Raw genomic sequence first — 141687 nt, forward strand, 5'->3', positions numbered from 1 at the left:
AACACTTGCCTAGCACGTGCGAGGCACTGGGTTGGATCCTCAGCACCACATAAAAATAAATAAACAAAATAAAGATATTGTGTCCAACTACAACTAAAAAATTTTTTAAAATAATTTTACATAATTATATGTAAAACAAAATATTTAGAATATTTTGGTAAAATAAAATATGGATATTATTTAACAATATGTTTTGTACTTTCCTAATGTGGATACTAGATAATTAAGAATCACAAAAACATAAATTCTGTCATATTTCTATTGGGAATATGTGATTAGTTTTATCACAATACATATTCATGATTTTTGCAGAACAAATCCATCTTTCCATCCTTCATGGTGCCCAGTAGGATGGAATGCCCTTTCTTCCTTTGAAGTTAAGTGTGGCCAAAAGGCTTCTTTAAACCAAAGGGTTTTGAGGAGAAGTGTCACTTCTCAGAAGAGGCTTTAAGAGCCAGTGTGCAATTACCTCCCCCAGCTGCTGTTACTGCAGAAATACATTGCAAAGAGACCTCTGTCTTCCCAACTACCTCGTGACTAAGATTAGAGCACTCTACTGGCATTGAGGGCACAGAGATTGGAGGCAGATTGAAGCTTTCACTAAATATTCCAAAAATATACAATAGAAAATAACATGCTACAAAGAAGTAAAAAAAAACAATTACTTAAAAGTCAGTTGTGACCATAACTTGGCTTCTAATACTATTCTCCAATTCTTCCTTGAGGAAAGGACTGATTCTATGATTGAGGCAAGATGAGCCTGCAGCATTTTGTTGTACCAGAAAAGTAAGAAACTGTGCAAAAGAAAAAAAAAAAAACAGAAGCCAACTTGAAGTGCTCCAGATGGCCAAAATTGAAACAACTGAAATAATATCACATTTCACTGTATTTCAAAATATAAAACAAATAAGCCCTAATCCATGCTGATATAAATTAATGGTTGAATAAATTCATAAATGGGATAGATAGACATTTCAAGTTTTCCCTCCAGAAGAATTCTAAATAATTGACATTAGTGGAGGTGAAGCTCAACTCCTCACTTGGAAGTACGCGCCATTCTTAGTATTTGTGTCCAGGTAATACAGAATGGAGACACACATGTGGGAAACTTAGCTTCACTTAGAGAAGTTTGACAAACACTAGGATTTCCAGGTGGCCCATGTTCACACAAAGATCATAAGTTATATGGGTGGTATACACCATTGATAGATGTTTGGAATGGTACTTCATCTCTGTGTCTTCCTTGTCAATAATAATTATTAATTAATAATAATAACAACCCACCTAATCCGAGGGGGAAAATACATTAGAATAAAACAAATGAGGTTCATTCTGCAAGATGCCACACTAAGACCTCTCCAAACTGTCAAGGTCATGTAAAAGCAAGGAAAGGCTGAGAAACCATCACAGCTCAAAGCAAGCAAAGGAGACACAACCAAATGGCCACTGGCATCTTAAACAGGATCCAGGTACAAAAAGAGAACTTTATAGAAAAACTAATAAGGTCTAAATAAATTTTTGAGCTCAGTAAATAGTATTATGTCATATATCATGTATTCATGAGTTGTGCCCATGAAGTGTGTGCATAGTAAGACAAGATGCTAAGAAGGGAGAAAAATGAGTATGGTATATAAGGGAACTTATTACACTGTCTTTAAGAGATTTCAGTAAATCTAAAACTTCTAAGATAAAAATTTTATTTAAATATTAAAAAGTTGATAACCTCTTTGAAAACGTCCTGATTCCTTAATTGTAAGCCAGCTAAGCAAGATTCAGATCTTTCACCTCCTGCATAATCTCCTAGGAATTTTTCCTGACCTCAGAGACAAGCACATAGGTTAGAAGCTTCCTTCATGCAGACAGAACAGGGACTTTACTCTGAGAAAGATTTTTGGCATTAGTATTGGTGTTTGTTGTTTCAATTGGCCTTCTGAAATCCGGAGTTTTTAGAAATTAGGCCAAAATTAGTAAAGTATAAGCATATGAAACTATGTTTGTTACCCCCATTCCTTCAGTGAAGCTAACTCAGCTTTGCACAGTTCTGAATCTAATCAAATTTGGATAAAAAAAATTTGCTGATTTTTACCTATAAAAATGAATTTTAATCCAGGCCCCTGAAAATAAACTGGATGCTAGAAATGACCTCACTCAAAGTCATTGCTAACTCACTTGTATAAACGCATGTACAGACTGGAGGACATGAACAGGAATTATTTTATATTATGGAGGTTAGGATTTTATATATATATTTGCATCCCTAACCATTCTCATAAAACTAAATTCAAATTTCAATTGAATAATCTTAGGATGAGGACCCCACCATCATTTCTTTCTTTTCCCCTTTGCTTTCTTCCAATGTCCATCCCTCTTCTTTCTTAAATTTCATGGGTTTTTTTTCCCTATATTTCGCAATGCTCTGGAGAGAAGCCTGAATTGGAGGTTTCCAAGTACATCAGGCGCTGATTGCTGGGTGGGAAGAGCCAGAAGTGCAAGCACACCCCACCTCAGCCTGGTGTGAGTGGCGACTCAGCAGCAGCTGGAAGACCACTGTGCATCCACCAGAGTCACATGTGACCTGCAGCCATTGTAGCACGTATTCCACCAGAGTCCTTTATTAATGGGCCAAGAATGAAAGAGGAGATGGAAAAATTACTGTGAAAATTACTTTCATCAGTCTGACCTTCCTCCTCTTAGCCTTCAATAACTAGTCCCAAAATATTTTGCTTTTTTTACCTTTTCTCTTTCTGAAAAGCTGATACAACAACTTTGTGTTGAATTCTACATAAATACACATACACATACCAGAGTTGTGCCAATGTTTACTTTTCGATGAAGAGTTATTTTGTTATACTAAACTACTCATTTCTCCTGTGTGAAATACCTCTAAAACTGTTGTTTTCAAGCCTGGGGTGTTACTTAGTGTTAGAGCAATTATTCAGCATGCCTAAGGGCCTGGATTCAATCCCTGCACTGCAAAAAAATTAATGTTATTTATGCAGCATTCTAGACTTCATGCGATGAATAATTATACACTCTATTTAAAGGTGAGCATTCAGTGTCTGACTAAAATTTATAGTAACTATATAAGTATTACTTTCTTCTAGATAAAACCTATTGACTTAAAATAACAGTCAAATAGAACTCTCTACATGTTTGTCAACAGTGTCAATTTGAAAAATTATATGGGATTCAAATTATCATATCATCTTAAAGTTCAGACTGGAGAGTCAGAGAACTTTCTTAAAGCAAACAGCCATGAAAAAAAAAAAAAACTGCTGAGAATTGTCTAAAATTCACTTTCTCTAGTAAGGTTGAAGTGAATCATCTGTACAGAAGTCCAGATCCAAACTATTCTTTCTGGTTGTAAATAAACAAAATAAATCCTTGAAGATATTACTCAGATCTAAAGAATGTACTAAATATTGGTGCAATAGTTTCTGAACTTTAATTTATAAATGCCTGCCTCTTAACTCTGCATAATTTTTTTCAGTTATCAATGCTTTATTTTCTCAAATCTACCATATCCACATATCTAGGCTATTGGATTAGGAACAGGGGAAGATAAAAAGAATTTTTAAGATGCAATTTCTATCCTTTGGGAGATGACAAATTTTTATCATAATATTACAATATGAAAAGAAAAAAAAACCTACTGTCATAAATGTTAAGACATGCAGGTAGATCAACAGTAAATCCTATGATCTTCATTTTACACCCTTTTCCAGTTCCACCCACCCACCTCGACTTAGAAACATTACATTAAGCACAAGATAATGAAGAAATATTCAAATTTGTTTCCCCATTTCCAATCACCTCCTCTGGTCCTTGTTTCACTCCACATCTATCTTGGAGTGGTGACGAAGGTCGAGGCCCCTGGAGGGTGACTGACTTTGTCCCTTGGGAAGCTTTGTGACTTTAGATAAGCAATTTATTCATTCTGAGGTTCCAGTTTCCTCATCTAGTAAATTATGTTAATGTTAGATTTTACAGTATTATTATAACGTTTAAGTTAATTTAATAACAATTTAATAACTGTGTTTGGCATAAGTGTCTAATCAACATCTGCTGTTGTTTCTGATCCAGGGTTTAATGGCATCCTTGGACTGGGGCACCACAACTTAGATGAATGCCCTTTGCTTCTGCAGCCAGATTATGTTAGGGTAGCAGCACTATTGGCTTATCACTATGTTCTGGAACAGAGAGGTTCAACAGAAGGAGAATGTTTTCCCAGTCTAGGAGTCAGGGTAATGCAAAACTTGTTCCTTTCTCACAGAAACTCATAATTATATAACATTCTGCACACAATGTTTGCTTCCAAATTTTGAAGTAGACTTGCTTTGGATACAGATTGAAATGACCCTTGGAAGCGTTGGCCCATGACTCCTTTTATGAAAATAATTCTGAAATCTGACCAAGTTTCATGTCTTGAAATTTGACTGAAATGTGATTTTGTCTTGTTCTTTAGAATCACCTCGAATATTCCATTTGGTTAGTTTTTGCTATGAGAGTTTAAAATGGCATTTGGCTACAAGTAGCCTCAAGTTTTAACCCAAGGACAAGTGTCACAGAAGTTGGGAAATTGAATGATAAGAATCCTTATCTCCTTAAGCATAGCCAGCAGCAGCAAGCCATGCATAAAAATATGTTCTCTTTGTAAATACTTTCAATTCTTTCAACATCTGAGTACAGAAAATCTGCACTGAGGAGAATGCAGCCTTTTCGAGAAGGACAGGCGTGGTTTGGCTTTGAGTGATAATTCACATCGGTTTACAAATTAACAACCAGTATGAAAAACATGAAGCCAGTCAGTATGTGACACGGGCATTATTAAATAAGTGTCATCTTGTAGTATGTTTAAATTAGTTAATTTGTTTCAATTCATTAATTTTTAAATGAATCAGTTCTATATTCTTTTGCGAAAAAACTAAAGGGATTTTCCTACAGCTCAACATTGCCCTCCCATGGACTAAAAGCCAAAAGATGGTATTTCTAGTATTTAAAAAAGAAACAAAGAAATTATACTCCTGTGGCACAGGCTTTTAAAGATGCAAATAACTCCTAGAATTCTGAATAGCAGCACACGACTATCCCCCCCCCCCACTATCCCCGGCATTCTTAGCACGACTATCTCATGTCTGAACTTCCTCCATGGGTCAGTCTGCTCTGAACCTTCCTGACTCTAGCCCACCCTGTGTTCTTGTTCATGGGCAATTACCACATAAAAATGAGCAACATCATGATAAATCAGTAGTTACTTACTGAGTCTGACCAATTCCTGAATGGGCATTCCAAGGTAATTTCACTCACTGAGTATTGTATGTTATCTTAGTTAAAAATTTAAAAATACTTGGTAAGTATCTGGTAGGTGTGGTGAGCTAGGAAGCAAAGGAAATGTTCCATTAATTAAGAGAAGAATAAAAATCCTTGTCAGTTTTATAACCAAGGGTGTTAAATAGAAATGAGTCAAATTCTCCTAAGAATCCATCTGGACTTGTGGCAGACTTGTGTTAGTGGAAGTCAAACAGAGATGCAGATTAGAAATAACTCATGAGTCCTAGAATGGTGTTGATTGATCCAAATCAAGCAAAAAGAAAATGGGAGGGGGTTGAGAAATTGATTTTTTTTAAACGAAAGACCATTTATAAATTTCATTGTCCTTTTTTGAAATGACATTATGAAGAAAACGTTTGTAGATGATGTTGAAAATTAATAAGTGGCCCAATAGCACCTTCATACATTGGGCATGAAAAGAATATTCCTTGATCATCGGCAACTCAGGAGGCTGAGGCAGGAGGATCATGAGTTCAAAGCCAGCCTCAGCAAAAGCGAGGCACTAAGCAACTCAGTGAGACCCTGTCTCTAAATATGAAAACACACAATAGAGCTGGGGATGTAGCTTAGTGGTCGAGTGTCCAAGTTCAATCCCCAGTACCTAAAATAAATCAAAAATAAATAAAAATAAAATAATTACCAATCCATGTGAGGTAAACTGACTTAATCTCTTAGACTCAATTTCCTCACCTGTGAAATGGTATTTTTATTCCTATTTTACAAATTTTAGGGTGCCAATGAGAAAGAACATAGGCGTAGTTAATCCTTGAGCCCGAATCTGGGTGTGTTTCTTTGAGTTATGAAAATGTAACCCAATGCAACTGAGCTGTGGCAAGGGGGAGCCACCATCAGCACCTTCAGACATCAGCTCCTGCTCCAAGTGGAAGGATGGCTATATCCCAACACTGACTACGCTGGAGTCGAGGTGAAACCAGTGGGCAGGTCATTCTTAATGTCACTCTCACTTATGTTTGATATACCCAAATGGAACTCTTTTCCTAATGCATAGACCCTGGGCACAAGAAGAACAAGAAATGATCACTTATCTCAGAAGGGAAAAGCATTCAGAAACAAAGACCAGACAGCCAATTGGAGGGTGAGAGCCTATGACATAATCACAGAGTAAGAATTTCCTACAAGACTCGTAAACACAAATTCTGCCTCCAAAAACAAACTTTCTGTCAAATTGGTGCAGATTCTTTCCATAAGATGTGTTGTAAAATTGTTAATAGAAAAATTCTCACCTTTAGTAACAGTTTTCATAACTCCAATTTCAATCAGATCTATAATGCTACAGAATGCATTTTAAACATGCTTAGTGCTCTTGCGTCCCAGAGATTAATGGGAAACATGGAAAGCTATTTGGAAGTGGGTTTTTGTAACTTCCTCTTTTCCTCTTTGTTCTTCCTGTGACTCAGGGAGACAGAAGGTCCAACTGACCTGACTGAGGAAAGCTCACAGGAAGCAGAAACAGAGAAGGAAGGAGTCTGAATAGAGATCAGAGGAAGAAAAATTCATTAAATGAAAACCAGGAGAGGGGAAAATGAAAGAGTAGATGGGAAAAAGATGAAGTGACTAAAAAGCCTACCAGTTTCTGTTACCTACAATATCGCATATCATTTTAAGACTTATTAGAGCTGGAGTTGGTTAAATGTTCAAGTTTTGGCATCGTGAGTTTTACAGTTGTCATTTCAAAAGAAAATCTACAGCTGGGCGCTGATTACTGGCACATGCCTATAATCCCAGTGGCTCAGGAGGCTGAGACAGGAGGATTGAGAGTTCAAAGCCAACCTCAGCACTGGGCGAGACCCTGTCTCTATATAAAACACAAAATAGGGCTGGGGATAGGGCTCAGTGGTCAAGTGCTTCTGAGTTCAATCCCCAGTACCAAAAAAAGAAAAAAGAAAGAAAGAAAATCCAGTTCTAAGGGAGGGCAGGAGGCCAATATTTTTTTGTCAGTCATCTGATTTTAAGGATGTGATGGTTAAAGGGGAAAACCAGCACCTAAGATGTGGAAAGATACACAGAGTGGGAAGGCTGCCACCTACAAGGAAAATCTAGAGAAGCAAAAAGTTCTGGTTATGCTAATTAAGTCTGGTCTTGTACTAAGGTTTTCCAGCTTGTTTGCCAGGCTACTGAAATGGAAATAGAAATAAGATGTAATTACTAGTTTGCCCGTTGAGAATTACAGACTTATTGAGATGTAAGGAAAGTAACTGAGAGATCACAAGCCTAAATTCCCTTAGGTCACAAACCTGAGAGCTCAGTGAGGTCCGGGACATGGATGAAGAAGGGGACCCTGGCCACTGTGGATCTTGGATGCATCTGAATGCCAAGGAAAACTCAGCACCAGTGTCCTTTCACCTCCGCTCAACATGATCTGACTACAGGCACCAAGGAAGGGTAAAAAGGAGAAAGGAAGTGGGGGAGGGGCAACTGTTATGCAAATCAGGTAAATTGCATCTAGGGTACCAGAGCTCTGAGCCCATGCAATATAAGGCCTTTGGACCACGGAAGAGAAGAGGGTAGCCTGAGGACACAGTTACCTCACGGGAGAGCCAAGAGCACATCAGGAGGAAGGTTCTCTTCCTGCCAGCTCAGTGCCCCCTGGCTTTTAAAGATTCCAAAGTCCTCATAAATTCATACTGAAATTCATACATTTCTGTGAGTTTGGCAGTGGCCTTGATTGTGTGCTTCCACACCCTTGGCAGATAGTTTGAAAAGTCTCCAGATAAACTCCAGCTCCACAGCCCATATGCTCTGGTCCATCAAGTCAGTTTTCCCTCCATTTAGGCCTCAAGTTGGCAGAGAAGGTTAAACACTTAATGTTTTATAGAGGTCCAAAGCATTGAAGTCATTGTAACAGAAATCTTTACTCCATGCCAGGCTCAATGTCTTAGAATCTGTCTTTTCTTTCGATTGAACACTTCAAAGTGGTGGTGCCCAGCCGAATGTAAAAGCAGTTCCAGGAAGATAAAGATTTATCAAAGATCAGAGTTCCTAAAAAGTACTCTGACTTAAATTGTGGCAGGTGCAAATTACAGCCAAGGATTCCTTGAAAAAAAAAGTTCTTGAACCAAAGTTCTACTGGTCAAAAGCATAAAGATGCTGCATGAAACAAAGATCACAACTGGTCAAAGGGACAGTAAGTTGGTGAAAAATGAGAACAAAACATCAGATAACCAGAATAAACAAGAATTTCACACTATTAGGTAGTCATATTTATTTTATTGTACTATAAATATGATTTCCTTCTGTAGTAAGGAAATACCTCAAAACACCTTCAATCATACAAGAGAAAAGGAAGTTTTAAGACAGTATTTGAAAAGGAACAATGTATAAGTGGAAAAGCATTTATGGCTTTTAGCTCCTTCAGTGTCACATTTGTTCACAAATACCCAGCGCCACATGTACCTGTTTATATGCTAGAAATGACTCCTACACGGGACTTGGCTAAGTGAATATTTAGAGAATCTCACACAATCATGATTAAGATTCATGACTAATGTGAATTATAAATATTTATATTAGGTCTGCTTTTGTACCAAAAAAAAAAAAAATGACTAGTGTCTAAACACATGGGAGAGTTGGGGAGGAAGATATTAGGTTATGTGATAACTGCTGATCCTGGAAGTTCACAGTACAACTTTCCTCTTGGGGGTTGATATGGTGACTATCATCAGGGGTCTCCTCCAAAGCCTTGGAAATTTCAGTAAAACCTTAAGGAGTCATGCATAAAAAGGAATTTCTTTCATGTGCTTTCAACTAACAGAATTTAACTAAACCAAATCTTCAGACTTTTCTGCTAATATTGATTGTGTTAATCAACCAAACCCAAAAGTTTGGGGAAGGAGAGGTCACACGTAGTACTTACTATTAAAATCAAATGAGGGAAAGAAAAGTCCAAGTAACAAGGAAATGGAATTAAAAGGATTTTTTTTATACTAGTAAAAGCAAACATTCTGCATTTCTGTAACCAAATTCATTTCCAGAAATTTCATTACCACGGAATAGGTAAGACATGAAAGTGTTTCAAAATACAAAATACCTTTTTATCATACCTTTTCCTTCGTTTCTTTGTCTCCTGCTGGGCTGAGTGGTGCTGGAGTTCCCACCTTGGGTCTCTCAGGAGCTAGGCAAGCATTTTACCACTAAGCTACACCCTACCCTTCAGGGAGGGCCCTTCCTCTCACCTAGCTTACCTTTGAAGTGGCCTGCAGCTCACCTGTGTGAGAGGCACAGCCTCTCCCAGGATGACTGATGAATACAGGGCCCTCCCACAGCTGCTGCTCCTTTGAGACACTTGTTTCCCACTCCTGTCTTTCCTCTGCTTCTGTTTTAGCCCAGACCTTGGAGACAGCTTCATGCCCTTCCTGGAGGAAAGGTGCCATTTAACCAGCCATGGCTAATGACCACCTTAATTCTGGGTCCACACAGATCCATCCTTATGTAGGAAAAGCCCCTCTCCTGAACCAGAGGAGTCCCAGATTCACCAGAGTGATCTCATCATTTCCCTCTGAACAGAAGTATGTGAACAGAACTACCATCTGCTCAGTGGCCCAAAACAGAACCTGGCTTATAAGTGTTGTCTGCCCTTCCTCCCCTGTGCTATGATTTCCAATCAATTATTCATTCTGATTTCATCCAGCAATCTCGTTTGCCTGTAGTTGGCCAAATTTTCTCAGACTCATGTTGGAGTGCCAGGATGTTGTCTGAATTTTTGCTGTATCTTTTTAACTGGGTCTCCTTTTCATTTCTTTTTAAAGACCCTCTATAATTAGTTCATTTCTAAAGGCAGATTGACCTTGAAAAATTATAATGCTGGTGGTGTTCATTTGCTAAAAACCTTCAAATGTTTCCCATGTTCTTAAGATAAAATTTAAGTCCTGCATGACTTGCCCTGCTAACATGAGCATAGATTACATTTATTTTATATTACACAATATTGTGTGTGTGTGTGTGTGTATATATATATATAAAACTATGGCAACTTAATAATAAGAAATATTAATTGAATTTCAACTATGGGCAAAAGATTTAGACATTTCTCAAAGAAAAAATATAAATGGCCAATTAACACAGGTAAATGTGTTCCAGAACTTTATTTATCAGGGAAATGCAATTTATTATGAAATTGATCATTTAATTCCTCTATCACCCAGATATTCCAAGCCTAGGTAAATTTAACCAAGAGAAACACAAAATATATAAAACACAGTAGCAGACTAAAACTGAGTGAGATTTTGTACAAAACATGTGTCCACAAGAAAATGTATGTAAAAATCTTCATAGCAGTTTTTTTCATAGCAACCAAAACCTGTGAATGGATAAATGAGTTTTTTAAAAAATAATGGGTTAATATTCAGTAGGAAAAAAAACTAATAATTCCTTGTAACATTATGTAAGAATCTTATAAATATTTTGCTGTGTCAAATAAGTCAGGAACAAAGGAGTATATATTGAAAGATTTCCCTTACATGAAGTCTGGGCAAGAGAACTAACTAAGCAATGCTGAGTGTTTGGTGTGTGCAGAGGTAGTGACAGAAATCACCTAGGTATGTTTGAAATGTTTTACATATTGACCCAGTGTGAATGATATACATGTATCAAACTGCAAATCGCACATTTTAAAATCCACACATTTCACAACATATTAGTTATGCTTCAATTATTTTTCTTTTCTTTGTATTATCCAAAATATATTATTACAAAGTTCAATGTATTTATTTCTATCACTCACCAAATTAAATACAAATATCCATAAAAATTTTTTAAATAAAATAATTTATTGTCTTACTTTTTAAGCAAATTTCAGTTATCAGCTTATATTAATACACTTCAGTTAATTCTTATTAATTTGGGGGAGGTAGTGAGAATTTAACCCCAGGTCTTGTGCATGCTAGACAATCTCTCTACCTCTGAGTTACATTCCTAGGCCTATTATGTTATTTTAATAAGTTCATTACATCTTAACTGAGTAAAAACAAACCAACTCTGGTAAGCCCAGGGGTTATTACTTTCTACATGACTTTGAAGAGGCCTCCAAAGAGCAGGTAATATCACCTGCCTTGGCTCAACAACTAGTTCTGATCCTTTCCCTTTCCCTTCCTGATTGACAGAGCTGACAGAAAAGATTAGCCTCATGCTGCATAAAAGGACCCACACAGGAAACTTCTGCCAGTTAGAGATTTCTTCCAAATTTTTTTATTGTTTACTACAAAATGGGATTGGCTGCCCCAGCCTCAGCCCTCTGATTCCTTAGGAGGCTTCTAAAATAAACTCAACTTGAAGCCCAAAAGCACTTTTCATCTGCGGCCCTGAAGAGCAAATTTAACAACCTGCAGCTCTTAACAAATTGTTTTCTGATGCAGGCGCCTTCTGAAATAGCTGGTGTCTCTTATCACAGATGATTACCTTTGGAAGAACAGTAGCAAACTAAAACTGAGTGAGATTTAAAACAATATGAAGTGGTTTCACATAAAAAAATGTTATATTGATTATTCAAAGAAAATAAAGCTTTTCATGCTTGCCTGAATCCAGAGCCTCAAAAACACCATATCTTTTGTTCCATCTTACATACACCAGGATACAGACATCTTCACAACCTTTTAAAATTCCATTCTCCATAGGCTTTTCATCCAAGACTGACATGGAAATTCCAATAGAAGGTTGGAAATTGAATATTTCCACTTTTCAGTCTCAATAGGGGAAGAAGAGAAATGTGAGCCCACATCTGTTCATAAATTTTGATATTTGGATGATTTCATGATGAAACAAACATGGCATCAAAACTTACTATCTAGAAATGGAATTCTTCCTCACAAATGCAGAGCATATTAGCTTTTCATAAATGTAGGCTTTCACACACACACACACAAAAAAACAGGAAACAGATGAACTATGTAAATCATTTAAATAAAAATATACCATGGTGTATGCACAGTTCCTTATGATAGTGTCCATAAAACATTCTCCGGAAAGTGCAGTTGATCTCTCAATAACACAAGCCAGATGCTGGTCAGATGCTAGATATATCCGGACTTACCCCAAATGTGACAGTGCTGTTACTGTGGGCAAGCTCGAATTACTGCCCTCTACACTGTATTTAACCTAGGATTATACATTTACAAGTAATGGCACTCTGTGTTTTCAAAAATGCATGGATAGAAAACCTCAGCATACTCTGCGTGGCACAGCCCACTGGCACATGTGGGCTGATGAGTTTCTCCAGGGATAAGCAGTGGTGAACTGAGGCCACAATTAGAACGAGATTATAATGTGATAAAATGTGTAATGATTACCTTTTCAAAAGTGGATTCTGGGTCAAAGTTCAAGACTTGTGAATATAAACGTTCTCTTCTTGTTTACTACCTTTTACAAGATCAAGATCAAGACATCAAAAATCCTGTGACTCTTTCCTAGAATCATTACCCTATTTTAGTGAATCTGAGATTCTAAACTAATTTGGAAGCCAGGTTTATACTTTATGTTCAAGATCAAAGTCTTCATTGTCTGAAGTTAGATCGTTTTTATTTTTTAAGGAATACATATTTTGCCTTGCACTTTATGTTAATACAAACTTATTAACGAAAAGTCTAAAGGGAAAGAGATGAATTCTTTTTAATTATGTCAATTTTAACAATTAACACTGGGAAGTAATTAAGAGTCCAACCAGTAAAATGAGGTTACATACATGAGACATTGTTGTTTGCCCCCAAATTACAAAAAAAAAAAAAACTGTTTTCTTACTAAAAGAAAGAAGACGTGTAAATAAATGAGGATTCAGATAACACTTTTCTAAAGACAGAAGTTACATTTCTAGTTATAAGCAAAGCACAAGGACATAGCCAGGATTCTCACTGCAATTCCAGATTGTAAGAATCACAACGACTCCTCACTAATGGACCATACTTTGAAAAAATGAAGCCACAGAACATTTTTACTGGAGTGAAACTTCAAAAAAGATGTCTCATTGTGTAATGTTTTGTTTTTCATCTGTTTCTTTATAACCCCAGATTCTCCCAAAATGCCTCTTCTTTTCATAACCACATGTCTAAGAGCAAATCTTGAGGATTTGTCTCAAAGGAGGAGAAAAGGTTAGACCAACTTTACAATAATATGATTCATGTTGAAGATGCCACAGAAAAGAATCTTCTAAAATGCTTCTGGAATAATAATTCTACATTTATTTCTGTTTTAAAAACTAGCGTCAAGTAAAACAGCTGACAGATAAGTCCCTCAATCTGTTCAATCATCCCTTGGGAAATCCGAGTACATGAACCTATCAGAGGTTTTAGGAAGTCCTGCAGCACAAGAACATTTAGTATGCCAAGCATTTAGCACGGAGTCTCCCAACTCTCCAGACACCGGAGCACTTAGAGATGTGGCAGTGTACTTGAGGAATTGCTGAGAACGATAAAGTGGAAATGGGGGAAAAAAAAAAAAAAAACCTTTTCCGATGAAGTCTCTGTGTTAAAATGTCAGTGTGTCATGGCCACCACACAATCATGAACTCCACCAAAACCTTTCAAATTTACTGTTTCATAAACATCTGTGGACTACAAAGGGCACACAGTGAGCTCACCCATTTTCAAGAATAAGCAACTTACATCCTCTAAACTGAAGTGAGGGTTCCTGATCCGGGCAGAGTGATGTGAACAACTCCAGGGTCACTCAGACCCACCATGTGTGGACCAGCTGCACGAGGACTCTGAAAATAAATGGTGGCAGGTGGCTCAGGGAAGAATAGCGGAACCCAAAGCAGTCAGGGGGGAGCTTCTTTTTCTTCCCTTTTTCTTGCCTTTGAATCAGCCCATGTTTTAGGGCAGGGCACCCGGTATGCACAGGAAGAATTCCAAGAGAAATTCCTCCTTTTTGTCTCTGTACTGGGAAGTGAAGGCTCTACAAGGCAGAGAAGAAGGGGGAAAGGCATGGACCTTTTCTGGTTTCTCTCTCAGCTTTGACCCCAGCAAGCCCCACTCCCAAATCTGTAACCTGTGGTGGCTGGGACAGTGGCAGCCAGGCAAGGGCCTAAAGCTCTGAGAAAGAGCTTTGTGCATCTGAAGAGAACTGTGCATCCAAAATCCATGGAGGAAAATGCCCCTTTTCTTCTCTTATCCTCCTGCCACTTGCTTCTGGAGGCAGAAAGAGTCTCAGGACATACAGGGCACAGTGAGGACACCAACCAGAAAGCCAAGAAGGAGGGACCCTAGAAGTAAGACAGTCTGAAGGAGATTATGGGGAAGAGAGAACTCAAGAAAGGAGATCCCCCAAAGTTTTATATGAACCTCTAAGTTCATTTTTCTTAGGGAACACCTCTAAGAAAAATGGTAGTTTGGACCCTAAAGAGTGTTCCTGAATTGTTCTGAGCACTGACCCATTAGGGAGGCCACCACCCAAGTCTGAGACTGTTCACCAAGTGTCCAGCATTGCCAGGGTGAGCTGAACAACACAGCAGAGGATTGGAAAACCACACTGACCTTTGACCCACAGTCCACACAAGAAAAGTCAGAAACTGCACCCAGAACTAACTGGGTCAGTGGCCTACCAAAACAAATAGACCAGGAACAAAGCAATCTCCACAAGAATTACTCCAGACTCAGACTCATAACTCAATATTTAAAATGTCTAGCATTCAATCCAAAATTAGTCAACATATAAAAGACCCAGGGAATTCTGACCAAAAAAAAGGGGAGAAAATAAATACCAGTAATACCAGTAGACATCATGAACCCAATTTGAACCAGATGTTGAATTTCCAAGTCTTTAAAGAAGCTACTATATATATATATATATATATATATATATATATATATATATATATATAATGCTCAAAAAGATAACAATAAACAATCTTAAAGCAAATGGAACGATATAAAGCCTCATCAGAGACAGAGGTGTTATGAGGAGAACCAAATATAACTGAAAAACAAAACTGCTAATTCTGAAGTCTAATTTTAAAAAAAATGAATGGGCTTCACAGCAGAATGGAGACATGAAATGAAAGAGTGAACTTGGAGCTAACTCAATAGAATTATCAATTTGAACAAGAGAGAAAAAGTTTGAAAAAAATAAATAAATAGAGTCTCAGGAGCCTGTGGATACTACCAGAAGCACTATCATTTATATGCTTGGAGTTCTAGAAAGGTATGAGGAAGATTATGGGGCAATTGGCAATTTTTTTACACTGGTATGGAAGTCAGGCCCTGAACTCCTGGGCTCAGGGATCCTCCTGCCTCAACTTCCCTCTCTAATCACTATTTTTTTCATTTATTTATTTTTCTTAGGTGATGCCTCAAACATTCTAGGCAAGGGCTCTGCCTCTGAGCCACACCTTAGTCCTGATGTATTTTAAGCAACATTTTATACCTTTCAACAATATTCCTTGTTTCAATAATTTTCAGCCAAGTGAATGCACTTTCTCTTACTGAAGGTTCCAAGTTTATTTCTCCAACCCTTTACTTGCATTGGGCTGTATTACTTGCTTTGGCAAGTAATTGTTCCAAGCCGAGACCCAAAGAGGCCTTTTATGTTTCCACTTGTGCTCACTTTTCCTGTAGGAAAACATTGCCAGGGTTATTCAACCAGGCCTGAGATGGAGATGAGGGGCATACAGAAGAGAAAATCCCACAGAACTAAGCCCAGTGGACCACCGACCCATGAGGTTAAATTAATGGAACTTAAAGGCATTGTGATTTTTATGTCATCTTTTATATGGGAGTGTCTGGGGTTTTTTTTTTGGGTGGGGGAGGGTGTTGTTGTAAAGCACAAGTTGATTGACCTCTCAACCCTAATAGGACCTAGTCTTAGAGTAACAGTTAAGAGAATCAGGACACCTCATATGGTGATCCCACAAAAGGGATGAAAGAAATCAAGTTCCAGTAAGTAAAGCACAGAGAGACAAGATGATAGGTGACTGGGAGGGAGAGAGGAACGGCTTTGGGGCAGTGGAAAGGGGCCTCCAGAGAGATGACCCGCTGTTTCTCTTGAGTTGGCCATCTAGGAAGCTCAGTGATAAGTGTTATGGTAAAATTACAGTAAGGTTTTCATCATTTCCTCTAAGTGCTTTCTGACATTTCTTATCTTCATTTTCATACTATTAACATCATTCCTTTGGACTATCTAACTCATCTGAAGTGGATGTGACCTGCTATACACATACCAGTGTATACTTTTAGATCCTGAAATATTGCCTTTAGAATTGTACTTCATGATCATGATCAACATACTCACTTGGGTATTCCAATAACAGGGGTGCCATATGTGGGCTGCTCCTTGCCTTTTTTATAAATGGCTAATGGCATCAATTTTTATGAAATTTTATTCACTGTACTGCAGATTATCTTAACAACTCTGGGAAAAAAAAGTGATTCCCAAGTGATGCCCAATGACTAAGGGGTGAAAATTTGAACCTCTGTGGTTGTTCCTGTTAAGTCTTATGCAATACCATGATTGATTTTTAGATATGACACATGGAAAGTTTTCTGCCAAACTTCCTAAAACACTCCTTTAACAGCTGAAGGATATCAGAAGTTGAAGTAATAAAAAAAATGTTTATTTTTATTATGCTTTATAACTCTGGGTCTTAAGTAAAAAGTGAACCAAGTTTCATTGTTTTATTTGGAAAGATCTTGAATTTGTAAAAGTCACTTTTCTATCCAGTGTATACTAGGCTAAATCATCATTGCCAATCATTCCAGCTTGTTCTCAGTGTGATCTTAAAATACTATTATTTACAGTACATTGTATCCAGATTATATTATACATAGACTAAACAATATTTAAAAAATGTTAAGTTAATCCTCATACTCTTTCAAAATTCTTTTAAAACTTTTCAAAGTTACTATTAGAAAGCAACTTAAGTTTTAACTTTGTCAGAGTTTGACCTTAAAAAAGAAAATTGTATATGGATTGGGCCAAGGGTACATTCCTGTAATCCCAGTGGCTTGGGAAGCTGAGGCAGGAGGAATTGAAAATTCAAGGCCAGCCTCAACAACTAAGTGAAGCCGTAAGCAACTTAGCAAGACCCTGTCTCAAAACAATAAAAATAAAAAGTGTTGGGTATGTGGCTCAGTGGTTAAGCATCCCTGGGTTCAATCTGGAAATACTGGAAATACTTTCATCAGACATAATTATATTGGAAAAGAAAGTTTCATATTTATATTCAATTTAACCAAAAATTATATTTACATACACTTTGAGAGTAACCTTATTTAAGAGGAAGACTCATTTGGTTGCACATTAGAATCACTGAAGTAATAGTAGACTGAATTGGACATTACTTTCCTGTGTTCATATGCGGACACAATACCAGTGTAACTTCACACCATGTACATCCCCAAGAATGAGAAGTTATACTAAAAAAAAAAAAATACTGAAGCACTTTTAAAAATATATTTTCCTAGGCCCTACCCTGAGAGATTCTGGCTTAATTGGTCAAGACTAGAAAAGGTTGTCAATATAGATATTTTTAAAAACCTCTCCAGGAGATTTTAATGTGCAGTCTGATTTGAAAACCCTTGATCTTATAAATCAATGTGGTATGACACCTAGGTAAGATGATGAAGTTGTAACTTTATCTCTACAAATATAATGACCATATCAAAGGAGGCCACCAGGGCCACTGCAGTAGCCAGGTGCTTCTGTGTCCTACTCAGGTGGCACCTTATCAAGTATGATACTGACTGAGGAAAGAGAAGCAGGGAGACCTAAGGACATGGTGATGACATGGTTGCAAAAGCCAGAAATGTTTATCTTGAAGAGTAGATTTAGGAAAATTATAATCCATGGCTAACAGAAGAAAAGGAACTGAATTTGGTCTATGTTCCTTTATGAGGCAAAACTTGGGACCCAATGGAAGTTAGGAAGGCACCTGATACTGGCAAGAGCATTCTGAGAAGAAAAGCCTTCTAAGCTCAGATGAGAAATCGTCAAAATACTCACGCTGAGATCAAGTGTTCTGAGATGGACATGGAGAGGGAGGCTGGACTATATGATCTTTTTCTTTAACATTGCAAAAATAATCTGAAAGAACATTTTTAAGCTTTACAGAACTTGGTAAATCATCAACTTAGGGTTGGTCTTGCTGAACAGGTTTGTAAATTAAAGAAGTACCATTATGAAAAGCTTGCTCATCACATAGGGAACATGAGCCAGGAGGATACTGACAAAATTATGCTTAGTAAAAATTTAGAGTCAGCTTTTACAAAAATTGCAACAGCCTAAAACTATCATTTAAAGCCAATAAGGTAAAATTTAATTTAATAGCTTTTTATACTTGACTCAACAAAAACAAAAAAGTAAGTACTGTAAAGTCAAGTTCTGGCTACCCAGCTTCTAATATTAAGCATAACGAGATTTTCCCTGATAAACTGCAAATTGTGAGCAGTAAAATAAAGTTGCCCATCCTCCACCAAAAGTAATTGGATATGAGATTGTATTAAAAATATGAAACATGAGTAACCCTTCTCTTTGTTTCTGGACCACTTACATCTAGCTTTACATGCCATGTTGAATTCAGATCTGACCACACCCCCGTGGACCCATTGACAAAGCTATGTGTCTGATGTTAGCACTGTAAATTCAGCAAGCCATACCTAGGCACGAGGAGTGCCCAAGGTGTGCAGACAAAGACTAGCAAGGAGTATGAAGTTTCTAAGTGTGGAAAAGATGATGGGGTGAAGCATAGGAGGATAAAGGGAAGAAGGGAATGACTATGACTTGTGCTGTTAAGTACTTCTAATCCCATATTGAAAGGCTTTCATTTTTTATATGATTTCCCCAATGCACAATTATAAACTTTAAGTAGAAGTCACAAAAGACAGATTTCAACAGTTACCCCCAAACAAATAGAGTTTCCTATTGGACATAAGACTCATATGTTCATATATGGATACATTACCAGGGAAACTCTGTATCATGTACAACCACAAGAATGAGAACCTAATTAGAATAAGTTATACTACATGTATGTACACTATGTCAAAATACACTCTACTATCCTGTATATCTAAAAAGAACAAATTTTAAAAATAAATTTAAAAAAGAGTTTTCTGCTTGCCTGTCTCTCTCTCTGGATTGGAATATAAGATGGCGTCCAAGTCATGTTTAAAACTTCAGGTACAATGATGGGAACCTACCAAACACTCGATAAGCATTTGCTAAAGGAAGTTTTCAAGAGGAATCTGAACAGCCAATAACAAGGGATAGTGAAAGGGGATTTGTTTAAGGGCAGGGCAGGACAGAGCTTGGACTACCTAGCTTTTTTAATGTAATTTTTCATTTATATATGACAGCAGAATGCATTTCAATTTTTATTACATATATACAGCTCAATTTTTCATATATCTGGTTGTATACACAGTATATTCACACCAATTCATGTCTTCATACCTGTACCTTGAATAGTAATGATCATCACATTCCACCATCATTAATTACCCCATGCCCCCTCCCTTCCTCTCCAACCCCTCAGCCCTATCTAGAGTTCATCTATTCCTCCCATGCTCCAGCTCCCTACCTCACGATGAATCAGCCTCCTTATATCAAAGAAAACATTTGGCATTAGGTTTTTGGGGATTGGCTAACTTCACTTAGCATTATCTTCTCTAATTCCATCCATTTACCTGTAAATGCCATGATTTTATTCTCTTTTATTGCTGAGTAATATTCCATTGTGTATATATGCCACATGTTTTTTATCCATTCATTTATTGAAGGGCATCTAGGTTGGTTCCACAGTTTAGCTATTGTGAATTGTGCTTCTATAAACTTTGATGTGGCTGTATTCCTGTAGCATGCTGTTTTTAAGTCCTTTGGGTATAGATTGAGGAGAGGGACAGCTGGGAGGACCACTTCAATCCTCAGATTCTCTAGTTGATAATACAAATTAAATCATGAAATCCTAAGAACCCTAAGATTTTATTATTTGAATATGAATGTGTTTCTCAATCTATCGTCTATGAAAAGCTCAGATGTTCCTCAAATATTGACAGAGTTGCATCCCAATAAACCCATCACAAATTGAAATCCTAAGTTGAAAACACATTCAGTTCGGCTAACCTACTTAGGATCATAGTTTGCAAGCACAACCTCTGGAAAGGATTTGTTCTTTACCCTTGAGATGCTGGCTAGGAGTTGTGGCTTCCTGCTGCTGCTCAACAGAGCATATCGCACTGCTTGTCATTAGCCTGGCAAAAGAAAAAAATTCAAAGTTCAAAGTAGAGTTCAATGTATATTACTGAATGCATATTGCTTTTCTACATCAGAAAGTTAAAGAAATATCATTAAGTTGAATTATCTTCAGCTGTGGACTGTCCCTATGTGTCTTCTTATATCTGTAATTGTTATATTAGCTTAAAATAAGTTAAAATAACAAGCTTATGGCTTAACCTAAAACTTCATTTCTCACACAAATCTGTGTGGGCCTGGAAACTCTGAAGGGCAACATCTTCCAAATAGCGACTCAGAGATCCAGGCCTCTCAAGATACGGGCTTTAAGGGTCTGTGAAATGGGCTTTTAAGTGGTTGACTTCATGAATGATGAATATCACTTCTGTTCATTGGCCACTGGTCAAAGGAAGTCAGATGGCCCCCACCTTACTGAGCTGGTCAGGAAATGTGAAGCACATGTAAATCTCACCTAAGATTAAGATCCACGGTTATAAGCATCCAAGAGTGGATACCAAGTAATTATGTCACAGAGACAAGCACTGCTTTTGTAATTCTTGTTCTTTCCTAACCATAAAAAGAAAAAAGTGTAATCCTTGGTTAATATTTGCAAGAAAGTCTGTTGGAGGATGAAACTGTCTGAAATGTAGTGTACACACTCTGACGTCCAAAAATAATAACCTGACGTTGAAGCCAAAACAAATGCCACAAATTAGTAGATGAAACCCTTCTCACCTATGCCAACGTGGATGTAGGTGTACCACCATTCTTCATGTTTTTACTTGAAATTATAAAATTTAAACCCTGTCATTTATCCAATTTCTAAGATTCTACAGAACAGGTATTAAAAAGAGGTTTGGTGGAAATCCACAGGCCACACCCAGTGAGCAACGCAATCTGTAACCAGGGAGCTACCAAGCGCCAGTGTAAACACAAGACAGGGCCACACCTTCCCTGGCATTTGAAAACCCACACTCTTTCCATATTACTGTTTGAGAAATGTTTTCTAGTTTAAAGCTAAGATAAAATACAGAATGTTGTTTTTAACTCACTGTGTAGACATAACATAAACAATGTGGTGTGTTAAGCACTCAGAGAAAGAGGACCCATTAGAGATGCAGTGAAGACAAGGATTTCTGTTCAGTTACTGATTGCTGTGTAACAGCACATGGAAGCTTGCTCACTTCAAACTATGCTGTCCTTATTTCTCATAGCTCTATGGGCTCACTGGGCTCAGCTGGGTGGCTGGCGTTTGGGTCTCATGTTTGAGGGTGGGCAGACTATATTCACCAGAAGGTTAGATCAGGTCATTATCTACTTACTTCATCCAGATGGTGGGCCCGAGTGTGGGAGCTCCTCTTTAGTGGCTGGACCCTTGGGTGTGGCCCTCCCATGCTGCAGGGGCTCGTAGCAGCACAGCAGCTGGGTTCAGAGGGAGTGCCCAAGAGATGTTCCAAGAGCTCAGAGCCAGGAAGCCTCCGTTAGTGAAGGAGGAGGTTATACAGAGTCGTTTTGACTGCAGTATTTAATTCCAGAGGGCCCACAGGGAACTAGACACTGGAGGAAGCTTGGGAGGTGTGGTTCCTGGAAGACGGTGTTTGGACACTTGCTGTTCCTGACACCAAATCATTTCACTAAAACATAATTTCCATTTCCTCTCCTCTGGGCTTATAGAAGATCAATGGGGAATCTGACCTGGGACCACATGAAAAAGGAGGATTCAGTCAAGCAGCCAGAACACAAGATGCCCCATGGAAAGGGAAGAAGGAAAGGGTCAGGGAGAATGTGTGCTGAACGTCTGAATTTTTAAAAGCTGGCAAAAATTAGAACTACCTTAGTGAACTTCCTGTTCCTGTTTCCTGATGGTCAATAACATCAGGAGAAACACATTTCACTAATCCTGAAAAAGTCAATAACAGAAATTATAACATTCAGTATCCGAATCACCCCCCCTTTTTTTTTTTGGCCACAGGATTCTTGTCCTCAGTGAGCAATCACCAGTCCTGTGCTGATTCTGAAGTAAAAAATGATTGTGATTTTCCCCCCTGACTCATGGCAATTAAAAAGTAATTGTTTTTATGATAGAACCTGTGGAAGTGTTCTAGTACTTTGTAAGTTGTTTGGTCTACTGCAAACCAATTGCTTTTTGGGTTATAATTAGACCTACTTATATGTTTATTTCATTATTAGATATGTTTGCATCTTACATTTACATGAAACAAGCCATTTCATCAGAATTAACTGGAAATATGCTAGCTACTGCTTATTTCAGAACAAGGGGTTACGATTCCTCCTTCTAAAATGTATGATACTGCACGAATTTTAAAAAGAATTTCTAAAACTATCCAATCTTTATCCTTTTTACAGGTACTATTAAGAAAATTTTTAAAAGCATTATTTGAAAAAAATAAATATCCTGCATTTTGTTTAAAATTTAGACTCTATTAGTATCCATTTTGACCACAAGGTGGGGCTATGATGTCACAATTTGGCAATATTTATAAAATACATTAATTATGCAAAGAGATAAAAATAATTTAATTAAAAAAATAATTTAGTATAGAAAGACAATTTTTCAAATATGCATTATTGTGAATTATTTAATTGTCTAATCATTAATTATCAGCAGCAAAAAATGCTTTCAACGTGTCCATTTCTCATTAAGCTTTGTCATACACAAAACTGTAGTGAGCAAGTATGGAATTATGTATCACCCTGTGATGTCCTTAGGGATTACATTCCCAAAAGAAGCCACCAAATTTCAGACCAGTATTAATAATAATGTCTTTAGAAATCATTTTTCTAAAATTATTGGATGATTAAACACATAAGTTCATTATTCACCACAATACATAAATTTTTATCTTCCTAGTTGCCTTAATTCTGTTTTGTAATCTAATATTTACATTCATATACATTCACATCTTACATTTACATGAAACAAGCCATTTCATCAGAAATAACTGGAAATATGCCAGCTACTCCTTATTTGGAAGAGAATTTGAAACAAACTGTTTCTTTGTTTATGTCATGATCTTTCTCATTTCATTTGTTACAATCATTTTGAAGGTGAATACTTGTGTGTTTTATATTGTGAAGTATGCAGAAATCCATTTCTAAATTTGAAAAGAATCTAGCATTCAGATTTTTAGCCATACACTTTACAGTGAAGACAGATCAGCTTGCCAAACTAATCACTGTCAAATTATTTTCAAATAAATGCATATTATGGGCTGGGGATGTGGCTCAAATGGTAGCTCGCTCGCCTGGCATGCGTGCGGCCCGGGTTCGATCCTCAGCACCACATACAAACAAAGATGTTGTGTCCACTGAAAACTGAAAAATAAAAAAAAAATTAAAAAATGCATATTATCACCACCTTAGTCACACTTGTCATCAATGAAACCACTTTCAGAAATAACTGTTTTCTAATCTAGGTAACTCTATTAAGAAGGAAACAAATATATTAAAGCTAACTCTTAAATTTTTTTAAATAAAAAGTTGTCAGGGAAATTTAAGATTTTGAAGTCCACAAATCCTAAGTCTATATTTTCACCCTTACAATCATTCTATTCATTTTGTCAAAATAATTTACACAGTACTTTGCATTTTAAAAACGTATCCACATGTATAGTTTTCTATTCTCTTCATTACTTATTCTTCATCTTATTCTAAAATTCATTGCTTTTGTTAAAAACTTTCATACGTTTCTATTTTTCACCCCAATGGCCTTTTTTCTTAACAGTTATTGTAACAGAAGCCTGTAATTGCTATTTTCTAAGAGAACTGGAAAGCTGGTATTTGACAAAGCTAGTGTTCACAAAGTCTTGAAGACATTAATTTTCCGAACAGTCAACACCGGATCCAAGAGAGGGATTTACAGAATCTCAACTGCGAATAGAATTTTAAAATTCTATGTGACTTTTCTGCAACTTGAAAAGATCTGCTGTATAAATTATTCCATATTCCAGATGAATGGCAGTTCCCCCGAATATCATATAACATGGGAATTAGGACTAAGGTAGCAGGAAAACTGGTAAGTGCATAAGGAGGCAGGAAAACAGGAGGAGGGCATACAGAGTCATCACTAAGATGGATAGCTGGATTCACACATGTAGAGCTTCCCGTGTTTTTATTCCATAGGGGGCATTCACCTCCTAGGGAAATTACCAATAAATGACAATGTTTTTCAAAGATAAAGCAAAATGGAGAAGAGACTGGATTATTACTGGAGTATCCACGCTAGGAAAAAAATATTCATGTGGATTCCTTTTTATTAAGAATTAGAAAGATGGGGCTGGGATTATGGCTCAGTGGTAGAGCGCTCGCCTAGCATAGGCGGGACCCGGGTTCCATCCCCAGCACCACATAAAAATAAAGGCATTGTGTTGTGTCCATGGACACCTAAAAGATAAATATTAAAAAAAAAGAATTAGCAAGAAAATGGGGCTGGAGGTGTAGTTCAAGTTCAACGGCAGGCTCTGTGGAGGTCCTGGGTTCAATTCTAAGCACCAAGGATAAAAAAAGGTACGATTAGGAAAAATGCCAGAATGGTGAGTACATACAGCCCTCTCTGCTCATGTAGCCCCCCCAAAAATGAATGATTACTAATGACATTCATAAACTTCCACTTTTTCAAACCTAATTGTGCAACTTCCCCCCTTTTCTTTTTCCTGTTTTTCCTTCATGGAACAATTAATACCCAAACACATTTCCATAATAAAAAATTTCAATGATACAGAAATACAAAATGAAAAAAAAGCATAAATTCTACTTCCTCCTCTATGATCTCACACTACTATTCAGAATATGTCTGTTTCTAGAAAAGATTCTTTCCTAGAGATATCTGAGTGTGGGTTACATACATATAATTTTTTTGGAAGGTTTTTTTTAATACCCTGCAAAGTGAGTGAATCTTACCATAGAAATGGTTCCTGCTAGAGTCATCTACTGTTTCCAGAAGCTACAGTTTTCTCTTTCCAAACCTACTAGTTTCCCATTTTTCAAATTCTCTGATCTACTGATAGGAGTTTTCCTCATTGTCCTTCACTAACTATGAATCTTCCTTTTGTAAAAAGTACTTTTTAAAAATATTATTTCAGGGAATCTGTGATAAGAGCAAAGATAGAAAAATGTGCTCAGTCCACAGCCCTGATCCAATTTCTGGAAACAGGGCATGAGATGACAATAATTACAGTAGGTGGCCACCCACCACACCCCACCTGAAAAGCACCTGGTAGGCATCTCTCCTCGAAACGCACCCAAAGACATGAGGGCTTGTGCTGAAGGGACTCCACCCGCTTTGCCTCTAGGGTCACTAGTGACTGCTTGGGGTCCATGACACATCATTTGCTATCCTGGAAGTACAATTATGTAATTCACAAAGTATCATGCAAATCATTACCTAAATGTTTCCTCACCTTGTTGATGGGTGGGGATTTATTTTAGGTATTAAGGGACACCAAAGAAGAGAACAGAGATAGACCACAGCTTGCTGATTTCCCAAGTCCATCTCCCAGCAACAAAAGCATTCAGGTGATCCCTTTATGTGTGCTCAGTGCCTGGAACACAAATGAGCCCACAGGAGACACAAAAGCACCACCAAATAAATACTTAAATATGGAACAATCATGTGGCCTTTATTTCCTCACTTGTAAAATGAGTCGCATCCAATCCCTAGTTACTATGATACCAAGATTTTACAATTAATTTATAATCCAATTAATAGAATCTTGATGTTTATATTTTCAAAGCTACAAAACAAACTGAAAAAAAAAATGACAGTCTTTGTATCCAGATATTATTTCAGACTATTCCATCATTTATTCACTTCTAAAGATAAATCACCAATAATAAAGAAAACAACAAATTCTTATTTTAAATAATTTTATTTTTCAAAATTTTCTAACACATGGTGTTAGAAAAATGAATTTTGGCACCATGATTAAAAACTTCAAGTTTAACCTTTAAATTAAAAACAGTAGCTACAAGAAGGACATTTACACCTCACTCAGAGAAATGGTAATAAATGAAGTCAACAAATTTGGAAGGGGGTTAGAGTAAGGTAGAGAAGAACTCACAGATTAAAAAGGATAAAACAGAGATCATAGTTAGAAGGAGAAAAATGAATAACCCTCCCCAAAAAGATTAAGAAGAGAGACAAACGGAAAAAGGGAAGAAGCCAGGCTACTAACTTTATTTTCCTGATAAAAAATTCAAGTACTTAAAAAGTTTTATAAAAATCATAAAATGCGACTAGTCTCAAAAAAATTTTTTTTTCTTTTTCTTTACCATTTTCTACATTAAAAAAATGAAACTAACAAAAACTCTGTTTTGACATAAGGACACTTGCGGATTTTAGATCTGGTGTCTACTTAATATTGCCCACTTTAGATGGTCCATGGGAAGGAATATGGAGTTTAATTTCTAATACAAATGTAAAATCATCTAATGCTCTAGAAAAAAAAATGTTTCTAATGGATTTGCTCTTTGGTTGTATTTCCACTGTTTTTTGAGAAAAACATTGTTATTTTCTTTGTATCATCCCATAACTACTAGAGCAAGGACCTGAATAGGTGGTCAAGAAAGAACTTACATAATTGCACCCAAATTTAGTTAGAATCAGTTTCCCCAGGTTTCAAAACCCAGGTTTTCAAAACTTTCCATTCATATCCATTCGTTCTACATTTCCCTTACATGTTGATAAATAAAATTCTTCTCAGGCTCCTCTTAAATAAGAAAACATTATTAGGATTATTTGTTACTTGTACATTTGTACCTGAATATTTTATCAACTTGAAACACAAATCCAGAAAATTGTCATTATTCTCAGAGACAGTAAAGCATAGAAATAAATATTTTCTTTTACTTTTTTTCTTTTTTTCCTTCTTCAATCTGTGTTTTAAGGCTCAGAGCAGACATTAAGAAACATCAAACAACTTTTTACAAAAAGTGTTTTGAATGTTTGGCCCAAAGTGAAGTTGTTCTGTTGAAGTTATTTAAATATTCCTCTCATCTTCTCAAGCACAACTTCAAAGATGTGTTCGTGCCAGTCATCCATTCCAGAAGAAAATTCCATTCAATAAAAAGTAAATAACTTAGGGATCTATAAATGACACTGCAATGTATCTTGTTCCATTTTTAACAGGAAGTCCTTCATGCAAATGGGTAAGTCTCCCAGGGTGCATGAAGCTCCAACCCTTTCGAGGTGATTCAATAGAGCAGTTGTATCTTAGAAATTTGCATCCACCTCCCTGAAATGTAAAAAAAAAAAAAAAAAAAAAAAAAAAAAAAAAAAAAAAAAAGAAGTATCTGCTTATTATTTTCAATTTTTAACCAGCGTTAAAATTTCAAATTATGCCATCTTAGCAGAATCTTAAAAAGAAACAGGTAAATCCCTCTTGATAACACCATAATTAGTTAGAAAACTCTAAACAGATGAGTCATACTTGCCTGAAAATCTTCTCCCACATTATTGAGAGCAATATTGATAGTAAACGTTGAAGCGTCATGGTGGGGACGTAGAGACCGCTGTCTATCCGGGGAGTATTTTACTACGAAATTCAATAGTGCAAACCCCTAAAAAAGCAAAGTCAGTCAGGAGATATGTTTAACAATAAAAACATAAAAAAAGCTTATTCATGTAGAATGTGGCAGGGAGCATGCAGGAGGCGTGGGAGGATAACTACCTTTGTATAATAGCCTGCAAAGACCTTCAGTGTAACAGGTGCAATAAACTCCCGGATAAAATGAAGCCATACATTCTCCAGATCAATTTGCTTCATGTGGATATCATCAGTCGGGACATTTTCATAACCGCCAGATATACGGCTATCCTGGAAACAGCATTGACGCACACCATAAAGGGGAGCCCGTGTGTAATTCACATTACCATTATCTTGGTATTTTTTTATAAACACAGCTCATAATAGACAATAAAAATAACAGTTGCTCAGTTGTGGTGTACCATCTGCTTTAATTATAAAATGGTCAAAATTACTCAGATAATACAGCTTTGCAAATGTATTGGTGATGAAGCAAATTATTGCAGAGTCAGTAGACCCCTTTCCTACCATATTAAATGTATACGTGAGGTTTAATGATACAATTACTAAAACAGACTTTTTAAAGCCTCAAATTGGCTCTAAAAAATGACTTTGTATTATGACTCTCTGAGGTCCTGGCTGCCTGATGGGCACGCATTCTGCATATATGTGTCCCCTGGATTATAAACTACGGAAAAGGGGTTTTCCCCGCTGTGACCCTTGCTTTCGTTTTATGAAATCCCAAATCTTTCAGTGATTTTCTTCCATTATCCCTCAACACACTGACTTCAAGTTCCTCCTAATATTTCAGACTTTTCTCTCCCTCATCAAGTAAGTAGCTGGGGTGATGTTAACTGGGTGGAGGCAGTGATATTCCAGAGTAATTCATTACAATCCCTGGCCTCTGAGGGTTTTCAGGGGAAAAGAAACACATGGAACCCACACCTGTAAAATTCACTGCCAAGTCTTCACACATGAACATAAATGCAAAGCAGGATTACACTGAGGGCATTCAAAACAATCCTCCTTTCCATGTTTACCAACCAAAAAAAAAAAAAAAAAAAAAAAAAAGTTTGCATTAGCATTTTCACTGCAGGGAATAAAAGGTGATCTTAGAGAAGAAAGACACCAGTCATTACAGACATGTCTTACCTAATGCAACTCCAGCATAGGGACACTGGCCCTTACAGACCACACTCTGCAATTACATGCATAAATGAGAAACTGGGGCCCAGACAGATAACTGACTTCTTAGGTGTTAAAGGATCAGCTGTCCTCAAGACAGACTGAAAAGAGCATTCTCCTGATGGCCTGGCCCGCTCAGTTAGGCCAAGGACACAGTTAGAATATATCCCTTTTGAACTTGAATATCTACCCCGACCTTCCCCAAACAGACACACATTCTAGCTCTTTGTGTGAAACAGTAACTTACATGATGTTTCCCCCCAGACCACTGGCCATAGTGCTCCATTTCTTCCACCAATTCATCACAGGCTTTTTCAGAAAATATGGGGAACCAAAAGACATCTGGACAAGGCTATAAAACATGGCGCCACCATTAGAAGACATAATAATATCTGTGTCTTAAAACGTTTAAACAACTCTTTGATATGTATAAAATTTTAAGCATTTAAATGACAAGAAAATATCGTCATAGTTTAATTTTTCTTTCTCTAGATACATAAGATAATGGCATATCTCGGAAACGAGGATAGCTTATACTTGGAGAATAAGGTATGAGCAATAATTTTGAACACATCTAAAAGAGAGTTCATCTTTAAAAAGTTCTCTCAGAGAAAAATCTCTTAGAAAGAGAGCCCAATGTCTTTCAAAGTTAAACGTTTATTGAAAGAATTCCATACCAGAGATCTTTCAATGATTCCTTATTTTGAGAGGTATCATAAAGCCAGAAAATTTAGGACCATTTTTTTTTCCAAAAGTATTATCTTAAAATATATTGTTAAATCTCCATTTTCACATCTGTAGGATTCCGAGGCTGCAGAGCTGCCAATAAGCTATGTGAATTTTACCCAAAGGCCAGTTTCTCTAATTTCACATTTTCCACTAAAGTAATATTACACTAGAAATGCTTTCTTCTGGAAAATACAGCAAAATGCTCTATACATCATAGTAGCTATTAATACAAACCTGTTCAACTATGTTTTCTGTGAAAATTTTTGGATAATCACGGTTTATATACTTTTCCTTCCAGTCCTATCAAAAAAAGAATTGTACATATTAACACAAATATCTTTTTCACAAATACTTCACTGGCAAATAAAAATTATGTACTTTTTATAAATTAAACAACTTAGAAATGGCTGTGTATATTCAACAGAACAGGAATTTTCAGAAACTAAGTTTATATTTCAATTTTTGCCTAATTCTGTATGTGCTCACATCATTCCAGGAAACGTTTTTTTAAAAAACGTATTAGTTTCATGCTTCAGAATATTAAGACTTTAATAATTTTACAATGACTAGTTTTAGGAATGATTAAATGTGTGGCATTTAAAAATTAAAAATAGGGCTAGAGGTTCAGCTCTATGGTTGAGCACATGCTTAGCATGCTTAAGGCCTGGGGTTCAATCCTCAGGACCAAAAAAAAAAAAAAAAAAAAGGATAAAATAAGGAACAAAATTGTACCAATAAATAATAGCAAAAAACCATTAGTGAATTAATTAACTAGGGTCTTATTCAACTAACAAGGTTAAGAATTAGGTCCTTATATTGAAAATGGTTCCTCTTCATCTAATTCAGAAATTTTATTCTCTTTGACCAATCTCTGGCATAATTGAGAAAGTTTATGATGAAATATGGAGTGAATTAGGTAACTCCTCAATATCTTCTTAAATGCATTTAGACACTTGAAAAATTTTTAATTTTCTTTTTTATAAAGTACAAATATGGGAAGTCACAGCATAAGCACAGACTCTAAATAATTCTAATAAAAACATGTTTCCAAAAATATTTATATTAAATATATCTCTGAGGCTGGATTTTGGCAGAGCAGATGATTTATATCATGCTAATTTTATATGCCATTCTTCGTTTTGTATGTTTATATGGAGCCTGTTTTTGATGTGGAGAAGCCAAAGCTATCTTCAAATTCTTTAAGGAATGTCATTTATACATAGTGTAAAAATATGATGATCTATTTTCTGTATTATTTCATTATTTCTCTAATATTTATTCATTTTTTAATTCTAAAATTTGAGAAAAATTAAATATAAATAGTCAAACATGAAATTTAAATTTTGTTCCTATGCATCATTTTTTAAAAATTTCTTTAAAGTTTATGGAAAACAAAATCCCCAAGAATTTTACATTTGGGCATTAATAATAACGTTTCGTTTTAGGCAAACTTTCAAGTCATTGAACAAATTGTGATTGTACTAATTTCTTAGGAATTCTGATGATGGGTCAATCACTAAGTATTTTGTCATGAGACAGCACTCAGCATATCCACAATTAGACTAATGTTTCAAAAAAACAAAGAAAGCCATAGAAAGAAAAGTCATTGCTGTTCAGTTCTGACATTTTCATCCTATCCTCTCCAGAGACTGGAACTCTTATACAGAGGTGCAATTCAGGATATAATTTAGGGCATCTTACCAGGAAGCTAACCTGCTATCTGAGGAGCCAAATAATTCTACACTCAAAACATTAAGAGATTCAATAAAATATGAATTCTACCCTCACATAAAATAGACCTCTTTTCAATTCTATTCCCATGAATGATAAAGACATACAGCTAAAACGGGGCAAAAGTACTTTAAAAATACCAAAATGTCAAAAAACATTCTTTCTCTATTCAGGAGAGTATAAATTTACCATTTCTGGAACTCTCCCACAAAATAAAAGACAGTTTTCATCAGGTGAAGTGAGTCTTGGTAACTGAAAACTTTTACTATTGCCAGGAGGAAAATCTTAAAAACAGCAGAGTAAGAGAACATGTCCCTTGAATAAATGTGTGGAGCTTACGAAAAGAAAGAAATCATTATAAAGCAAAAACAGAAGCTTTTTACTATCTGATGAAATCTTTAAGAAAACAAGAACAGACTTTAGAAAGTAAATCCTTTCTTCAACTTAAGACTTTCTTTTACGTTGAAAGAGCTTACTCCTCAATTTCCTCTGGCTCTCTCAGGTGTACATTCACAAAACTGTCAAAACGGATTAACAAAATCATGAGATACTGTGTATTTTCCTTAGCTAATTCTTGAATTGTCTTCCTGAAAATCAGAATATTATACACAAACTATTTGTCAACTTTTCTCTGAAATGGTGATTAAAGATTGTATAGAACTTTTGAATATATAAAACAGAAAATATGAGAAACCAAAGAAACTGATAATTAAATTCTTCAAGCCTAAAATGATCTTTATGACACAAGTTCTTGGTAAAGTTTAGATCTACTCTATAGATCATTAAATAAAATTAACTATTTCATTTTTTAAACGCCTCTTATCACATTTTCGTATTATTAGCCAACTAGTTCATGTCCAGTTAGACTTACAGGAGAATAAGTAATAAAAGAAGTTGAATATGAAACACATACCACAGGATTTTCAAATATCTGCCAGAGGTCATTGTTATAATGGGAAGTGTTGTAATTAGCAGTGGATAGTAGTCGTCCAAATTCATGTCTATTAGAAATGTACATAAACACACCCTATATGCCAAAAAATAGAAGTGTTAATCGTAGAGGAAGGAACAAAATATAAGTTTAACCATAGAAAAATATATGGTATGGTATATTAATTTCAACTTTTATAATTTCATTCATAAACATGCATTTTATTTTTCAAGTAAAACGTGCATGATTTAAAATAAAAGAAAGAAAATTTGGATTATAATTCAGACACCACACAAAACTAACAGATAGCACTGACACTCAACTGAAAAAAAGAAGATGAATGGATTGTTTTTATGCCTTTCTCTTTGATCCTAGATGGAGACATCGGAAAAAAAAATTCCTGTTTGAAAGCAGAAATATTTTTGAGACAACAAAATGCAATGGGTTAGACCTTCTTTTGGCTTCTTTCCCTTTCAAAGAAGACAGTGTTACATTTTTAAACAAGAATTAAAAATGTCATTAGTGCATCAGTGTATTTCATTCTTTTTTTGTTCTAATGTTTAAAGACAGAACACAAAACTTAGTCATGCATTATAAAGGCAGCTAAAAAAAAAAAAAAAGGGTGTTTCATATCCTTGCCATAAACCAAATAAACATGGCAAACACAACTTATGCAAGGACATTGATTTTTATACCTGTTTTAGTGGTAAAAGGGTTAGTGATCAATAAAATAAATCAAGAAGAGCTCCCAAGTCTCATTTCTTTAATCAAGATGCACTGTATATCCACCTCTACCTCTTCTCCCTGTCACCCACCAAAATAAAACCCAAAAGAACGAGTGCAAAAAACTTGGGTTTAACTTTTTCAACTGTCAACTATAAAATATAAATCAGCTCAAAGATCCAAGTGTTAACTTCCAATATCCTGCTCAAAATCACACAGATCATACACACACACACACACACACACACACACACACACACACACACATTCAGATTAGTAACCCATGAACACCAACATTATATAAAGCTAAATGCAAAGAGGGTTCTTAAATAAACTTTACTTCTATGCAATTTACCATATTTAATATTAATTACATAAACAAAAAAATAAATAAAAAATAAATAAAAATAACACCTTTGGGGGGCTGAGCATTTGGAATGTTTCCGGAGTAGGGGAGTCTTTTTCCCTTTGTAAAGTCTAAAATGAAGAGAAGCATTGGGTAAGTTGACTGCACACCCACTTTCTTGGGTATTCTTTGGTAAATAAAAAAAAAAAGCGGCTCTTGATGAAAAGCTGACATTCTGACATGTCCTTCACAGACAACATGCAGAACAAGCAAAGCTTATAGCGCACACAAAGAAACATGTCCAGCCTTTTCTTTCCATTTTTTTGGGGGGTGGGGAGTCAAACACACATCCAAGCTCATTTCTAAGCAAAATTCATTAGAGACATATTTAAGACAAAGAAAAAAATAAATAAGATGCCATTCCGGGATGCGCTGTTGAGTGAAACCAGCCAAATGTGAGCACAAAATACAATCACAGGTACTGAGAATATTCAATAATAACAAGGCACATAGATTTTTAGGAAAAACAAACAAATTCAAACAAATCATGCTTTGTTAAAATAAGAAAAAAATACTTGCCAACTTTTCTGATTTTTCTTAAACCACAAATACTTATATAAATTAGGGACTAAGGTATACCTCAATCATTTCTAAAATAGGAAATTATATAAATTCATTTTTAAATGTCCTGAAAAGGCAAGCTATTACATATAATTATTTAATATTTATACTGACATTGTATTTGTAGAACAGCAATGTATCATTAATTTTTTACATCAGATTAAATATTCTACTTATTTCGACCTTTTTTCTAATTCTGTGATAAGGAACCTCTTTTGTTGATGTTGTTCTTTTTAATTATACATGACAATGGAGTCTATTTTGACATGTTTGTACAAATATGAAATACATCTTATTCTAATCAAGATCCAGTTTTGGTTTGTACATGGTGTGGAGTTTCACTGTGGTGTATTCATGTATGTACAAAGGACACTTATGTCAGATTCATTCCACTGTCTTTCCAAGAATGTGAGGTTGAGAACTACAGTATACACCCAGCTAGAAAAAAATGCAGGCACCACCTTCTAAATATCTTAAATATGTAATGATTATTTCATCTAATAAACCTTATTTAACTAATTTTAACTAGGATGAATGAAAGCTGTAAAACTTCAATTACAAGAGAAGATGTATTCTTAAGACCAAAGCTGATCCATAAAAATTCCATCTTCATTATTAAATCTTGCTGTGATGGGTATGACTTAGCCTCAATTAAAATTTTCAAACCACTTCTACAGGTTAATGTTTAAAAATAATACCTCCAAACTACTCTCAACTTTTTCAATGCAGTACCAAAAAAATTGGCTAGTACTTACAAATTAGAGAGGAAAAAAAGGTATGAAAACACAACTGGCCAAGCAAGTTGTCTCATGAAAACATTCAAGCAAGCAGCCACTTGTGCATCTTACCATTTCTCTAGCATTTCGGCAAAGAGCCATATCAGGATCTAGTTTATCACGAACAAAATAATTCCTTTCATTCATCTCTGAACGGAGCGTTTTTCCTTTAATTAAGTACACATTAGCCATGTATGGGACATTCCATATTCCTCTGAAAGTAAAAAAGACACTCCAAAATACCAGATACAAAAATATTTACATTTTTCTTATGTTTTTAAAACAAATGCTTTGTGTGCATTTAGATTTTGCATATATAAGTTATACAATCAACACACAAACACATTTATTGATACTTAACATACATAAAAGATTACTTGGTAGACATACGTTTTATGAGATTGAAGAGACAAATGACTCTCTAACTTCAATTTAAATAGGGTGATATCTGCTTGGCATTTTTGTCTGTTGGGTCACAGCTATGGCAGTAGGATCATAATATTTTGTTTTATAGAATGTTTCTATTTGTGATTGAAAAGTTTGATAGAGAAACAGACACAAAGAGCAGTGGTGTGCTAGAGCTTGCTCACACTGGCCCCTAGAGCTGACCGTTAGTTCCAAGTCAATGGTTTGTGATTTCACTTCGCAAACTTGACATCAGACTGGACAGTAGTATTTATACCATGGAAATGGAAAACACTAACATTGGGTAATTCCCCCATTCCCGAGAGCCAGCTGTTACTGGCACACCATGGAGTAGAGCCTAAAATTCCCCTAAATTATATTCTCTTGAAGAATAGTAAACTGTGTCAAATCTTTTGAGAAAAAGGAAGATGTGAAGAAATACAGCTGAAGTCTGTGAGTGTTGGGAGTCTCTCCCATGTCATTCTTTCCAACACCTACCTCCTCACCCTGGACATGACTCATTTCCTAGGAATGAAATAAGAATAGTTTTGCCTGAAGGACTCTGCCTGCTGCTTTTAGAAAAGAGAAAGGGAAGATCTTGACCCAGAAGATGGAATTGGACATTCAAGAAATAGAATTTGTCTTATTAGATCAGCCTGAAATAAAATGATCTCAAGAGGTATGCGATCTGTGAGCTGAATTCAGAAATTAACCATGGCTGGAGTGTGCAGTGTCTCTGTCCGAAGGGAAAATGCAAACACACATATGTACATCCTGAGTCATCATTCCTTCTCCCAGTTCCTAGACAGGAAGTACCCTGTAACATGAACTGGATCAAATGCCTCTGCCAGATTCTTACACTTGAGACCACAATGACAGGAAGATGACACAGAAAATCACCAGTGTCTGCAGCAAAAACAATGGCATACAACCAGAAACCACTGACATGAACTCTCTACTCTGTGTCTGTTTCCCTTCAGCTGTCCCCATGAGTCATATCAGACACATGCATATAGATCATCTCAGAGTCAGTATAAGTACTTTGAAGCAATAAACTATGATCCTAATACAGTTTTCTTAACATTTTCATGCTTTTTAATTACAGCAAGCCAAAGCCTTTATATCATCCAAAATTAAAGTTTTTATACCAATTAATATTTTCACAAGCAAAACATCTTTTCATACAAATCTTTCCAAACCAAAAGGTAGCCTTTTTAAAAATAGCTCTTCTTTTTAATTATGAAAATGTTTCTCCTTTTCATTTGGTCTGACATGTTTAAAAGTAAGGCAAAATGCAAAACATCTCAGTCCACCGTCTGTATGGAAAAAAAAAATATGGCATTCTTCTCTGTATTGGTTTAAACCCATTTCAATTGTGATAATTTTTAGTTAAAAAAAATATCAACCAGCGTCCCTGAAATAAATACCATTCATGGAAACATTCTGCAGCATGTATATTCTTGCCAGTACTTAGAAATGGAAATTAGATATTGGTGAAGAAGGCTGCCTTTAAAGTAGAAGATGAACTATTTCACATTAATCTGTGTGTGTGTGTGTGTGTGTGTGTGTGTGTGTGTGTGTGTGTAGGAGTATTAGAAAGTTTTGGTTTTCTGTGTTCTTGTTGTGTGCTTATATATAAAATTTAGAAGCTTATATATGAATTTTTAAAAGTTGTGTAGAAGTCAAAGAAACTCTTAATCACAATTATTAAATAAATTAACTAAACTAAATTCCCTTTCCAATACTAAAGAGTATTACTCTGATATCTATCATAAGATACACACATTAACCATACATTGTCTCTTAGTATATCTTTAATAATGACTCTGTTCCTTTAAAGATTCAGAAATTCTAAAACAACTTTTTAAGATATTAAGTTTTACATGAATATTTCAGAATCCCAAGTGGTCCTCAAATTTCCATTAAACAAACAGCAAAAAAAAAAAAATGATACGTAAAAAATCTGAAGTACGTTAACACGTCCATATTTCTAGACTATAGTATTATACGATAGAAGAGTAAATCAAGTAACATACACTCTGTTCCCTTGAACGATGTCCACGTAATCCTCAGATCGGGCGTAATAGCCATCAGGACTCAAAGCTCCCCAGAAGTTGGACCACAGCTTTCCATGACGTGTGACAAGGGGAGCGATGATCTTTCTAAAGGGAGATCAATCAATATCATTACCTATTGTTAAATTGCCACGGGTTACATGTTCTGAGCTTAACATGACATATAACACAATAAAGAGCATTTAACATACATGTGGCTCACCTGAAATAAAAAATAAAATAAAAAGAGAAATTTCTTCCCAATATCTTTTCTTACATGGGTACCTGCTAGTTTTCAAACACAGTTTATCAAAAAGTGCAGCAAAAAAGGAAAATGTCATTTAAAATGTTGATAAAAATAATAAAAATTACTTTTAAAGGACTTTACATCCTAGAAACTACCTGATTCATATGGCTATTATTATATTTTTATTCCAGCATTTCAGAAATCATACTAATTGAGGTCAAATATTTTCCTTCTTATTAGGCAGACAGAGAAGCCCCTGGGGCATTCAGGTATCCAATAAATATTTGTTGAATAAAAAAAAAAAGGAGGATGGGCTGAGACATTTGTACATAGTCCAGTTTTCCTAAAATTAAGTCCCAAATTACTTTTAGGTATGTTTCCATTTTTCGTGACTTTTAAAATGGGTTGTGGTTATTATAAGGCAACTCTGGCAACATGGAACATTTTTTCTGGTCCTTTATTTCAGAAAATAAAATAGAGGGTAACTGCCTGCAAAGGCCTGAGCATCCCCCTACAAAACTCATGCTGAAACTTAACCAGCACTGTGATGATGGTGCTCAGAGGAGGACTTTAAGAAGTAGTGAGGTCAAGGGTGCACCACTCCATGAATGAATGAAGGCCCTGGTCTTGGGAGTGCATTAGCTATAAATGGGGAGGGGGGGAAGTCTGTGCTCTGTGTCCTCCCTCTCTCTCTCTCCCTCTCAAGCTCCTTCACCATGGGATGTCTTCTATCATGTTACAAAGGAGCAAGAAGGTCCTCAACAGATATAGCCCCTATGTCTTGGACTTCACAGCTCCAAGGCTGTGAGCCAAATAAACATGCATTATTTATAATTCGCCTAGTCTCTGGTATTTTGTTACAGCAGCAGGAAATGAATTAAAACACTACCCTAGTGTTCCCTTTCTCTACATAACAGGAAAGTGGTCCCTTTGAGACAAGTACACTTTAGGAGTTTAAAACGTACAAGCTTTTCATCTAGGGAAACTTAATTACAATGTTAATGTTTCCCCAAAGAGAAAACAAAACCTGAGGTTCCTCTAGAATTACTATCTATTTATTTAGTTATTTACTTTGGTACTGGTGAATAAACCCAGGGGTGCTCTACTACTGAGCTTTATCTCCAGTCCTTTTTTAAAGTTTATTTGGAGACAGAGTGTAGCTAAATTGCCCAGGGTGGCCCCAGACTGGCAATCCTCCTTCCCCAGCCTCCTGAGCTGTTGAGATTACAGCTGAGGACCATCACATCCAGCTCCAATTACTTGTTAAATGCAGTGGTGCTTTATAAGAAAAGCTCACACAACTCCTCCAAGAAATTTTGGGGGCAACCATTCCCCACATAAAACCTCTTTCACAATACTCCAACCTTGTGATGATTAGTTGGGCTCTTTCTCTTACATGCACAAAAGTGAAATAAAATAAACATACACTGCTCAGTTTGGTGGCACAGGTCTTTCTGTAATTCCCATTACTCTGAAGGCTGAGGCAGGAGGGTTGCAAATTCAAGGCCAGTTGCAGCAACTTAGCAAAGTAAAATTTTTAAATTTTAAACAAGGATGGGAGATACAATTCAGTGATAGAGCACTTGCCTAGCATGTGAGAGGCCCTGGATTCAAATCCCATTATGACAAGCAATAATAATATTAAAATAATAAATTGTACATAATCACACAAAACAAAAATGTTGTTTTATTTTTCCCAGTTTTTTTTAATATTTAATTTTTAGTTGTAGTTATTTACATGTGGTGCTGAGGATCAAACCCAGGGCTCTACTGCTGAGCCACAAACCCAGCCCTGAATTTGTACAATTTTAATTTGTCAAATATGCATCAATAAAACTAGGAAAAAGAAAAAAAAGAAGTTTATGGTGTATAGAAAACAATGTGACTTTTCTCAGTCTACTAAACACAATCAGGCATGTCCACAGTGATGGGGAATATTATCATTTTAATAATATAGTGATATCAAATCTTAGTACCTGTTTTGTTCAATCAAAACTTTTAAAGTCTTTGGATTTGTCAAGACGACATCTGCATCCAAACTAAAATAATAATCACACTTTTCATCCTGACGGCAAAAATCCCTGAAGTTGAAAATGAAAAGAGAGTTAGATAAAATAAATGTCTCTTGGTTGAAATATGTTAACATTGCATTTACACACAACATAAGGTTTCTCCAACACATTTTCCAATCAGAATTTAATTTTAAAATGGCCAACTTATTAACACAGACATTCACAGGTGAGTAAAAACTAAAACTGTAGGTCTGGCAAAATACATTTTAAGCCACTGAATTTTTTAAGGCATAAAACATCCAGTCCCAATGGTAATGTGCAGTTTAGTATCTAATGCTTTCTAATATTAGAGAAAATAATTTACCCCAATGTGTTTATCCTTATAATATTCTTTTCTCACCAATCAAAATATGTTCAGCATGTTCATGCACACACACACACACATGCACGCATACACACATGCACATATGAAATTTTGCATCACCCAGTTTTAAGTGAATCTTATGATTTAAGTGTACGACACTTTAGTTATCAATACTTTTTAAACTTGATCTTCATGGAATTCTTTCTATGATGGTTACTCCCTATGTGCTTATCAGGAGGCCCTGAATGTGCTACCTGATTTTCTAGCTGGTCTCTAGTATTATCAGCAGGAATTCCAAAGAACAAACTGCTCATGATACTACCAACACATGTGAATTCCCCATGTGATGGCTTTGGCATTTGGGGTTATCTCCTTCTTAGTTCTCAGTTCTGCCCCCTTACTGCTGGTCCCTCTTATCTGCTCTTAATGCTGTGTATCTCCATACTACATTTTTTTTCTAAACAATTATCAGCCAGGACACCAGACAAGAAGATCTGTATTAATTATGAGAGAGAGAAAAAGAGAGAAAAAGAATAAGTTCCCAATGTGTATGCCAGACATTCTCCAATGGATGAACCATTAGTACTAGCATCTCTCTGTTTTTTTTTTTTTTTTTTTAGGGTTCTCTTTTCCTGCCTTTCCTGTCACCTCAAGCCTAAACAGAATCCATAACTCTGCCCCTGAGCTTCCACAGCATAAAGCCTAAGGGCCAGTATCAGACAGGAATATCTCCTGATGGGAAGGCGCCATGTCTTCATCTTATTATATTTGAGAATTCCTGATTCAGTAATTTTCACTGAATAAATGGTTGCTCTTACTCTGCCAGAGTAAGTATTAAAAGAAGTATTGAAAGAGCTAAAGAAAGGACCTATGATAGGTCTACTGAGGACTCTACTCCTGTCTAGATCATGAGCAATTGGAAAGTGGGACCCTCCTTTTCCCCCACAATTGAAAACATGGTTTTATCACATACAACCTTCATTGTCAAATGCAACAGGCATTGCCAAACAAGTCATACTCTTCATTTATCTGAGCTTTTTCCTTTTTAATCTTGATCTGAAGTTCAGTTCATAGCTTAATTAAATATGTCAGCTCCTGTCATTAGAAGAAAACTGCCAGTAGCTTTGGTGGCTTTTTACACATAAATACACTCAAACCCAGAAGTCTAATAGGAGACTCCTGCTACTGTGTCCGTAGCACATGCACAAATATCTGACACTCCCATGGTTAGAAGATTAATTTGGAGAAACAATTGATTTTTCTTAAAGTTTCTTTAGTAAAATAATTTTACTTTTTAACGTAAATGTAATAAGACATACATTCCCATGTTTCTGGCTTCAGCTTGACTCAGATTTTCTTCTGGTCCTACTATTTTTATAGTGCTGATTTCATGTTTTGCTTTATCAAAAAACACTTTGATATCCTTTTCATGGTAAACTTCCTGTAACATATTTTAAAAATGAAAAATTAGAAAATAAGACAAGAAGATGGCTGAACTATGCATATGTAGAGAATGCTTCCAGAGTCATATATTCTAATAACTCACAATTCAGTTGCACAAGTTGATAACCATATTAAATATGCTATACTTCCTTATCCCCTAAATATTATATGAAGAATCTAAAATATTTATATATCAATATCCTCAAAGAAGAAGATACTTAAAAGATTTTAAGTGTCTACTCCCAAACAAGTCCTTACATAAATATTTAAATTCCCACACTGCATAAATACCTTAATCTTGTGTAATAAAAAATGTTTTTAACTCAAGAAGGAAAAAATAGCTTGCAGCCAGAAAATCGTAGATGTGTGTTCTAAAATATTCAGAAATGTCATTTAAATCTAATGATATTAATCTATCATATAATTACATTTTATAAAATAAAATGTTATAATATTCTTTGAAGCAGAGATAATAATTGTCTCAGCAAAACCTTATTGAAAATATAAATAATGGGAAAACCACTAATTTAGAAGTTATTTATTTAGTGTGATGCAAACATGCTAAAATTTGGATAAGAATATCTATATCCCTACAAAATTTTATTTTGTGGAAAGCTGATACTTTTCACAGCTTGTTAAAATCACTTATCACATAAAATCTACAATGTTCATCTTAAATAAAAGATTAAAAACTCCTGCCATCAAGGACTTTAAAAGCCCTATGAAAGCAGAGAAAATATACCAATACCTAAAAATAAAAATAAAACATTTTCATGTAAGAACATACATTATAACACACGTCACAAGCAAATATTCAATCTTGCACACTTTTAAACTCATTGAAGCTGGCTTTCTGACAATTTAAAATTTTCTCTGGAAAAAATAAATGGATGGCTGACATGTAAATTGGGAAGAAAGACCAATGATAAACAAAAAGCATTATGATAGAGAGGGAAATGGATTACTTCACAGCTATTGAGTTTTTCTACATGATGTTCAATACTGACTTTTAATAGGAAGGAGATAAATACATGGGACAATAACTGACAAAAATGTCTTTAAGCTTAGATTATATGTGGGAGGTATTTGGGAGGCTCTGGATATTTTTGAAGGAAATGACAATATCAACATCCCTTGGGAAAGAGCAGGCCATTGTGAGATTAATCAAAACCATACGCTATCTAGAATCTGTTTTGAGTTCTGATGTTAGGTAGTATCCCATGTTAAAAGTTAATTCTATAAAAGCAAGCAACAGAATTAATCAAAATGCAAAGCAATGTAAGGCCTTCTGACATATTCTTCATTATATATTAAGCTCAGCCACACAAAAATGGAATAACAATCAGCCATTTTCTCAAACATTGGCAGTTTTCTGTAGCTCAGTACTTTAAAATCCTTAGGTCCTAAAGAGAGAGAGCAGTAACTACTGGGGGGGGGGGGAAGAATTCCAATTTATTTAGAGCAATAAATTTTGTTAGACACACATAACAAATACTTCCCAAATAATTTCAAAATAAAATATCTATTCATCAAATACTTACTTTGTTATGAATGAAGAGTTTAAGTGCCTCTTTTGGGTAATCTAGTGTCAACAGTGTGTCCAGAAATCGAGGTAGAAAAGGGGTTGGTTGCTCAATAAAGACACCTATTGTTACATTTGGATAGACCTTTGTTTTACAGCAAACAAAAACAAATAGTTATTAATGTGGTTTTATTTTAAACTTTATTAAAATCTTATTCAGTAACACAGAAAAAATACTAGAATCTCAGTTCAAGATAATGTGCTAACTTTGAACTGCCCCGGGTGCTGGGGTTGTGGCTCAGTGGTAGAGCACTTGCCTTACACATGTGAGGCACTGGGATGATCCTCAGCACCACACATAAATAAATAAAGGTATTATGTCCATCTACAACTAAAAGAACTATAAATAAAAATAATTGCCTTATGGTAGTTCTCTCTCACTGGGGAAAAGGTCTCTGTCAAAATGATTTATCTGAAGCACATGCTGTATTTAAAGAGGAGACTATCCTATCTGCTGCACACATACAATTATGGATACAGTCTACTCTTCTGGTCAGTAATGGCCCTTCAAGAAACTTCTTCATATCTGAAGCTATTTTGATTCTGCATCTAAGCAGCCAGAATGGGGATTGCATTTTCCGTTTTGTTCACATGGCTCAAAATCAGACACTTAATCTGTAGCTCAAATAAATCAATCATGGAGGGCTTTATTTCTAACCTCGAATGTTCCCTTTTGTTTCATTCCACTAACAGGTTTTTACATTCTTTCATTGTTATATTAAATATGAGGAAAGCTATTTTTCTTTCATTAGTATATTTTATCTTAATGCATTCTATTTTAAACATTTTCTTAGATCCTCTTTAGGTATGTTTTAGTATACTGTTTATCCTTCATTCATCATATGAAAATTTCTCAAGTACCTATTGTATATGTTAGTATTTGTGATGGGCAACATTTAGAAAAAGGAACAAAAGTTCCTGGTTTGAAAAACTTACATCTAGATGGGGAAAGAGGAACCCAGTCAATCACCATGTACCGGTGCTAATACCAGAATGGTACGAAGGCTTCTTTATAACATGTTTTAAAAACTGTGTCTTAAAGTTGGAAGTTAAGCATTACAGGATTTTTATTTCCATTTTTATTATTTTCTCCTGTCTTGGGGATTGAGCCCAGGGACTCAGGGACGCTAGGCAAGTGCTCTAGAACTGACTTACTTACCCAGCCTAAAGAATACAGATTTTCTTTTAATACCATATGTGTTGTGTCCTTATATGCATGTCTGTATTATAACAATATTTGCTGGCACAGAAGTACCTTGTACACTTTAGACTTCTTTTGTCTATTAACTTGTTAACTCATCAAACCTTTAATCCAGTGATTTATCAACACACCAAGATATTTATTATTAAATGAATAAATACAGAAAAACTAAAAACATCTACCCGCTAAGAGTTCTCTATATAATGAGGGGAATAAGTAAAATGTAGATCCCAACCCTCTCATCAAAAGTAGATCATACCTCTCTCATGCATTTTGTTCAATTTCATAACGGCCTTCGAGGTTATTTATTATCCCAAATTTACACGAGGAAAATGGGATTTGGAAAAGTTAAATATTCAGAACACATAAATTAGTAAAGAGCTGAGCTTCTACACATTACAGCTCAATTAATCTGTTTATTTTTATATAATAATGATGACAATAGTTCAGTTTATTAAAATTATATAAAATGTACACTTAAAATGTTATTTTATATATTTCTCATATAGATGCATCATAAATTTGTGTAAAATTTCATTTAACCTTCTTACCAACCCTCTGGGATGACCACAATTACTTTTACATACAAAGAAATTGCCTGTGGCTCGTACTTAAAATTATGCTACACTTGGGAACTTAGCTTCCCACACACAATTTTAATTTGTATACACTACTGCATAATACTACACATAAAATGCACAGATTTTTTTGTTTTGCATTTAGAAATAGTTTTTCTTTCTAGTATATTTAAACAGGCTGTCAGACACAACAGCATAAGAATCAAGTGACCTACTTCTACATGAAAAAAAATTAAAAATAAAAATATTAATATAAATATTTTCTGTCTTTGCACCAGAAACTGAACACAAAAGGAAACAAAACAGATAAAAAGCATTAATTCTTCCTCCAAAGAACATTACTTTCTGCAAAATAGATCAAGACAAATTTTTAAACATCTTCATGATGCAGCCTCATTCAGAAATATCCTGGCAGTCTTTCCAGATAGGAAATATTCAGTTTGTGATTTGAAAGACTGGCCAAAAAGTTTTATTTTCAAGTAAAACAGCGTTTTATTCAGAAGCTCCTAAATGTAGACAAGTTAGTCTTTATCCTCCCTTCAGACGGTGAATTAAATAGAAATTATTTAATTCAGAAGCCTGAGTACATTAAACTGAAAATATTCTGTGTTTGCACAGACCCATGAAGTATCAGAAGTATATTCCCGGGAGTTTTCTATTGGCTTATATTGCTTTTACTTAGTGGGCATGCTGGAGATGGTCAATAAACCTAGGTTGAATGAAGGGGAAAATCAGCCTTAATGGTAAAATCACTCTGTAGAATCCAATTGTTCATGCTCATAATATTCTTCCAAGTTACTAGAGCAATTTTGTGAAAGAATAATGTTAGTACAGGATGTTCTAAAATTGCTCTGTCAAATGATAGAACAAGGGATAAAAATGTGTTATGGTCAAATAATAAACTTTTTCCAATTGCTTGGATATAAGCAATAAATTATAGCTACAATTCACTGTGAAATATCCACAAGTAACACCAAGCTTGGTGTATAGTATGACGTCCAGGTAAAACTGTGCATGATATTCGGGGCATGGTGGCACACGCCTACAATCCCAGAGTTCAGAAGGCTGAGGTAGGAGGACAGCAAGTTCAAGGACAGCATCAGCAACTAAGCAAGGCCCTCAGAAACTTAGTGAGGGCCTGTCTTAAAATAAAAAAATAAAAAGGTCTGGGGTGTGGCTCACCGGTAAAATGCCTCTGTGTTCAATCCTCAGTACCAAACAACCAAAACAAAAAACAAACACAAAAACTATGAAGCATCAGTAGCACAGAGCCTAGAGCTCCATTCCTAAATTCACATCCATGCTTCATATTTGTCCCTATGCAAGTTACTTGTTACTTTTATGTACTTCCATTTTCTCATCTGTAAAAATGAATCACTAGTACTACTTTAGGCATTTACGGTGTTTAAATGAGTTAGTTTGTAAAATACCTAGAACAGTCCTTAGTTAGATAATCATGTTATTTTTGACATGATCAAATCTAAAACTCATGCACAGATAGAATTAATCAATAAAAATTCCAAAGCAGTGTAACTCAATGCTTTGACCATACCAACAAACTAAAATAACAAAAGAGCAACTAATCATTAGTTTAGGTATTAAAAATCAAGTCCCTTTTGCTGAGTTCAGCTATTACCTGACTTTGTCTTCAAAAACAGTTCAGGAACACTAATCAAGCAATTTTCTGAATCACTGTGGCTTAACATTATAAGCCCATTACCTACTATACAATCAAAACTACATAATAATTTGCCTTTTTTCCCCTACAAATCACTGCATTTTCGCACAATGCACTTTTTATTACTCCTTTTCACAGTCCATTCTACTTACGTCAACTGCAGATAAGTCAACTGTATCAAATTCACAATGAGTGCAGCCACTATCCTGTGTCCATGAATTAGGCACATAGTTTCCAAAATAATTCAGGAGAATCTAGTAAAGGATAGGAAATGAGATGAAAAAAGGTAAGTCTTACCCATCAAAGTGCTTTCATTCTATAGTCATCTAACTTCAAAGAGTGTTTTCTGCACTAGGTACATGTCTTTAGTTACTCTATCAATATTTATCACTTAGCGTACACAATAAACAGTAATTTTGTCAGACTGAACCATTAGGCAGGGCAGGCTATGTCTAGAAATGTCAAGACATGGTACAAATCATGAAGGTCATTTTAGTTCATATAAGGAACAATAATGGAAAAGATAAAATAAAAATATGTCAAACAATGAAATATGGCTTTAAATAACGAATTAAACTTATTAGCAAAAACACAATGAGTCATGTGAATGGTAAGTTAGTAAAAAGGTAAATATGTTTAAAGAGCTAGCACAGAAACCCATTCACAGGGGCAAAGGGACCTCTTACCAGACTTCTGGGCACTGTTTCAGAAAAAAATTAAAACAGATCATATCAACATGTACAATCAGAACAATGTGAAATTATACCCCATCTATGTATAATATATCAAAGTGCATAAATGCATTCTACTGTCATGTATAACTAATTAAAACAAATTTAAAAATTTTTAAAATAGATCCTATCAACAAATCCCATCAACAATAAAGTAAGGCACTGTGGATTAAAAGAGATCAGTCAACAAGTCCTATCAATAATAAATTAAATTATGGCTTCCTGTATTGACATAGTTTTACCTGTAAAATCTGTGATTTTGTATTTGTATGCGATTTTTTTTTTCTGGGGAGGTGGGACTGAGGGAAGTGAATGGGGTAGAGAAGGAAACAGACTAAAAGATGTTTTTAGGGCTCAGAGAAAATCTTTTAGGGGAAATTATGATAATACACAAATAATAAACAAAGTTACTTCTCCTTATATAATTTCATACCAGTAGTGGCAGAAGTATTTATAAATTTATAGATTTTTTTTTTTACCTCCAGCCAGTGAAGCTATGATAGAACTCTGGCTGTAATTTCATACTACTGTTAAAACATCTAAATCCTCATTATGTTTGTATGATAATTAATTTTTCATTTGAAAAGCAATATAAAATCAAATGAAAAATATCTATGTATTAAACACAAAGGCTAAAAAAAAATCAGAGCAATGCCAACTAGATTTTTCTAACTTCCTGAGATCCTAAAAGTGATCCTAGTTGAAGTAATGAGTCCAGAGCCAATTTCACAGATTCCTCCCAAATATTTGGGATTCTGTCCAAACACTTCTATTGAACTGAACCTTCGACATAAATGCTGCTAAAGTAAATACACTGTGAATAAAAAGGGGAAAATCTTTGTGCTATAGATTACTATAGATACAGCCTCAATTAATCTCTGCAGTAAAATCAGAAGACATGGACAAGTAACTCATTCACATTTCTTTGGGATTACATGATAATTTGGAAAACAAATTACCAAGCAGGAAATATGTAGTCATTCACTAATGACATTTCAAGAGTTAGTGTGGTCATTCTACTATGTTTCTCTAACAAAAACAGAAAGAAAAGTGTACTGTTGACTGTCAATGACAAATGAAAACATTAGTTTAACTACTCGTGTCCTATAAAATATGATGGTTTGGGAGAAAGACAACAGATTTATGTGAAGATAGGTCTATTATTGAGCATTATTTTCAAAAGAGATTTTAAAAAGCAAGCATGAAATATATAGTTTTATTAAAATATCCGGGGACAGAATTTTTTATGGGAAGGACCCCATATATACTTGGATATATTTAAAATCCCTGTCACATATAAAGAATGACACTTTCCCTATCTCAGACACTTCAGAAAAACTTTTATGCACACATTATTGATCAGCCTGCTGGAATCCCTATGTGAATATGAAATGATCAATAGTTTTTAAGAGATGAGAGCATAAAAAGGCACTGCCTTGAGTTTTCTGAATTAAAATTTGATTTTGTAACTTGTCTATTCTCTGCTGGGTACTTTAGCTTGTTTCACAGGTAATTAAGATTTCTAGAAGCAGTCTTTTTGAATGGAAACCTCCCTCTTTCGGGTCTCTCGCCACACAGGCTGAGGTTACCCACCATCAATTCAGCCACCCTAATTCACATCTGTTTTCTTCATAAAAACTGCAGACATTTCTGCTGGCAGCTCTGAAGGGGCAGAGAACTGTTTATGCACTTGGGCTGCTCTGGGCACTCCCGGCTACGAGGTGGTAGTATTTTACTGGCTCTTCTTTCACAATACCAAAATATTTCCAGGTGCATGATGTCATGGTCATTGGCAGAGAGACTTTTCCAGACAAGTTCTTTCCTTTTTTGCTTCTTTGCTTTCTTCTTCTTAAAAAGCCATGCATTATTCAAGGTCACAGTGGTCCAAGCACTGTGGTTTTTATTCATAAAATTAAGTTCACTATCTTTATTGCACATCAAATTAGTTGCAGAAATGACTTGCTGTCATGTGCAAAGCAGGTGATTTGATCTTGCCCTGTTTACCTAATCTGTATGTAAATGTACTACCCACTTCATGATGATTACCTTTAGATGTGTATTATCTGATTTTAGATGGCAAGTCTTAAACATCGTATGGCATCTTATTAACAATATATGAGCTTCAGGGGAAAAAAAATGTAAAGTTTCAAACTAAAGTCATCAATTTGAGAAACATCAATTTATATTTGATTGTACCTAGAAAGGCACAAACCTATTTAGAATAAATACAGAAATGTGTTTCAAATAAAATCTAAATTTAAAAAGCCACAAAATTGTTTAGACACTATTATAAAAAACGAATAAAAACATGAACACTCATGCATAGCCACCGAGAGGGCACAGAAAGCAACTACATCTGAAAATAGTTGGAGCGTAGTAGATTACAGGTGATTTTTAAAATTACTTATAATTTTTAAATTATTTTTAAAACATCAGATTTAGAGAAAGAAAGAAAAATTCATTTTCATATACATTGGTACTATCTCATTTATAGAATACATTTTTAAATTAAATATGGCTTAAATTATTATTTAGTTCTATATTATGGATCAAACTATTGACACCATAATCATACTTTACTAAAAAGTAAAGCCAACATAAAAATTCAATGAAAAATTCTTTCACCTTTTGTGACAGTGAAATAAAGTTTTCAGTAGCCTGTTTGTACCTGCATTTTATTTTTAACACACTTGTATGAAATAAAATATTGTTTGTCAAATGCTTATTTATGCAACTTTTTGTCAAGTTTCTATATTATACCAAACATAGTTTTTAAATGAAACCTACTTCATGTTTTGTTGTCAAGTAGAATTATTAGAAAATATACTGGACAGGCTGGGTGTGGGGTGCACCCCTTCAACCCCAGGTACTGGGCAGCTGGGGCAGGAGGACCACTAGTGCAGAGCCAGCCTGGAAACTCATCAAAACCCTGTCTCAAAGGAAACAATAGGGAAGGGCTGTGTGTATGACTCCAGGACAGGGCATTTGCCCAGTGTGCACGAGGCCCCAGGTTCTACACCCAGTACCCAAAACTAGATGAGTTGATAACAGAGAAAATACAATAGGATCCCCCACAGAGCTTGAAATGCTGGAAATACTAATCACCCAAACTGAAACTGTTTCCAGAATTCCTAAAAAATCTTGGTCATAGATCTTTCTAAACAATGGAGAAGCACTGTTCCTGTGCTTGTGACAAGCCACTTTTATATAGTGTTTGACTGGTAGCACCTTTCTGGAAATTTTGAAGGAATTGAGACACACCAAAATCATTGAGCATCAGGTCTTGAGCATAATCACTAAATTCTGAGGACTGAGTTTACTCTTTAAAGACACTTAAATCTGACTAAGATATCACATCCCCAAGAAGGAACATCATGGGAAAGGGTGGGTTGTAACAGCCCTTTCCTAACTGGCCCTGAAGTTACAATGAAGATTCCAACAGACATTACACAGACAGTAAAGGACTCCGTAAACAGAATTTATCCCATTTGTCAAATTTTCTCAAATTTTATGACATTTTTGCCTGGGTGGGGGGAACTTTCTTATCACCCCCAAGAATAATGCTAGGCCATTGAGATGGTTTATTGACTCCATCATTCAGTCAAAATCTGCAGAAAGGCTTAATATATGTTACTTGTGGCTGGACCTGGGAGAGACAAAAGTGAATGGCTAATATGATTTCTGTGATTGCTAGGCTAAAGGCCCCATAAGAACAAGAGACAGGAACACTGTTAAATCCCATGTCTGTCCAGTGTCTGGTGTACACTGTGATGAAAGAAGCAGTGTCGGGTGTTTCAGAAGCACACAGCAAGCATGGAGAGCTGAGACCAAGCTGACACCCAATGAATGAACAGGAGGATGTCACAAGTAGGGAGTCAGGAGCAGAGGATTCTGGAATAGGTGGGAGAATGGATTTGGTGGCCTCCTAAGCAGGAGAACAAGAAAGGGCCTACTATGACAAGATCAGATATGCTACTCAGACCTACATCCACAAAAGAGCCCTCTGCAGAGAGGGATGTGGTGGGGCTTCTGCTTCAGCAGAATGTTCTAGTTTCAGGTTGTTGGGGTCAGGAGGCATTGTACAACTAGCTGCTCCAGGTTGCCCATGGCCTGAACCAGGGAAGTTGCTATGGGCACTGAGAAAATAAGATAAAAACACTATGTGCAAGAATTCGACCAGGGAGCTCCAGGCGTGGGAATCAACACAAAAACCAGATTCTGATTCTGGTTGACCAGCCCAGATGAAAGGAGGCTTGAGCTCTGAGTATACATGGAATCTACCAATGAGCATTCAGACCAGAGCCCTGGAAGAACAGGAGGGGGAGTGAGGATTGAAAAACTGTCAGCATTAAGAGAGAATTTGCTGACGGGGAGGGAAGCAAAATACTCAGGAACATGTATAGAGCAGAAAAGGAAAATCTTGGACTGACACCTCTGGGCATCGACTAAAGGAGCACAGGGAAAGAATCCACACCCCCACACACATATGTGCACGCACACACTCACACACATGTGCTTGCACTCACACACACTCACACTCACCCATTCATGCACACGCACACACACACTCACACTCACACGATGTAAAACTGTCATAATGTACATTAGAAAAAGAAAGCGACTAAAGAGGAAAGAACAGGAAATTAGTAGACAGAGCAGAGCATCATGGGAAAGTGCTTCAGGTTGGACCCAAGAGGATCCACATTCTCAGAGGCTGACTTCCGGTGGAGAGAGCTCCAGGACTCAATGGCTTGCCACAGCCGACCAGGACAGGAGCATTTCCCCTTGTGGTGTGATGGGAACAGGGCAGAGGGGACAGTAGTCATGTGCTTCTAAGAAGTCTAGAGGAGAGGAGAGAAGAAGGAGAGGAAGAAGAGGAGGAGAGAAGACGCCAGGAGCAGGGTGGGAGGCGGTGTATGTTACGTGGGGTAGGGGGGTGGGGGGTTACTTCAACTTGGTTTTCTTTCCCCCATTTATTTGTTTTATTTATAGGAAGGAAAGATTTGAGGGTGATTAAAACTGAGGACTAGAGAACAGAGCTTCGAAAACTTATTATGAAACAGAAAAGAGAGTCCACAGGGAAGACTGCTCCATAGGACAGTGGAATGGACAAAGGGCAGAGGGGAATCGTCAGCTAGAGGAGCAGATCCACACCTTCCATTCTGAGGGAAGAGAAGCTTCCTTCAATTTCCCGCCACTTGTGTAGCTGCTGTGGGCATTGGGCTCCTCCCTCCTCTGAAAAGGCAGGCTACACCCCACCTGTCTTCCCACAAGGCAAATCGACCTGTGGATCTCTTTTCCAGGTATTGTGAGTAAGCCAGGACCTCAGCATGTCCAGCACTACATTTAGTACAGAATTTATATGTTTTTCTCAGAGCAATTGATGTTCCACTTTGGTTGGACACATGCAAACTTTTCACCCATATATTTTGTGGTCAATAACATTTTCAGCAAGCTCAATTATATGTATTTGAAAAAGAAAAACATGCTAAGTTTCATTAGCCAAATTATATCTGTCATTAACTTTGGTATAAAATGAGTGCAAGAGGAAACTTCCAAGTTACATCTCGATCTTAACAGTGTTGTTAACTTTAAAAATATTAAATCATGGGAAACAAATGATCCTCAATGGCCTGAGCAATTCCTGATCAGAGGATATGGAATGATGGAGAGATGGAACTCCTCTCGAGCTAGCTCTTCCAGCATTATTAAACAGAACACTTTCATTCAATGTGCTGTAGATAGAATAAAAGGTTGTCACCCTGTTGAGGAGAAACCTTCCATTTAGTTGATTAAATCAGATAATATACTGTATAAAAGACAAAGCCAATCAATTGTTCACATCAAAATACAGTTTTTGATTTTTTTTTTTTTAAAGATGATGACATACCACATACATCTCCATAGTCCACCTCCTAAAAACTACAGAGCAATCACCGCAACTCACCTTGGTGGGTCCATTTCCATTAATCACTGCTGGTAATGTTTCATAAAATGTATTCTTAACTCTGGTTTTTCTATCTTCAAATTTTAAAACAACTTCATCTGAGTTAAAAAGAGAACAGAGGTTTAGTGACATTCAATGTGTGCGCTTGTGTGTGTTACAAAACTTGCTGTAGATAAGACACACCATATGTTGTGACGCTTAGAAATGGTGCCCACCCCATGTCAGCAGATCCCCACAAAGAAGGAGGATGATGACAGAGATGCACACCCGTTCCAGGGCACCTCACTCCCTCTGACAAAATGAGCGTGGTGCTAAGCCTTGGGCTGTGCAGAGGAAACAAAGCATCTTCACAGTGCTCCCCCAAATGACCCTTTGATAAGAAAGGGAGCAGCCCATTCATCTGCAGAACGGGCCCCATGCCTACTTTGTAGGGTTACTGCAAAGATAAAGTGTGTGGAGACTAGAAAGCTTCCTGCCTTAAGTAAGGTTTTCACTGGCCAGCATTGGTAGTTTTTCCAGTTTTTGAAAAATCAGATTTCATACAATCATCCAGAGAGACACAAGAAACAGAGGAAGGGAAGCTAGGTTTTGGTTTCAGGTTCCTTTTGTGTTTCAGATTCCCATCTCCTGAGAATGCCAAACTCAGGCTTTCCATTCCCAGAATCGTTTTACAGTATGAACTGTACTGAATTACAATCTATTTTTAATTTTTTAAAGTATGAATGAATCAATGGATTGAGATACTTTGATTTTAAAAGGTATTCATTAATTATTTTAATGTGTTAATGTATTTTTATCAAGACATATCTCCAGGTAAACACACACAGGTAGATTTGCATGAGCAAGTGTGTACATGGGTACGAACACACACACATACACACACACACACACACACACACATGCACACACTCTTCCACAGCCTAGTTATATAGGTTTCACTGGTTACCCAGCAGCTCAGTCCAAAGGAGCTACTCTAATACTTCCAAGTAGTTCACAGTACAAAGAATTTAAACTGAAAAATGTGTGATAATGAGGTGTAATTAATTCATAAATATATTTGCAATTCCCAGAGGGTAAGAGATTAAATTTCAGTTACCTAGGACCAGAAGCTTATATTTTCACACTAGTTTTAGGAAATGATTTCAATGGAATGTTTCGTACTTTATCCAGCTAAGTTCAAATTAAATATTTTTTAAAGGTTGTAATATGTACACCACAGACCTTAGTCCCCACCCCAAAATGGATATCACAAAGGGAAGGCAGTGCAAAACACAGGTGTCTGTTTTCAGACGTAGGAATCCAGCATTTAGAAAGCATACCTACGGCTCCATTTAAGGTCTGGAAAATTCTGCACTTATGATCCAACGTGATGTTAATAGCTTCCTAAAAATTAAGAATAGAAATATTATTGAAAATCACAAGAAAAACAGCAAATACTCTCATGTTAGTATAGTTTGCTCTTTGGGGAATTTATGTCTTAAAATGCTCATGCTGACTGTTTAATGAAAATGTTGAAATGACTGAACCATTTAGCTGAGACAGAGAGCACTAAGTGCAAATCACTGGTATACAGTTTTAAATCAAATTCGTTTCCCAATGACAACACCACAAATACATAATTCCAGAAATGTTAAAAAATTATATTCATTATATATATATTATATATAAATTAAGAAACATTAGCTTGTGTTATGTACCTATGGGAAAGCATATTCTTGAATCAGTTTGCATCAAACTGTAATTTAAGTCGATTTCCAGAGTGGCAAAAGCCCACAGAAGATTAACTATTGTCCCAGTGATCTCCCCAACAGCAGACTCAGAACACAGTGCGGCATTTTGCTTGAAATAAAGAGCAAAATTCCCTTCCTGTGTCATGAGCAGCTACATAAATATGTTCTGATCATAGAAAAGTATGAGAAAGTATTTTGTGGGACTTCTAAAAGGCTACTAGGAGAGTTGATGAAACTGAAATGACCCGTATTTTACTCTTCTGCCTTTTCACTGCCCAGAATATGGATGCGATGGCTGGTGCTCCACTTGGCATTTTGGATAAGGAGGTTACATTGAAAAATCAGAGATAAAGGCTCCCAGTTGAGCAGCAAAGAGCTACCTTGACACCATAAAGGCACCCAGACAGTCTTGTGCTCCCTACCTTTTAATTTTTTTAATATGACAGAGGGAAAAATATCAACACATAGATTTAACATTTATCTTATTTAGGCCACTGCTAATTTAAATTGTTTTCTTTGTGACAGTTATTCTTTTTTTTTTTTTTAAGGTACTGAAGATTGAGCCCAAGGGCATTTAACCACTGAGCCACATCCCCAATGCTTTTTATGTTTTATTTAGAGACAGGGTGTCACTAAATTGCTTAGGGCCTCACTAAATTGATCAGGCTGGCCTTGAACTTGTGATCCTCCTGCCTCAGCTTCCTGAGCTGCTGGGATTATAGGCGTGCCCCACCATGCCCAGTGTGACAATTATTTTTACTAAAAAAGGGCATAAGACTCTGTCTACACCATAGCCTTGTGGATGCTCAGGCCCTAACCTTTCTGGGACTTCACTTTTATCTCTTTATTCAAGGTTCCATAGTCTCAAAAATTCTACAGACTGAAATTGGCTATAAAGCTCCCTGGGGTTGCAGCCAAAGGATCACACCAATCAACCATATCTGTGGGGACAACCCACTCTGGACCACCAACCGCTCAACATAGATTAGGGCTCTGTCTTCAGTGTTTCCCCTACACCCTCAATCTCCATGTTTCAAGTCTTGCAGGGAGGTCCCTGTCATTCCTAGTATCACAACTAACTATAAAATTAAAAACTGTCCTTTAAGTGGTTTTCTTCACATGCCATTTCAAAGCATTAAAAAAAAAGTGTTATTTTACAAATTTAGTAAACTGAGTACATTAAGTCAATATTGCTATTACATGAAATAGAGAACAAATCTTGATTTTGGTATTCAGGAAACCCAAGATCCACTTCCTACAGTTACTCTGTGGCCTGTTTCTCCCTGGGTGAAGTGTGGATACACAGTCTGGCTTCTCACTGACTGAGGAACAAAGAAGCTCATAGGAATACAAAGAGACCTTTGAAAGGCTAAAAGATTGACAAACAAGAATGTACTATATTTTTTTAACATTACAAAAGTACATTGGCATCCAATAGCTTCAAAGTATCTGTGGCAAAAAAAAAAAAAAAAATAGAGTACAGCTAAATATAAAAGAATAAAAGAATACACAGTCCTAATTCTTTGTGTAATAAATGACAGCTATCTGAAAATTTTACAAAAGCATTCTCCCAAGAGTCTCTGGAACTTTATTACTGCCTCTTTAAATCTCCAGCCTCAGAAGCTGTAATGACATAATTCACTCTGCTACTGAGAGGCAGCCAGGGACTTGGTAGGCCCCCAATGGAGGGGCAGCTGTAATGCTGAGAGAGGCCTCCCTTTTGTTTCTTTTATCAGGTTGTTTCAATGTGTGTTTCAATAAACTACGCAGAAAAGCAAAAGTTTGTATTTTTACTTTTCTTCTCGGTGACCCACCCACGTTGGACAAGGTTGCTGACTTGGCCTCAAAGGGGAGGCAAAAGGACAGCTTAGCTGGTACTTTTCCAGGTGGGAGGACCCAGGCTCAGGCACTAGTTGTTTGCTTCCTTGACTTTGTTTTTAAAATACGTAATTGGCAAGAATGTGTTGCAATTCAGTTTTCCAATTGCCATTCTGTCCATAAAAGTCCTTTGTTTCTGACCACTCCATATTAACAAGGCAACCAAAGCAACAGGATGTAACGAACAATAAAATGCAATAGACACAGCAACCAAAACAATAAAAAAGGAATCAGGAAGAAAGGAACGGGTGGACGATTAGTTACCCTGTTCAGTGGATCAATGTATATTTTTGTGTAAAAGAGCTGATCATCGTCATTATCCTGGAGATTCCACTGTTGAACTATACGGTTGACGGATGGAGCATAGCCAATAAATCCTGCAACAGAGCAGAAACGGCGAATGGAGAACTGCAAGCCCAAAACCTATGCTGTGTTAATCCCACTGAACAGCTGCAAAGAACTGAAGCCCTGAGGTTTAACCTTAGGATGGAGGTTCACAGATCATCACAAAACAAACAGGAGTTCCTGAGTGTCCTTTGCTTATACATCAGTGACAAAAGCCAAGTTCCTGACCAGTTAAAGAACAGAAAATCATCAGACGCTTTATAAATAATCACATTCCCCATATTCATTGACACAAAAGGGGAACTAACTTTTTCCAGTGCTACTAAGGGAAAATGACAAAACTAGGAATAGAACGAGATGGAAAAATTTTCTCTGTGACCTTCTAAAATGCTCTTCTTAGAGCCCCTGCAGAGGACCCACTGTTTCTGAAAGAAGAAAATCTCCAAGACAGTGGTTTTAATGTCCGTGCCAGGGATGCTAATGCAATCAAAGGAATGTAGGACTTGTCACTGATTGCAAAAATCCCAAAGAAATTTTATATCTAGGACTTTGGGGTAATTTTTCCATTACTTGACCGACTCATTACTGTGCCTGCTAAAACATTTTCTGGCTAGGTTTTTATGTCATAGTCTGGAAAAAAGGAAGTCTAAAATTGGATTGTTCCCCTTGGCCCTTGAGCATGAGCATTAACTACTCCAATAACATTTGTCTGAAAAAGCCATAGACAACAGGATCAGCTTTCCCATTTGATCCACCCCTGAATTTCAGAACTGCAGCCAAGTTGCTGTGTTTTATTGACACACAATACTTTTTAAAAGGGACCGGTGCTACTCCTCTGAATCGAAAGGAGATGTAATTTTTATTATTAAAATTAAAATTCTCTCACAGGAATAAAGGAATTCAAAGAAATAGGTTCAGGAATACTACAGTTACCTAGAGAAGAAAAGGCAAAATAAAAAAGTGGTAAAACCACCACTGGTTTCTCGTTTTTTGTTATTCCTGCCAAATGAAAAAATTCTAAAATTTTTAGAATACATAATGTGTGTTTTAATTTCTACAAGTTTGTGGAGAGAAGTATACCAAATAGGGGCACATAACATTTTCCAATGGTTTATATGGTTGATTTTGAAGCATCATGTTTCCTTATTATTTTTACAAAGTGGAATATCCTCAAATAAAAAGAAATAATATATATTTTCATAATATGTGCTATATACCTTATATGATTATATTTTATTATTAAAACTACTTTTATTAGAGGAGGAATTATTATTTACAAGAGGAGGAATTCCATCAAAATAGAAGATCAATGGAGTAGAGAAAGGGAATTGAGGAGAAGGAAGGGCAGGTGGGACAAGGAAAGACAAGGGCATGACCTAACTTTTTCATGTACATACATGAATATAGCAAAGAGAATCTCAACGATTATGTATACCCATAAGGCACAGGTTAAAAAAAACTATTAAAAATCTTATAAAAATAATTGACAAATCTACAAATATATCCCATATCCCTTAAATAACTCTCAATATATCACCCATGAAATGAGACAAACTTATTTAACATATTTATATTTTCTATCATCTAATAATTTTGACTACAAAAAGCTTAAGGCTGATTCTTTGGTATCCCTTAACAATCATTTTGTCACTTAAAAACTATGTCAGCAACACATATGCAAATCACCCAAAAAGTTCCCTTTTCTCAATATGGCTTGCAATTCACATCCAACTGAACTCTCCAAGAAGTCCTTGGTCCTATTTGGTATGTCTTCTGCCCATATATTTATATTAAACTCCATCTAAGAGAAACATATTTTAAAGTCAACATTATCTGAGGTCAATTTATTTTTATTTGTTAAGGGAGGGTGTGATAATGTGTGTTTTAATTCATGGTGGCATAGATAATACAACACTCTAAGTATACCCAGATGTTCAATGAAGAGTCACATGATTACTGATTATAGGACAAATCACTTATTTACTCTGATATATTTCAAAAATAATCAAATTAAACAACGCCCACTTTTAAAAGCTACATGATGATTATAGATTGAAAATGAACCTTTTCCCAAGAAATGAAACTTACTAAACCTATTATACTAGAGCCAAAAAATTCTCAGTAAAATTAGAATCAGATTTGGATCTCTGTTGTTTTTTTTTCCTGAACAACCAAATGTCTTTAGGGAAAGTTTCTCAACTCATTAAGTTCCAAGTTGTTAATTCTGCAAACAAAATAACCATTCAAAAAATATTTCAAAGTTCCCGTAGTGGTATATTTGTGGCTCAATTAAGTTTGTATAGGTGTTTCACATTTGCAATGATGGAAAAAAATGGATTAAATTTGGACATAAGTTTCCTCACTTATGCAGAAATTGTAACATCTACACTGCCTAATATTGTCAAGAGTATCAAATATCATAATCTATGGGAAAAGCCTTTGTCAAGTCTAAAATGTGCTGTGGATTTTACACTGATATTTTTATAACAGTCATAAGATGACAGTTATTTAAAACTTCATGTCTACATTTTTTTAAAATGATGATACATTAGTACCTAAAATTTATTCAGATTGGCATTAAACATTTTCCCCAGGTGTCACCCACCTCCAGCATTCAGGTAGCGCTTCCCAAAGTGCACCACAGGATACTTGTCTGCCAGTCTCTTATCTGGCCAGAGAATTCCATCTGCTGCAAAGACTACTTTGTGGTTTGTCTTTTGAAACTTTTTTAGAACTTCTTCTGGACCACCAGCAAATACAACATCGAAGCTATTCAATGAAAGAAAAAATGAGTTTTAAAATACATATGCTGGAATTTAGGTATATAAACACCAAGAAAAGGTCCTTAATAAAAATCAGGATTTAGAATCCAACACAAGATTAATTAACCAGCTATTTACAGAGCACATCAAAAATTTCCCCAGACTTAAACTACATGGATTGTATTGAATTTTAGTGTTTACTATATATTAGCCAAATAGAATTTCAAATAAAAGACAGTTTTTGCAGTGATAGTCTTGATATTATTTAATAATCACCACCAAAATAAAAAGCTCTAAAATGGTATTGAAATGTTAGAAATTATTACATGTTGTCTAAATTAATAATACAGACATAATCTTTTAACAACGTTGCTACTTTAACTACCTGATATTTCAATTCAATTTGTACTAATCCACTATCATTTATGAATAAATATCATGAATATACACTTAATATTTCAGTTATTATATATACTGCAATCTTAAAAAAATTGTTCTGACCAGCATATTTTTTACAGCTCAATAAACTTGAAAAAATGTGGTAATTGATAATATAATTTAACTTTTATTTATGAATGGATTTATTTCTCATCATTTATTCAAAGAATCACAATGATCAATGTAAAAGCCATTGTCTAAAATATTTCTGCTCTGTGGTATGTTCCCTATTCACTACAACCTCAAAACCTCTGCATTTTTTTTAATATCAGTGTATCACAAGGACACACATTTTCAAAGATTATAATTTAATGACTTATCCCAGGTGGCAAGAAATCCAAGGGAACAAATGCTCCCAAATCCAGCTCAAGGTCTTCCTCAGAGTCAATATTCCAGATGGATTCATTCTCAAGGAGCTAGCTAATATGCTTGGCTAATAGTTAGGAATGACATAATACTTAGTAAATTATAACATTACATATGAATAATTCTATCAAAATAAAACACACTATTGTTTATCTCTTGGATAAAAAAAAAAATTAAACACATTAGCGGGGAGTATTCCAAATGACCTCCATTATACATTCTCAGGCCCATGTTTTAATTGTGGAATCTACCAAATGTAAGACATATGGCCATCCTGCTTAGAAGCTATGGTGAAGCTCCATGTGGCCTCATGACCTGTTCAGTTCAAGGGAATACAGGTAGAACTTGGATAGACAGTCTCAGGTCCTATGTTTTAAAAAGGAAGTTGCTTGCTTCAACTTGCTGCCCTCCCCTCTTTGTGGAGAGCCAGAGTTCATAAGTGAAAAAAATACCTTGACCTATACACCCTCACTATATATTCAATTCTAACTCTAGGGGAAAAAAAAGAAAGAGAAAAAGCAAGAAAGGGAGTTAAAAATGTAGAGAATATACAACTAAATTTTGTTGTTTTGTTGCTTCATTTATGTAATATTTAAAATAATAACAGCATTGGGATCAGAGGTACAGATTATTTCTTTTTATTTCAAACTATTCTGGAGGAATAAAATTTATCATTTGTTTTTACTTTAGCTATGAAGATCATCATTTCAAAATTAAAATATCTACATATGAGTATGTAGAAACAGATAGATATATACACATACACATTGGTACATAGTTTTTTTTTTTCCTTCCAGGATCAAGAGGCAAGAAAGTACATATTAAACAGCCTTATCACAACATCACTCACAGCACACAGTTTGAAGTCTGCCAGTTGAGTTTCTAAAGCCAGTGTTACCACTTGCTCTAAGAGTAACAGTGAATAACTTATTGAACCTCCCTATGATTTAGTTCCTTTATTTATAAAATGGAGCAGAAGTAGTATCGATCTCATCAATCACTTGTAAAAAGAGATTAAAAACTAACAACAAACCCTGGATGTTGTAAGCATCAATGTTATCCAAAACTAAGACCATTATTAACTAAAAAAGAATGTTCCTATCACAGGAGAGACAGAGGATACCTAATTTTTAAGTTTATGCCAACCTGAAAGTTAAAATAATTTAATTTTTACCCAGAGGCAGGTGTTTTTTAAAATATAAAGTTGTTCTGATTAAAACCTCAAAATAAGTATTCCATTCCCGTTTATCAAAAACCAATAATAACAACTGAATTAATTTGATTTAAAAAAGAAAATAATAAATTTCTTCTCCTTTTCTTCTAAGCACAATGGATTTCTTCAGTTCTGTGTTTGTAAATACAGGTACTTTCCTCCAAACTACTAGCTGTTGATAATTCTTTTAAATATTGAATATTAAGACATAAGAGTAGTTTTTATTTTGGCTGTGAGTGCTGTCTCTCTGAGATAGACACTGCCATAGACCTCCAAAGAAAAGAGGAACCCAATCTATTTTTTGGAAATGGGGTGGAGCAGGTATGCTTAGAGAATCTTATGATCAAAGGCTTACACCAGATTAATTCAGAAAACTTTCAGGTAGCATCACTTATTTAAACACTATAAATGCAATTTTGGAAAGTGAATACTAAATCTTTGAAATCCCAGTAAACAGTACAGACCTATACACACTGTATGGCAACTATAAAGGTCAACATTCTGTCATGGAGGAGTTGTGGCAATTTTCACATGAATAATTAATTCATAAGTATGAATTAATTTAAAACATGCAATTATTTTAAAGAAAACAGTGAAGGGAAAATGATTTTCATATAATTCAAGTAAATTTTGATTGTATAAAAATATAAAGTTGTTGAAATTTTTCCCCTTTCAATCTAGTAGCACTGTTCCTTTGTGTTTGAGTACTTTAGAAACTTTTTTCTTTTTTTTTGAATCTATTTAAAACTTCTCAAAGGGCAAGAAAGTTTTTCTACTTAAAATCATTTTGGCCACAAAAACTCAAATTTTGTTTTCAACAAAGAATGCACAAAGGTCATAAAAATAATTCTCATACGAACTCAGTCCACTTAAATATGAAGAATAAAATAAAACTTTCCACAGTTAACTATGGTAAATATTCCTGAGTCCTGCAAAAGCCATAGATTCCACATTACGTGGTCATATTGAGTCCCGCACCAGACATGTCAGAGCCCCATCTCCAACAGGTCATTGAGACTGACACGTGTTTGCCCTTCTGTGTTCCCTGGTTCTATGGTGCCATCAGCCACTGGATCCCCAGATTGAAAACGTTCATGTAGCCCTGACTCCTCCCTCTCTCAGCCTGTCATTAAATCTTCTGCCAAACACTAGTGATTCCATCTCCTTAATCTGTTTAACATTCAGATCCTCTACAGCATCACTAGAAGGCACTGGCCTAGACTCATTAAGACATCCTATGGGTTACCACATCACCCATGTCCACATCACCCACTTCTAATTAGGACTGTCTGACATCCTCCCCACAGTGCCCGTCCCCAGACCCAATTAGTGGTTTTCAACTATGATCTAAGGCAGGAGTCAGCAAATATTCACTCCATCTCTCACCTTTTACAGAAAATAGTTTAGCTCTGAAGGCCACATGGTCTCCGTCAAACATGGTAACCCTGCCACTGTGGTGCAAGAGCAGCCACAGACTGTATGCAAATGAACAAGCAGGGCTGGGTTCCCAGAACACTGCTGTATAAAGCAGGCAATGAATTAATATTCAGAATATACCAAGAATCCAACAAACTTAACCACCCCCAATAACCCAATCAACAAATGCGCAAAAGAACTGAACATAGAACTTCTTAAAAGAATAAACACAAATGGCCAACAAATATATGAAAAAATGTTCAACATCTCTAGCAATCAGGGAAATGCAAAGCAAAATGACACTGAGATTTCATCTCACTCCCATCAGAATGGCAATGATCAAAAATACAAACAACAACAAATGCTGGCAAGGTTGTGGGGGAGAAAGGAACCCTTGTATGTTTTGGGGGGGCCTGCACACTAATACACCCACTCTGGAAAGCAGTATGGAGATTCCTCAAAACACCAGGAATGGAACCACCATATGACCCAGGTGTCCCACTCCTGGGTGTTTTCCCAAAAGATCTAAAATTGCCATTCTACAGCAATAGAGCCACATCAATATTTGTAGCAGCACAATTCACAATAGTTAGATTATGAAATGAACCCAGATGCCTGTCAATAGATGAATGGATTAAGAAATTATGGGGTGTGTGTGTGTGTATGTGTAAATATATATAAACATATGGCTGAGTTCTATTCAACCATAAAAAAGAATGAAATTGTGGCGTTTGCTGGTAAATGGATGAAAATGGAAAGTGAAATTAGCCAAACTCAGAAACTTAAAAGTCAGATGTTTCCTCTCATATGCAGAAGCTAGAATAAAATAAAAGGGAAGATAAGGATAATAAATATCAATTAAAAGACAAGCAAAAGGAAGTCTAGCAGAACAGAGAAAGGAGAATGGGAGAGGGCAAAGAAGCTGAGAAGGAAAGGGGAGGATTATGAACTGAAATCAATTTCCATGCACGTGTGAGTTTGTCAGGATGAAGCCAACTATACAGCTCTAATTAAAAAAAAAAAAAAAAAGGCAATAGGATGAACCACAGTTTATTGACCCGTAGAGTGAAATCTAAGTGAATCATATGAGTCATATGATGTGTCACCTGCACCTTTCCTCATGATGGCACCTCCTCTTAGTACCTATTTTCTCAACTGGGTCCAAAGCAACACATTTCAGGGTCCTTTCCCAGGACACCTCCTCTACAAAGCTCTCCTTGATGACCCTACTGGAAAACACCATTTCCCTCCTCTTAACACCCACAGCTCTTCTCCTCTCCGCCTTCACCACAGTTATTGTTTTCTGTTCTTCATGCTAAGAATGCTTACCTCAGATTAGACTACATGTTTCTCCTTCAAATGCTAGATCCATGTCTTTTTTATTCTATATATCTCCTTGGCCTTGGATTTTGAAGATAGTCAATAAATATTTGTTGTACAAATGAATGAATTAGTGAATGAATGAATCACTCCAAGTCTCAACAAGAAGCAAAACCTACCATGCAGCCGGAAAAACAAAGCAACAGAAGTCTCCCCTAATTGTGACTTATTCTTTCCCAATCCAATATTTTCATTATCATCACTAACATAAACTTAAATAAAAGTTATAATCATCCAAACTATTAGCAGTTAGTGTCTGAAAGCTTAAATAAAGTCTCATAAACTGAAGCTTTAGAAGGGGTAACAACAACAACAACAACAACAACAACAAAAAAAAAAACCGAAAAATTCTGTTGTCACATCTTCACTTCAAATATGTGTCTGTATTTCCAGAGACAAAATTAACACCACAAACCAACACCAAGGCGCCACACTTTAACAGCCCCTAGGCACACACACACAATCAACCCATTTAAAATATCCACCCACAGGTACTTGCAGAATAAATTATGATCAAATCACAGTAGAAAATTATCACATAAATTTTAGCCACTTTGGAGAGAGGAAAAGGGAGCTAGTTGGGGGAAAATTTTAAAAACCAAATATTGTTTGGTAAATTTTCCTCCTAATGACATATAATTCCATTTACATTTCACTTCATGAGGTCGGGCAGAGGCAGGGTCAGTGAAGACTGCCTAGTTGGAAGGTCGCTTCCCACAAACCGTGTTTTGGAAAGTTGCAGCCAAGTGCTGGACAAACCTCTGGCAGGGAGAGAAGTCAGGGAGAGAGGAGTGACAAAGACGTTAGTGGGCTCGCTCCAGCGGCAGCTCTCTGGGGGGGCCACAAGGCTTCACTTGCTTCTGCACCAGTCTCTTTATTTGGGAAATGATGAGATTAATTAAAAGAAAACTCCCCTCCAGTTCTAAAATAATAACAAAGCTTATCTCTGAAACATTAACACTTTGAATGCTGATATACATTTAGTGCATAAGTGTTCCATGAATCAATAAAGAAATAAATCTTTTTTTTTAATTCCTTACACTTAGTGTGACCCAGCTGGGATGTGCCAAATACAACACACACAAAACTGTTGAGCAAAGCATGTACCCAGAGGGTTGGATTCCATTTCAGTCGGTGCCCCCAGCCACAGCAGCTAGTACTATATTTTACACATATAGGTGCTTAATGAATACATGTTTACTAAGAAGAGCAAAAATTGAAGGGTAGACCCACTCACTATTAGATAGAGGGGAGTGAAGGCAGGGGAGAGGATATAGGTGTAGGAAAGATAGCAGAATGAATGACATTATTGCCTTATGTACATATATAACTATATAACCAGTGGAATTCTACATCATGTATAACCAGAAGAATGAGAAGTTATACTTCAAAATGCATGATGTATCAAAGTGCATTCTACTGTCTTGTATAACTAATAAAAACAAATTTTTAAAAATTTAAAAATATGAAGAGTAGACAGTCTGCTTTGGGAATACATACAGAGCAATCACACGTGAGACGAGCTAGGACAATCAACCAAGACTGATATGATCACCAAAACCCCTTTGTGTTTTTAAGTGCTTCTTCCTCATTCCTACCTATGTGGCACTAATGCGCCCACTCAAACCTCAGCAGATATCATCAATAAAAACCCAGAATCACTCCTTTCCCACTTCATTCCTAAGCACATTGTACTCTCTCCCCAATGACCAAGAAGACGGTGTAATATATTTGAGTGACAGCTGACGATTTAAATCTTTCTGTCAAAAAAGAAAGAATGAAACAGTATAGAAACAGGAACCTCGACGTGTTTTGGCTTTCTTTCATGCTAACATAATGAAATGTTGTCCCTCATTAATGACTGGTTTCTCAGTGCCTGCACACTCCACCTGCCTCACAGCCCAGGAGGAAGAGCCTGTTAAATAAATCTACCATTAAAATTATAGACATCATATTGGAAGGTTTTGCTTCTATATAAATTGTGTAACACAAAACAAAGGTGGAAATAGTAGGTACACATTAACTTGAATTATGAGAAGTATAAAATGTTACTAGAAAACAAATACAATAGATCTTGTTACTTTTAGAATAATATGCATAAATTACACTTCTATAACAATAACAACAGCTGGTTGCAGTGGCACACACCAGTAACCCCAGCAACTCTGGAGGCTGAGGCAGGAGGATCTCAAGGCCAGCCTCAGTAACTTAGTGAAGCTGTAAGCAACTTACTGAGTGTCTTCCTCAAAATAAAAATCAAAAGGGCTGGTAATGTAGTTCAGTGGTAAAGGACACCCCTAGGTTCATTTCCCAGTACCAAATAATAATAACAAGAAAATCAGAAAAATAATCTTCTAACAAACAATTCACCAACTGATCCGTTAAAACATGATCTTGGCATAATTTACTAAAGTAAATGATGCTAAAGTTAAGATGATGCCAACATTCAGGTTGTTTTAAAAACACACATCCTGAGGTTTGTTCGGTCTTGGTGGCTGAGGAGGTGTGACACAAGTGAGAACTCCCTGGGAATCTGCACATGGCTCTTTCTCTACAGTGCTATGGTCAATGCCCAGATCACATTTTGTGCTCAATACGTGCACACTGAGTGCCGAGAGAAAAAGTGGCTCCGTGAACTCACTTTTTCTATAAATAATGCTCAGTGAGAAGCCAAAAGAAACAAACACTAGTTGACATAAGAAGGACCAGAAGAGGAAACAGCATCCTTTTCACAGTTTCTGTTTAATAGTCAATTTTTAATCACTTTAATCCTTACAAAGATTCAAATGTCTTTCTGACTTTAGAATTCACTTTATTTTTCCAATAAATAAAAGAAAAAAAGGTTGAAAAAAAGTTTGGAAATACTCATCATATTTCTCCCCTTCAAAAGGTCTGTTTCTCCTTGTGAAGCAACTCACTGTTATCCCTTGCTATGGTGCCCAGAAAATACATAAATACATAAATAAACCAGCTTCACAGTGTGGAGCAAACAACTAAATTCAGCCTAGAGGATCAGTGATAGGGCACAAGGTAGCACAGCACAGACTGGTGTGATTAGATTGCTCCTCCATTTTTTAGACACAGTTTATTTATCTTGGACCAACCTCCCACACCACAGCCACCAAGGAAACTACTAAAATAATGACTTCACTTTAGATCATTTTAATCATATATATCAGCATTCATGGTGTAGCACTGACTACCATTCTACTTTTTTTTTTTTTTTTTGGTGGTGGTACCAGGGATTGACCCCAAAGGCCCTTAACTCCTGAGCCATGCCCTCAGGTAAGTTGCTTAGGGCATTGCTTAATTGTTGAGGCTGATTTTGAACTTTCCATCCTCCTGCCTCAGCCTCCAGAGCCAATGAGATTACAAGTGTGCGCCACTGTGCCCTACCCATTCAATTTTTCTTAAGTTTAGTTTTCCTTACATTCTCTTTAATTGGCAATAGCCAATCCCTTTATCTTATGTCAAAGGCTTAATCATGTTTAAACAAATACATGGATGAACTGGAAGGTTTCTACCTACCAAAATATTTTAAGCAAATGCTTTCACAAAAGAAAATACTCCTTTTTCATAAGGCCAATAACTACCACCAAATATATCTTGTGAATAATACATATACTGAGGGTCTTTAAAACCGAGCACATTCGAGTGCTGATTAATTGAGATATACACATTACTGGCCATGAAATTCTGCCCTGTCCCTAATTCAAACTCAAGTAACGGCACGGACGTTATTTCTAACTATTTTTCTTCAACATAATTTTCTTAGTTTAAAAGAAATTTTCTCAAGTCTATAAGAATAAAAGTGTCAACATTTTTACTAAATGACCTTATCTGACACTCAAAAATCTGGTAGAATGGTTCCACCATGTGCTTACATTAGGGCGTGGGATGCTGCTGGCTTCTAGTTCAGCACAGCAAGCATTATGTGAGGATATTCAGTGAGTATGAAAGTTACTCCCAAGAACACCACTTTTTGTTACAGTTTAGTTTATGCACTGTCTCTACAAAAGAAAGAAACAACATGTGGTCCCCATAGAAAAATTAAAGCTGCTCACCTGTCTTCATTGTGAACACAGTAAAAGAAATACATGCTTTATAAGGCAATTCTAAAAGTAACACAAAGTACCTTATCATAAATGCTCTTCCAGAGATATAAAGGTATTATAAAACCATCTAGGATAATTTCTCTTCCTAAGGGAATCTGCAGCTATCAAGTAACAATATTTATCCTCCAAATTTTCATTAGTTTGCTTCAAAAGAACAATTTTTGTCCTTTAAAAGCCACTAAATGCATTGCACATGTCCATAGTTGCTCTAACCAAGAGATCATCAAACCATACAAATTGCAAATAAACACATGTACTCACATACACACACACACACACACACACACACACACACACACAAGCTTTAAATAACTTTTTAAAAAATATTGGAGGCAATTTCATATGTAGAGATCTTCAAGTTTAGTTTTCTTTTGAAAAGAATCCAAAACCTTGACAAATATTAATTTTTATCTAAATTAAATATGATAAATCTTATTCTGTAGAGTGAGTTTTTTAAAAGATCCAGCCTCTTATTTTAGATGTTCCAAAATTTAATTCAGAATATACATTCTCATGACGCAACTTCATAAAACTGTTTCTAATTTAATGCATAAATGCTACCTAAATGAGGACAAGGGACCCTTATCACATATTAGAAATGTTCTAAAATTGAATAGTAATGATGATTATACAACTTTGTTAAGTATACCAAAATCACTAAATTTTACATTTAAAATACACAAGTCATGATATAAAGATTATTTTAAAGGCCTATGTAAACAAATAATTGCATCAATCTGTGCATTTTTATATAGTAGTGCCTTATGCTTTTACAAAACTAACTATTATAATTGAATCATCCTTTTAAAAAAATCACATGAAAAATAGGTGTTTGTTTGCTTAAGATGAATGTATCTTGAATTCTGACCCTTCATCAAAAAATGAGCAATTTTTAAAAAATAGAATAGGCAATGGATTTAAAATAATTTATAAAGAGCTGAATTCAATTCTCCTGGGCCCAGTACACAATACCGACATAATGTTCAATTATATTCAACACATTGTATACAATGCTTTTTTAAAAGAGGAAAAATATACCCTAAAATGTCAGCAGCTGTTCCGCCCCTCTGTGCCCTCTTGGCTACTTTCCCCTGTACCCTTGGCTGAGCCACAAGATGGGGACACTGGGTGATGGTGGAGAAAACCTTAATGACTCCTTTTGGACAAGGACTTAGCCGAGTTGGGCCTTGGTCTTTCCAGCTGGCTGGCTGTTCTCAGAGGTGTGAGACATGGCTTCCGTCTGGCTCACTGATCAATCTCAAACACTAAGAGTACCTTGAAGACACTGGCCTTCTATTAAAATACAACCATTCTTTCTGTCCAGCTGGGTTTAAATATCATCTAAATACACAAATCCAACATCCAGCTGGCTCTAGATCACAGGAGACCCAAGTCTCCTTAGAAACAAACTGGCCTCACTTCACCAGTTCCCCAAGGCAAAAGCTTGGATTGGCAGGAGAAGGAGGGGATGATAGGGGAGGGGAAGAGGATAGGATTCTTTCGAAAACCCATGAAGAGGTTGAGGATCTGAAATCATTATTGGCTCCTATGTGGAAGCTTTCACAAGGAGAATCTGCTTCACAGTCAAAACCCAAATGTACATTTGGAAACTTCAAGCTAACTGATCTAGTTATTGGAAATCTATGGTAATTTTAAACCAGAATATACCCAATATTTAATCTAAACAGTTTTTATGATGAATTACTTTATTTTATTTTTATTAGGGAAAAGTACATAACAACAGACAATGTAGAAAAATTCCCAGTACACAAGCTCAGCCCACAGGGTTTCCAAGGTATGCCATGCCAAAGCACATCTTGCCCAAAAAGGTAAACATGAGCAGAACGTAATTTCTTGCCTGGGAGACATCAGGAAAATTCCAAAGATACAAGTATTATGGATTCTTTCCAAGTTTTCAGGTGCTGATGGTATGGAAACTTCATTATTTCAACTTTCATGTTCACATTTGTGTCTCTTATTTACATCCTTATATTTTAAAAAGCTCTCTTATTTTCATTGGCAAATAAGAGTCCTTTTAACTTTTTTCAAAATAAAAGATATAAAAAGTCCTTTCTAAGTTAAAGAGGAAAATACAAAGGGATTTAAAAATGAGTGATCAGTAACCCAAAACATAAAAATAAAAATAAAAAAAACAAAGAATGTGAGAAAGAAAAGTGACAACTTGAAAGAGTCATGACAAGTTGATCTATTTTTTTTTTAATATAAGAAGAAGCTAAGAGAAGATTGCAGATACTCCAAATTATTCAGGACAGTGGAGTATACAAAAAGCAGTACTTATGGGCTAGGGGGATACAGTATTTATACTCTAGGGGGATAGCTTGGTGTTAAAGCATCCTTTGAATGCAAACCGAGGGCTGATTCCCAGCACCAAAACAAAAAGATATTTATACATTGAGAAGGTTCTTCTCTCACAACAACACCGGCATTCTTGCATTTCACTTATGTTTATAACTTCACATGATATTTTTTCCACCCCAGGGTAATCAGAATCGGTTGAGCCACCCTTCTTAACAGAAAAGTTCAACATGACCTTTACTTCTTCACTAAAACATGAATTTCACAAAAGCATTAGCCTATACCATGTTTTCTCATTAGTGTCCATAGCAACTCTTTTTTTTTTTTTTAATGCTAAGGATTAAACCCTGAGCCTGTGCATGCTAGGAAAGCATTCTATCATTGAGCTGCATCCCCAGTCCTCTGTATTTTTCATTTTGAGATAGGATTTCACTAAGTCTCCCAGGATGGCCAAATTTATGCTCCTCCTGCTTCAGCCTCCCACGGTGCTGGGATTATAGGCGTGCACCATTTCACCTAGTGTAAATCCTCACTTTAAACATATTACACGATTATGTCAGACCATGGTTTTATAACTATGAGAAAAATCTAGTTTTTAAAACAATGATTCCTCATCAATAAGATAATTTAATGCATAATAACACATAGATATAAATCTCAACCTTTTAAAAAAATAATTTAATATAGACTGAAAAATCCACAGGGTGTGTCTCTTACCATTCAGTGAACAGGATCACCAGATCATCTTGACTGGCATATTGTTCCATGACTTCTTTCATTAATCTCACTTTTTGGCCCCCTCCAATACTATTAATGCCATCTCCCCCTCTCCACTCTTCTCCTTGACCAAGGACCTATCAAAGAAATCAACATTTCAACCCTAAGCAAAACTCAGATTAAATTATGACAACACCATAAAAAACTTAAAATCATCGCCAACTTTACAGTCCTACACCATAACCCACTCTCCACGTGTCACATTAAATCATGATGCCAGAAAAAAAGAAATTAATGACTGGATCAGTCATACTTCTTTAATATTATCCACCCCAAAAATGCCATTCCCAATTTTATCATTTCAAAAGTTGAGTCTACTGCATGCAGCTGGACTGAGGAAATATTTCTTGTATCTTATTATTCTTTGTTCAGCATAAAACTAAAAAGAAAATGAAGAGACCTTCCATATCAGTTTTTTTTCAATCTGGTAGGAAATGTGTAAGATCAAGACTGAAATCCCCTGAAGCCCAGGGTTCTCCTTGACTGGCCCTGAAGCAATTTCCTACCAAACCAAAATGGATTGTTCAGGGAAATGCAGAGGCCATCAAATAACCGGGCACTTTCTTTACCTTTTAAATCTTCAAATGTCTTCGTTCTTGTTAAGAATTTATCAATGCAAGAAACTGCCTGCACACAATTAACTGGAGCTACACCTGTACCCTTGATCTTCACTATGCACCTGTACCTTTGATCTTCACTGTATACCTGCACCCTTAGTGCTACACCTGTACCTCTGACATTCACTATACTCTGTACCCTTGATCTTCACCGTGCACCTGTACCCTTAGAACTACACCTGTACCCTTGACCTTCACTGGCACATGAGTCTCCACAGGGCCTCCTGAGTTAGAAACACACTGTTGACACACCTGGCCCTGAGGCAACAGGAGCATAAGATGTGTCCCTCCTGTCATACACAGTTTTATCTTTTGTTTCCTCAAAACAGTGTCTGAAGGTGCTAAAATATTGATGTATTAGGAGACTAGGGGAACATAACTGAGGAGAACATAACTAAAAATAAAGACAAATGAAAAAGGAAAACTAAAAATAAATAAATACCATGAGTTGTCACTGTCCTTAACACAAAGCCAAATATAAATCTGTTGGCAAAGCAAGCCAGTGGACTCCCAGCCTCAAATCATTTCATCATTTCATTTCATCTCTACCTATAATCAGGAATGGGAGGAATATTCCACCCATGAAAACTCAAACTCGTGTGGATCTGGATTCAAATGATTTCTAATCTAGCAGAATTATTGTTTTTTACTTGATTGGTTTCATAACCCTTCTGGAGGCTCTGATGCTGCAATAGCAACTGCCCTGGCCACACCTGAGGGTCATACAGTGCAGTGTCAGGCCATGCAGCATGCGCTGGACCTCAGGGTGCTCCAGAATCGCACCAGAATCCGTAGACAACTGGAGAAAGCACAGAATTTGTTATTCAGCTGTTCTGAGGTGGCCTGAGTGTTTCCTTTCTAACTAGTTCCCAGGTGAGGAGGGTACTGTGGTTTGAAGTCCACACTTTGAAAATCACTGCATTACAAAATGGGAAGCCAGCAGAAAGGGCATGAACTCCAGAGCCAGTCAAATAGGGCTGTGGTCTAAGACCTCACAGGTTGTAGCTGTGGACCTTGGAGCAAGTTCTCTTTGCCCATAAATAAATATGTACCTTACATTGTTCATATAATGACTAAGAAGGTACCATATGGAAAGTTCCTGGCCAGGTGCCTTGCACATAACAGTCTATTTTGTCAGCCCAGTCTGAAGCCAAAAGATCCTCCTAAAAGACTTCAGAAATGTTTTATCCTAATTCTTCTTTGACTTCAGTGAATGTCACTATATTTCTCGTCTCTCTTAACATACTTTGAACATATTTTCATTGATCCTTTATTAAGCACGTGCACCTCTGACCTTCATTGTACTCTGTCCCCTTGTTACCACCCTGTCTCTTTCCCTGCAAATTCCACCTCTTGACTAGCTGCTGTGCATCACCATCAGTACCTTCTACTCCAGAGGCTGCCTAAGGAATAAGACCTTTTATTGAATTACATGTAAGTATAGCTCAGTTTCTCCCCAGGCCAAAGCAATCTTTCCCCTCCTTTTATTTTTTTTTTTAATTTCCTGCCTAGATACTTGCTCATTCTCCTTTTATTTGGAGAAAATATCTGGCTAGCAGATCCTTCTATCAAATGAATAAATCAGTAAAAATACTAAGACCCTCCCTCCTCGGTTTAATAGTTCTATCAACCTCCTCAAGTCTCCTCTGATCACATATGAGTAAAATGTCCCCTAGAGATGTCTTCTAAACGTGTTTAGTGTTCCCAAATTCCTCTAAAACAGATACAGAAACAAAACAAGAAAGGAAAAGTAACTCTTAGTGATGGACAAGACAGGTCTCCCCTCCCACAGCCATGCTTCCAATTCCCTGTAAAGAAACCACCTCTGTGGACAACCCATAAGAGAAAAAAATTATTCAGTCACCAAAGAACACTACTGTCTAATCTTTGTACAGCCCCGCAAAATAAATTATTTATATATGCATATATAGATACACATTTACATATTCTTTGTTTTTTAGAACATGCTTATATCAAATATTAGCAAATATTAACAAATTCATTGTCTGCATGGCAAATATTAGTAAGCCCAAAATATATCTTTCAATGTGCATAGAAATAGCAACGATGCAGACAAATTTCATCTTCCTTGAAGGGATTACAGATTTTGTTGTTGACATGAAAAATGTACTTTGGACACATATTCCACCACCTCTATAAAGTAAAAATATACTATACCTTCACCGTATAATTGAAATATTTGGCTGAGTGCATAAATCGGTGAAATCCATCACTTTCTTTTGTTGCTACAGTTATGACTAATAATTTATCTGCAAAGACAGAAGGAAATAATGTAAGTAGGTTTACAAGAGTTTAAATGCTAACACTTTACAACTCAATATAGTGATTAGAAACTTCATTAACCCATGGGAATATTCTGGTATGTTATTCTATGTAAGATGAAACACAGGGCTATTGAAAACCAGGCAATTCAAATTCAATTCAAATGACTAGCCCCTCAATGACAAATTATATTAATGGTAAAGAAAAATTTCATTAGTGTTGGAGGAAAAGCATGTCCTCAATGGATTATTTCAACATTAAGAAGAAAACAAAAAGTCCACTATATGCACATTTAAAGAATCTGTTAAGAGTAAGACCCTTAGATACTATCTAATTCCCCAGCTTCACTGTCACCTGTAAATCTTCCCAGATTTATGACACACATCACTGAGGTGCACCAGACAATTACAGTTTGCTATAGACATGTGGCAAACAAAGAAAAGATCTAATCATAAGACGGATCCAAGTCCACAACAAATCTGAAGTAAGTATTTAAAAACAAAGTCTTAATTTTTCCTTCTTAACCATGAATTCTTTACAAGTCTCAAAAGGCACAAAATTTGCATCTTTTATTTATTGTTTATTTTTTTCCTTTAAAGAATTAGTAGATATGCAGTTTTGAGTTACTACGTTATAAAAGATTATTACTTTCAACCTAATATCTCTCCTTAGCAGAAGCAGGTAGATTTAAGGAGCTAGTTCTTAATATCTACAGAAGCCACTAAAAATAAGACCTATCAGGAAAGGCATGCTGGGAATGCATAAAAGAAACAAAAACAATAGCAAATGCCAAATGGCCTGCGATGCCATTTTTTTTTCCCTCAGTCTAAAGATTTAGGAGGATCCCTGGACTAAGAAAGGCAAAGCTGCCGCATGCAATGGCATATGCCTGTAATTCCAGTTGCTCTGGAGGCTGAGGCAGGAGGAGCACAAGTTCAAGGTCAGCCTCAGCAACTTAGTGAGATCCTGTCTCAAAATTTCAAAAAGTAAAAAGGGCTTAGGATTGAAGATGTAGCTCAGTGGTAGAGCATCCCTGGGATCATGCCCAGCCCTACAAATATTTAAAAGAAAAACAAAACTAATCTCTTCAATATTCTAAGCAGTGAGTTATACCCTTTGATTTTCCCCGTCCATTACGGAATATTCAGAAACTCTTACATAACCCCTAAGCAATAGAAAGTCATTGGTCAATATTAATTGCATCATATAGTCAGTTAAAATAATTATATAGGAACCAAGGTAATTCCTCATCAAGTTTTGAAAATAACTAAAACAATACAACATAAATAACTACAATATACATAAAGAAATAATAAATTCAGCTGGGCACAGTGGCACACGCCTATAATCCCAGTGACTCTGGAGGCTGAAGCAGAAGGACCTCAAGTTCAAAGCCAGCCAAAACAATTTAATGAGGCCCTAAGCAACTCAGTGAGACCCTGTCTCTAAATAAAACACAAAAAGGGCTAGGGATGTGGCTCAGTGGTTAGGCACCCAGGGTTCAATCCCTGGTAGCCAAAAAAAAAGAAAAGAAAAGAAAAGGAATAGTAAATTCAAACATACACTTGTCAAACAAATAAGAAAAGCATTTCAATGAAAATAAATATCCACATTCTTAGGTTTCTTTCAAAAAAGAGGTGATCACTTAAATAATTTTCAACATAGGAAATAAATATTCCAAGAAAAATAAAGTCATTTTCATTGTCAAGTACATATTTTAAATACTTTTAAATAACCCATTGTTTTTACAAAAAAAAAAAATCAAATTATCCTTTATAGAGTTCCCAACAAGCCTTAACAGATTAAAAGAATTTGACATGGTACCAGTCATAATAATTTTAAATTAAGAAATACCATGTTTTATGAGAGGAAGGAGCGTATTTTAAAGGTCTCTTTTCTCTGTAATAAAAAGACTATTTAAAGATAACTATTTATTTTTTTCTACATAAATCATAAGAATTAACTACATGCTTAGATTTTTTTTTTTACTGGACAGAGTTTTACATTAATCATTTCCAGTATAAAATTAATGGCAAGAATTTCATCATCCTTAATAGGAAAGTAATGTTGGCCAGACTGTGATATGACAAAAATGTCACCAAATTCAATGACTCAGAAGGCAAAGCTTAAACTTAAAGAGTCTGACAGTGTCTAGCAATCCTATGCCAAATAAGGGCTCTGTTACTTGAGAACTGTTGCTAATTACACACGAAGAACAAAACAAAAAGACTATGCAATTGTGTCAAAGAAAGGAACATTTAATGACACCGTATATGAGCTGACCCCTCACCTGCATCTCTGCACATCATCTTTCTCATCTTCTCATGAGAAATAATCTTACTCAGCTGAAGAAGGTGCTGAGATGCTCCACTCTCAACTTCTTATCAGTCAATTCAGAGCCCACTTCTTTTAAAAACAAAATCAACCTAAACTTGAATCTTGCTTAGGTTCCAAAATAACTTACAATTCAAATTTACTAGAAATAAAGGGACAGACCATGATGAGTAACAGAAAAGAGATGCCACCAATAAAATCCAGAACATGAGAATTTCTACAGGATAAATGACATATAGAATCAATGGCCAAAGGGAAAAAGGGAAGGAAAACCTGTATTCACTTACAACTAAGAGACATTTCAGCTCTTTAAAAATCATGAACTGTAACTGAGCCCTGACTTGGGAAAACTTAAATATTTACTGATAACCTGAAATAATTTATTTTTAGTAGGCTGAAGGCATTTACATTTTTAAAAGTCATATTCAGACATGCATACTTAAGTATTTACCCAATGAAAAGGTATAGTAGCCGTGATCTGTTTTACAACTTCATGGCAAATAAGCAACAATGAAGGAAGAAAACAAAGATTAAACAAGATTGGCTGCACGGGATGACTGCTGGAACTGATTTAGTTTCGTTCATGTCTGCAAGTTCCTATAATTAAAAAGCAAAGAGTTCAACATCTATGTGAAATTTCTCATCTTCCAAACATAAAATTGGAAGAAAAATATGTACTACAATTTTGTTAATAGTCTGAATCACCTAAGTAAAAGGAAAGATGAAATGCACAAAGAAATTGTTAGAACCAAACAAGATTATAATTTAAACAAGTATAATTAATACCTTACTGGATCCATCCTCTACAAAAGAAGATAAAGCAATGTGACCAACGAAAGAAAGGGATTTCAGAGTAAGAACCTACCAACCTCTATTACCGTCATCTTAAGAACAATAGCTGTGGAGAATGGTGACTTGAGTCATGGTCTCTCTGCCTGCCTTGTGGCTGTGTTGTGCTGGGAACTTCCTGGGTGCAAAGGTGCAGGTAAAGCTGGCCCAGTTGCTAGAATGACACCCAGCCCAAGAAGGCTCCATGCAAAGGGCAGAGATGCATCAGTCTGGACCTTGAACTCAGGCACCAACTTGTGGAACGTAGAATTCTGAGCATAGCAAGAAAACCCCAATGTCTCACCAGTTCTGCATCCTTCAGATGGACTGCTTTGATGAAACCTTCCCCAAAATAACCTTTTGATGAAATCTATATACTAAATGTGCTGCACTAGTTCCTAGTCATCATCCTCCATCAGAGGTTAATGACCCACTTAACCCCAGCTTTTTCTATGTGTGTCTGTTTGTCTCTTCTCAAACCTGCTTCACCCCTTGTCTGGTGTTTTCCTTAATTAACAGCTGCAGCTGAGAGATGGGGCCATGGCAACCTGGCTCCTGGCCTCAAAGAACAGGCAAATGAAGCACAACTGTAATGGTTACCTCTGGCATTGCCTTTTGACTCTATGAGAAATGGATCAATATAGATTGCATGGGAAAGAAATACATGAAAACAGTGGAGTGGATTTGAAGAATTACTTACCAAATGCAAACCACTTCACAATGCACTATATCTTATTAACTCACTACAGGCTTCAGTGGAGATGGGCATGTGTTGTTAGAACCATTTCTTTTTCCTCCTCCAAACAGTTGCTGCTATTAGGGGAGAGTTTATCAATACCCAGTGGTGATCTAACTTCCCTTTTCATAAATGAACTATGAGTATAAAACACAAAGTCATTTTGCTGGCACATCCTGTCACCAGATGCTGAAATCCACTGTTTTAATGATGGCATCCCATTAAGTAGCTCAGCACTAGCCCACCTGCCTTTGATACCTATCTTTCTAAGTAGCTTTACACACAGACCTTGATTTTTAATTTGCAAAAATCAAGAATAATACTCCTATCACAGAGCTCCGAGAACACTGCTTTCACTTTACAACTAATTTATCTTGTATTAAGACACATCCTTCATCTGTAAAGGTTAATGGTTCTCAATTTTCTACTAAAGGAACATGCTTTCTGAGTAGTGATTACAAAGGGGTGGGGGGCAGCAAGATTTTGCTATAAAAGATCAAATAGTAACTATTTAGGCCTATGGGCAACATAGAGTTTCCATCACTTTTCTACTTACTTCTTTCTCTTTTTCATTCTTTACGTGAGATAGTGAATGACACACTCTCCAGAATCTCATTATCTTTCTCTACTCAAAAGATGCACAAGTAAGATACTTTGTAGCTGATCTGAAAACTCCAGTAAGTTATAATTCCATCTCTTTCTTTAACAGAGATCCAACTAAGGTTTATTTTGGTTTGGGGTTTTTAAGCAGACTTAAGAGCTGAGCGGTAGAGCACCCCTTGGTTCAATCCCCAGTACCACAAGAAGGAGGAGGAGGAGGAAGAGGAGGAGGAGGAGGAGGAGGAGGAGGAGGAGGACGACGACGATGACGACGACAAAAAGACCTCAAATTTTTGCATTTCTCAGCAAGCCATAATTCTAAACCCATGACAATTATCACTTGCCTAGGCATCTACCATAACCTCCCAAGCCCATTTTGCCCACTCTAATCATATCTCTACAAAATTATCACAGAGGTCTTTTCAGAACACCTAAATATCTGGTCAAGGCACCCTGCTACTAAACACCCTCAAATGGCTTTCCACTGATTGATCTTAGGATAGAAGCCAAAACTCCATTACCACAATGGGGTCCCTGATGACCTCTCTCCTCTCCAATCTCATCCACTTCCTCTTTTCCCTTTGCTCTCTCTGCTCCAACCACACTGAACTTTCTTTCTTTTTTTCTTTTCCCAACATTGTCTGCTTCTTTCCACCCAAGAGAAGAGTAAGCACAAGACCATCAACTAATGTCCCTCCCTCATCTCTGGATGGGAGCCACACATACTTGAAATTCTTAACCATAAACCAAATCTTAGACATCTGACCCTCCCCGACTTACAGGAACAGGTCATTACTCATTGCACAGTACTCTCTACCTCTCCTCCAGAGCATTTACCAGAAACTATAATTACAAAGTAATCTGTACAGTTAATATTTAAGGCTAAAATTTCTATTTCCAACTAGATTTCAGAACGGCAGGATGCCTTTTTTCTCACTATTAGTTTTCCGGAGTACTTAGCATAGTTCTCACAGTATTCAGCACACAGTAATGTCTTTGCATTTTTTTCTTTTTAATTTTTAAAGTGATACATAAAAGCATAAAACTTTACATCTGGATGGGGTGTCATGCAATGTTTGGATATGAGCATATATTGTGTATGTTCAGGTTTTTCAATGATGAATTCAGGAACAAGTGATAATAAAATCTCATGTGTACGTGTGTATAAAACAAGGGAGTTTAAAAATTCATATAATTAGTATTTTTATCTTAGACTCAGTGATGAGGAGGTAAAGATTTAAATTAGTCAATAATTTAGCCAAAGTTATCTAACAAGCTACTAGCAGAACCAGTTGTTATCCTTCAAAGTGCATTTTTTTTCCAATATATCAGGTGGACTTACTTCGTGGCAAAAGGTCAAGGGGCTAGAAGCAAACTTTGAGATTTATTCTGTGTGTGAAGTACAAAGACAGCAAACCTGAGACTTCTGTCTTCAGAAAGACCTGCTCACAGGGTTGGTCCTTGGCTGGCATCTGGACAGTCAGATCTGAGATTCTTACCAGATGGCTCTCCAATGGGAAGAGCTTCCCCTTTTCTAAGATAAGAATGGCTCTCTACGCCTTAACAGTACAAACAATGCAGTTCATGCTAAACAACTGCTTTTCTTCTGGGAGTTTGGCAATGGGGTACACAAGTTGCCTGTGTGGCCAATTCTCATTGAAAACTGTGGGCACCAATTCTCTACTGAGTTTCTCTGATAGACAGCATTTCACACATGTTGTCACAAGTAGTAACTGGGGAAATTAAGCACATGCTGTTCAACTCCACCAGGAAAGGACTATTGGCAGCTTATCTCTGGCTTTTCCAGACCTCTCTCATGTACCTTTTCCCTTGTCTGTTTTGCTTTGTATCCTTGTGCTGCAATATAGAGACAGGAGTACAATGAATGCTGAATTCTATCAGCCCCAGCACATCACTGAATCCAGGCATGTCTGGAGGATTCCTGATGTACTGTTAGCAACAGGCAGCAAGGTTCATCTCAAAGAGGCACTTCAGGGCTAACTGGATATGTACGTGATACAAGGTTGGGCACGAGTTCTGGACTCAGAAGCCATGCTAGAAAGATATAGAGAGGAATCAAACAGATTCAAGAAAAGGAATTTTTGACCCAGATGTAAATCACATTCTGCTCCTCCACTGAAGGCATCTCCTCCACTGAAAGCATCTCAACCCATTTTGTCCCTGTTGTCCTAGATGAGAAACACTTAGAAAGATTATATGATAAATTTTAAATAACATTTGAATATCTACATGTTTCCAGAGTTGAAATCTTGGTACCTAATGGGTTAAAGTGAATTATAACTCCTGGGAGAAAACAAGACTTGTCCAGGATCCTACAGCTAGATGGCAACCAATTTAGAATGAACTCGAGATTCACAACCACTAAAAAAATATGGTTTTCCTAGGGCTTTTTGTACAAATGTGTTGTTTTATTAAATGCTTTGAGTCACTCAAAGCATTCTGACAAATAAACTGAAACCATGCAGTCTAAGTGGCAAGGGAACAAATTTTATTTTGTGGAATTGTTGAAAGAAATTCAAGACAAAAATTCCTCAAGAGCAATTCATGTCATAATTTCACCAAGGAGAAACCCTATAAGGATGTGTCAGAGTGATTTCAGAGAAGTCCCTAGCATTTTTTAATGAAAGGGGGGAGAAAAGGGAAAGCTTAAAGAAACAAAAATAACAACTTCCTATGCACAGGGCACCTTTGCACTTGCTAATGTTCAACTGGATGCCTGGGCTTCCAGAGCTGGCTTTGGACAATGGACAGACAAACAGAACATGAAGAGAGATGATGGTGGGTCATCAGGGAGACCAGCCTTCCCAGTGTGCCAGGGCTGAGCAGGTTCTCAGAACACTCAGTTTCATGACTAGGGGAGTCCTGGGCAGACCAGGGGGAGGTTGTCACAAAACAACACAGCAGTGGGCCTAGGGGACAAGAATCTCCAGTGTTTCCAGAAACGCTGCAGGATGAGGGATCCTGGAGGAGGCAAAGTTGAGCAACCAGCTCAACACCAGCTAACAAGGGAAACAGGGCCCAATTAAGGCTACAGAAGTGACAGACATCTAGAAGACCATGGAGACCATCTCCAACCTCACAAAAACTTCAAACTGTAAAACACTCCTAAAAACCTTTAAATAAAAACTGAACATACGCTAATATTAAAGACTTTGTTTTAGATTTCCTGATTTGGGGGGAGATGGTACCATATTTTCTGGTGTTATATGCACATGTTTATTCTGTCTACGGGCAACCACACACTGAATGGAAGACAAATTTCATGTCAGAGGTAAAAGCAAGGTTAATATTATGATCAAGAATTCCTAGTAGCTAGCAACCCTCACAGTGCTATGAAAGGCATTTAGGAGAAACATAAAAGTAGATCCTCGTATTACAAAAAGTCAGAAGGTATTTGTAACCAATAAAATTTGAATAATTATAAGGCAAAAGTGAAACTTCAAAATAAGAGATTCAGTTTCTCATAGTATAAGATATAATTTTTAACATAAAATATCATGGGCTTTTTCACAACCATAGTAATCACAGCAAACATCTATAAAGGAAATTATAACATGAATACCCTGATAGAGTACAGTGACCAATTTAAATAAATTAAATAAATTTATTCTCTCCTCAATTCAAAAATTATCTACACACTTTAGAAAGTCATTAATATAGACATATAAACCATATAATTTAATCTTCAAAAAATATGCTTTATTCAGAAGCACCATGCAATAACTCTCTTCAGTAATGGCTCACTGTCCCTAGCCACCCCTCTTTGCTCTCAACAACTATGATACTTAACTATTAAGGACTCAATCCAAACATCATAAACAAGACAGATGAGTACGAAAGAGACCCGTTCCTCCACCTCCATATCATCCCCTCCCAGAAACATGGAGATAAAACACAAGGACTGCACTGCAGCCAAGAACTGTCCACAAAGTTCCAGCAAATTCCTCCCAGAGTTCCAAAGCGGGACATAAGATCCAAGCAAGCAAGAATGCTCATGCCAAAGAAGGTTTCAATGGGAGTCAGAAAAACCTGGGTTAAAATTTAACATATAATATGTATGGGCCTCACTTGAACACAAATTCAAAAACAAGCCAACACCTGAGACAGTTGTTGGTCTGCCAAACCAAAGGCAGAACCAAGCGATCCTAACAGGAGAGGTGGTTCCCACTGTCATCTCCATAGACTGTGAAAAGTATGGGAACCTGGCACACTATACTGAAGAGACATTTGACAATATGGAGTTTGGCCAGCACAGTAATAGATCTGGCAATCACATCATATACTGAATAGTTAAAGAAAATTTCTCTATGGGGTGTGTGGGCGGGGGGAGAGGGGAGCAGATATGCTACCTTCCAACCAACTCATCACATTTGAAGGAAAAAAAAATGAGCTTTCCCATATGATTTTAGAAAAGAGAGTTGGCTGGGGTGTTGGGAGGGGAAATAATTAAGGGAAGGCAAATTTTGTATCCATACCAAGTACAATAAAAAAACAGCCAAGATGAATGGGATGTCCTGGCAAAAGCAGTATGTTTCCTTTTTCATAAACATTAAAGCACAGAAGACCACTTTCCAGAACTTATGACTTGGAGCACACATTTGATCCCTCCATATATTTTGAAATTTCTATACTAGATATAATTTTAATGTCAAAGGGGAAAAAAAAAAAGGATCTACCACCTTCACAGACAGAACGGAATTCATTCTGCTAAATTCCAAAGGTTCAAAGATGTCAGCAAATAGAAAGATGTATCAGTAATGAGAACCTTATTCCACCGAGATGGGGTAACCCATCTGTTGGCCAAATGCTTTATCAGAAACTGTGAACTCCCTGCCAGAAATCTGGTAGCAAGGTTATGTAGCTTGTTGAAGCACACTTGATCTATTACTGATTATTCTACATTTTGCACAGGCACTAAAGTACTTCGTATGCTCATATGCAAAGAGCACCACCAGTCACATTAGGAACCAGGACACCTGCCCTTTCACACACAGATAAAAAAAGTTGCTTTCTGCCACCTGCAGTAGGACTTATGCTGAGCAAGCTGCTTTCTAAGGGAAAGTTCTAAGGGTGATGGGCTTCAACCAAGATAACCTTCACTTCTCCTTAATGGAAAGAGAAAAATCTTTCTGTACAAGTCTACCTAACCTAAAGGAATGGAAAACAATGAATCTGAGAAGAAAAATCAAAAGCAGATGTAAAAAAAGTATAGTGTGGCTGAAATGGAATAAAAGAAAAGTCGTAGCTTGCATTTATCATCTTCAGTTATAGGGAAACACACTTTCTTACACTCCACACTGCCCTGAACACATCAGAAAATTGTTTTGTAAAAGGTGACATTGTTCATTTTTTCTACCTTGCATAAAATTTAAATTGGGTGGTAGTCCTTCCTAAGCTCAACTTAAAGCTTTATGGTGTCTGCTTGGGCAGCTCTGAATTCTCCCTCAACAATTTGGTAATTCTCCACATTGTTGTAGGGGTTATAGGATTATAGTGGTCTGTGAAGACATTACTAAAAAAATGAATGGCCATATTAGATGATTTGGGGACTTAAAATTTAATGAAGATTGTATGAAGTCACTAATAGATATGGTCTTTTATGGAATTACTCTAAGACTGCACAAAATATCTCCTCATTCATTTTATGCTACAAACTGTCTTATACTCTCATCTTTATGTAAGAAGTTTTATCTTTTTTGGAGTGTATCCCAGAAAACATTAGAAATCTTCCAGCATCCATTGTGCCAAGCTAGAGATTAAAAATATATATTCATATACATGACTAATTTTTCCTTCTTTGTCATTTAAATTTTGAAGTAGATAATGAAGTAAAAAAAAAAAAAAGATACTATTTTCCAGACATCTGGCTGACTTCCCCTCAGGAGATAACAAAGGTATTGGTTCTGATTATGGTCAATGCATATACAAGCAAATATTTTATACTAGCATACAGTAGCATACTCTGTACACCAATCTATATCTTCCTTTTTAAATTTTATATATCTTTCAGCACAGGTGCACACTACTCTATTATACGTAGGAACCATAATCGAATGAATTAACCATTATGCTAGCAACCTATTTAAGCTGTTTCATATCCATTAAAAAACTATAACTGAGGGGATTCCAACATGGCGGCGGGCGCAGAGAGATCAAGTCCCTGACCTCTTCAGCTGTGCAGGCATAGGGAGTCGTAAACAACCTAAATCTGTTTACTCAGGATCACTAGGCAATGCTGAGCTGAGGTGGATCTGGGGCGAACAGTCTGGGCCTCTCAGAACACACACTGAGCCCGGATCGGCTGAATTCAAGCTCCCGTTCCCTGCTTCCCGCAGACAAACAGCTGTGACTCAGCACTAATCCATCCGGCTGAAACTGGTCAGCCCTTCTGATCCTACGGAGGTAAATGCCTACCGAGCCTTCATAGGTAGTGGCCACAGGTTTGAAACGGGGCTTGGGAGAGACAGTAAGGACCCACCCGTTGCATTGGTCGCTTGGCAAAGGGAAACGAACTGTCGCCATTTGCAAGAGATACCACCATGGCAGAGAACTGACATCATCAGACTGCGGAGGAGGAGATAACTTCATTGAAACCTGTGGCTAAAGGTGTGTAATCCCCTAGCCTTCCCTCTCCACACATCGGGGAAACCTTAAGAGCCCCTCCCAGCTCTCCCGTAAGGGCCCCTCCCAGCTCTCCCATGAGCGCGATAGCCAGACCGAGGGAATCAGAGGTGGTGCGGGACCCGCGGCCTGGAACTACCGCTCCCACCACTGCTGACAGCTGAGGTCTCTTGCTCCAGCTACTGGGGACGTGGCTACCGGAGGGCAAGTAAAATGCGCTGAGGATTCTCAGCCCCAAGCTCTACAAACTTAGGGTCTGAGGGAATGGCAAACTGGAAGAGTGTGCCCAGACGTTCATGAAAACAGGGCTCCCGGGAGCAGCAGACCTGGCGTGTAGCCAGTATTGTGGTGAGCAGCACCCGTGAGAGGGGCCTGGCTAGAGGAAAAGTGGGAAGTGACTAGACACAAGAGGAGGCCATAGGCACTCAGGATTGGAGACTCGCCCAGTCTGGGAGGAGCTGCTGCACACTGATTGGTTCCCATGTATTGACAGGAGAAACTTGGCCTGGTGGGCACAGCGCCACCTACTGGAAGAGAAGTTAATCAAACTCTAAGACTGCATTTATTAGTTTTTTTTTTTCTTTTTTTCTTTTCTCTCTATTTTTTTTTGATTTGGGTTTTTCTTTCATTTTCATTTTTCTTTCTTGTTGTTGTTTTTTTTAAATTTTTTTTACAATTTTTTAAAAATTTTTTTTCTTCTAATTTTAATTTTAATTTTTTTTATTTTTTTAAATTTTTTAAATTTTTTTATTTCCTATTTTTTTCTTCTTTTGTCTTTTCATTTCTTTTCAATTATCTTATGCCCCCTTCCTTGAATTCTACCTGCTTACTCTCATTCTCTTTAGTGACTTCTTCCCTTCCCTTCTAATACCTTTCCTCGCAAGCATCAAATAAATTTATAGGAGCATGAGCAGCTTCAAAAATCAAGGAAGAAAAGGAGTACAAACAATGTAGGACAGCCTAAATATTCAGAAGGACCTAGAGTCATCAGAAAAATGGTCATATAAAGAACTCAAGGAACACCTTAGACAGATGGAATGGAACCTTAAAGAGGATACAAGACAGCAAATTCAAGCAGCGAAAGAACACATTGTGAATGAATTTCATAAACAGATAAAAGAAGAAGTTAAGCATCTTTATCAGGAGATAGAGATTATAAAAAATAATCAAACAATAATTCTAGAAATGAAGGAAACGATAAACCAAATTAAAAACTCAATTGAGAGTATCACTAACAGAGTGGAGCAAGTAGAAGCCAGAACGTCAGATAATGAAGACAAAATATATCATCTTGAAAAGAGTCTAGCCAACTCCGAAAGGCTGGTAAAAAATCATGAGAAAAACATCCAAGAGTTATGGGATAACATAAAAAAAACAAACTTAGGAGTCATCGGGATAGAAGAAGGTACAGAGATTCAAACCAAGGGAATGAGTAACCTGCTGAATGACATAATGACAGAAAACTTTCCAGAAATAAAAAAGGAAACAGATATACAAATTGAAGATGCAAACAGGACACCGAGCACACAAAATCACAGTAGACCAACGCCAAGACACATTGTTATGAAGCTATCCAATATACAGAACAAAGAGAAAATATTAAAAGCTACAAGAGAAAGGAGACAGATTACATTCAGAGGTAAACCAATAAGGTTAACAACGGATTTTTTATCACAGAAACTGAAAGCAAGAAGGTCATGGAACAATGTATTTCAAACTCTGAAAGACAATGGATGCCAACCAAGAATTCTGTATCCAGCAAAATTAAGCTTCAGGTATGACAACGAAATAAAGATCTTTCATGATAAACAAAAGTTAAAAGAATTTGCAGCCAGAAAACCAGCATTGCAAAGCATTTTGAGCAAAACACTACACGAGGAAGAAATGAAAAACAATAACCAAAACCATCAGTGGGAAGTGCCTCAGTAAAGACAGAGGGCGAGGGGAAAGATAATCATGGAGAAACAAACTAAATTTTTTTTTAAAAAGGCTAAATAATCAAACATGGATGGAAGTACAAACCATATATCAATAGTAACTCTGAATGTTAATGGCTTAAACTCTCCTATAAAGCGACATAGGCTGGTATCATGAATTAAAAAAACAAATCCAACAATATGCTGCCTCCAGGAGACACATCTGATTGGAAAAGACATACACAGGCTGAAGGTGAAAGGATGGGAAAAAATGTACCACGCACACAGTACTCGTAAGCAAGCAGGGGTGGACATCCTCATATCGAATAAAATCGACTTCAAGACTAAGTTAATCAAAAGGGATAAAGAAGGACATTATATACTGTTAAAAGGAACCATTCACCAACAAGACATAACAATTATCAATATTTATGCACCAAATAATGGTGCTGCAACATTCATAAAACAAATTCTCCTCAAGTTCAAGAATCAAATAGACCACAACACAATAATCATGGGTGACTTCAACACACCTCTCTCACCATTGGACAGATCCTCCAAACAAAAGTTGAATAAAGAAACTATAGAACTCAATATCACAATCAATAACCTAGACTTAACTGACATATATAGAATATATCAACCATCATCAAATGGATATACTTTTTTCTCAGCAGCACATGGATCCTTCTCAAAAATAGACCATATATTATGCCATAGGGCAACCCTCAGTAAATGTAAAGGGGTGGAGATAATACCATGCATTTTATCTGATCATAATGGAATGAAACTGGAAATCAATGATAAAAGAAGGAAGGAAAAATCCTACATCACATGGAAAATGAACAATATGTTACTGAATGTTCCATGGGTTACAGAAGACATAAAGGAGGAAATCAAAAAATTCTTAGAGATAAATGAAAATACAGACACAACATATCGGAATCTATGGGACACAATGAAAGCAGTTTTAAGAGGAAAATTCATCGCCTGGTGGTCATTCCTCAAAAAAAGAAAAAAACAACAAATAAATGAGCTCACACTTCATCTCAAAGCCCTAGAAAAGGAAGAGCAAAACAACAGCAAATGTAGCAGAAGGCAAGAAATAATTAAAATCAGAGTGGAAATCAATGAAATTGAAACAAAAGAAACTATTGAAAAAATTAACAAAACTAAAAGTTGGTTCTTCGAAAAAATAAATAAGATCGACAGACCTTTAGCCATGCTAACGAAGAGGAGAGAGAACTCAAATTACAAACATACGGGATGAAAAAGGCAATATCACAACAGATGCTACAGAAATACAGAAGACAATTAGAAATTATTTTGAAAACCTATATTCCAATAAAATAGAAGATAGTGAAGACATCGATAAATTTCTTAAGTCATATGATTTGCCCAGACTGAGTCAGGAGGATACACACAATTTGAACAGACCAATATCAATGGATGAAATTGAAGAAGCCATCAAAAGACTACCAACCAAGAAAAGCCCAGGACCGGATGGGTATACAGCGGAGTTTTACAAAACCTTTAAAGAAGAATTAATACCAATACTTTTCAAGTTATTTCAGGAAATAGAAAAAGAGGGAGCTCTTCCAAATTCATTCTATGAGGCCAACATCACCCTGATTCCGAAACCAGACAAAGACACCTCAAGGAAAGAAAACTACAGACCAATATCTCTAATGAACCTAGATGCAAAAATCCTCAATAAAATTCTGGCGAATGGAATACAAAAACACATCAAAAAAATTGTGCACCATGATCAAGTAGGATTCATCCCTGGGATGCAAGGATGGTTCAATATACGGAAATCAATAAATGTTATTCACCACATCAATAGACTTAAAGATAAGAACCATGTGATCATCTCGATAGATGCAGAGAAAGCATTTGACAAAGTACAGCATCAAAACATTAGAAAAACTAGGGATAACAGGAACTTACCTTGACATTGTAAAAGCTATCTATGCTAAGCCTCAGGCTAGCATCATTCTGAATGGACAAAAGTTAAAGGCATTCCCTCTAAAATCTGGAACAAGACAGGGATGCCCTCTATCACCACTTCTATTCAATATAGTTCTCGAAACACTGGCCACAGCAATTAGACAGACGAAAGAAATTAAAGGCATAAAAATAGGAAAAGAAGAACTTAAATTATCACTATTTGCAGATGACATGATCCTATACCTAGAAGACCCAAAAGGGTCTACAAAGAAACTACTAGAACTAATAAATGAATTCAGCAAAGTGGCAGGATATAAAATCAACACGCATAAATCAAAGGCATTTCTGTATATCAGCGACAAAACTTCTGAAACGGAAATGAGGAAAAACACTCCATTCACGATATCCTCAAAAAAAAATAAAATACTTGGGAATCAACCTAACAAAAGAGGTGAAAGATTTATACAGTGAAAACTACAGAACCCTAAAGAGAGAAGTAGAAGAAGATCTTAGAAGATGGAAAAATATACCCTGTTCATGGATAGGCAGAACTAACATCATCAAAATGGTGATATTACCAAAAGTTCTCTATAGGTTTAATGCAATGCCAATCAAAATCCCAACGGCATTTCTTGTAGAAATAGATAAAGCAATCATGAAATTCATATGGAAAAATAAAAGACCCAGAATAGCAAAAGCAATTCTAAACAGGAAGTGTGAATCAGGCGGTATGGCGATACCAGATTTCAAACTATATTACAGAGCAATAGTCAAAAACAGCATGGTACTGGTACCAAAACAGGCGGGTGGACCAATGGTATAGAATAGAGGACACAGAGACTAATCCACAAAGTTACAACTATCTTATATTTGATAAAGGGGCTAAAAGCATGCAATGGAGGAAGGATAGCATCTTCAACAAATGGTGTTGGGAAAACTGGAAATCCATATGCAACAAAATGAAACTGAATCCCTTTCTCTCGCCATGCACAAAAGTTAACTCAAAATGGATCAAGGAGCTTGATATCAAATCAGAGACTCTGCGTCTGATAGAAGAAAAAGTTGGCTCCGATCTACAGATTGTGGGGTCGGGCTCCAAATTCCTTAATAGGACACCCATAGCACAAGAGTTAATAACAAGAATCAACAAATGGGACTTACTTAAACTAAAAAGTGTTTTCTCAGCAAGACAAACAATAAGAGAGGTAAATAGGGAGCCTACATCCTGGGAACAAATTTTTACTCCTCACACTTCAGATAGAGGCCTAATATCCAGAGTATACAAAGAACTCAAAAAATTAGACAATAAGATAACAAATAACCCAATCAACAAATGGGCCAAGGACCTGAACAGACACTTCTCAGAGGAGGATATACAATCAATCAACAAGTACATGAAAAAATGCTCACCATCTCTAGCAGTCAGAGAAATGCAAATCAAAACCACCCTAAGATACCATCTCACTCCAGTAAGATTGGCAGCCACTATGAAGTCAAACAACAACAAGTGCTGGCGAGGATGTGGAGGAAAGGGTACACTTGTACATTGCTGGTGGGACTGCAAATTGGTGCGGCCAATTTGGAAAGCAGTTTGGAGATTCCTGGGAAAGATGGGAATGGAACCACCATTTGACTCTGCTATTGCCCTTCTCAGACTATTCCCTGAAGACCTTAAAAGAGCATGCTACAGGGATACTGCCACATCGATGTTCATAGCAGCACAATTCACAATAGCTAGACTGTGGAACCAACCCAGGTGCCCTTCAATAGATGAATGGATAAAAAAAATGTGGCATCTATACACAATGGAGTACTATGCAGCAATAAAAAAATGACAAAATCATAGAATTTGCAGGGAAACTGAGCAGATTATGCTTAGTGAAGCTAGCCAATCCCTAAAAAATAAATACCAAATGTCTTCTTTGATATAATGAGAGCAACTATGAACAGAGCAGGGAGGAAGAGCAGGAAGAAAAGATTAACATTAAACAGAGACATGAGATGGGAGGGAAAGGGAGAGAAAGGGAAATTGCATGGAAATGAAGGGAGACCCTCATTGCTATACAAAATTACATATAAGAGGTTGTGAGGGGAATGGGAAAATAAACAAGGAGAGAAATGAATTACAGTAGATGGGGTAGAGAGAGAAGATGGGAGGGGAGGGGAGGGGGGATAGTAGGGGATAGGAAAGGTAGCAGAATACAACAATTACTAATAGGGCATTATGTAAAATTGTGGATGTGTAACCGACGTGATTCTGCAATCTGCATTTGGGGTAAAATTGGGGGTTCATAACCCACTTCAATCTAATGTATGAAATATGATATGTCAAGAGATTTGTAATGTTGTGAACAACCAATAAAAAAAATTGGCTTATTTTTTCTTTCAAAAAAAAACTATAATTGATAATGGTATACATAAATAAATTCTTACATATAGGACAATATTTATACAATAAATTACTAGTAGAACTCCTAGGTAGAGTATCTGCCTCCCATTTACCATTTAGCTTTTGATTTTTTGTTCTACTGCACGAATTTCGCCAGAAAGAAATTTCTTTTTTTATAACATTGTTTTTAATCACTCAATGATTCTTAAATCTTCTGGATTTTGTCCCTCATCTTTCAGAAAGACCTTCCACATGTTACAATTACAAAATGATTCTTCTGTATTTTTTTCTAGCATTTTTAGAGTTTCAGTCTTTTTGGCTAGATATTTTTTATTATACGTTTATACTGAAAAAACAAAATACTGAAACTACTCTGTCTTTATCTCATCCTAAACAACGAAGTGTTTTTATGAATTGCTAAACCTATGAAGAATTAATATGTCACAGTTTTAATATTATTCATTTCAACTCTGATTACAAGATACACTGCATTTTTTTTAAACAATAGAATTTTTAAAAGATGTATTTTATGTGCCCAAGCATACCAACTCTGGAATTATTAAAAATAATAGAAGATAATATAACTCATTTATGTGTCAGTTTCTTTCTAAGAAAATGGATTTATAAAACTATTTTGATTGGAGAACAATCACCATTTGTCACATTTGCAAAAACTCCCCTAAGATGTAATACTCCCTGATTCAATCAGCTCCCTGTTGTCCAAGTGCCTGGTTTTCCCTTCCTATTTCTTCGATCAGTTTTCAATTGTGCCCTTGAATTCTGAGCCAGAGCACATGTGAAAAGACACAACATGAACTCTCACTGACAACTCTGCTCTGTGTCTGAATGATCTCAGAACTGTGAGAAAGTTACCCCCAACCCATAAGGCCTCCCTCACCCAGCATGATTCATCAGTCCTATGATGCTGGACACACTCCCAGATCTAGGCTAATTCCATGAGATGGGGATGGAGAGGAACAGGTAAGCTGCCCCTCAACGTGGACACAGAAGCATTGAGGAACAGCATCAGATGTAAGAAGAACAGTATTATTTAATTTATTAATTAGGAAGGAGAGAATCAAAGAGTCTGGACTATACAGTAAAAATATACATGTAATTAAAATGTGATTTATATCCATACACAGAAAATCACTAACATTTTTTAAATTTCAGACCATTATCTTCCAGGCACCAGAGAGATAGTAAGATCTCTAATGCGTACATGACCTTTTTTTCCAAGTAAAATATTTAAACTGATGTGCAGCCAACAAGATACTTTGGTGACCCTAATGACTTGCCCTTCTAATCTCTAATCACCACACCAGAGGCCATTTAACCTTAGTCAGGGGAACACATGGACCTTACTCTTAGTACATGTACTCTACCTATTCCATGCTCTTTTGCAGAGATGGATCCCATTCCTTAGTAAGTCGGTAGCCTTTCTTTTACTTTCTGCCATCAGGGTTCTGGTTTCTATCATGACATCATCTTTCGAGAGAGGACTGGAGTCTGGTTTTGTAACCTCTTCTTCAATGATTAGTTTCTGTGATCACATTCCAATCTCTGAGCTGGTACCCCAGACATTCACCTCTCAGAAAAGGCCATTGGGCTGCCTCACTCTTAGGCTTACCATTCTCAAGACTTGCCCAATGCTAACCCTCAGATCTTCTAAAATCTACGCTAATTATTTACTTTCAACATTTACTCAAAACAAGAAAGTTGAAATCACAGATTTAGGCACCCAGTAATAGATTTCCATGACCCTGGATGCTCTTGATCCTGTAGCTGTATCTTCAGTTTCTGATGTATTTCAGTGAAATGTGATTTTGTTACTCAGTCTCTGAACTTTGTACCTCTGGCCCTCCTAATCTTTACATTCCTTCCATTCCTGGGGATTCCTTAACACTGACAAACCAACTGGACCATTATCTCAGATATGCCCAGTCTCCTTCATCATGCAATGTCTTTGTTCAGTGGTTATCAAACCTGAGCAGGCATCATAACTACCCAAATCCTTGTTAAAACATAGATTGCTAGGTCACAGCCCTAAAGCTTCTGACTCAGTATTTATGGGAAGTGCTGGGGCAAAAAATTCTGAGGACAAGCCTAAGCAATGTCTTATGCTGATGCTGAACTATCATCCTAGATACATGTGTAAATAAAGCATCCTAGATATGTCGATGAATGCCAGATGAGTCATCTTAAGGACTTTAGGATATATGAACCATCATCCTAAATATGCCAATGAATGACCACCATTAGGCATCTCTGATTCTAGATAACATCCCAGTGAGCAGGTTAAACAATGAGATGCAATAACACAGAGAAAGAAGAAATCAACAACAGTTTGGGTTATACCACAGAAGAAATCAATTTTAGATTGGTTTCAAAGATAAGATAGATACTCAGAATTGGAGGGGGGATATTACCATCTTCAGTATTCAAAAAGCCAGAATTAATTGCAAATCACCCTTTAGAACTGTGAGAAGAGCAGCTGGAAGCTTCGACAAGACAGGCCATGAAGGCCTCAGCTCAGAGAACTCATGGGCTCTGCAAGGGAAAGATGCTGCACATTGGGTTTTGGGCAAAGAATTAACATTCTGAGAGTGTCATAAGCTCATTAATTCCTTCCAGGTTTCTCTGCAAGGGAGGCCTGATGTAGAGGAAGTGAGCTAAGCAGATCCTGGGGGAGAGCATCCCAGGAGGAGGAAACCATAAATTCTGGTTCTGGTCCAAGCCTCATCTATCAGTAAGAGAGAGAGGGGTGGACACCACAGGCACCCAAATGTCCAGAAGAGACTGAACAAGAGAAAATGAGATAAGTGCAAAACTCAAAGTGAATGGATGCATCTCTGCAAAGACTTCTGCCTTTACTCAACAAGCAACAGGAAGCTGTCAGAGGATTCCAAGAAAAGGAACAACATAACAGCTTCTAAAATAAGATTTGACAATAATAACGAAGTACAAATACTATTAACAAATTCATTCCAAGTATTGCCGGTTCTCCCAATTATACATTTGAATGTGTGGGCCAAAGGGGGCGTTCCTAGCAATATTCTCGGCTAGAGATCATGGTGCCATGGACCAAGAGCAGCAGTGAAGGAGGTAAAAAGTGACCAGTTTGATGACTGAAGGAGAGAAGTGACGAATGACTCACGAAGTATTTAAATGACTAACCTGAAAAGCTGAGCCTTCTGCTTGGATAAAGCATGAGAAGAAAATGTTTAAATCAGACGAACTTACTGTGAATTTGTAGAGAATAAGAAATCTAAATGCCATATCCTCTACCTGAAAGGGGACACAGTCTCTATCACTTCTCCCTTTGACACTTGTTTTCTCCTGGGAGAGTAGTGGACAACCTACGTGTATACTAAGAGTTTGATTATAATGCAAAAGCAAGACAATGATTGAGCTTATCCTAAAATGTAAAACTGTTCTGCAAATCACAATATTTTACTTGTATTTTCTCTAAACTTAAGCAGAAATCAATATGCAGACGTTTTTGTCTTTTCTTCAAACAATGTGTAGAATAAGGGAACCCACAGTTGCACATTGTTGTCTAAACGCCATCACTTGAAGTCATTAGGAAGAAATTTCTTAAAAGGGTTACAACATGTACGTTGAAACGTAACTGAGGGAGAGAAAAACTATTTTGGCAAAGAGCACTGTGAGCAGAAGGTCACTGTGAAAAAGCTGATTTATACCTCCCTGTCTTCATTCCTCCCTCCTTTCTCTGTGCCTGATCCAGTCACATTCAATTAATTCCTCACTGCAGCACATTAGAAATGAATGCCTCACCCGTTGTTTCTTCAAAACCTAGGACTGCTCCAGAAGAACATAGCAAGGCATTAATTAGTCATAAACAAAACACATATTTAAAGCAGATGGTTCATAAGATAGCTCTGCTATGAATGCAAACTAATCTCACCAGTATAAATCCATACGGGGCAGGATGTTCCCCATGTGCTGGGTCAGGCTGCTCTGCATCTTATAAGGGAGAGAGAGAGTGAGCAGCTCCTTTAGGGAACTTGTGTAGCAGGAAGCGGGCAGCCCCTTGGTGGGAAGCTCAACTGATGTCAGAGGGGCCAGTTCCTAGCACAGCTCCTTAAACACCTACGCTCTGAAGACTTGGACACCAGAGAGTCAAATAAGCAAACAGTACCATTACTAAAAGGCTTCATGACCTCACTCACCAGATAACTGTTCCAGATGAAGTCTGGCTTCACTGTGACCTGGCAGGGGTAGCACTCGGTATTTCTTTAGCCTCAATGACCCCCCCCCAATACATCTGGATCTCAGAATTTCTCAAAGTAGGAGGAAACACACAAGAATCTATGTGAAAATAATGTACATTATCAAGATTCAACTATATGGTATGTATTCTTCAGAAATATGCAATATGGCTTAAAATAAGAATAGAAAAATCTCTCAAATTCACAAATTCCTCTGCATTTTTCATTCTAAAACATTCCAATCAGTTAAATCACAATGCCCTTGACTTCCTTCTAAACAATCTTTAATAGGCATCATTCGGTGACAGGCCATAATTAAGCAAATCAATACAACCTCTTCCTGAGGTCTCATGATCATTTCTGACTACTTTTCAGTGCCACTGTAATTCCCCAGAATGCATCAAACCCTACAGGGTGCTTAGCCCCATAATAAGGCCCCAGACCGAAGCCTCTTCACCCGCTGCTTCAGACATTTAGTTTCTAGGTCTCCACTCTAGTGTCTCAAGGCCAGTGTGCTAGCAGGCTCCCTCGCTGCCCGCTTACAATGTTTACGATATATAATGGCCTCAGAGGCAGCAAGCTCGTTTGTTCACACTGTATATTAAATTAAGTCACTAAATAGCTTTCCTATCTTAGTCTTAAATAATGTTGATATGCAGTTGTGTGCAAAGTACAAAGTTTTAACTATATTAAAATTAGAATTCCATGAATGTTTACCAGTGATAAATAAATCACTTCCCTAAGGAGTCTTCAGAGATTTAATCCTGTGGCTTACTCAAACTGCATGCAAGTCCCAAACACTGTTTGTAGAAAAGATACAACCCAGGGAGGTCCTGGTTTAAATGGAAAGAAAAGTCACACTGACCTAAAACTCTTCCAGGATGAAGCAATGAGAAATCCCTCAGGCTTCCATGGCATTCGGTGAAAATTTGAGTGGCTTTGATAATTATTTTAATGGCATGGAAAAAAATTCAGAACCCCTGTAGAAAGACACACACACACACACACAAAAAAAAAAAAAAAAAAAAAAAAACAGTTCCTCTACCCAAACAAAACAAGTAGGTATCTGAAGAGAACCCGCACACATAAATGCCATCTTCTTCCCTTAGAATGCAGTTACGAACACTCACCCATAACACAGACTCCTACAAAAATGCTTTAAATGTACAGATGCCTAGGACCCACCCAGATGAGTTAATAATTCAGAATCTCTGGGATATTCTACTCTTTCCTTTTTCAGAAGAAAAGATCACCACCACGGTCAGGGAGAAAAATCATCTGCGCCCAAGTGGCACCCAAGGCAAGGCTATGAGGGGGCAAAGGAGTCCTCAGCCTCAGGGGAAGTTTGTTTTCCTCCACTGCATGCTTAACCCCTGACGCCACTCCACAGGCAGCCCCGCAGAGGGTCCTCCGTGGGCTCTCATTTCATTCTTGCAACAGTCACTCCAGCTCACTCTGAAGCAGCACTGCTTCATACTAGAGATGCAGAGCAAGACCTAGCACTTACGAGAGGGTACACACCGAACGTCCTGAACACTGAATTCTCACAGCTGGGCACTCAGCATCTGTTTATGGAAGGCGCGATCCCTGCTTTCATGGATCTTCATCCACTGGGGATGGAACAGTGTAAGCAAATAAATGTTCAAGTAGAATTGGGAGTTGCAGTAAATAGTAAGGATACATTTAAAAAAAAAAAAAGAGCACAATGAAACAGAGGTGGGTGCTTAAGAACACTAGGAAAAAATTCTGAGGAATTCACAGTAAAAACCAAGACAGGAAGGAAAGATACAGACTCACCAGGTGAAAAAATATGTGTGCAGGGAAACAGGATTCAATACAAACCAGCAACACCGATGGCCTAGAGGCCCCCTCTTTGCTATTTATTCTGGATTTTTCCATTTCTGTCCCTAGAGTCCCTTACTATATGCTGTGAGAAAAGCATTTATAAAGTAATAATTCAACACCTTGAACCCAGGGCCTTGTGCAGGTAAGGCTAGCAGTCTACCACAGAGCTACATATATAGCCCAACACCTTTTTTTTTTAACTTTCAAAAAAAGGAAGAAAATATGGATACCTTTGAAAGTAGCTCTACATACTGTATTAAGAATTGTAATGCAAAAATAAATAAATATTTAAAAACAGAAAGTAGTTCTACATAAACTACAACTGAAGTTGTTTTATTTAATGTCCTTTATTAAAAGGTAAAAAATGTTGTACATTCTTTGTTGCCAAGAAAAAATATTTCTTAAATCCATATAAAAAGGATTTTCCCCCTTTGTTGCAGTAAATAGAAAATCATGTAACCCAACAAATTTCCCTGTTTGATTAACTCAGCAAAGAAGTGTAGTGCCAAATTCACTGTCCGGCTGAATTAACCTATTCCATCCTGGCCTATCTGTCTACTGTTTTATTTTCATTTCTGCCTATTCATTCTCAATAGAGAGGGTAGCACATATCAAAATGAGCAAGGTTCGTTTTCAACTGCAGGTAGCTGAATTTCTATGAGAAGGATGGTCAGTATAAGTACTGTGAATCCCAACCCTCCAGCGTTGCAAGACCCATCTTCTCACTGAACTTAATGAAGAGTAGGGTGGGTGGGGTATTATTTTCCAGGAACTTGAGTCTCCTAGTGCTTGCCCTTAGGCACAGTTTGAACACATCAATCTTCCAGTGCCTGCCTTTAAACATAATTCAACCATAATAAATAACGAGAAATAGAAGCTGAATTCAAAATACAACTTTTTAATTAATATACTGCTTTAGATTATAAGAAAGGCGCAAGGTCAGCACATTCCCATCTCCCATCTATCAACACGCTTGATGCTTCGGTACAAACCACAGCTGACTCAGGGGCTCCGCAGCACCACTGATCCTAGAGCCAGAGAGCCAGATAGCCCCCCTCGTCTGTTCCCCGTCTTTCTTGCTTTGATTATATGACAATTTCTATAAACTTAAAAGTCTGCTTCAAGGGACTGTGTAATTTTTCAGCGGTAGAACTAACATTTCACAGAATGCTGTCTCCCAAACTCTCAGTCCCATGAGTCACGGCAGCTGTGCTGGCCTTTGTCCTAGAGTTTAACACTCCAACTTCCCTTGCAGGATTTCTGTTTCAGAAGTCTGTTTTTCAACACTAGCACTCTACTAAATAAACACTTGGATAATATTGTATATACAAGAAAGTCTATAAATTTTAATAACACTGATTATTAAAATGACAGTAAAATAGTCACCAAAGTCCCTCAAAAATTCCCCATCTCTTGAGTGTGAGCCTAGAAAGAGCGGCAGGCAGTGTATGCTTTCCAGTTGGTGAGGATGTATTGAAGATTTAAACTTCTGACTGTGCTGTTCATGTACACAGTTTGGAGTCCTTGTTCTTACATTCCCATTAAATCTGCTGGCAAAGTCTATCATTGCATTACAGAACCCAGTTGCTCCAGACCACCTTTTCTGGGCCGGGCCTAAATATGGCACCATCACCTCCTTCTGGTTTACTGAGACCGTCTCCTACGGGCTCTCCCTGAATTTATCCCTGCCCTAATCAATCTACTCTTTACCATGCCACCAAAATGATATGGCTAACACTGTATCAATTCAGGGCTACAATGTATCCGGTTTAGCAACTGTAATGCACAAAGACACCTTCCAGAGGGGCCCAAGGAGAAGAGGTGTTGAAATCCAGCCCGTATTGTATTTACTGTCCGTATGTTCATAGATAATATTTTTATTTGCACTAATCTTGTCTCTTCCCTCCTCAGAATGTTCCACGGGTTTTTGTCTTATTCTCCTTACCACAGTGCCCAAGTCCCTAGTGATCTGGTCCTGTCAATCTGATATCCTTTTCAAGTGACCCTCCCTGCCCCCACTGCAGGCACACTGGACTCCAGGCCATTCCACGGACAAAAAGAGCACACCCTGGGCTCAGTGAAGGTGGGGTTCCTGTAATCCTCTTCTCCAGGAAGCAATCCCTTTCTGCAAGCCTCTGTTCCAATATAAAGAAATAAGAAAACCTTTCCCTAAAAACTACTAGAATGACATTCCTGACCTCCTTGTCCCTGCCCCTTCTTCTGATTCATTTATTGAGCTTTCTCACCAGACTAGACTGCACACTCCCCTGAAACGCAGCTTTGGCACTCACAGAAGAGGCAAGGGGGAAAAAAGGAAGTTTTATCTTGGCAGGCAAAGATATGAATAAATCACTATAACTTTAACAAATAAAAAATCAAAATAAAGAGAATCCAATACTATTCTCCTCTAAAAACTGTAATAAAGTCTTTTGAAAAGTACTTCTGCCAAGAATTTCCATACAACACACCATCTCGTACACTGTGGCTTGGGACTACAATCCATGCAAGTTTCTGGAGAACAACTCAATAATACCTAGTGAGAGACATAAAAAAAAAAAAAGAGTTAATCCCACTTGCTTTCAATAGTTTTTTAATCAATCCTATGCAAATAAGTAAAAAGCAGAAACCCAAAGTTACAATCAATAATATCCTTACAATATCATGCCCATTAGTGCCAAATAGTCAATAGTGGGTTAACAGTTGTACAATCTATGTTATCATCCAGAGGTGGATGTCAAAATGTTACTTTAACATCATGGCTTAAAAAGTATTAAATGACATTTTTACATAATGCCATATTAGTGACTATGTAAAAATGTGAATATGTAACAGATGTGATTCTGCAATCTGTATTTGGGGTGAAAATGGGAGTTCAAAACCCAATTTGAGTCAAATGTATGAAAGATGATATATCATGAGCTCTGAAATGCTTTAAATAATCAATAAAAAAGTATTAAATGATAGAAAAAATGTTACAATATTGTAATAAGACAGAGCACAAAATTGTTCTTTTTTTTTTTTTAAGTGTTTTCTTTTTTTTTTGAGAGAGAGAGGAGAGAGAGAGAGAGAGAGAGAGAGAGAGAGAGAGAGAGAGAATGAGAGAATTTTTAATATTTATTTTTTAGTTCTCGGCGGACACAACATCTTTGTTGGTATGTGGTGCTGAGGATCGAACCCGGGCCGCACGCATGCCAGGCGAGCGCGCTACCGCTTGAGCCACATCCCCAGCCCCAAAATTGTTCTTAATGCTTATCCATGTGTGTGTATCCTATGCTTATAAAGACAGATGAAGATGTAGACATAGAAAAAATTATCACAACATTTTATGTTGTTTACAAGTTAATGGGAAGGCCGTTGACAGACTTATTCATTCTTGACTGCCTTTGTTTTCAGTTATAAGCATTCATTTTATTGCAATCAAAAGTATAATTTTTAACTAGGCATGGTAGCACATGCCTATAATCCAAATGGTGTAGGAGGCAGAGGCAGGAGGTTCACAAGTTCAAAACCAGCCTCAGCAAAAGGGAAGCACTAAGCAACTCAGTGAGACCCTGTCTCTAAATAAAATACAAAATGGGCTGGGGATGTGGCTCAGTGGTCCAGTGCCCCTGAGTTTAATTTCTAGTACAAAAAAAGGTACAATTTTTAAATAAAATTAGGCCATGATCATCAAGTCTGTTACATTCTTGTTTTCACTGATTCCTATCGGTGCATCGAGATTTCTTAGAATAGTCTTCACAGCAACTTAGAGATGAAAAGCCTACATACTGGACTCGTGTTATAGTATTAGGCACATCACAGAAATAAATTCACATTCACCCAAGATTTATTATCATGTTCATCAAAATGAAAGCAAACATTTTTGAGATGTACCATTTTAAATACACACATACACACACACACATACACACAATCACAAAGCTAATATGCTATATAGCAGCATTTTGAACCTACTTAGGTCTTACATTTAAGTCTTCAAATCACTTTGGGGAATAATGAAAATATGGCACACACATGCAATGGAATACTATTCAGCCACAGAAAGAATAAAATCCTGCTGCTTAGGACAACATGGACGGAACTAGAGATCACTGTGCCGAGTAAAATACTCAGGAAAAGAAAGACAAGCACACTGTGAGCCCAGGCCCACATGGGATCCACAAAAGCCCATCTCCTAAAGTCAAGAATGGAATGGTGACTAGCAGTGGCTGGGGAGGTGGGGTGCTGATCTATGGGTGCTGTTTTAGTTGGAAACGACACATAATTCTGATGTGGTATTGTACCGTAGGCTGATCATAGATAACAATAATGACCTTTTTTACTTTTTTATGTCAAAAAGCTAGAAGAAAGAATGTTGAAAGTTTTTTGTCAAAACTAATTAATAAATGTTTGGAAAAAAGACATGTTTCAAGAATGTAAGCAACAGTAAATGTTGGCAAGGATGTGGGGAAAAGGAAAGACTCATACAGTACTGGTGGAGCTGCAAATTGGTGCAACCACTCTGGAAAGAAACATGAAGATTCCTCAAAAAAAAAAAAAAAAAAAAAACTAGGAATGGAACCACCATTTGATCCAGTTATGCCCCTCCTAGGTATATATCCAGAGGATTTAAAATCAGCATACTACAGTGATGCAGCTACAACAATGTTTATGCAAGGCCAATTCACAATAGCTATGGAACCAACTCAGTTGCCTTACAAATGATAAATGGATAAACTATGGTATGTATATGCAATAGAGTATTACTCAGCCATAAAGAAGAATGACTATGGCATTTGCCAGTATAAATGGATGGAACTGTAGACTACTATGCTAAGTGAGATAAACCAATCCCAAAAAATATCAAAGGTCAAATGTTCTTTCTGATATATGTAGGAGGGGGGGAAATAGAAGTTCAGTGGATTAGACAAAAGGGAATAAAGTGAAAGGTGGGAGGTTAGGAATGGGAAAGACAGTGGAATGAATCTGCAATAACTTTCCTATGTACATATATCAATATACCACAGTGAATCTCAGCATCATGTACACAAGACTGGGATCCTAATTAAAATAAAATATACTCCATGTTTTTACAAATATGTCAAAATAGACTTTACTGTTATATATAAATAAATAGAGCAAATAAAAAAATTTTTAAAAGGAACTTATTTAACCTGATATAAACATTACTTACATGGCACTCCCTTAATAGATACACTTTAAAGTTTTTATGCCTTAGTTTAAAAAAATTGAATATTATAAATTTAAAAAGCTATACAATTATTTTTTAATCAATCTCATACATCTGCTCCCAATGCAGTTTTGTTCAATCATTTATCACTGAGGCATATCTACTTACCACCTGGAACTGTCACAAACAATAAGCAAAACAAATGAAATTTTAAAATAAATATGTGCACATGTAGTTAGGGTAACCTAGAAAAGTTGAGTGAGGTGAAATCGTGCTTACATATCCCAATTCAAAGTAATATGAGGAAAACCAATTCTAATTGTAATGCAAAATCCTCCTCTGCAGATTTGTTCATTAGAAATTTTTTGTCACAAGCTTATTTATAGTATCTGTTATGAGCAAAGAAACTACAAACATAAAAAGCAGTTACAGGAACACCAAACTTTCAAACAAAAATCATAAAACAAATTGATGATTACAAAGTGCCGCTTTGGTGATACTCAGAGTTTTCCTTGGCACTTTTAATGTCACGTACTTAAGAGGCTGAGTCAAATTAATTCCTTCCCAAATGAGACAGAATTTTTCTGTTATCTCTTGACCTTCTCAAATTACAGAACCCTTAAACAAGCCCCGGTTGTTTCATCTCAGAAAAGTAACATTAGTCAGCTAAATATTTACCAAAAGTTAATAGGGTGCAGTATAAAGGCAAAGCACAATAAGAAAATGAATAAATTACTAAAAGTCAAAAAGACACTATAAAATTGTAAACAGAGATAAGTCTCTCTACACTGTCCTTCATATAACTTGATCTCTGAGTCTAAAAACCAAAGTGAGGGAACATGAATCCCTATTATTTAGTTACTTTTATTTTAGAGTTTTATTTATTTTTCCCATCACTTTCTTCATCAATTTTTCTTAAAACTGACAAAATGCGAGGGTCTGGGGCTGTAGTTCAGTGACAGAGCACTTGCCTAGCATGTGTGAGGCACTGGGTTCAATCCTTAGCACCACATAAAAACAAACAAACAAAATAAAGGCATTCTGTCCATTTACAACTACAAAAAAATTTTTTTAAACTGACAAAGCGTGAAATAATCTTAGCACTTTGTCACAGATCTCCGTGTCAATAAGATGAGTATTTATTTTGTATAATGCTGAGCCCATTCCGAGGGGGACCCTATTGTCAAAAAGACTCATCCACATAATTCTAAAATTATTGACAGGTTTGTCAAATTTCAAGAAAAAAAATAATTACTGAAGAAATTTCCAGGAAAATCAAATGTTAACCAGGCATACACCTGTAATACCAGCAGCTCAGAAGGCTGAGGCAGGAGGATCATGGGTTCAAGGTCAGCCTCAGTAACTTGGGGAGGCCTTATGCAACTCACTGAAAAAATAAGAAAATGAATAAGTAAAATTTTTTAAAAAGCTGGGGATGTGGCTCAGCGTTTAAGCATCCCTGGGTTCAATTCCCAGTACCAAAAAAGAAAGAAAGAAAATGTTAAAGGTGCATTTCCCCAATTCCTCTGAAGCTGAGTATCTAGATGAAAATTACTCCCTTCCTTTGATTCATTCCTCTGAGATTTGAAAGACACATGGTTTGGTCTACTACTTTCAGTCTTTTCTTTTAGTAAGCATGGCAGAAAGACTACCCTGTGTTTGTAGTTCAAGGTTGGCCTTTTATTTCATGGCAGCAGAGGAGGAAGGCGGAGAGAGGAAAAGAGAGGGAGAGAGACACACATACAAATAAATAGCAGAGGCAGTGGCTAATTCTGCATTCTAGAGTCTATCACCAACCTCATGGGCATAAGGAGATGTGGAGGCAGCTTCCCGACCCTGGATTACATTTATAGCAGTGTATGCATGAGCCACATGTTTCCAGGCAGCCTGCTGATCCCCTTCAACTGGAACAGAAGGAGCAACCTCCCCATCTGGTCAGCTCTCTCACGTTCTGGAAGTCACTTCTGCAGACCCAACCTAAAGTTCACTCTTCTTCCATGCTTTCCAAAAACTATGCAGTTTCATAACTACTTTGTTAGGCTGCCTCTGCTCAAGGTACCTAAAATGAACTGATTTTTTTTTTCCTGAATGGAACCCTGACCAGTGCAGGTCTCTACTGTTTGCATTATTTATAAGTGATCTCACTGTCCCTCTGTGGGGCCAGCAGACAAAGAAGCTTCTGGATGCTTAGGTGCTAAGGCAGAGCAGTTCACAGATTTCATACCAACAATGGGGAGATGCTGTTTCTGTCTTCTTGCAGTTGAAATGCACCCAGGAATACAATGTTTTCACTTGAAAAGGTGAGAATAGCTCACTACATATCTAATTAAATAACAGATTATATTTTAGCAAGAATTCAGCATAGAAGAGAGAGCAAAGAACTGGGAGAAACCATGGATTTTGACCTAATATCTCTAGGTTTAGTTTCTTGAACTAGAGAAGCAGTGATTGTAGTAAGGGAAAGTGTTAAAATAGATCTTTAAGGAATTTTCCATTTCTAAAGGAATTTTGGAGAATAGTATGATGAAATTTCATCATAATTTTTTCATCAGAGAACTAAAAATGGAGGCCTTAAAAATGATAGGTAGGGCTGGGATGTCACTCAAGCGGTAGCGCGTTCGCCTGGCATGTGCGGGGCGCTGGGTTCGATCCTCGGCACCATGTAAAAATAAAATAAAAATAAAGATGTTGTGTCCACCGAAAACTAAAAAATAAATTTTAAAAAATGATAGGTAGAATTTTCACAGTCCAGGGACCTAGAAATATTCCCAGAGGGGATCGGGGCTGGGCAAAAGCATAGCTTCCTGGCTGGAGAGTGAAGAATTCAGTCCAATCATAAATCCCATATAAATATCGAACTGGGAAACAATGACACATTGGAAGCAGGGCCTGGAATCAGACAAGGGCCACCACACTGCAACATTTCCAGCCCCAGCACTGCTGACAGTTAGGGGCATGTAGTCCTTTCTGGCAGGCAGACGTGCTGTGCACTGTAGAATGTTTTAGCAGCATGCCTGTCCTCTTCCCACAGGAGAGCACCCACTACTACTGACAAATGAAATGTCCACAGACTTTACCAAATATCCACAAGCTAAGAGCCACTGGACTCAACAATGACGACACAAGTTTAAAGCAATTTCAGAAGCACTATCATTAGCTCATTTGGTGATCTATGCCAAAAACCAGAGATTGCAAAAGTCCATTAGTGAAGGAGCCAAGTGGGCACTGGGGACCGGGAGGGACAGAAGTGCACAAGCCACACCCGCAGGAGGGCTCTTCCCAGGCCAGCATTTGCTGCCTGGTGGGAAGGCAAGTCCAGGGTTCCTAACAGGCTTCCTTTTCTATTTTTCCACCAAGCAAAGAAAATCAGGTTTTTAAGTAAAATGTCCTGATTTTAAAAACATAAGAATTAAGAGTTTTCTGAAATACAGTATGCAGACTGAATATGACTCTCAGGTTGCCAGGGTCCTGCCGCCTGCACTAAGGTGGTGACAGTTAGGAAGGGTATTTAAGAAGAGAATTTCATGAATCCTGATCAAACAAACTAACTACAAAAAGGCATTTTGGGACTGAAAAAGTGAAACTGAATGGATATTTGAGGCCAGTAAGGAATCTCTGTTGAGTGTGATAACAGCACTATGTTGGTTTTTTCTTAAGTCCTTATCTGTTTCAGATATATAATTACACAGACATACACATAAATGTACAGTTTCTATTATAGATTAAAGAAAATTTTAAAATGAGAGAGAGAACAGTGGGCACCATGACACTCCTGAATATCAAGAATAAATCATGGGAATGAGGAAAATTTAAAGCTTTGAATTTGAGTAAACCATCAAAGAACATCACCAAAGAGACTGATCTGCACTACTACATTCATGATTTGTTTTCTTTGGGTTCCCCTGGAAAAAGTTGCTTTATATTTGAATTGTTAAAACTTATTTTTAGAATTCCCTGATAGCCTACGTTTTTCTCCCCATTATCAGAACACAAGAATTAGCTCGGCTCATTCTAGGTTTCACTTTAAAAGAATGCTGATTATAATTATATTGTTTAGAATGAGAACAAGCCTTGGAGCACATAGCCAGCAATCTGTCTGAAGGCCTTGTGCCAAGCGTTTTAGAGGTATACTCACATTTTATTCTCAAATCAACCTTATGAAGGCCAGAAGAGGTAGCTCATGCCTGTAACCCCAGCAGCTTAGGAGACTGAAGAGGATTCCAAGTTCAAAGCCAGCCTCAGCAAGAGAGAGGCACTAAGCAACTCAGTGAGACCCTGTCTCTAAATAAGATAAAAACAGGGGTGAAGATGTGACTCAGTGGTTGAGTGCCCCTGAGTTCAATACCCACTATCCAAAACAAACAGACAAAAAAATCAACTTTATGAAGCAACTACTATTATAAAGAAACTGACAATTTAGAGAAGTTAAGAAAATTGTTTCAAGAACAGCCCATGAATAGTTGCTTATTCTTAAATACCCCTCCAAACTGTCACCACCTTAGTGCAGGTGGCAGGACCCTGACAATAGAGGTAGAAATGGTATTTCAATTCATACGTCTGATTCTAAAACATCATCCTCTTAACTGCTACCTTACACTGTCTCCCATGGGGTGTCATTCGTGAGTATTTGACCTTAAAAGAAATCATGCAGCCTAGCAATCCAGGCAAAAGCATATGTACCTTTAATTTTCTCATCCCAGTCCTCTACAAAGGACCCTTTCTGGCCATATCCAGAAAGCACTCTCTTCTGTATTGCTTCTACATTTGTCCTAATATCTGAAAAGTGAAGTGACATCATCTTGAATTCTTTGTCAAATGTTTAATCAGAATGAAAGTGGAACCCATCTTGAGGTCATTCAGATTCAACAGACTTGTGCCTCTTTTTTTTTTTTTTTTTATGGTGCTGGGATTGAACCCATGGCCTTGTGCATGCAAGCAAGCACTCTACCAACTGAGCTATATCTTCAGCCCATGTGCCTCAATTTATCAGAAGTACCAAGAGATGTGAAGTGCCTTTGTTCATCATGGAGCTCATCCCTGCATGTTTGCTTGCTGCTGCTTGCCAAGGCAGCCAGCTGATCTTCTACAACCAAGTGAGAAGCAAACACAGTACTATATACTGTCTCAGGGTGTATGTCCCACCAGGGCCCAACAATACCACACCACAGGCTGAGGGTCATGGAATGGCAAAAAGTAGCTGGGACCTTCCATTTGTTATGATTAATATAAGTGTTACAACATCAGATAAGATAAACCTGACAAATAAATCTCAAGGCCTAAACTTAACCAAATCATATTTCTGTACAATTTTATATAACCAAAATTTCCCATTGCTAGCATGGGGGCTTCGAATTCAGACTTTTCTTAAAAATCCCACACAATCCACTCAGTCATAAACCATGGAGCCACTGGTACTGGTGTAACAGAGCCACTCAATGACTTCTATATAGAAGAGGAGGTTGGCTGCTAACAGACAGTCTACGCTATAAAATATTACTTTCTTTTGAGGGACATAAAACTATCAATTACATGATATTTAAGAGTAACACATAGAGGCTAGTTTATCATTTTAATAAACCAAGCTCTTTTTTAACCTAATATACAATACAGGAGCAATAACTACAGTTGTTTACTTGCTTACTCAATAAATCCTGGTTAATTCCCAAGACCAACGCTCTAGCTAAATGCTCCTGTGGTTTCTGATGACCTCACTTGAAAAAGCAATAACTGTATCTGTTTTCAAAATTCAGTTACAGTCTTTCTCTTCCAGTTGTTCTATTGAACTACTTCCTTCAACTTACATCAAATTCTTTTGGTTACTGTAGGAAAAAGAGCCAGAAAAAAAAGAAAAGGCGCTGAACAAAACCATCTCCTCTGAGGAGCAGGTATTAGGCTATCACTCACAACATACTTTCCATTCCAGAGCTGCAAACACAGGACAAACAAACTCAGTGAGTACAAGGACCAAGCAGCATATCAAAGAAGGAAAGTCCAGATCAAAAGGCATTCATGCTTTCTCCTCTAGTCTTAGGGTTTAAGAGTAATCTCTGTGACTAGTAAATACATGGGTGTGTATTTTCTCCCTTGAACAGACTTTCTTTTTTAGTTAACGTAGTTCTAGTTCACAAAATGCCATCATATTTTAAAGATATTCAACAAATCTAAAAGGTGCATGCAGGTGATCGGATTTCAGTAACAATTTGAAGAGCAAATATCATAAAAAGATGTTTTATAACTTCTAAAGTTCCCAGCACCATTTTTCTTAATCTATGTATAATTTTAATAGAAAGGAAGCAGGCGAATATGCAGTTATTTTTTTAAAACAGCTCAGTATATTTAAATATGATGAATAGTATAAGATTCCTCTCAGAAGACAGATAATAGTTTTCATATGAACATGGAACTGTTTTCCTCTCTCATATAAAAAACACTCAGAATATTTTATAATGCAAATTTAATTCTACTTAATCTTGGCTTTCCTTTCTTACCTCTAAATCAAAAGCTAATTAGCAAAAAAGTAACATCCTATTCTAGCCAAATCCAGCTCCTGCTACAACTAGAATCAAAAGCAGAATTGAAAACATAAAACCAAACATGTGCCTATGCTTCCTCTGGCCCAACAAGTAAACTAATCACAAGTTTCTTTGAAGCTGCTTTTCTGCTCCATGCAGGACTCTGTCTCTACCACACATCCTGATGCTTAGAACTCAAAATATTCCAAACAACAGAGACAGAAGATAACAAGTAACTAGTGGCATCTGGAGGGGCTCAGTAATGGGTCGAGATTGGTAGGTAGAAGACCTGGACCCTAGACCCAGGGTTCCTGATACCAACTTTGGACACTTTTCCTCGTGCTTCATCCTAAGCCCATTTCAGACTTCTTTACTTTTGCATGTGCATTACTTTCCTGTTAATAGTCTTAGAATTTCAATGTGGAAGGGGAACTGAGCCTGGTGTGTGTTTTGTTTGTTTGCTTTATTTTTTTAAAATTTTTCCTCCATACAAGGCAACAGAACACAGACTAGTCATTCAATAAATACTCAAAAGTTTAGATAGTAATTGTCACACTTCAGTATTATACAATGGAAATCATTTTTTGAATACATTTGCATCAAAATGGTTACCATACTATTAGATACCTCTTATAAAAATATATTAGGGAAGAATTTTTAAAGCTTAGTTAATTCAATAAGTAAATGTGAGTTTATTAAATTATATAGATTTATAAAGCAATTACAAATTCATACTCAGAACCAAGAATGAAAGCAATCCAAAAGGAGTTACGAAGTCAGATATGGTGATACATGCCTATAATCCTACTACTCAGGAGACTGTTGCAGGAGGATTCTAAGTTTTAGGCAGGCCTGGGCAGCTTAGTAAGACTCTGTCTTAAAACCAAAATAAATAAATAAAAAGGGCTGGGAATAGAGCTCCACGATAGAGTACTTACCTAGGAGGTGCAAGCCCTGGGTTCAATGCCCAGTACCACCAACAACTAAAAAGTTGGGCAAAAACTTTCACCTACTCAGTGCTTAATGGTTAGAGTCATGCTATTGACCTCCAAGAAACTACAAAATACAATCCATCTAGTACCCCTTATCTATCCAGGGATCCCAATGGGATCCAACCATGGAGAAGAGCTATCTTTGTGTTAAAAAAAAAAAAAAAAGAAAGAAAAAGAATAGAAAAAAAAAAAAAAGTCGGTCCTGGTGGCACAATCCTATAATCCCAGTGGCTTGGAAGGCTGAGGCAGGAGGATTGCAAGTTCAAAGCCAGCCTCAGCAACTTAGTGAGGCCCTAAGCAACTTAGAGAGACCCTTTCTCAAAATAAAATATAAAAAAGGGCTGGGGATGTGGCTCAGTGGTTAAGCACCCTTGGGTTGAATCCCTGGTACCAAAAAACAAAATTTGTGGGAAGAGTGAGGAGTGAGATGGAGGAGTGAAGAAGGAAAAGCTGGAAAAGGACACAGAATTTATGGACCTCCCAAGAATGTGCTAGGATTGTGCAGCTCTAACTGTATACTGAAGTCAGGAAGTTAGGAACTCGGTCTGTCTACTTGGTAAGTCTGTTCATTTCTTTGCTTTGGTGATTTTCCAGTTTGGGTTTTGTTTTGTTTTGCTCTTGGTTACCTAGTAAAGTCACTGTTTAAAAAATTCCAGCCTCGTCTACACTGAAGTCAGAAGAAAAGGAGAACTGTCCTTCTCTAGACGTGGCTGAAAGGAATTTCGGAGGGCCTTGGATGAGTGGGGCAATCTGGTCACAGGGGTGGTGCCAGCTAAGGGCCAGGAAAGGACAGCATGGCTGGAGCTGGAGAAGGGACCTCTGAAGACCAGGGGCCTCACAGCTGGCTCAGGACAAACTGGAAAAACCCCATCAAAGCCCCATTTCCCTCTGCATAAGGCTCCGCCACACTTCACCAGGACACTGAATCAGGGAGGCCACTCCAGCTCGCCTGCCAACTGCTGACCAGTCTCTTCTTTTTTTTTTTTTTTTTAAGAAATGATTTACATTTTGTATTTGTAGATTTGTTTTTTGAAATGAAATAGCTGCTGGTATTCAGCTAGAACTCAGAAGGAAAGAGTCTGTTAGAGAATGCATTTAAAATACCTAAAGTTTGCAGCTACTTTAAGTAATTAGCACCCTAAAACCCCATAAATCATGGCTTCAAACCAATTAAAACCGAGTAGTCCATGACAGTCTTCCTGATGACAGGAGGCGAGGACCTCAGGAGGCATCACAGACCTCTTTGACTTGTTGCTGAGCCTGTGGGAGGGTCAAGCTGGGTGGCAGGAGGCACAGCTAACATCTCTGGATTACACCTGACTGCCTGGGACTGACTGGGTATGATAACGAGAGAGATAAAGACCACATATGCTTCAAGATCCTTCAACCCATAAAGAATCTTAATCTGTCCAAGGCACAGGGCATAGGAATAGGACCATAGCATTAAAGTCAGAAGAAAAATCCTCTCTTCTTATGCCTTCTGGAAGGAACTCTGAAATAAGTCGACAGTAACTAGAAAGCAAACGGGGAATTCCTCTTAAACACTTGTGAATGTAACAAGCTAAAAAAAAAAATAAGCCCACATTATAAACACCAGGAAGTCTTACGCATCCAAAATAACAAAAACAGTATTAAACCATCAATATAACAAATGAGTTTTAATTTTAACTCTGGCAGTTTAGAAACTCTCCCAGATTTGTTAGAAGCACTTTTCCGACCACCCCCACATTCAGCCCCTCACTGTGGCTGTATGTTTACTAAAAACCTTATTTGTATTAAAACTTTTTTTAGAGGATGTTTACAGTTATAATCATGGTTTTTGAATTGCATCCAAATTTTGTTTACTTAAATATCTATTTATTTATTTGCATTTCTAGTGAGGATTCTGATTATGGTTCTCCAGAAATAGAAGCCAACAACCCAAAAGGAGGAGGGTAGTGCAGCAGACTCCAAGCTCTGTCTTGGAGACGCTTCTGGGAGCCGTGTTACTCAGAAACTTGCATAAGAACTGATACTTTGTTGAGAAAAGTGATAATCAAAAAGAGCAGTAGGAAAAAAATATTTAACTGTCGATTGCTCTTTTAAAAAGCAAAATAGTTTTTTATTCCTTGGTTGCACAGAATTTAACTCCAAACCTAAACAAACAAAATTTCATATAGCAGAATATAATACTAAACATGAGCTATATTTCTGAACTCACAAATGAAGCATTTTCTCAATTAATCACATCTTCTTTAAGCAAATTCAAGAAGGGGAGGGCACATATCCATAGGTCAAGCCAATATGAATAAGAAAGGATTTCCTAAAACTGCAATATGCTAATACTTGATTATATAACCAAGACTTGAAAAACTTCAAAGTCATCCAGTAAATAAAAATGCAAATGCTCTAACCTGAATTAAAGTTTTCTTTTTAAATAGGGAGATTTATATGTTATAAAAAAATAAAATTATTGAAAAAAGTATATATCCCTCTTTAACCCACAAGAAAATATGTAACAGAAATTTGTCCTTTTTCTATAATGTTCCTTCAATTGTAATTTTTAAAAAAATTATCCTGAATGAGAATAGTCAACTTGCCTGAAGTTACTGTATTTTAAACTCATGAAGAGGATCCTAAGTATAAAAGCTCTCCTCACTATAAACATAGACTACACCTTGGCCTTCACCCGTTGTGGCCAATTGTCCTATAAAAACCTATGAAATGTTATAGGACACCTATAAAATTGCTCAGTTTAAGCTTTTGTCTGTGTCATATATAGAGAATGATAGACCATATGGGTTAAGGTTGTAATAAGGACAAGAAATAGGAGACCACAGTCTGTATTCTACCACCAAGAATAACTATTTTTTTTGGAAACTACAATCTCAATAGCTAAGAAAATTAGTTTTGCTAAGTTTAGTTTCGTCAGATAAGCACTCCACAGAAAATGCAAAGAAAATTAAAAAGATTATGTCACTTGAAAAGCCACTAATTTCTCAATTTAGCCCAATGTATAGGGATAGTTAAAGAAGAATAAAAGTGCTCAATGATAAATGTGCTAATTATTTCCTCTGAGAAGGCAAGTCACAAACTCATAACCAAGTTTTGAGGACAAATTTGTAGAAAATACACAAACTCTGAAGAAATATGCATGGCCTTTCCAACTGGCTACAAGAGTCCTTTATTTATTTTTGACCATGTGAACACTATTACACTAAAGAACATATCTAGTTAGCTTCCAGTGCTGTTTAAAATGATGTAACAGAGAAGCTCTATGTTTGAATTCAGAACACCAAAGGAATCACTGGCAAAGTCTAAAATGAAAAACAGGCCTTGGACATGCCCAGAGCCAGCTGCTACTGTCCAAAGCCCAGCTCTTTCCAACAGAGCAGCAGATCTGCATTAGCCACAGCATAAAAGGGACCATCACCTCCTAAGGCAAGGTCAGCACAGCCCCCTGAACAGGGAGAAGGCAGCAAGTGTGTGGACTCAGTGGACTCCGCAGGCCACACACAGGACTCCTCCCACATGCACTCAAGCAGCCACACAGCAGGCGAGCCCCTGAGGGTGACTATGCCTCAGTAAGACGTTAATTCCACATGTCTTTATAATTTCATATAATTTTCTTTTGATACTTCCCAACTATTTTTAAAATGTAAAAATCACTGTTAACCCATAGGCCATATAAAAATGGGTAGCTGCTAGGCACTATGATGTATGCCTGTAATTCCAGAGACTCCAGAGGCCCAGGCAAGAGAACTGCAAGTTCAAGGACAGCCTTGACAACTTAGCAAGACCCTGTCTCAAAATTTTAAAAAAATTAATAAATAAAATAAAATGGGCTGCTGATGTAGCTCAGAGGTAAAGAAACTCTGAGTTCATTCCTGAGTTCAATATAAGAAGGGTTTAAAAATAAATAAATAAATACATACATACATACAGATTGCTGGCTTTGACCTCCTCGATTTGGCCCAAGGGTATAGTCTGTCTCCTGGCCCAGGGCCCTTTGATTTCCTACAGGCTGTGCTAACCTATTCCTTTCCCCTGTATCTACATAAACCTACAAATTAGGTTGCTTTCCCTTTTAGCAAAGCATTCCTTTTGCTTCTCTCAGTTACTGAAGCCCTAACCCTCCTCTCCAGTCGGTCCTAAAAGTCCAACTGAACAACAGTGAAGACAGGGAGAAGAGGCTGCAGGAAGGTCACCAGCCCCTCTTCCACTGCTGTCCAGCTGTGTGATCTTGAGCAAGTGATGTGGCATTCCAAGGCTCCACATCACCAGCTACAAGAAAGGACTATGGCACTGAAGCTCCTGAAAGTAATAGTGCAGGAGCCACTTTCTATCAAGTAAGGCAGGTAGAAGGGAAACCTTAAGCTAGGGAGAAGAACTGTCAATTACAACTCAGAAACAAAAGCCTGCCTGGTCTTTCAGTTACGTTGCTAGGCCATGGCCGTATCTGGGTCCCTCAGGAAAGAAAAGAAGTTACTTAAAGTTGTGGAAAAGAGAGCAACTAGTCATCTCATGGACTGCATGCCATTTGCAGAATTCTCAGGGCGAGGCCTAGGTTCAACACACATGAACCCAGAATCTGTGCGTGGCAAAGAACAGGGCAGACATTGTGAAGAGCCTAAAAATGAATCAAACTCAGTCCTTCATGTCAAAGAACTTACAACTTCTTAAAGAACACCCAGAATGCAAAGCAGGTTGGATTTGTAGAAACCAACTTTATTAAGAATTTAGAAAGAAAGAGGGCCAAACAAAAGTCAAGGGAAGAATTCTCTAGGAGTGAGACTTCAACAATGGATAGGATTTCAAGAACAGACAAAGAAAGTACCCTGGGAGCAGCCTTTCTCTCTTTTCCCTTCCAGCAATTTCTCCAGAGCATTGCCCTTTTCCTCTCCACCCTGTAAATTGCTGGTTTGCATCTGTAGATAGGGACAAAACTTTCCTGTCCTCCTCAAATGTACCAGAGCAAATTAAAGAGCTTATAAATGAACATGGTTGAAAAATACTAGTCTTGACAGAAAACATTTCCTTCATGTTTGCCCAAAACTTGGTGTCGACCCAATTTAGATCATAAAATAGTCAAGGTGCAGCAGAAAGCACAAACAAATCTTGATCCAGGTCTGGAATCCTGGTTGCAAAGAATTGGCCAGAATACATTCATCCCCTATTACTCTCATGTAGAACACAGAGTAGGGGAAATAAATCAGTGTCTCAACCTGATTTATTGACAGTGATGGAATCAAAGAGTTCTACCTGGGAAAGTTCTCATAAGGAAATATATTTCACACGTGATTTCTATAAATGTCCCTATAAATGATTCTAGGAGAAGTTGGGGTGGTGGTGGCACATGCCTGTAATCCCAGCTATTTGGGAGGCTGAGGCAGGAGGATGGCAAGTTTTTAGGCCAGTGTCAGCAACTTAGGAAGGCCCTAAGGCACAGATCCTGTCTCTAAATGAAAAATCAAAAGGGCTGAGGATGTGTCTCAGTAGTAGAGCACCCTTAGGTTCAGTTCCCAGTACAAAAAACAAACAAACAAACAAACAAAAACTTCTAGGTGAAAATGAGTTTTAAAACCGAAATCTTGTTCAGATTCTCTCCGTCTAAAAATAAAGCGACAACCAAAAGGGTACCAACACCGTTCACAGTCGAACTCTCAGTAGATGTGACACAAAGCAGAGTTCTTAACTCTGATCAACACATGGCACCAAAGCTGAGAAAAACTATATTCCAAAAATGGATAAACGTGATGCAAACACTATGTTCTCTAGTACAGTGGAAAAATGGAAAATGACTATAAATATATGCTCTTGAAAAAGAGTTGCTGCCCGGTTTGGTAGTGCTACTTGGGAGGCTGAGGCAGATGGTCACTTTAGCTCAGGAATTTGCGGCCAGCCTGGGCAACATAGGGAGACTGAGTCTCAAAAAACCAAGTTGTTGTTATTACTCCAGTAACACTATAATTCTGCATTGCTTCAGATACACATAGACTAATCTAGTCCAGCGATTCTCAAGCCTGGGCCATTTTGCTCCTCAGGACACATTTGTTCTTTTTTTTTTTTTTTTTTTTGAGACATGTTTTGCTCTCACATTTATAAGTGGATACTATTGGCATCTAGTGGGCATAGAGCAAGGAGCCTTGCAAACATCCTACAATGCAAAGATCAGCCCCCAATATCTGGATCCAAATCTCAACAGGGCCAAGAAATTTTGATTTAGTGCATTTCTTAATGATTAGCTGGAACACACGGACATATACAGGGGGTCAGAGATGAGAAGCCATCTTTCTATATACCCACTATTAATCTAGGACCACTGAGAATCCTAAGGAAAAGCTTGATATTTGTATAGTAATTTCAATTGTAATGCCTAAGGGATAAAATAGACCACAGTCCATGATTCTGACCATGTACTCAAATAGTGTATCTTTTGCATTTAGGAGCTTACTACATAACCTATAAGAACCTCTAATACAATAGCTGGTAATCAAACTGGCTACTGCTGGCTCCATCTATCATAAATTAACATTTTCCCACAAATTAATTCCTAACTGAACTCCCTGTGCCCAGCTACTAAGTAACCATTCCTCAGATTGTATTTAGTCTTTTGCTGAGAGAAACATTCATATCTGAAATTCCCTTTCTCTGATGTTACAAAACTTTAAAAGTTGAGTGTCCAATTTCATGAAAGTTAAAAGCCAGAATGGGGAAGAAGCCAATTTTGACTTTAAAGGCAACTACAAAAGGAAAGGTTGGTAATGAGGTGGAATAAAATAATACAAGGGCTGAAAGAAACCCTCAAAAATAATAAAGTCCTCAGTGGTTATTTTATCTCCCTATAAAAGTTTCCTTGGGTGTTTCAACAACAACAAAAATCGTTTCTGGGAAAGTTTTTTAACTTTTTTAATTTTTATGTTTTGCCTCCATTTCTGTTTGCTAAAAGTACCATTGTCTGTTTTCTAGATGTTACACTAAGTGAATTATTTTTTTAAATTATGACAAAATTTAGTTCAAATTTAGAGAAATCATACATGTTCAAATACCCATTTCTAAACCATCAGCATTCCTTACAGAAAGGAAAGCATTCTGTAACTGACAGAAATCCACCTGAATTCCCAGTTTCTGATGCTAACAAAGCAAGTACTGTTTCATGGGAATGTAGAAAGATAGGCAGATTAGACTGCTTGAGTTTTCCCAAACACCTGAAGATTAAGACAAAACCACTGCTCTTTGGATTGCCTGGTCTCTACACCAAATGTCACTTTCTAAACAACCCTGAAGTTAAAATGTCTGTCCTTAGGCTTATAGAAAATTCATGCCCCAAAAAAAGCACCCAATTAACTTAAGTGGGTAAAAACATGCCAAAACGATCTGCCCCCACCTCCCCCCCAAAAAAAGGCATATCAGAAGGTCATTTAAATGCAATATCCAGTTTCAGAGAGTTGAGCAGAAAGGTACAAAAGTGAAAAACTCCAAGGATTTCTCCTTTGCAGCAAATGCAGCAGAAGAGTGTTTAGACAAGCATGTGCAGAGTCTCTCTTGGCTAAAAGTAAAATGTTTTGTTTTACATGAACATAACTGCACTATTCGCTGCTGCCGTTTCAGCTTCTGAACACAAGTAACAGCCAGGGCTGAGGATAAGGGTGGCAAAGAGGAGAAGCTATGTCCACAGTCTCCTCTCCAAATCCCAAAGGAGGAAAGCTGCCTCCTGGACGTGCTGGGTGGCCCGGGAAGCCTTTCAGAAAACAACCAAGGTTTTTGAGCATTGATTTTGGCAAAAGGTAGGTGTTACCAGCAGCTTCCTAGGGCACTGGAAGGAATGTGTCACCATCAATCAGAAAATACACTGAGTCCCGTGTTTAGGTCACAAAGGGAGTACTGCCTGGTCCAGATAAAGCATGCCAAGCAGCAGAAAGGAGAGCAGCAGCAGGAAAGGTGTTGGAATGTCCAGGGATTCGTAAGACCAAAAGGAAACCCCAACTTAATTCCGAAGCAAAATCTGGGCGCGCTCAGTTTACAGAGAAACTCCCAGAGAAGACGAGGGTGAGTGTTCCCTCACTTGCACGGGTTTCAGCGCCTCCCGGGTGCAGTTCTGGGAATGACTTCAGCTGTCCTGGGGCGGAGGGTCAGTCTACCCCACTCACCTCGGCGGTCCTGAGGAGGAGAGATAGGCTCTCCCCTACTCACCTGGCAACCTTATGAAAAGGGCGGGAGGATGAATGGACCGTCCATCCCACTCAGCCTCTCGGGGCAGCGGCAGACTGCGGGGATGCTCACCTGCCCGTATACTAGAGGGCTTCTCCGAGTTGGCACCAAGACAAGGATTCCAGAGGTGGAGGACGAGCGCTAGCAGCAGCAGCAGCTGGGACTTCACGGTGCACCTCCCCATCTTCCGCCTCTGAAGAGCCCGCGCCAGCTCCGGCACCCCCTCTGCCCAGCAGCGGCGCACTTCTCGCGAGAACGCAGCGACCCCCTGGTCAGCCCGAGGCTGGCGATTGCGGACCCCAGCGATCCCGCCAGATGAGCCGCCGGTGGCTGCAGCCCCAGCGCGGAGAAAGCAGACAGGGCCGGGCCAGGCGGAGGCGCGCAGCCGCGGGCGCCGGGACCTTATAGACTCCCCGAGGGGGGAGGTGACAGGGCGGGCCGCGCCCTGGCTATTGGCCGCCCGCTGACCCGCCGCCGCTGCGGTCGCCTGTGCTGGCCCCCCGGGCTCCACGTCTGGGATCGTTTGCTCAAGTCGGACCCTATTTAAAGCGCTGTCTGCGGCTACGTGTAGAGGCTCACGCAGCGCTGCTGGCTGGAACAGAGGACCTTGTACTTTGGTTTGCGAGTGGGCTGGGAGAGGGGGAGGAGTCCTCCGGAGCCGGGCTGGCGGGCAGCGCCCCCCTCTCCCACGCTGTCGGCTGCCTGCGCGCCAGAACCTTCCACCGCAGCCCCAGAGGCTGAGGGTTTGCTCTTCTCGGACCTCGAGGCTCCCCCGCAGTCAGGGTGACAGCAGATCCGCTGCGATCTTAGCTGAACCGGGTCTTGCCAAGCCCTAAGCCATGGAAAGGGTCCCCCGACCCTTTAATACAGAGGGCCTGCTTCACCACCCTGTAAGGGAAAGACAGTGTTTTTATTTTACTCTGTTAAACAGAAACTTTATTGTCCAGTGAACATCGTACACCGCTAGGGTCCTGAGAGCTGTAGACTCTTTCCAGCAACGAGGCTTGTAAATCCCGTGGATTCAGAGCCCAGCGTGTGTAAACTCGGGCTGTTTCCTACAAGATCTCCCTCCCGTCCACATGGAAAAATACTCCCTAAGACCTTGTCCAGCTCAGGCTCTGCGCTCCTGGGCGCTCCCACATTGCTTCCAGTTTTGACAAATGTCTAACTATGTTCCTTCTTATCTCTCCTCTATCACATTTTAGCTAGCCCAGGGTTTAAATTATTGAGGTGAGCAGGGGCCAATGTACAGATGACAGCAAAAGTTTGATAACTTTGCTTCATACGTTCCCTGCCATGGGAGAAAAGAGAATCAGAGTCATTACTAGAATCTTCTACCTAAATCTTCCCGAAACTTGGAAAAATAGACTGAAACCAAAACCCATTCTAACTCAGAGCTTTTGAGATTAAAACAAAAAAAAAATTATTTTAAAAGATATATTCCATTATGATCATATTTTGTCTGAAATCAACATAATATTATGATAAGATAAACATCAAAGGACAGATTTAAAATCAAATAGAGGTGTGGAGTTGTAGCTCAGCAGTTGAGCACAGGCTAGGCAAACAGGAGGCCCAGTGTTCAACCCCATGTGCGGGGAGGTGGGTGGGGGGGAGGCTGGAGAGGAAGGGAAGGCGAGGAAGAGGGGAAGAAAAAAGAAAAATATCAGAAAGTAAAACCTGTTAAGATACCTTGCCTAGGAGTGACATTTTAGAAGAAGAATCATTTCCTGTGCCCAGAACTGAGCCAGTTATTACTGTGTTTTGAAGTTCTGATTTTAGATTTTTAAAGGACAAGGAACACTGGAGAAAGTTCAGAGAAGAGTAGAAATAATTATAAGAAATGGAAATTATTACCTGTAACAGAAATGTAATAAGGTTTATTTAGTCTGAAGAAAAAAATGTGGAGAACGGATTCCTTAATAATATCCTTCACCGGGTAGCAAGGGCAGCTGAGAAAACTATCCTCAGAGTCCCAATATCTTACTAGGAATGGCTGGAGATTTGGCCAAATCTCCATAATTCTACATCTGTCTCTGCTGAATTCCTTGAACTTCACTTTTGATTCCTGAGTTCTCCAATATCCTGGAGAACATGCATGGCTAGAATCTGGAATTCTGCCCTCCCACACCTCCTCTTTCCCCATGCACAGGTGCACATGTTCTAACTGTAATGTGTGCCTGTCATTGCAGGTTACTATGACCTTCCTTTTTCTCTGTTAAGAATCACAAGCTCAAGCCTCCAAGGCTTGTGTAAAGCAAGTTCTTCTTTGGGATTTTTGAAATAGCCAGATGCTTCAATGATCCTCTGAAAGTGCCCAAATTCTGAAACCAAATTCTTCCTGCTTTCTTATAAAATTGCCTATCCAGCTGTCTGTGGAACATTTCTACTTGGATCTTCCATTGGCAGAACCACACTGTGTATTTAACTCACCAAACAAGAGCCGGTTCCCAGATTCTTCATCTCTGTTAATGATACTACTCTATCACTCATCTGACTTCCGACATTTTTTTTTGTCTTTTTCTGCCCCCCACCCCCAGACATCTGTCAACTCATGCAGCTGGACTCTAAATCCTGTCATTTTTCCCCTTCACATTTTATCTCTATTTATCCCTTTCCATTATCACTGTCACCTCACTAACTGATGCACTCTCAAATGTATCCCAGGGGTACCTCTTGGATTCTTCTGTAACTGGCAGCCCACCCTGTAGACTATCCCTTTCCCCAACACAGTACCACTGCATGAAACAGATAGATCAATTACATGGATCATACTCAGTTATCCTTTTGATTACTTCACCTCCAAACTCAAAGGTTTCATTAAACTCAAATTCTTTCACTATGAAACTAAAATCATCTTTTTCTAGATTCTAGACCCAACCAATCTGGTTTACTTTATTGTCTCTCTAATTGTTCACTGTCATTATTCTCCAGAATCTGGGTAGGAATCAATCTCTTTATTTGACTTCCTCCAGAGGCCAATCCAGAGCCAAGATTCAAGGAACAGCAGTTTGTGGGATTTTAAAGGAAATCATGTTATCAAGGTAGAGTGGCACAGGAAAGGGAAGACGCCAGGACTGGAGGCATGTGTAAATCTAATGCAGTGGACACCTACAGAATTGATGTACAGATTGTCCCTCAAAAGTAGCTTGCCCAGGGAGCAAGAGAACTGGAATGAATGAATGAATGAATATATATTATCCCCCCTAAGACCATTTGGTCATTGATTTAAGGGCTCAGGTGCACTTGTTACTTCCCAGGCATTCCCAGCCTTCTCTGCTCAAAGGTGTAGCAGCCCTTCTGTAATGTTGCACATCTTGACCATGAGAAGCCAGATTGGCTTGCTGGAAGTGAGGAGGAGGGTAGAGAAACGAGAGTAGCACCAGCAGCAGCTGCTGAGTCCCCAGGCCTTTGTCCACTCTACTCCTCTTTATAAGAAAGGCCCAAGGGCCTCTCCTCCTCCCTTCCTCAGACCAGCATCTCCCAAGCTCAGGTGTCACCTGCTATATCACGCCTTATTAGAGGATCTTGCCTGACCATAGAGAGGTTAAGTGTTCTCCATTATGCTTTCTAAATCCTTTAGCAAATCTGTCTCCTCTGTGAAAGTTTATTAGATACTTCCTTAAATATCAGAGAAAAAGAGGGAAAAAAAACCCAAAATTCTCTTTATGGAGTATTTACTCACCAGTGAGGAAAGAGATGATAAAGCTATATGGTAATGAGTTATACCCAGAAAGTGAATCAGGCAATGTAAACAGAAAGGACCAAGAAAGAGGGGGTAGGCTGAAACCTTAAGGGCCCTGGGAGGCCCCACAGAGAAGATGGTACTCAAGCAAGGACACAGTGAGAAAAGAGGTGGCTGCACTCTGTGGGGGAGCTATGATCCAAGCAGAAGAAACAGGGATAGGCAAGGACCCTGAAGCCAGAATATATCTGAAATGTTGTAAAAAGGCAAGAGGGCAAGGAGGGTCCAGGGACTGTGGGTAAGAAGAGCAAGGCATGAAGCCCAAGAGGTCAAAGCAGGACAGAGGCAGACAGGAGCAGAGATAGTCCTTTACTAACTTTGTCCTTTTCTCTGAATGAACTGAAAACTGTTTGGATAATTGTGAACAGAGTAGGAGCCAACTCTGAAGGAGGGTCTGAAAGGGATCAGATCGCATCTGCCAGGTTAGAGGAGGGATAGAAAAATGATACCCAAAGCCTGGAGACCAATCTGAAAGCTAGTGCCATGGCACAGCCAAGAGATGGTGACATTAACCAGGTTGTAGCCATTTCTAGGGAAGTTTGAATGTACAGCCAAAAAAATTTGGTGGTTCGAAAGTGGGTGTATGAGGGAAAAAAAGAATATTTATTCAATGAACATCTGTCAGAGAATGAGCAATTATCCTTAGAGAACACATGTAATAACTATGGGGGTGGACAGGGAGGGAAAAGCTAAATAAAATAGATGAGATGGAAAAACAACTAGACAGGCCAGAATGGACACTCAGAGATAGCAAACCAATTTGGGGGGAGAGAAAAAAAAGTCATGAAAGGAGTTTGACAAAGTCAGAAGCCTGGGAGAAGCTCATTGATCTCTAGCATTAGGAACACAAGCTGAACATCCAAACTTTGGGTAGGAACAGATCTAGAGATGAGGCAGGGTGCGTCCTGTGAAGCACAGCTTTCACTCAGTGACTCTACAGTCTAAATCCTGTGTGCGTCAGGGTGCGGCCATTCTAATTTTAGGGCGATCAAGTTGCCACAAAGCTGAAGCTGCCCTTTATATATGAGAGGTTTGTAGCATCCTCCGTGGGCCCCAGCAATTTCCTTTTTAAATTCCTCAAGCTGTAATTTCAAGGGAATAATTTACCAGGTGACTATTTCTAGATTGGACATCCTTTCAAACAAATCCAGTATGAACATGTTAACACAAGAACAGCCAAATAGATTTCTTCATCAAGGAATTCAGTTACTTCTCACAGGAGCATAGGTTTTCCTCTAAGATATTTTACTGCTGTGATTCCCGATTTGTCTTTGGGAAAAAATAAGCACCCTTTAAACACACACACACACACACACACACACACACATCCTGGTTTCTCATTCAACACTTCTAGACTAAATATCACTTTTTTAACCTTGATTATATGTTTTAGCCATCTTAGCATGGTCATCTGGAATTTTTCCTACATAGACGTGAGTTGTGTACCAAGGAAAATGATGTCAGCTGTAAAACAAAACTCAGCCAAGTTCAAATAAAATGTGCAGGCCAGGATCACACTGAGAGCCAGTTAGTGCACAAGGACTCTAAAGATGATCCTAGCAGACATTTTGCGATCAGTTGAGAGGACTGGGACAGAACCGTCTGGGATGTGACTCATCCTCCAGAGTCAGGGGCAGACATTTGTGGTGTCTGCATTCAGTCTTTCAAACATGTTTCACTGAAGTTCCACGCTGCCACATATTTGTTGACATAGATAACACCAGAATGGCACTCATTGCGATGAACCACAGCATTCTGTCCACATTTCCTTGTTCAATAATAGTTTCTAATGATTTCTTCTTGGCTCTTTGCTTTAGCAATTTGTCATTGTCCTGTTTGAGTACTGCCTGGAGGGGTGTTCACCCTGAAACTAATGAAGCTCAAGTGTCAGTTAGCGCCCTCTGACTATTAGGAATGGTTAGGAGTTGTACAATACCCTGGGTTGAGAAGGAAGCCAAGTTGTGATCAGGAAGAATCATTAAGAATCATTTCTCAAACCACCAATAGAGATCTTATTAAAAAGAAAAAGGCGGGGACCTGAGTTCCAGGGATCCAGTCAATTATTACGTTTTTTTTTTTCTTGTGATAAATAACTCACTTCCTCACTATGTTTTATAACTCTTTTATATATATTCTTTATCTCTAAAATAGTATACAAATAAAAGCCTATTTAAACTTTGGTTGTCCAACTTCTAGAATCTAGAACCAATCCTCCCCATTAGTATTGAGAATATAAGGAGTCTCTGATCAATAATTCTGGACACAGCCTAGAACTGGACCTTTATTTCTAATAAAGGGAGTGCTACTTAATTCCCCTGTGACTCAGCACTTTCTTACACATCTTAGCTGAAGTATCTAAGTCACTGTCTTGGATCCCTGTCTGATAGCTTAATTCATCTCAGTCTGAGACCTTTCCTTACATCCCTGAATTTCCAGAGAATGGAATCCTATATTTCTCTGAACCTTTGAACCCTCTCAGGGCCTCCTGTTTTTACCATATCTTACCACCTGCTATTGGGTGTCTCTGGGGCTGATGGGCTACTGGTTCAGGTCATCCTTATTCTGGCAAAGCTGGTTATGGCCAACCTGAATTTAAGGAACATTGGCTACTAGTATTTGAATTTAACCAGAACACTTTTGAGTTTTAAATAATAGTATATAATGCCACTTGGTGATTTCTCCAAAGGCACAGCCTAGCAGGGAAAATACAGAAATCCATTACGTTAAAAAAACATAAAGAACTATAATATTTTTTAGAAAACAAGGGAGGATAAAATAATAACTTGTAAAGCTTTGGTCTTATGAAAGTGGACATGTTTTTGAATATATACCATTAAAGTGCTAACCCTCTTTTCATCCATCATTCCTAAAATCTGGGATGTGCATTCTGTGGCATACACTGAAGGAAATACTTTTGCAATAGTCGAAAGGGAGGGGAATTTACTTTAAAGGGTATGCCAAAAGAGAAAATCGGGGCATTGGCCAACCCGCTGTGCCTTGCCAAGTCTGCGTGAACCACCTCAGAAGTCTGTGTGGCCTCCCTGGAGTATTCCAGGGTTCCAGAGGCTTGCTTTGCCTCAGGTGTAATTTTCTACCTTGCAGGCACAGATCACAATGCACAGAGCTGCTTACTCCTTTTTGAAGTTGGCCCTAATGATCATTCTTTTGCTTACTGCATGTGAACTGGGCTGTGGACTCCCTGTGGGCATTGTATTTCCTAAATTATCTGACATTATCACCCCACCATGCTCGAGTCAGAGGGTAGTCATTTGGTGACTGCCCTCTAATTCATCTTTTACTTAATCACAGTGTTTTTCTTAATCACTGTTGTGGTGTTACTTTTTTAATGTGTGTGGGCTCTCTTATCTTTTTCCAGACATTAATATAATTCTTTAAAAAAAATCACAATTTAGAGATAATTAACATCAATTTTATCCCAAAATTAAAAAAAAAAAACTGTTTAGGTGCGAAGTTTAATTACTACAAACTAAAAAAAAAAAAAAAGATTAGGTATAGACTATAAAAGGCAAAATAATTATTTAAGTACAAGTATTTAAAAACTACTTTTTAAATTTTTAAATCTGCAAATAAAATATATTATGAAATCAATTACTTTAATGCCTCCTTTGAATTCTTCAGTTTGAAAAATTAAAAATGACATATATTATACTAAATGATTGAAATATTGAAAAAAATCACTATTGCCTCATTCAAAACAAATCAGTTATAATTAGTCTTCATACAGTGAGATTGTCCAAAAATCAATCAACAGTTACCATGCGACACTATATCGGAGACATTCTCGTGATCCCAAGACGAGTTAGACTCCTCCTTGAAAACCTCCATGCACAAGCAAATCACTCTTTGAGACGATGGATTAAATCAAATTGAGTTTTCTAAATCTATAGTATATCTAAATAAAATTTATTAAAGAAAAAAGTAAATGCTGTAAATTTCGCCTACTAGAAGAATTCGAAGATAATTAAAATAATAATTCAAATTACTATTTCAAGATAATGTTTTTTGTCACTTATTGCTTATAATGATAACACTTGTTTGATATTGCTATATAATTAAATAATAAAAGTTGTGGAACTTCTGTTCTTTTGTGTCTTTTTTTTTTTGTCTATGTTAATTCTGAGTATCCATCTCTTCAAAAACATATAAAACAGACCACTTCAGTTACCTAAAAGAAAAAAAAAAGTGCCAAAAATGTTATTATTTATTGCAAGAATAAAGTATTAAAAGGTCATTTATTAGGGGTTTTGGGGGAAAGGCATTGGTCTTTACTGTTGACCAATAGGGTGTGTCACCTAACTTTCATATGCCTCAATTTCTCTCTTACCAACTTGATTTGCCTTCTTAAAGGATCTCTGAAGATACTTCAGCAATTGCAATATGCCATTGTGTTCATCTCAAATCTTTGACTCAGGCCAACTGGGGTTCCAATCCCTCTACTCTCACTTAGTATCTGTCCCCATGGGCTGGTTTCTCAGCCTCCTGATTTGACTGAAATTAAATAAAACTTGTTGTGCATGACTACGTGTCCACGGGTAGGAAAGTCCTCACACATAGTATGTTAGGTCTCTCTCTCTCTCTATTTTTCTTTGGTGCCACTGGCTCTTCCCTGTAATGATTTTTAGACCGGTACAAAAACGTTTGTAGCAGTTCTGACATGATGCTGACAGAAAGTTATCCAGAAAAATAAAAGAAAAAGGAATAAACCTGTCTTTACCCAGAAGGTACCCAAAAGACTTGCCCTTGCATTATTGGCCAGAATTAGGTTTCATGGTTTTTCTTAACCCAATCATACCGGGGGAAATGATTACCACTCATGTTTTGCTCTTTGGGATCTATTCTTGACCTGTGAATGGGGGTCAGCTTTCTCTGAATCACATGGAACAGAGTCTGTTTTGGAAACTCGAAAAAATCCCTTCAGTCCACTCTCATGCTTTAAATATCAATTTTGAAGGATAGTAGAATGAAATAGACATTATTATTACTGTGTGTATATAAGTGACTGCATGACCAATGTGATTCTGCAACCTGTACACTCAGAAAAATGAGAAATTATATCCATCTGAATCAAATGTATTATATGTCAAGGTCATTGTACTGTAATGTGTAACTAATTAAAACAAAAAATTTAAAAAATAAATTAAAAATAAATAAATATCAATTTTGGGTTGAATGTTATTTTCATCTGGAACTTTGGATCACTTGTTTCATTGTCACAATGACTTCTGAGTAAGTACATATTTTCTTTCTCTCTCTCCTTCCCCCATCAAAATCTTCTATGTTCTAAAATTCACAGAGACATTATGATACACCTTGAATTAAGTAAATACTATTGTGCATTCCTAGGTGTCCAGGGATGGAAAAGTCCCCACGAATCATGAGTTAGGTCTCTATATCTATTTTCGTCTGATGCTATTGGCTCTTGGCTCTTCTCTGCTGATTCCTTGGCTTTACCAAAATGCTTGCAGCATTTCTAGATTTTTTTTTAAAGTTGTTCCACTCTTTTTTGTCTACTCTCCCTAATGCCTTGATTCACTAATTTCCTTTTCTTTTATTCTCCTGTTTTCCATTTCTTTGCCTTTTTGTTTATCTTTCTTAGAAATTATTTTTTTGTTTTCTTTTTTTTTTTTTTTTTTTTGCATAGGGTTGGGGATTAAACTTGCTAAGCAAGTGAGCCAACACTGAGCTACAACCCCAAATCTTTTAGAAAAGTCTATAAATTTATCTTCCACTCCAAATGTATGGTGACATGATTTATATCTTAGGGGCTCTATCTTACTTCTGAATATTTATCTTCAAAAGCACCCCATTTATGTATTCCAAATACACCTTCTTTTCCTTTCTTAAAGGTAGTGTTTGTGTGTGAAGGAATATCTATTATTTCATGAGTACTCCTTCATTTGCTTTGGCCACTGTATTTATGTGGAGCTCTACCCCCTGGATATCCTTGACATTTTGTTCATACATGAATGAGGTGCTCAGAAGATCACAGAGAGAGAGCTTAGAGTGCACTGGTGGTTTTGGTCAACTAGTGATGGAATTTGGGAAGACCTGAACATTTTGCTTGGGAAAAGTTCCAAATGTCAGTGTCCTTCTTTCCTCTGAAAGCCTTTCATCTCCTGAGTATTAGAGAGGTATAGCTTTCTCTGGCTGGGGTAGCTGGCTCCTAAGGAGGGTGAGGTTGAAGAATAGCATGAGCCTTACTACTCAGTGTGTAGAGATTTGTTTAAGGGTCACATTTTCTGTTTGTTGCCCTCTATTGCACTGGTTTGATGTGAGGTCCTTAGTCCCATATTCTACCCCATCTTCTATACAGAATAAATATCTGGGGTTTGGATTCAAAGCAGGGAGAGGTTGCTGTCCAAGCCAGGTGGGACAAGGGACACACCTTCCTATGCCGATTATAAAGCTATCCTTTTCCTTATAGCCCTATTACTTAATCTCACATTCCAAAGAATTTGATAGGGCCAAATCTTGAGCCCTTTGCTTAATAAGGGTTGCTTTGTTTAGCTTTGTAAAAACTGTGTATAAATTTGAGTGATCAACATTTTATATATACATTTTTAAAAAAACTATATCATTGAAATGAACTTAGTCACTAAGGAATGAGCTTGGAGGCATTAAATGATGAGCTTGGAGGCTTGGAGGCATTCCAAAAGAAAAAGGGAAGCAGTTAATAATTTTATTTATTCAAGGGACCTCCCTCCCCCCCCCCCCATCGCTGAATCTGCGAAAGACCCCTCCATGTCTGCCCTGCCTGGCATTTTTTGTGTCTCCTTGCTTGGCACTTGCAATTTCAGAGTGTACTTAGCTCCTCATGTAAGGTTGTATTTTCGTTTGAGGGAATGACATACCTGATTCATGTTTGTATCCCTCAAGGCGCTGGCACTGTGCCTTGACAATCACAGATCTGCATTAACTACCCAATGAATGAATGAGAGCATTTACCTTTTCCTCCCTTTTCTGTTACATATAAAGACCTCATTCACTGGTTCCCTTTCCTAAACCAGGTTTCGGCAATTGACACATACCTATTTTACGTACTATACAGTGATTATTAAAATGCAATATTGACACTCCTTGTGTAATTTTGAACCCAAACGCAAAATTATTATATTATAATTGCATTTTCTGTTTTTAATTGCTACTCTCTTTCACTTTGTTATTTTCGAATCTCTACTTCTTCATTTCTTTTGGGCTTTAATGGTGGGAAGCTGGCGTTAGGACAATAATAAAATCTTGATTGTCATAAAGCAGTATTATTCAGGGAAGAGTGACTATTTAGATTTTCATTCCAGTGAGAGCGTTGAGCTGAGCTGTAATTTTTTTTTTCCAGAAGTCTCTCATTATTTTAAGCGAAAAATGTCACTTGGTATTTTTATGTTGAGACTTATAAATCTTATACTCCCCCGAACTGGCATTTTCAAAATTATTATTTAAGAATAAATTTGATGTATTATCAAATTTGAAACAATATATAAGAAGAAGCAAAATGGTTTTTATTGAAATAATTCTGTCATTTGGTAATAGAAGTCAATAGGAAACAGGAGGACTTGACTTTTACAAAAATCGCCTTACAGCAAGTATGAAGCCAGCTCTTGAAATTGCAACTGTTTTATAAAATTGTTTGTTTTCTAATTTTAATAAAATGCATATCAGTATTTGGCAAAGTCAACTAATTTTTATAAAGATCATTCATAACATGATTCTTGATGAATTCCTCAGAAGACATTCATTTTCTTAGAAATTGCTTATTACACAATGAAATATTTGCTATTTCTCCAAGATGCTGAGTTGTGAGGGTTTTTGTTTTGGGTTTTTGTTTGTTTAGGTTTTTTTTTTTTTTTTTTTTTTTTTTTTTTTTTTTAATAATAGGTGGTGTTCCTGAAGGTTCAAAGGCACCTAAAACTTTTTTTTAAACATCTGCTTGTTTTTCATTTTGTAAATAAGTAAATTTTGTGTGCCTCTAGCAATCACTATACAATTGACCTAGAAAAAATAAAAAATGAGTCCACTATGTTGGATGAAATTTGGAGAATAATAAGTATTTGAAGAAATAAACTTTAAGTCAATCAACTCTTTTGTATTTTTCAAATAATGCATTTTAAATATCCGTCCATTTTCATTTGACCTCACATTTTTTATATTCATCTAAAGTATGTGCTGATAAGTAACACTCCATTGGGAGTTGAAATCAGAACGGGGCTTCTGCTGGGGTATGGAGGGAAAGGAGGGGGCTTACCTGGAAAGGATAAGAGGAAGTTTTCCCCGGGAATGGAAGTGTTCTCAGTCTTCATTGGTGTGGTGTTCATGTAAGTGTATATATTTGATAACTTGAAAGATCTGTTCATTTTAATGCATTAATGTAATTAAACCAAAATAAAATTTCAACTTAGTTTGTGAGGAGGAAGTGATCCAAGGAGAAATGTTTTTAAAAGATCTTTATATATAGCCTGTATTTATCTGTTAGGAAGGACAGATTTGTGGTTCTGACTAAACTACCCTGGACTATTCATGCTGCCCTTTAAAGAAATGCAATGCATTCTGGGTTTTTTAAGTCAGTAGATGCAGGTCTCAGGAACTGGATGAAAATATCCTTTATTAAAGCATTTTGATGCTTTATTGAATGCCAAATACATTAATTACTTCTCTGTAAAGCTTTATGCACTGTGTGTATCCTGAATCCTGGGAACAGAAGGTGTGTTTTCAGTCCTGCTTGGAATGTCCAATCTATCAGAGAGGACAAAGGTGGAAAAAGGATCCCAAGTGTGTCTAAGGAACGTGATGAAACAAGAAACAGAGAAGCCACGGAGGGCCTGGGAGTGGGCAGGTGTAGAGGGTGACTTAAGGGAAGGCTTTGAGTAAAGATGTTTAAACAAAGGCCTGAAGTGTAAGTAAGATTTACTGGATGAAGGGGGAATTAGGGAGAGGGTGTTCCTGGGATTTGGAGGTCCTAAAGCAGGACAGCAAACACGTACAGCAGACTCTTGGTAAGCAAGGGGCTGTGGGAGAGGAGATGGCACTAAAGGGGCAGGATGGATGAGGTAGGCAGAAGAGATCTGCCTTTATATAAATGTCAATTGGAAGTCACCAAAGATTTTGAAATAAGGCAGGGACATGATCAGATTGACTGTTGAAAAATTACCTCCCAACTTCCCTGTAGAGAATGAATTGAAGGGATGCTTCCTTTGGATACAAAGACAGTACAGAGGCATTTATTTTACTTCTTTCCATAAAAGGGAATAGAAAAATGAGAAATTATATCTATAAATAAATAACCCAATAAACATGTATTAAACTTAAAAAAGGGGAGGGATAGTATTAAAATAGGATTCTCTTTGTTTTTCTCATGGTAGAAAATGCTTTTAAGGAATAATCTCTTTTCAGTAAACTATGCAGCAACCCAACACATGTTCCCTTAAAATATTCAGAGAATATTTTAAGGAATAATTACATAACTGCCCTGAGAATGTTTATCATAATTGGAGAGTATCAAAATGTGTCTATAAATAAAATGTTACATGTGGTATATAAAAATCTATTAAAAATAATATAGAATGCATACAAGTTAGGAAAGAAAAATAAAAACCAAGTACCGTTTGTTTTCAATGAAGTTTCACATTCAGTATTGATGGACTGAGTCCTTAACTTTTGAAGGAGAATGCATCCTTTATTTATTATTGCAAAAACCACTTTAATAAAAAGGATTTTAAAAAATCTATTTTATAGTTGTTGATAGACAGCATGCCTTTATTTTATTTGTTTATTTTTATGTGGTGCTGAGGATCAAAACCAAGACCTCACACTGAGCTACAGCCCCAGTCCCGTAAAAAGGACTTTATAGCATAATTTTTTTCCATTTATATTTAAAATGATCTGCACACACAATACCAAGTCAATTTATAGACAATAAAGCAACATAGCACATATTATAAAAAACCCTTTAAGACTTCTTAGAAGCAAAGACTTTGTGGATGCCAAATAAAAATAAATAAATTTTAAGCACATTAAAAGTAGAAAGGGAAAAATTCTAAGTTAAAAAATAGCTTTGTTAAAAGCCTTTTTAATAAGACTCAAATTTAAGATATATAGAGTAAAATTTCAAAACATGGTTATTAAATAATTTAATCGTTTTGAAAATTTTCATAAAAGATGTAATATGAAAACTGTAGGTTTTAAAATCCCAACAGTTTGATATTAAGGGCTATTTTAGTCTATGGGGCTAGTATTGATATGTAAGTTTGCATTATTCATCTCTAGTCAGAGAGAATTACCAAAATCTGCCCAGTTGCACTGTTTACTTTTGGTATTATGAAGGACAGGGCAGGATAAGAAATTCTACATGTACAGTTCTCCTTGTAAAGACATCCCCAGATTTTGAAATTCCATTACCTAAAACAGCCTGACTAGCAAGTTGTCCAGACAGTGCATGATTTGTGATGGTGTTTGTGTATTTAGAAAACTTCACAGTATATTTAAATTATTTTAAACCTAAATTTTATTTACCATTAAGTCAAAAAATGATGCTACCACTAGTCACTTGTGCATTTTAGCAATAAAAAACAGCTGATTGTGAAAGCTAACATGATTTCATAATGATGTACTGAGTCTCCTTTCAGCCTTGGGAAGTCCTGCTTCTGCAGGGAGTTCTCATCAGAACCATCCCCTCTTACCCCTGGGCCTTTGACCCACTACAGACCCAAAGCTGCACCAAAATATTTCACCTGCCTCAGATTCTGAACAGCTCCCAGCCAACTTCCTCCAAGGATGCACGTTAGTCAAACTGAACCGTGAATTAAGTTGGTAGAACATTATACGACATTTTCATGGAATTTCTTGGGAGGGATAATGACATCTTTGGATGAGGCAGAAAAGAGTAGAATCTAACACATAATTTTAGTTTTATCAATGCAATTCTTTTTTTTTTTTTTGAGTTTTGGATTCTAATTTTAAAGAGTTTTTTTTTTTTTTTTTGATTATCTGTGGGTTTTCAACCTCACAACTGGTATGACATCCGCTCTATACTTCTAGGCATGTGCTGACTCAGAAATAGTCACATTGCTTTTAATCTGTAGTGAACGTGAAAAAGAATGTGTTAGTGGATTTTCTAGGGTAAAAAATATTTAATTTCTGTTCAGTGTAAGATTCATTTGTCTAACCCCAAGTTGTTGTTGTTGTTATTATTATTACAATATGTGTTATTAGGAATAGAACCCAGGGTGCTCTGCCATGGATCTACATCCTCAGCCCTTTTTGTTTTATATTTTGATACAAAGTCTTGCTTACTTTCCCAGGCTGGCCTGGATCTTGTAATCCTCCTACCTCAGCTTCCCGAATGGCTGGGATTATAAGTGTGTGCTACCATGTGGCCTGTGAAGGGAAGGTCAACACTTACCAGGAGGAATCTCTGTCTCTAGAACCTCCTGGCACATCTCTGTAACAGTGTTAGGCTGTTAGTCCTGCACCCTGTCTGAGCTCCTCATGTGAGAATCTATGAACTTAAAAAAGTGGTATGGTATTTTGTACCACCAAGTAATTTCTTCCTGGAGCTGCTGAAATAACTTGGGAAAAACCTGGGGAAATGGGTAACCTATTTGATTCCTGGGTCATAAAGGAAGAAGGTTGCAAGAAGGTTGGCTCAAGGGCTGGGGTTGTGGTGCAGTGGCAAAGCACATGCCTCACACAGGTGAGGCACTGGGTTCAATCTTCAGCACCACATAAAAAATAAATAAAAAACCAAAATAATTATATTGTGTCTATTTATAACTAAAAAAATATTTTAAAGAAGGAGGAAGAGGAGGAAGAGGAGGAAGAGGAAGAGGAGGAGGAGGAGGAGGAGGAGGAGGAGGAGGAGGAGGAGGAAAGGCTGACTTAAGTTCTGTTTTGTTTACTACTGCTGTGTAATAAAATATTTCAGATTTGGTGGTACAATTTACCACACCACTTCTGGGGCATCAGGTAGGAAGAGTCCAAAGCTGAGGGACACCCACGGAGTGGGCTCTTGGCTCTGATTGTTGGGCTGAGCACTCACGCATCATCCCTCCATTGGCCTTGATCCTGTGCCCTGCATAGAGCCTCAGGGACTCAGATTAGCACAGCAGCTTAAGGATGCCAGCAGGAGCCTTCCTGAAAAGAAGATGAAAGGCCACTGCCTTTCATTGTAGCTTCATAAGCCCTGTGTCGTCACTCCAGCCACACCCACCTGGTTTGAAACAGAGAGTCACAAGACTGCCATATTCAAGGGGAGGGGACATGGACCCCACCGCTTGATAGGAGTAATGTCACAGTTTTGTGTTCCTGTTCCAGACAAGGAAACAATTCTTCAGAGCTTAAGGTAAAGAGCAGTCTACTCCTGTCAGCTGGGCCTCCGGAATGGAGAATGAGCAGGAGAACCCATAGAAGGCTTGGGAAATCAGAGGTGAAGTGGGATACTTTGGGACATGGCTGGATTAGACTTCAGAAGGATCCAGGGGACCATGGAGGCAAACATGGGAATGTATGAAGAGACCGAATGAGAAGAATTGGCAGGGGGGAGAAAAAAAGGAAAATACAGTAGAAATTAAGAAAATAAAATCACTTATAACCCAGCTACCTCAGAGTTACCCGAGTTTCCATTTTGATGCGTTTCTTACTAAAAGAATCACGTAAGCTGGAGCTGCACATATGTGACAGAGAATGCTGATGATTTATGTGTAGTGTGTGTGAGAGACAGCGTGCACATGTAACAGCATTGCAATCTTGCGATATAATCAGCTGTATATCCCATCTTTCAGCTCAAGAATTAGCTGGCTTCTCCTGGGCATCCCACTCAAAAGAGATTTACATTTCAGTTTTATTCACTTTTGCCAAGTTGGCTAAGTTAGTCTTGACTGAATCCCTTTGTGCCTAAGTTTCTCTGTCTGGTGCCAGGAAACTGCCACTGAGTTTTCATCATTATTTTTTTTTTAAGTATTTACCAATTGGAAAATGACATTTTAGCTCAGAAAAGTACAAAGTCACCAGCCACTCCTGTCCATAAACCTAAGATTCAAAGGCTCAAAAAGCCCATCATAGTTCACCTGTACTCGGTGACATGTGTTCAACATAAATGAGTTTTATTTCTTTTCATTTTGAAACATGAAATATTCTGTTCAATTATTCTTTTAATTCTTCAAAAAAAATGTAACAGCGTTTTTTTAGTTTAGGGCTTGTTCAAATGGTCACATACTCAAACTTAGATGAGCTCAAAGAGAACATTCTCCTTGAACTCTAAAAAAGGAAATGATTCTGTTTCATAAAAAGAACTTTAGACTAGCTAACCTAGACATATGGAAATATAGTAGCCATCCACATTTTTTTTTTCCATTTCATTTACTTTACCACTCAGACTTTGGTGATCTTCCCGTAAGTTTGTGACTCAACTTCACTTCCAGCTGACTTAATGCTTCCATGTAACCAAGGGAAAGGAACAGGATTACTTAACAAATCCACGATCCCCAGTTAGCACGCCAGGAGCATCAGAAGAGGCTAATCTTGTGGCTTGGCACTTTTCATCTTTTCTTTTCCCTTAAAAAAAAAATCAGTTCTTAAGAGTTGGCCTGCTAACCAGACATTTCTTTTACCCCTTGATGGTATTTCTGGGTCAGTTTGCTTTGATAGCTCATGAAAGACTACCCAAGAGACTGATTATGTTGCTTGTGTGAGGCAAAACAAGCTTGGTATCTGGGTTTCCTTTGTTTCTTTTACCTAGTTAAATGGTTCAGATTTGTAAAACCCAATCTCATCCACATGTATCATTTTATTCGAATTCTTGTAATAATACTGTTATGCAAGCAATTCAGACATTCTGGTTTTAATTTTACAGATGCCATAGTGGAAGAGCACAGAGCTCTTCATGTCCAGCCCAAGTCACTTAGCAAGAGTGGCTGCTGGGTTGGAGCCAAGGTCGAAAGCCCACACAGTCTAATGCACGAGTTCTAATGCCTTACAATGGCAAAAAAGAACACTTATCAGATATGTGCTTCCTAACCCCAATTGAATGTTAGACACTTACGATTTAAGTATTTGTTATTCTCTTATCATGTATTTGTTGTCTCTAATGGCAATTTGTGAGGCTAATGGAAATGTTCAGAAAATGGAGCTGAAATGGAGTTGATGGCAATAAAATCCTTCTTTCCCTTCAGTAAACCATTTATAGGAGTAGACAATATAGTTTATATTTGAAATTGATCCTAAAATCAGTAGTCCAGGAGGTAAGTTTACCCAAATTCCTAGTTTAACAGTGATACCTGGCTCACATTTCCACAAGAATAATTAGCAGGATGATATGCAGATAAAAGGTCCTAATAATTGCACATACACAGTTACACACACACACACACACACACACACACACACACCCTTTGGCCAGCCCATTTATGCATTGTCTTAATATAGAACCTTATTTGTGTGATTCAGAATAAAGGATTTGCAAAATTGAAGTAGGTTTAATTGATCAAAAGGAGGAAGAATGGAGGGTGGAGTGGAAATTATAGGAGTGAAGTTGGGGGGTTATTTCCTTTTATTGAATTGGGTGAAGGGTGCACAGCAAAGACACTGAGCTGACTGTTAACAGTTTTGAACTGTTAGGGAAGGGAGATGAATAAATAAGAGTGACAAGAGTTCTTACAGGACATGTGCAAGGTGATTCTTCTTTTTCTCCTCGAGTACTTAATCTTTTAAATGTTTCTTTACAGAGAAAATTTGAATTGCTGGTCAGTGATTTTTTAGAATATCATTGTGTTTTGTTTGAAGGCTTGCCAGATTTCAGAAATAGAAATTATCAGAAAACAGAAGGATTCTCTCCCACCAATTAAATTTGATTTTATTCAGGAACATTCAGTTAACAATGAATATTTTCCTGTGAGTATAATTAAATGTCAATATGCCATAGGACATATTTTTTTTTCAAAAATTTGATGTCTGAAATTGACATTTAACTGGGCATCTTCTATTTGATATGGAAATATATATGTACAAGTTTAATTTTACTGGCTTATCTGAAAATTGGAGAAAAGTTGTACGGACACTTTTAGGCATTAGCAGATTTGCCCAAACTTGGCTGCACATTAGACTCACCCAAACCACTTTGAAATTTGAACAGGGTGTGGAGTTTGTTAAAGCATTCTGGGTGAGTTCTGTGTCTCATAGCAAGGAGCTGGTGGTTCCTGTCCAGAGGTTCTTAACCTGCTCTACTCATAACACCCAGGGGATGTTAAATAGTACTCATGCCTGGATCTCATCCTGGACAAAGAAACCAACATCAAAGGGCAGGACCCTTGATGTAATGCAGCAGCATCTAAAATAAATATGGATACTCTCTATTCTTTCCAGAACTATCCAAGGTTACAACTTTGAACTATATGTTTTTTTTTCTGTAAAACTTAGTATAATTTAGCTTACTATACAACTTTCAAGTGTTAAGTTATGGAAATTTGAATAATAAATCCATCTGAACTCTGGATTCATCTTCATCAACAGCCATTAAAAAACATGCAGGCAAAGTAATTGAGAAGTAACACACAGCGAGTACACCAATCTTAAATGAGCAGTTCAATTCTTTTCTTCAGTATTTTATGCACACCTGCATGTCCACTAGCAGAGGAACATAGATTTCTATAGCTTTAGGAAGTTCCCTCTCATGATGTCATCCCAGTCAGTTGCTCCTCCAAAAAGTGACTGCTCTTCTATCACCATAGATTTGCTTCTCTTGATCTCAAATTTCATAGCAATGCAGTAATCCAGTAGGTATTGTGTTCACTTTGGCTTGTTTCATTCAAGATGATCTTTAATTCCATTTTGGGGTCTCTAATGAGCACAGCTGCTTAAACATTATTGCACATGTTTGGTAAATATAAATCCTTCTCTTTGAGTGTATACCTGAGTGGGATTTCTCAGTTGCAGAATAAGGATATATTTAGTTTTACTAGATATTTTTTCAAAGAGGTTGAAACAATTTATGAGATTGCCAGTTGTTCCGTAGCCTCACAAACAGTTGGTCAGTCTCCACGTTACACTAGGGAAAACGCCTGCAGCTTTCCCACGAAACACAGGAAGGAGGAACTTCTAGGTGCATTCAACTCACCTGTGTGTTATTTCCATTGTCTTCCCCCACAGAAGCATCCAACATTACAACTTTGCAGGAGTATCTGCTAGTCCCTAAATATGTCACTGCTTTTACTCAGCTGCCAAATAAATCCTCAGTGTGAGTTGGTAAACATAATGTGATAAGTAAGAAGGCGGAAAGCAAAATTCCACAGACATGTTTTAAATATATACCTGGTAACCAAAAAGAAGAGAAAAAAGAAGAAAAACCCCATACTGAACATAAACAAGGTATTTTATTTTAAAACTATTTTCTCATCTTCTGGGAACATGGTAAGATTGCATTCTCTGCTCATTTGAAGTCAATTGCATCTTTATGATTTGCGTGGCCAATAAAACGTAGCTGTAGGTAAAGTAGAATACTTCTGGGAAGAGCATCTGAGTCTGTGAGCTGTGCTGCCCCCTCTCCTCTGAATTAGTACAGATCAAGATGGAGTCTCTCCCAGGGTGGGTCCTTGAGAGTGCTAAACAGACACATTCTACTGATGGAACATCAGACATACAGTGCAAGCAAAGGACAAATTTTTGTTCTTATGGGCCATTAAATCTTTGGGGCTGTTTGTCACCACAGCATTACCTAGCCTACCCTGACTGACAATCTTTCCTTGTAAGTCTCAACATGCTCCATTGGGAAAATCTGCTGGTGCTGAATCCCAGTGTGTCCCTTTACATGTCACATGTGCTCTCCAGCTTGCAGTAGTATCTGTTAGTCCTAACTCACTCATTGTCATTTGCCTGGACTCTGCAGGTAAGGGAGTTTTTGATATGACACTGTATTCTGAACTAGGGACAACTTCTTGTTAATGGGAAAATCAGGTAGCCTGAAGATTCCATTGGGAAAAAGAAAAAACCAACTAATTTTAAATAAGGGAGTCTGTTCAGTGATCTCTTGTGTCATTCAAGTGAAAAATGATTTTACATCTATTTCTTTATTGAGGTGGGGGTCTAATTACAAAACTTTGAAAGTTCTATTACATTTTGGGAAAAATGAATAGAAAAAGTTGTTTTATTTGAGGAGAGACAGAGATAGAAACATAAGACTGGAAACTTCCAGTGTGAGGGATACTTTTTCCTCTTTATAGTCAAGTTCAATTTCAGCAATTTGTCCAATTTTAAGACGGCACTTGCAAATAACCTAGTATGCTTATACTCTGACAGTAATATGTCCTGGAGAGAAAAACATTTAAAATTTAAAATTAGCTTACTATGTTTAAATAAATTTATCCACTCTTGAATGAATGTCTGGCTTATGGTTTGTATGTTTTTTTAAATGAATGCCTGGATTATGGTTTGTATATTTAAAAAGCACATGTGCTGGGGGATTATTCTTTTATTACTGAGCTTAGTTAGATGCAGGTAATGTTCAAGAAGATACATATGTTATTTCTTACATAAAAGTTTGTCATTGGACAGTCTGGGAATCTAGTTACAACTATGTGGCAGTACCACTTTATCTAAGAAGTCTGCAACAGGCCACGTGTTCTCTGTCTTGTTCCACCACTCATGGTTTCCATTTTTTTAAGATCAGCTTCTGCTTCAAGAAAGGTGCTCTAGTGCCAGCCATCATTATGACAGTTGAGTCCTCAGGAAAGAAGATAATAAATCAGAGCAAAAAGATATGTCAGTTATCTGTGTGTGCGTGTGTGTGTGTGTTGTGTGTGTGGTACTGGGGATTGAACCCAGGGGCACTTGACTGCTAAGCTACCCTGCAGTCCTTTTATTTATTTTTTGTTTGGGGACAAGGTCTCAGTAAGTGGCTAAAGCTGCCTTTGAGGTTACGATCCTCCCACCTCAGCTTCCTGAGTCACCAGTGAATCTTTGAAAGAAGTCACTACACTTCATTTCTACTGGGCCAGCACACTGCGTGTCTCCACACACAGCTGCAAGGAAACACCATATCTATACCAGGCTTCATGGAGAGTCAGGGCGGTCGGAAGGTACAGTGTTAGGGAAGAAAGGGGAACAGTGTGGAGTAGGCATGCACAACCCCTGCACCATCACTGCCCATGATGATTCCTCTTAGAGATAGTGGCATTAGAGAACCCTCCTAGCCACTATCTGGTCCTCATAGGGAGCAAGGATGACGTTTATAAAACTAATGAACCTGAAAGAAGAAATTGGGCCTGAGTAGCTCAGTCTCTCTCTTTTGCTTCTCTCTGGGGAGGTAGCCTGTCTGCAGGGAATCAATATTCCTTGAACATCCGTGCGACAAAGCTGGAGACCAGCCTCCAGTTCTGGTTTCCCACCTCTGCCTGAAACACAAAGAATAACTCTGATCCTATACAGTTCTATAGACCAGGGGATATGGCATGTCCTTGAAACATCCTGTTATAGTTTGGATATGAGGTGTCTCCTGAAGTTCTTGTGTTAATACAGGAATGTTCAGAGGTGAAAAGTTTAGATGATGAGAACTGTAACCTAAGCAGTCCATCCTAGTTGGAATGAAATGACTGGGTGGTAACTGTCAGCAGGAGAGGTGGGGCTGGAGGAGGAGGGAAACTTG

General features: G+C 37.3%; 1 protein-coding gene across 2 annotated transcripts; it reads right to left on the bottom strand.

Annotated features, from left to right (window-relative positions):
- Positions 1–26169: 26169 nt before the first annotated feature.
- On the bottom strand, positions 26170–120349 carry PLOD2 (procollagen-lysine,2-oxoglutarate 5-dioxygenase 2). Of its 2 annotated transcripts, XM_081301893.1 has the most exons (20): positions 119372–120349; positions 74859–74950; positions 72004–72140; positions 59886–60049; positions 57200–57312; positions 54647–54710; positions 53328–53425; positions 46802–46903; positions 43152–43277; positions 41487–41608; positions 39768–39872; positions 37527–37652; positions 35158–35299; positions 33757–33819; positions 32602–32715; positions 30192–30257; positions 29476–29580; positions 28188–28334; positions 27952–28077; positions 26170–27752 (listed from the first exon to the last, which is right to left on the bottom strand). In XM_081301893.1, exons 1-20 carry the CDS (start codon positions 119481–119483, stop codon positions 27597–27599), a joined length of 2280 nt encoding a protein of 759 aa, XP_081158019.1. In that variant the 5' UTR covers positions 119484–120349; the 3' UTR covers positions 26170–27596. The 2 variants fall into 2 exon arrangements, with proteins under 2 accessions (XP_081158019.1, XP_081158020.1); XM_081301894.1 differs by lacking the exon at positions 33757–33819.
- Between the last annotated feature and the right edge of the window lie 21338 nt (positions 120350–141687).

The sequence above is a fragment of the Spermophilus citellus genome (genome assembly GCF_964194105.1).
Source record: "Spermophilus citellus genome assembly, chromosome: 7".
Classification (NCBI taxonomy): domain Eukaryota; kingdom Metazoa; phylum Chordata; class Mammalia; order Rodentia; family Sciuridae; genus Spermophilus; species Spermophilus citellus.

Bases quoted from the DNA above. Each gene is read 5' to 3' on its own strand.
- PLOD2 (XM_081301893.1), bottom strand. From the start codon at position 119,483: ATGGGGAGGTGCACCGTGAAGTCCCAGCTGCTGCTGCTGCTAGCGCTC. The intron at 53,426-54,646 runs GTATGCTTTCTA...TTTTTAACTCAG, and splicing joins GACCTTAAATGGAGCCGTAG to ATGAAGTTGTTTTAAAATTT. The intron at 30,258-32,601 runs GTATGTGTTTCA...TTTTTTTGATAG, and splicing joins AGATATTTGAAAATCCTGTG to GACTGGAAGGAAAAGTATAT.